Source organism: Accipiter gentilis, chromosome 4, assembly GCF_929443795.1.
Source record: "Accipiter gentilis chromosome 4, bAccGen1.1, whole genome shotgun sequence".
In the NCBI taxonomy this organism is placed as follows: Eukaryota; Metazoa; Chordata; class Aves; order Accipitriformes; family Accipitridae; genus Astur; species Astur gentilis.
In genome coordinates this window covers 19,358,028-19,502,206 of record NC_064883.1, presented here as the reverse complement: position 1 = coordinate 19,502,206, position 144,179 = coordinate 19,358,028, and the positions used below count along the sequence as shown (strand labels likewise).

At 39.4% G+C, this 144,179-nt stretch overlaps 3 protein-coding genes across 8 annotated transcripts; 1 reads left to right on the top strand and 2 right to left on the bottom strand.

The window, feature by feature from the left end:
* Positions 1–13,437: 13,437 nt before the first annotated feature.
* Positions 13,438–31,342, bottom strand: ASNS (asparagine synthetase (glutamine-hydrolyzing)). 2 transcript variants are annotated; one of them, XM_049798718.1, is made up of 12 exons: positions 31,221–31,342; positions 29,771–30,053; positions 27,282–27,519; positions 25,613–25,798; positions 25,204–25,305; positions 22,975–23,102; positions 22,075–22,201; positions 20,582–20,688; positions 20,134–20,234; positions 16,801–16,882; positions 16,377–16,532; positions 13,438–15,045 (listed from the first exon to the last, which is right to left on the bottom strand). In XM_049798718.1, exons 2-12 carry the CDS (start codon positions 30,017–30,019, stop codon positions 14,836–14,838), a joined length of 1,686 nt encoding a protein of 561 aa, XP_049654675.1. In that variant the 5' UTR covers positions 30,020–30,053; positions 31,221–31,342; the 3' UTR covers positions 13,438–14,835. The 2 variants fall into 2 exon arrangements, with proteins under 2 accessions (XP_049654675.1, XP_049654676.1); XM_049798719.1 differs by having other exon boundaries at positions 29,771–30,038; positions 31,221–31,334.
* An 11,966-nt stretch (positions 31,343–43,308) lies between these two features.
* Positions 43,309–59,809, top strand: C1GALT1 (core 1 synthase, glycoprotein-N-acetylgalactosamine 3-beta-galactosyltransferase 1). Of its 5 annotated transcripts, none has more exons than XM_049799064.1 (4): positions 43,309–43,402; positions 50,544–50,783; positions 52,431–53,098; positions 55,279–59,809. In XM_049799064.1, the coding sequence occupies exons 2-4, from the start codon at positions 50,561–50,563 to the stop codon at positions 55,486–55,488; spliced, it is 1,101 nt and encodes a 366-aa protein (XP_049655021.1). In that variant the 5' UTR covers positions 43,309–43,402; positions 50,544–50,560; the 3' UTR covers positions 55,489–59,809. The 5 variants fall into 5 exon arrangements, with proteins under 5 accessions (XP_049655021.1, XP_049655018.1, XP_049655019.1 ...); XM_049799061.1 differs by lacking the exon at positions 43,309–43,402 and adding an exon at positions 44,165–44,267; XM_049799062.1 differs by lacking the exon at positions 43,309–43,402 and adding an exon at positions 44,357–44,419.
* A 12,295-nt stretch (positions 59,810–72,104) lies between these two features.
* Positions 72,105–142,039, bottom strand: COL28A1 (collagen type XXVIII alpha 1 chain). Its single transcript, XM_049799048.1, has 36 exons — positions 141,959–142,039; positions 140,898–141,054; positions 139,779–140,338; positions 139,072–139,092; positions 138,392–138,448; positions 137,090–137,143; positions 136,503–136,544; positions 135,790–135,816; positions 134,633–134,677; positions 131,910–131,954; positions 129,327–129,380; positions 119,139–119,207; positions 117,567–117,635; positions 116,247–116,315; positions 115,234–115,302; positions 113,555–113,623; positions 112,777–112,845; positions 111,357–111,425; positions 110,320–110,391; positions 108,313–108,381; positions 107,655–107,726; positions 106,958–107,026; positions 104,156–104,224; positions 99,699–99,767; positions 96,866–96,934; positions 89,606–89,674; positions 87,442–87,510; positions 81,787–81,855; positions 79,201–79,281; positions 79,075–79,110; positions 78,844–78,880; positions 77,986–78,540; positions 76,560–76,747; positions 74,038–74,254; positions 73,395–73,571; positions 72,105–72,435 (listed from the first exon to the last, which is right to left on the bottom strand). The coding sequence occupies exons 2-35, from the start codon at positions 141,016–141,018 to the stop codon at positions 73,402–73,404; spliced, it is 3,489 nt and encodes a 1,162-aa protein (XP_049655005.1). The 5' UTR covers positions 141,019–141,054; positions 141,959–142,039; the 3' UTR covers positions 72,105–72,435; positions 73,395–73,401.
* Positions 142,040–144,179: the final 2,140 nt, after the last annotated feature.

Here is a 144,179-nt window from a genome sequence, read left to right as displayed (position 1 = left end):
CATGACGTCGTATGGTCTGGAATACCCCTTGGGTCAGTTGGGGTCAGCTGTCCCGGCTGTGTCCCCTCCCAACTTCTTGTGCACCCCCAGCCCACCCGCTGGTGGGGTGAGGTGAGGAGCAGAAAAGGCCTTGTGTCCTGGTTTCAGCAGGGATAGAGTTAACTGTCTTCCTAGTAGCTGGTACAGTGCTATGTTTTGAGTTCAGTATGCGAAGAATGTTGATAACACTGATGTTTTCAGTTGTTGCTCAGTAGTATTTAGTCTAAAGTCAAGGATTTTTCAGTTTCTCATGCCCAGCCATGGCACAAGAAGTTGGCGCAGGACACAGCCAGGGCAGCCGACCCAAACTGGCCAATGGTGTATTCCATACCATGGGACGTCCCATCTAGTATAGGAACTGGGCAGTGGGGGCAGGGAATCGCCACTCGGGGACTGGCTGGGTGTTGGTCGGTGGGTGGTGAGCAATTGCCCCGAGCATCATTTGTACATTCCAATCCTTTGTATTATTGCTGTTGTCATTTTATTAGTGTTATCATTATCATTATTAGTTTCTTCTTTTCTGTTCTGTTAAATCATTCTTATCTCAACCCCCGAGTTTTACTTCTTTTCCCGATTTTCTCCCCCATCCCACTGGGTAGGGGGGAGTGAGTGAGCGGCTGCGTGGTGCTTAGTTGCTGGCTGGGGTTAAACCACGACCCCTTGGCTCTGTGTAAGCACTGCTCAGCAATAACAAAAACATCTCTGTGTTATCAACACTGTTTTCAGCACAAATCCAAAACATAGCCCCATACCACCTACTATAAAGAAAATTAACTCTATCCCAGCCAGAATCAGCACAAAAGTATACGGTAACCTGCATTGCAGAGGAGATGATTTATTGCACTGAATACGAAAAGCAAATCTCATCCAGCATTTACCATTACAACAGCAGAATGAATTTGGGCTGGAGCACTTTCCAGCTCAGACAACTTACATCTACTAGCAAAAAAAAAAAAAAAAAAAAAGAGCTTTGCTGCAGAACAGAAAAGTAAAACTTCCAAACAAAACAATACCAGATACCAAAATGATGAATTTGCTTTGCCTTCCATCAGGAAGTGTTTGTGCAGAACACATACCAATGAGCCCATTATATATTTCGCATCAGGGGAAGTGTTATGGCTCAAGCAGACTTTCGTTGTATTGATATGATATTATTGGTACATTTCAAAGATATTTGTTCAACATTAGTAGATTTTATAAGTGAACTGCCTATCCAAATAGAACCTCTTATTCTTTTTTCCTTTGCCAAGCAAAACAATTGTTTTATAATTCTTAATGCTACTTCTTCCAAAAACTTGTTCAAGAGACTCCTTGAGAAAGACAACCAGCACGAGGGCAGTGCTGCCACATCTCACTTCCTCTGATGTTTTCCACAGGTACCATGTCCTCAAGTCATGGGATTTTATGAGTCTCACATTTTATGCTGAAAGAGAAATAAATTTTCCAGGTAATAGGTTAAGTGGAAAATTTTAAAATTATTTGGAAAGGAGAAAGAAAAGAGAAAATGCAGGTACAATCTCTTATAAAATTTTATGGGTTTAATATATGCTGCTTTTTTTTTTTTTTTTTTTTTTTTTTTTTTTTAAAATGAGTGCCTGGCACTGTCAGCACTCCATATGTTTGTACACTAGAACTCAGTCACAGATTCTCAAAACCATCAAAATGCTGGGGGGAAATGTGTCACCTTGTGTTACTCCCTTTCTCTGCAACTTTACAGAGCATTGAAACTTTATTCTATAGAATCGTTTCTGCACTGCAGAGGATACCCCTTACCATGGGTCCTCTTTGGGATTGTCATCACCACCTTGTTATTCTGTTAATGGCTTCATCAGTGTAGACATGATATGCTGCTTCTACAATAGTCCCCAACCAGAAGGGATGCACACCATATTGGTTCGGTCCAACAAGCCCAAGAGCATGGCCAAAGACAGATAGGAACTCCCTTTTGCCACAGGCATACCATCTGAGTGCACAAAGAGAGGTCCATCTTCAGGAAAAATACATTTCACATGAAAATCGTTAAAAGAAAAGTCTTTCTTCACTACAAAGGATGTTCCTAAAGATTTTGTCTATGCTTCTCAGGAGGACTTTTCTTTGAACTTTCAACTGTTTGGTCAACTATTAGAATTGTAAAGACAACTATTAGAATTGTAAAGAAAGAGTTTTCACCTTCCTGACTCAGAAAGAGGGTGCAGGAACTAGCAAAGAGTATTGTTTCTTTCATCTGTATTAGCTTTCTGGTTTTAATTCTCATAGTGATGTTAAGGAATCCTGCAGGAAATAAAAGAGAGACATTATTTCTATTTGTACTAGAAATTAGCAGCTTTATCCGAATGTGATATTTCAGTGATCTGAGATTCAGAGCAACCAAGTCACAGGCTCTTTGGTTATAAAAAAAAACAACCCAACTTTTTTTTTTTTATTTTTTTAAAGTGTAATAGGTTACGTTATATCATGAAATGTTTTCTTAAGAGCTATGCAAGTTCTTTCGTAAAGGAAACTGTTAGCAGGGGACCACCAGCTCTGTCTGGCAGCGGTAGCCCCCTCCCTCAACCAGATTTCACTGACAAAACCATGGTTGGAAACGGAAGCTAGTGGAGAAAGAAACAGTATGCTTAGCAATTCAGAGCAGCACTGTGGCTGTATTCCTCTTGTATCATTGCACCTCAAAAGACAGAATAATCATGATGCCCCCGAACACAGGCTTTAAGCATTTGAACCAGCTGAGGCAGCTGTTGTAGCATTTAAGGGTGATTACGGTAAATTTCTAAAGTTAGATATTTCTTCAAAACCTCACTCTACTAAAACACTCATCAATCTTGCTATTTTTGTCTCCAAAGAGCAAAGATGATCAAAGTTATAATGGAAACAAAAAATGCCCCTGAGTAGTTGCAACATTTTTTTAAGACAACTCAATTGAAAAATCATGATTGATACCTCATACACTTTGGGTTTCGATATTGATTCCTTCAGACTTATCTAAAATAGAAACAATTAAACAAGCCAATAAAAGATCCTGAGATTCAGAGTAAAGATAAGCCTTGAGTAAAAGGACACGTTTTCCCGAGTATCCTGGATGGAGCCATCCATTTGCTGAGTAACGTTATCACTTCAGATAAAATTAAATTTTCTGTTTACCTATCACCTTTTGTGTTTGAAGCAAAAAATGTCTTATCTTGCTCCCCTTTTTGTTTAGCATTGCATACAAAGACACCTCTTTATATGCTGAAACACAGCACTCCAGGGAGCAGAACTCCTCTTCCCTGGCTCCCGGAGTTGCCGAGGACAAAACCGCTCCATTTCCAGCCCCTTCGCTGCTCTGCAGCAGATGTCTCCTCCGAGGCGGCTTTGTGAATCCCAGGATTTAGCGGACATCAGCCAGTATTTTAAAGGCAGAAGCTAAATAACATTCTCTCGTCAGCACCGTAACTATAAAAATACTTTTCCTGAACTTGTGCTGTGCAGATTGCCAGTTGCAGCAGCAGAGCTTTCCATTAGACCCTGACAGAAAGCATCACCTCCAGCTGGGTCGTTTCCCCGCGGCACCTGGCTAGGCAGCGTGATGGCTCCCATGCAAAACCACAAGGTTTTCCGACCGTCAGTCCTCAGCCCGCCTGTGCACGCAGAAATAAAACCAATAGATGATAAGCACAGGCTGCGATGGGAAGGTATTAACTCTGCATGACATTTTCATATCCCACGCCTGCTACAAACTCGATGTGCGCGTGACCTATTCTTTGGCACTGCAAAATTAGCAGCTAGGAATTATCAGCGAGTCAGAGGGCTGCAAATATTGCTGTGCCAGGGGAACTTTTATTCACAGGAATAATGTAGGCATCTCTCGTTCCCTCCTAGGAACTTTGATGGAGCCAGGTCATCACTGAAAAATATTTGCATATTTAAACTGTTTCATTATCTTATAAATGGCTCTAATCAGTCATTTGCATGCTAAGAGAAGAATAATGGTAACAAAACTGAAGAGGCCTAGGAAATTAATGCAAATACCTCTTCACAATCTCATGGAGCAAAAGATTTCCCAAAAAAGTGTATTTATGAAGAAAAAAAATGAACAAAATTATAAAAAGTCCATTTTGACCATGGTGATTAAGAAAATTACACCATAGTAATAGGTTCCATAATAGATTATTTCAGTAAAACATTTGTGTAGGGGACACTTGTCTTTCTACAGAAAGCTACTTACCGCATTTATCTTTTCTATTTCAAGCTGGGGCAGTAAGCCATGCTTAAATATAAACATGACAGGAGAACTGTCTGACAGCTCCAGCTGTTTTAGCTGTGTTCTGCACTAGAGCAAAAATATCTGAACAAAACTCTAGGATAATCACCCTGAGCTATATTGAAACCAGTTAATTCTTTAACAGTGAAGGAGGTGTGATTTAAAAATAAATAAATCATGCTGAGATGTCTGAACAATATTCCTGTAACCTAGCATCCTCCACAAGTACTATTTAGAAGATACAGGGAGACCGAGACCTCTAGATCATCATACATATTTTATGTTGTTTCTATCTATATGGAGCAACGTTACATGAGATTCAACTTACTCAAGGTATCCTACTGTCTTTACAGAGAACTGTAAAGTGCTGAAAGATGATGCTCCTACCCTAACCATAATCCACCACAGTTAAGCCTGAAAAGAGAAAACCTTGTCCTGTGGACCTTGCCTAAAGCAATGGGAGTCTTGCAGCGATTTCAGCTGGCTTTCGGCAAGGTCTCAAAAGCCAAGCTCTGCCTAGCTGCATGCCAGGTAGCTGAGCTTTTTTCCTTCTTCCAAGCCTGAGGCATTCCATAAAAATCAGCATTCGAGCTAATACAAGATGCACCAATATGAACTAGTTAATCAGTTCACTTTTACATCAGGCCCTTTTTCCCCACACAGATCCTGCCTGGCACGACTGGCCTGTCTGGGGTTCTACTCTGTGGACATTGCCGAGTCCCTTCTTCAAGGTCCTGAGCACCATCAGAAGTTGCTGAGATCAGGCTCTGAGAAAGGGGAGTGGAACAGTAGAAATCACCGAATTTCAGTCAGTAGGCTGATTCAAAGAGCATTTTTAGCTGTCTCAATGAAGCATTTGAGGGACCTACTTCTTACTTCCGTTTTTCTTTCATTAGGCTTGGGTATAATTTTAACGCAAATGCCTTTCCAAAGATAAAACAGAAACGTTTTACTGTAGATCATGGCAAAACTAAGGTTTTTAGTTTTCTTTTGAATTAAATGAATTTTCTGGGGAAAAAATCATGACATAGAACAAATCTAGCAATGCTGTGCTAGAACAGACAGCTTGACCAACAGAAATGTTTGCCTGGATCACATCAGCATGTGGCTAATTGGAGCCCTCACACCCTGAGAACACCTAAGGAGAACATAAATCAATTTCTTTACCAGACTAAGCACACAAAATTCTGGGAGACTCCTTGCATAGTTAAAATTCCTCTGAATTGATCCTATGTGCTTCTGAAATAAGCATAAAAATACCAAGCAAGTACGCTGTCCACCCAGCTATTGCTTTCTGGTAACTTTTAGCTTGATTTGCCAAAAAGGTATAACACATTCTTTAAATGACACTAGTCTGGTTTGACCAAAAAGGGAAAAGAAAAAAAAAAATAAAAAAAAATCAGTCAATAAGTGTAGTCAAACCTGGTGTTCACAAAGGCTCAAGTCTCAGAGGTCTCAGAGCTACCTTGCTGCCCCCAGCTTGGTGGTCATGGCCTGGGAGGGAGCATCCCAGAGGGCTTGTCCTCTTCTCTGTTTTTCCATGAGAGAAAAGTTCTTCTGCTCCAATTTAGGTATTACATTTCTTTTCCTGGGGCTGCAGAATAAGGAGAGACATGTAAAAGTCCTTCCAGACTTGAGCACCAGAGATGCTCAAGATCCAGAGGTATACAGCACCATGAGCTAAGTACTCAACTGCCACTGTCCCCCCACCCAAACTCCAGCACGTGGGGATTCTGAGGAAGTGACTAATAAAAAGGAAGGCCATTTTTTGTCATTCCAGTCCTGCACAAACTTGATGTTACTATTGTAATAAGTCTTTGTGAAATTAACAGGGCAATAGGAAAGCCAAATTGTGCAGCTGTAGGATGAGGGCTTCAGCAGCTCCCGGTATGCTGTACTGGGAGTCTTTTCTCTGTCAGCTCATGATCTGCCCCCAGAAGGGCTTTAAAAAAGTGCTGGCAAGGAAGAGGAAAGGAGCAGGAAGGTCTCACATAAAAGATATGTCTACACATCAGCAGCTAGGTGAAACACATATCCCACAGCTGGTATGACAACCAGTGCCAGCCACACTAAGTCCAGTTTAGGCATGAGACACAGTTGCGACAAGAACTGCAAGCTGAGGGCACACAAAGTGCATCTTCTTCAGGGATGTGTCAGCAGAACAGAGTGTGGGAGGTGTAGGTCAGATCCCATCACTGGTAAGAGTAAGACGACTTGTCTTTTCTGTGTTACTTCCCAAGGCACTTTGGGCCTGTGGGGGTTCACCTCCTATGGAGCCACATCCCCCTGGAGTACACGGTGCCGTAGTCGAGGAGATGAGTGGTGCCATCAGTCTGCCAATGGGCATCCCTAAGCCTCGGCTCTGCACAACTCCCCAAGCAAAAATTTGCTCAACTCAGTGATGTGTTACAGGACTACTGAAGGCGCAACAGGCACAGGTTCCATTTGCATCCAGAGCCATCCAAGGCGTTGTTTTTCTCTGAGCTGAGACTTTCAATCTCCCAAAGAACGTCACGGCATTTCTCAGTCCTCCGCTCCACAGCTTGTTTTTAAAAGATGCCTCAATTAAAGGGAAATGGCCTAACATGGATAGATATTGCAAAACACTTTTCTGCTATTCACCCAGCCTGTAGCGCAGTTGATTTTGGTTTGCATTTTTATATCTCAGAGAAACAGGCAAGTTTGTCTCCAAACCTCCTTAGAGATAAAGGATGTGTATTTAAATAAAAGCTGGAGGGCAGAGGGCATGGGCAGGGAGCAAGATTAACAAGTTGTCCTTCACCCCAAGTTTTGGAAAGGCCCCATTTGTTTGATGATGATATGTCCTACCAGAGGGGATCCCAAATTAATTTGCTTAGATACCACCATGAGTAGTAGCATGCCTGTGTGAAGCTGTAAGCTTCTGGGAGAACAGGTATGGCTCCATCCCTTCCCTCACCTCACATCTACCCAAACAGGATCCAGACTTTCACCCTCGTGATATCCACCTCATAACTGCACACTCTCAATGTATACTCAGACCAGCCTTCATCTTCCTCTTCCTCCAAAACTGGGACCTGCAAGCCCTCACTCACCTGATAAACACTGTAGCAGTATTTTTTCCCTTGACTTCCCCAGTCCAGCCAGATCCTGAGCTGGAAGCCCTGGCTGGGTTCCCACAGCCACTGACACAGTGGCATGTTGCTCTTGGCCAGATGAGTTTGGTGACACCCAGGCACAGCTGGGCATCAGACATCGTTCAGTAGGGACACAGATACTGAGCAGCACCTTCTGACATATGGCAAAGCACAGGCTCGCTCAATTTACATGGTCAGCTGCAGAGTCACATTCAAGAGCGAGGGGAAGCCCATCTCGTCCCTAAATGCTATGTTTAAGCCCCAGTTACCCATGCTTTTTTCCTGCAGGGGAGAAGGTGGTCCACCTTCCCACTCAAAACTTCAAGATGAGATTATTTCATCGGTAGTTGGGAGATCTGCCATAAAAACTGGTCAGGACAAAAGCAGCCAAGCAGGAAGCCTTGCTAGAAAGTGGCAGACACAACCCTTGGGACTGCGTGCTCTGGAGAGTGAGAAGGAGAGCACATGCAGCCCGGACTGAAGAAAGCCTGAACCCTCCTGGTCATTCCTCAGCTTCACAGCATCCTTCTGAGAGTGGGAAATGGCTGCACTGGAGAGGGCAGAGAGGCTTAGATGCTTTCCTCCTGCACAGTAAGGAAGTTTCCATTGAGTGCGGGGTCGAGTCCAAGTTTTCTATCTTAGAAAACTAAAGATGGCTCAAAGAGCTGTGCTGGGAGTGGCATTTCACTGTGCCTCACAATACACCATAAAAGATGTTATTTCAGAAAACAGAGCTGGTGTCACAGTACACCTACATACATCCCCATTCCTAATGACCTTTCAGTTGCTAACATATCTTTTCCATTAATAACTTATCTACTGCAAAGAGCAGGCTGTCACGCCAGGTTTCTTCATATACCACACAGGAACGTGGTGGCAGCAGTGGGGAAGAGGCTGTATGACATGATGACAGACACAGCTGTATGTGAGTCTGGATAGGGAGTTTGAGGGTACACATGGGTGCCCCACAACGCGTCCTTGACCTCAGTACGACTCCTAACCCTGGCATTATTGCCACTTTTTCTGTGGAAGTGGAAGCAGGAAGGATTTTCCAGGGTGGAGAATCACAGACAGCAAAAGGTCCTGGTTGCTAAGAAAATAAAAATCTCAGCAAGAGAGTAAATAACAGAGATATAACAGCCCATCATCCAGGAAAGCGTGGCAGGGGTCTCACAACAGCTGTCTCACCTTAACCTGGGAGGCCGCGTCTCATGTTTTGAGAGTAACCGATGGCACCTGACACATGGGTCTCTGCTACGCAATGCGAATGCTGCCTAGGGACAGTGATCCTTTGATGGGCACCTCCACCATCCTCTATGCCAGCTTCTGCATGAAAAATTCGTACCGAGTTAGGGTCCATAAAGCTCGAAATCCCCAGACACCTGCTCTGTGTAGAGTCACCCTGCAGCGCAGGGTTTTTGGCTATCGGCAGTGAAAATTTTTATAATTCAGTGAATTTTAAGGCAGTGAATTTTTATAATTCACAAAAGACACCGTAGCTCTTTTGTGAGGCCTGAGCGTTTGCAGCTTGGATTCCCATGATGCCGACTCAGCCCAGGCAAAGCCTGCGCCGCACAGGCATGAGTGGGACCAGCCCAGGGCACCAGCAAACCTCACCAAAATCATACAGGGGCAGAAGACAGCACTTCAGAACATTTTCTCGAAACACAATGAATTCTGATGTCCACAGATGGCACCCCGTTTATCCACGGCACATGCTTCCCCACACTTCCTTACCAACCCAATTTCAGCTCGAGGAAACAATCAAACCTTCCTGCCCTGCCCTCCCAGGCTGCCAGAGGAGTTCCAATTAGTGTCAATTGGGATAATAGCTCTATTTGCATTTTTAAGCTATTATTAGCAAGCTGTCAGTCAGCCAGTAATTTGTATCACTTTGGTATAATGAGTATTTAAATATTTAAAAAGAGAATGTTCCTTTCTACCACCCCCTTCCTTTTTGTGCTAAAATAATAATGGTTTTAATCAAAAGTAATTTGTATTAATATACATTTTGCCCCAGGTGTTAAGAGCAGTCTTCAAGAGCAGTGGTGAGAGATGTTAAGTAACACAGTTTATTAATATAGACAACTACTTCTATCCTCGATAGCAGCAGAAAGAGGGGCTGCTTTTGCAATCAGATCATTCTGACTCTCTTCTTGGTCTCTGCAAGATGATTAGGGTGTAGGAATTGAGGTCAGTTCCAATAATTTTACATACCTGGAATTATAATTCTCTAAAGGACTATTTTGGACCCCATTACTCTATCTTCTCCTTAGTGAAAATGCCTCAATTAAGCACCCTGTACCACACACAGACGCACACGTGCACACACACACACACACACACACACAAAAGGCAGAAGACCTCTCTCCAGAGTGAGCCTGGGGCAGGTGAAAGGTCGGGTTTGTCAAATCAGACTGCCAGCTATACACTGCCATTATACCACCAATAGTCACCAGGGGATGTTGTTTCTTGATGGGGTTCAAGTCTAGATGCTCAGGTATATGCACTCTGATGCTGTTCATCATCACACAGAGCTCATAAAACAACTGGTTTGGTCACTTACTTACAGGAAATCTTTCCAAATTTATAAGATGTACTGCATTTTATAATGCACATATATATATATATATATTTAAAATCATTCTTTTGAGGAAAAAGCAGAAGTATGGCCCTAAGCCTTTCTGATGTGCACCTGTAAAACTTCCTAGTAGGACTCTGTATGACTATCTGAAATCCTGTGATCCACATGTGAATCATGACAAAAATAGGAAAAAAAAAACCCAACCCCTAACAACTTCAGAGGTAAATTGACATTCCTCCTTCCCCAGCCCACTATTATCTTCCATCTTCCCTAGAACCAGCATTTTATACCTGTTCTAACCCACATTTCTAGCTTTAATATCATAACTGTTTTTTAATTGCTTTCAAACTGAATACTGAATGCCTTCAATACAAATGCATTCAACTCTTAGCTGCCTTCTCACCTGCAGCACCGGCACAAGAAGCTCTGCACAGTATCTTGCGAGCAAGACCAGCTAAACAACATTTTTCTTTTCTGGTTGGCTTTAACCCTATTCTAATCAAGTACTTACTAAATTCCTTTCCACGAAGCTCACGCACAAATCCCACTGTCAAGTGGGAAGGAACAGGCTAAAAGCCCGAGGAGAGCAGGATGGAGAGCAGCCTTCCCCAGGGATGAAGAGCCCGTTTGCGCAGACAGGCTAACAGCGGCTGCCATCTGCCGGCTAGAAAAAAACCCCAAAAACCAACTCTAAAAATTTAAGAAGTCATCCCTCGAAGCAACCTCTCAATCCGAATCCAAACTTCGACGCGCTCTTTCTGGCCCGCTGGAGGAAACGTGCCCGCCTCGTCGCTTCCCGGGGCTCGGCGGCCGGGGCGAAGCTGCGATGCTGGAGCACGGAGCCAGCCCTGACCCGTTCGCGCGGGAGAAACACCCACGCCGCGTGGGCCCCAGGGTGCTGCTGGACGGACACGTTCTGTTGGAGCTCGTGGGATACCTGAAGGATCCAAACGTGAACATACGGTGCAGGAAAAACTAGCTGCCCAGCTAGTGTTCTCTTACTGGAGGAGCTTCCAGGCGACTAAAAGATGGAAAGTGGCACTACAGAGCGGCGTGGGTGAAACACCACGAGCAGCTGCTGGAAAGAACGCAGCGTGCACAAACCCTGTCTCATCGCCTCCCCTAGCTACTACCCCTACCCACTCGCAAGATACCATAGCAGCATAAACCACCTCTCTGCTTCGTCCTCCTCAGTCCCTTCTCTCCTTCCTCAAGCTTTGTAAATAAAAGACTAAACTTACTAATTTAATTAAAATTAAATTTAAATGAAAATAAATAAAAATTTTGTGCATAACCTGCACCCAGAGACAGGCTCATTTGAAAGTTTCTAAGACTTTCCTAACTGCAGCCTTTACATCAACTACAATGTCTACATAGAAATATAAATATCTCATATGTAAATAAAAAACAATAGGCCCTGAAATTCCAAAATGAGGAACCATGACGGGGATGGTACAGGTGAGGTATGTGCTCTGGCTATCCCTAGGAAAGTCTCTGAGGAACACACAGCCTACCTCGCTACGGAAATAAGCGGCTTCTTCCGCACTTCAGCCTCATTCTCTTTTGGGGAGACTGATCAACAGCCAGCTCAAACACAGGCTTACCTTGTATTAAATCCTCCTTTGACAACTTCTCTCTTATTTATGAATGGGAATCAGACATTAGTTCTGTGTCAGAACAAACGACTAAGTCCACCCCCCCAGAGTCTCAGTGTAATTTTTTGATATTTTACTTTTAACCACAATGTACCATATTTTACCTCAGTTCTGAGTGGAGAAACTAACAACCTTGACTGATATTAACTCTGAATCTGGATAAAATCAGAACATTCACTGAGGAATTAGCTTCCACAGCAAAGCAAACACTGGCTCCTGCAATCTCGTTTTCCAGAAGCTTTTTTTATATTCTTGATAAAGACAGTTAAATACACATCACCTTGCAGATGTTTATCAAATGACATTTCCCACACTAAAGGTCCTCTACAGAGACTCTCCATATTCTCTTAAGTAAAATAGACTGCCTTAACGCTTTAATGTGATTTTAAACACATTTGCCAAACATTTTATATAATTTCAAGCCATCCCACATAGAAATCTCTGACTAACGGATCAAGGGTCCCCAAAGTCCTGTCAAGCGTTCCCTGGCTCGTACATACTGGTTTGTACTACAGAGCTTCTCTAGAGACCCACTGTCAGAGATGCCTGGATGTGGACACAGCCAGTGAAGCTCCACAGAAGCCAATTAGCTGGAGGTTAAAATAGCAGGTAGGCTTTATTAAAAAGATGAAGGGCATATGTGTCACTGAGCAACCTTAAGCAGTTGGTAGGTCCTGTACACTGCACTGCTCTCTTTGGAAGATAAGCTCTTTACTTCTCCCTCCTCAAAAGAGGGAGAGATTGCAGTGAAAACATAATTTAATAATTTAATCAATCCAAAGCAAAAAAATAAAATAAATAAAAATAAACCACATCATTATTTTATCCAGCAGTCCTGGAAGCCATTATCTATCTCCTCCCTCTGAGGTGGACCACTGACTTTAATTCCCCATCCCCACCTCTGACACACTACTCAAACCAACATACTCAAGCTGTCAGAATAGCCCAGCTTAATTCTCTCCAAAAAAACCCAGAGTGAGAAAAGAAGGCAACCACAGCAGGAAGCAAGAAAGATAAAAAGTAACACTGGGCAAGACAGTGTTGCATACTGGACCTGCATCCCATTCCTTCCTGTGACAAATTACAAACATGTCTGCAGCTAATAGATGATCCGGAGTAGCTGTTGTTTTTTAAAAAAAAAAAAAAAAAAAAACAACAAAACAAACAAAAACCCAACCAACAAAAAAACCCAACAGAAAGTACAGAGTGTTACAGAAGTTGAAAAGGCTGTAGAATTCGAGTCTATAAATGGAAAAGGAATGAACAGGTTTTCATTCCCAAGACTCTTAGCATTTATACTTTTAACAAGGGTAAAGCAGCAAACACTGTATTTTTCCCCTGCACATCAGTAAAAAGCTAAAATAATTAGGATCACCAGTCTAGGATCTTCCCTCACTAGGTAAATGGCCAATGTTATGAGGAATTAAAAAAAATTAAGGTAGATTTCCTTAAATACCTGACAATGTTGCAGCAGAAACTGCATTTGAGTAATGACCCCAAAATGTGTTGACCCTATTTTTACTTCAGGCAAATGCTATTTTTTTATCATTTCAGCCTTGGGAAGTTTACAGTGAGTAGTAAATCTTATCTTTACACATCAGTACCTAATCAACATACTCTATACTCCTCTCCCAAGTCAAAATGGACTTTGCTGCTTCAAAGAAATCCAAAAAGACATGCACATGGCCCTTATGTAAAGAAGGCTGCAGAACATATTACCTTACTCATCATATATTCATAAATAACTAGTATGTGCAAGTTTATGTCAAAATATGGCCACTACTGGCCATAGCTGGACAGTTCATGGGCTCCATGGTACCACCGAGAGGCTTCAGTAAGGTTTCTGGAATAGAGATTCAGACGCAGGATTATCGGGGGAGTAATAAATAGACAATCAGTCATTTTATGAATATTTTAAACCATTTAAACCAAAAGAATTGCTTATATTTTATCTTTTAAATAACAATTGGCTTTGGTTTCCTAGTCAAGAGGGACAATAAACTAGACTTCTGTCTTCATAAAAAGCATTATGAGAATCAAGTCAATCTGCAGCACACGTTTACATTTCTTGACCACCCTTATGTTTAAGTTACCTTTAAAAAAAGCAGCCCCCATGCCTAAGTAGTTAATAAAAAGTTGTCCTGGGTAAACAGTCATGTGTTTTTCAGTAGGGTATTAGAAGTTCTTGTGGTTTCTGAAGAAGCTTTTTTCCCATTTTTACAAGCAAGGTTTCTGATCCCGCTGTCTTCAGTGATGCTTTGTCTGACTAAAATCTACGGTTAACAGGGTTGGTTCACCACACAGTTGGTCACATGCAGTTGAGCAGCAACACGGTTTACCTTTTCATCATACAGGTGGAAAAACTCTCACAGTAAGTGAAAAATGTCTTAAAATTAACTTAATCACGCAACTTCCATCAGACTGATGCAAATCACCTGGTTAACACTCTATTTTCAAGAATAATACATTTAAAAATTGAAGCCCTTGAGTTAGAAACAAAGACATAACTCGGCTTCTCTTGTCTGTTCTGCTCTTTGATAAGTCACAATATCTTTAGACTGCTGGTACATTTACAACATTCAAAACAGCAAACTGGTGGCTTCACAGTAACACATAAGATTCCCATTCATTTAAGTAACACCCAGCACCACCACTATTATAAACTCTAGTAAGCAACTCTGCATAGCTATGAATATCTAAATACCTTTTGAAAACCAGACCAAGGTTCTCAGGAATGCTTAGAAAGACATTCAAAATAGAATAATATAGACAGACTATCCAAATCCCACAGCCAAGAACACAAATCACTAAAGAACTAGGGTCAAATTCCCCTTTGCTCAGAGGGCCTGCAGCAGTTTGCATCACTTTGCCTTATTCAAGTCCTCAAAACACAGCTCACGTTAAAATATATTAAATGACTGCAAGGCAAATGAATACAACCGAGGTCACATAAGGAACAGAGCTGCCAAATAAGGTAGTTCCTTGTCCATAAAGTATTTTCCCAAGAATTACAAAGTTTTGGTACAGCAGGGTGAATTTTTGATAGTACACTAACCACAGAAAGCTCTTATTTCCAACAGCATTGTCAAAATGCATCTTTGAGACCTGTTAAGCTTTAGGTTTGCATATTTTTTTTGGTTTTTTAAAAGCAGAGTGCATGCAAATTGCTTGCAGCACTTCTATTTGGGAGATAATTTCAACAGCCTATTCTTGGGCAGCCGACTTGTAATGTTTCAATGTGCGAGCAGAAGGATCAGTAGCTTTAACCCATCTTGGCATCCAGTAGTGGGGCAGCCAGCTGCTTTGCCCTGAGTAGTGCTTTTCAAAGATCTGGCGGTAGTAATAACTTTCTTTTGTTTTAGGAGGATTGAAAGGATATTTCTCCACTGCCTTTTCCAGCAGAAGGTCATCAACCTATAGACATAAGCAAAACTCAAGTTAAACTGCAAATACATGTAACTTTCACAAGTTGATTTGCTGCAAGTTAAAGACATGCAAGGATTTACCAACTACTAAATGCCCACAGGTTTAAAAAAAAAGTGTCTATTCCAGAGGCAGACGTTTCTGCCAGGTGAATTTTTGTCACAGGCTCCCTTGATCTTTATGAATACATAACTATATTTCCAGTCCTGTTAAAATTTCTCTCTGCATTGTACGTGAAGCCCATTTCTTGTTACAAGCATCTTTGTTAGTAAGCTCACAAAAACTTCTTTCCTATCCTTCTCTTTCCTGTGATTCAACCGGAACAACTTAAAGCAGTCTTTTTTGCCTTGTAAGCAGCTTCCCGTTTTTTTTTTTCAGCTCACAGAGAGCTGTTGACTCTGTTTGCTCTTAGCAACAAAACCTGGGATGCAGAGGCAGACACCTGCAGTTGCTAAGGTGGCTAAGAAAGGGAGGATGAATAGTTGCACCAGTTGAGACAATTTCTAAGGCCGCTTCCACTGCCAACATGCTGTCTAACTCCTCACAGCCATGAAATAAATTTGCCCCTACTACACCAATACAGGCTCAGTACAGGCAGCACAACACTGTTGCCTGACCCAGCTACTTTCTTGCCTGAAAGAGAAAGAAAATGGGAAACAAGCAGTTGGTGGTAGGACAGACAAGTACGCGTCCACAGGCTCGACTACACATATTTCTGTATAACAGAGCTCTGGTGTAAACTGGGTGTTATTCCTTCCTCTTGATGATTAAACTACTGTACACCAGAGATGATTATCCTTTGCCCAAAGCCAAAATGCTGTAAGTCTTCATTGGTTAGCAATGCAAGCAGAGGCTTTAAAAAGCAGAAGGCTTAGCTAGGCATGGCTGGGAAAAACGAATGACACAAACAAGAAAGGACATTATAAAGTCATTATGCTGTTACTCAGCTGCAGAGTAAGTTCATGCAAGTGCCTTCAGCTGAAGCAGCTGCTTTGCGTGTAACCCAGAAATTGCGTTTGCCGACACACAATCTAATTTGCAATCCAGATACTTAAATAATGTTAATTTCCTTACACAGTCATTTGTGTCAGGCTCTAGCATTTCTTTGTATTTAGGATTTCAAATGCCTTTAACCAACTCAGACAGCTAGAAGACCACTAATTATGGTTTATCTTGCTCCTCCACCAGGAAGCTCAAATTACCGTGATACCCAGATTTATTCTTCCAACTAAGCATGTGAGCTGCCTCCCCTTGGCAGCCATATCTAATACACCTAAATGTGAAAGACAAAAAAAAAAAAAAAAAAAAAAGTGGTATTGTACCTGTTGATCAATATAGTCCTGAAGAATAGAAAACCAGGATTTCTTTACTGATGCTATACCATCACTGAAAGCTTCTTTGGGTCTCCAGAGTATTTCTTTGGGAAGTAAGTTGGTATCTTCAAAGGACTGTCTTAAAAGGTATTTTTCAATTCCATTCTGTTTGCAGAACAAAGAATGTTGTGAGTCTCAGGAACTGCAGTACAAAGATCTGGCTTTAAACATCTCAGAAATGGTTTCCTTTTAGAAAGTCTGGTCAGAAAAGGTTTCCCAGTAGTGCAACAATCCAGCAAAATATTTAAGAGCATGCTTGACTTGGGGTATAGGACTTAACCACGAATTCAGCAATTTGGTCATCCTTAGAATACGTATCAGTGAATTTGTGTTCTAATTGTGTACACTTGCATCCAACCCTAGTTTTACATACCTTTGGGATTCGCAGTTCTGCTGGTAGAGATAAATAATAAGAAGTAAACCGATGATCCAAAAATGGGACTCTCAGTTCAAGACTAAATAGGGGAAATAAACAGAAAAGATACTGAATTAATCCAACAAGTCATCTATTTAAAAATTCCGTAACAGTTAAGCTTTCCCCGTCTTTCACATAAACACTAGGTTTTCTGCTCTTACTTAGAAGAAACTTCACTTGCATGTTCATGACTATCTGCATTCAATTCATCAATTTGGAAAGTTAAGTATATAGTCTGCACAGATTAAATAAAGATCTCGATGATTTATGATGCCATCTGCTGGACAGCTTCTAGTACAATGAATTTAAAGACTACAGTCCTGCAGGATTTGCAACAACCGTTGTACCATGTAAGCAAAAACACACTGAAAAAGATCCTGTTGCCCCCAGAGAACTACCAAGTTGCTCACTGGGATTTGCGTCAGCATTGTAAAGATGTCACAGAACCAAGCAAGGATTTCTGCTGTCATTTTTGATATCCACATTTGTTTGTGTTTTCAAGAAACAACAAAAAGGAGCCTGCATGGACACCATTAAGCTATTGGCCACTGATGCTGCAGCATTTGCACAAGTTCTCTCCTATACCAGTGACAGACAGACACGAACAAAGTCTTTCTGCTTACATTCTTTTATGCATACCATGGCTTCTAAGGACACAGAAGGCAACAAATAAAATTACAGTAACTGTGTCTCCAGTAGGAAGAACCCCTCTCAGTGTGTTTCCTCAAGAGACTGTATGCTGCCCAGCTTCAAAGTCAAATGGAATTGTTATACTGCATTCTAGTAATTTCATTGTCTCTGTAGCTTCTCCTCTGATAAAAAGCTTCAACTACTTCAGGTAATACCCACCTTCCCAAAAAAAAGCATCATCATTCAGCAGTCAAGTACTGAGGCTCAGTTTCCACATATACTGACAAGATTTCCATTGCAAGTCTTTCCTTACAGTTATTTTTTTCTGAATGATAAAGGTACTTTCATCATTTCCTCTCTACCCTTTCCTCTCCCTCATCATCATTTCCCTCATCTTTTCCTTCCTCCTCATCATTTCCTTTCCCTTTTCTCCGTAAGTCTGAACACCTTAAATTCAGTTTTAATTTGTTAATACAAGGGTTCTTTCTTCCTAGCAGTGCTGTGAAGCTGACCCCAGCTTCTCTTCAAGAAATGGCAACTCTCCAAAGAAGAGCAGCCAGATATTGAACAGCCTTGGTTGGATATGGGGCCAAACTCTCTAGCACAAAACAAATTATAAGGCAAATGGCAGGCCTCCTGCACCCTGTCCATCTTTTATACAGGAAAGAGAAACCTAAGATATTTATAAAAAAAACAAGCAAGTAATTTTGTGGCAGGATCAACGTACAATGCAAGTTTCCCAATAGGTAAGTTGTTTGTTTTGCCACAGGTACCATCTTTTTCTCATCTACAGCCAGCTTCTCAACAATATTCTCCTTTTAATTAATACTTTAATTAATACTCCTTTTAATTAGTACTTCTTTAGTAAAACAATGCTATTTTTTGCAGTGCGCAATTTGGTGATTCTTTAAGATATCGGTCACACAGATTGTATCCTAACATCTCTTTATTACAGTCAGCTACCTGACTCAATGCACATACTTTTCCTCTTTCAGTATGTTTTTCTAATTCTTCATACACATGCTGATTATCAGATTCAGGATTCCTCTTTGTCTAAACCTCAAAAAACCCCAAAGTCAAATACAACTTTGCCTTCTCTCTTTAACTCTGCATATTTATATTTCTAATTCACTGCTTCTATAAAGACCAGTATAATCCCAGCTAAAAGATACTCCTGCATCAGTTGGCAACACAGTGGGCCCTATAGTCACAGAAGACCAGATTAAATTTTGCAGTGTGGTTTGCTGTTGCTATAATTCCTTCAGGCTACAACTTCAATTTCATCTTGGCATACAAATCCCCAGCAGTCTTTTGCTTCAGAATCAAGAGCTACTCTAAGCAGATGCAATTAATCAAGAGGTACTGTAAGCAGATGCAATTAGATTCATAGTGTCACTCCTCCTCTCTTACTGTTCCGAAACAGCACCCAAATCCACTGTCTTTCCTCATCCACTAAAACTTTATTTGGTAAAACATTGTCTGTAGCAATTGCAACAGCAAGTTTGCCTTGTAGTGTTTAGAACAGAAACGTGATTGATGATTATTCTGAAGACCAGATTTGCCTGCCCTGTAGACTGCTAGCCCTCGTAGAATCATAGAATGGTTTGGGTTGGAAGGGACATTAAAGACCATCTAGTTCCAACCCCCGTGCCATGGGCAGGGTCACCTCCCGCAAGACCAGGTTGCTTAAAGCCCCACCCAACCTGGCCTTGAACAATTCCAGGGATGGGGCATCCACAACCCCTCTGGGCAACCTCTTCCTGTGCCTCACGATCCTCACAGTAAAGAGCTTCTTCCTTACATCTAATCTAAATCTACATTCTTTCAGTTTAAAGCCATTACCCCTTGTCCTATCACTACACGCCTTTGTAAAAAGTCCCTCTCTGCCTTTCCTGTAGGCCCCCTTTAGGTACTGGAAGGCTGCTATAAGGTCTCCCCGGAGCCTGCTCTTCTGCAGGCTGAACAATCCCAACTCTCTCAGCCTTTCTTCATAGGAGAGGTGCTCCAGCCCCCTGACCATCCTTGTGGCCCTCCTCTGGACCTGCTCCAACAGGTCCACATCATTCTTATGTTGGGTGCCCCAGAGAAGGACACAGTACTCCAGGTGGGGTCTCACCAGAGCAGAGCAGAGGGGCAGAATCACCTCCCTCAACCTGCTGGCCAGGCTTCTTTTGGTGCAGCACAGGATACAGTTGGCTTTCTGGGCTGCGAGCACACATTGCCAGGTCATGTTGAGCTTCTTGTTAACCAACACCCCCCAAGTCCTTCTCCGCAGGGCTGCTCTCAATCTGTGCTTCATGCTGTGCTTCCCACCCATTCAGAGCACACCCTGAGTGCCTGTGCATATCTGGAATGTTAGCAATGCCTGCTCTACCAAGGCAGGTGGTATCTTGAGTTATATTGAGATACAGAGCTCAAGCAGACTATGGGGTGTACCCCATTTGCTACTACTACTATGAAGACTGATGATCATCTTAGAGTAGTTTAGACCCAGACAGTAGGAATTATCTTGCATCACAATATTCTGAATCACTCAGTAATTCAAACAGTAACAAATCAACAATTAACTATCGTAATTTCCTCAACAGCAGCTGAGCTTTTAAGATCTTCTTAGGCTTTTAAATCACATGAGTCCTCAGCATCCAAGAGACTATGTCTTACCCATGTGCTGCAGTAGTTCTGTCCGCACGAAGTACATCAAACAGATAGAGCTCCTTCAGAAGCCTCTCGCTCTCTTCTGCAGCTTCTTCGGGAGATGGCGCCTGTAACCAGACATAAGCATGTAGCACACAGACATAATACAGCTGCACTGAGGGAACCATTACTTGCTGTCCTGTGTTTGAATTATAGTGATCACTGAGTGGTCTAAAACTAGCAAAGACTACATACAAGAAATAACAGTCTCAGGAATTCTGAAGTTAAAAAATAATAATAAAAAAATTATTTTTAGGTGATTAAATTAAATCCCTTGGATTTTATGCCACCTCGGGAGAAAGTCTCAACAAATAAAGAGCTGTGAAAACTCTCAAACATAACACTTTAAAATCTCAGAGGTTTTCTGTTGAAGGGGAGAACAAGCAACTTAAGGGCTTTCTGTACAGATATTTACCTTATGGAAATATATATATCCTTGTGTCAGCTCATCTGAGCCTTCTCCTGAAAAAATGACCACACTGTCTGTTTTCTTCCGTATATACTTGGAGACAAGATACATACCTTAAAAAAAAAAAAAGTATAAAGTTATTAAAATACAGCTACATGTATGATGCTATATACAGCTAGTACAGTTTTAAATTCAGCATTTTAGAAGTTCCTCTCCTACACTACTTTCTTCTGTACCAAACAACTGTAACATGCTAAAAAATAACAATTCATTGATATTCAAAGCCATCAACAGCCACACAAACTAAAGTGCTGCAAATACATCTAAACTGTGTACTTACTCTTAACCCTCAAAATATCAGAAAGATGTGTCTGTCTGATCCTGGGAATGCTGGGGGATTCCTGCAGGAACACACAGAGGAGTTGTTCTGACTCAGTTCAAAATTAAGCCCATGATTAATTCCAGCACAGTCCTGAACAAACCTAGCTTTGGAGACAAAACTACCAGCAAAAGTTGCTGTTTAACTCTCTGCCACTGCAGGTTGAACTGGATGAAACCCTTTCTTCAATTATTTGTTTGTATAGAATTATTTATTAATCAGAATTATGCCTTCCCCTCATTGCATCTACCCAAACAATATGGGTTTATAAAAAAAGTATTAGAGATCTAATGAAAAGGATCTAGTTCATTATTTCTCATACTAAGCAGCAATCACAAAGAAAGATGACATATGAAAAGCTGGCTTTATTTTTTAAAGAAACACTTTCAATATTTCACATTGCAAAGTCCTATCTTCACGTACTAAATTACAGGCAGGGACCTGGATTTTCAAAACTGTGTTGCCTATTTGGCTCATTAACTTTTTTTACAATGTTTTAGGCTGACACAAGATTAACTGGGTAAAATGCTGTAGCTGGCATTACACAGAAGGTCACATTGGATTAGGGTTTTTCATTCTTATCAGGTTGGCAACCCTTTGCAAGAAGCTGCTGGTGACTTCCTTCGTTTCTCAGAATCAAACATACTTTATAAGATGTCTACCTGGCTTGAGTGCACATGTGTTACTAGAAGGTGACAAGAAATACTTCACTAGTATTAAGATTATGCAAGGAAAGGGTAATCATAATCGTTTTGCTATCATAACATTCAGTACCTCAGATAACCTGTGAATTTTCCCCCTTCCTCCAAGGTTCATACTTATCAGAGCAGAAAACCTAGACCTGTAGATATAACGCTTCTTCTTCAAATAACTTTTGGTTTTCATCTCAAAGCTTCAGGAACAGCTCTTGACAATTGTTTTGTACAGTCAGTGTCTCTGAAACTAATAACTGCTTTTGCCTCAGTGTGGTATCACACACAAGACTGGAGAGCAGAAGTGGGAGTCCCGGTTCCCAGATTCTGTGACAGCTAAAGGATCCAATAGATGACTACATGATTTTGTGTAAAATTTTATTCCAGCAATATAAAGCAAAGATTGCTATTAAAAAAAATAATCTTACCAATTGAAGCTCTTATTGTTGTTATATCATAGGTTTCCAAGGAGAAGATAACTTCCTCTATTGCCTGAATTCCCTCTTCAGAATTAAATATTACTTCATGATGTTCACTGCCTATATGTGCTGCCACCTGTTTGTAAAAGGTCACAATAATGTATTGCTTTTCAATTAAAACATTTTTTAAACATACCTTGTGTTCAAAACACACACACACAGAGTGAAAGCACCAGCTCCCTTCTGCCACAGTGAGAATTACATGACATTAGGCCAAGAAAAGATGATACCGTAGCAGCCCCTCTGACTTGCAGTGGCACATTCACCACAGGGAACACAGTCTCTGTAATTACAGTGTTCAATCATGATTACAACAGACCATCCAACTGCTTGCCCAAAGCATAACAGAATCTGTAGAGGCTCTAAATACTTCATATATTTGCTCAGAAGAGAAAAAGCAGTTCAAAAGCCGTAACAGCCTGGATACCTAAAGGGTACCCCAGATGCCAAACTGTTTGTACAAGGCTCTTAATTCGGTAAACTGATGATTAACTTACAGTAGTTAACATATATACAAATGCCATAGCATAGGAACCATAGCATGGAGATTTACCCTAAAACAGAGGCAGAATTGAGACAACTCCAAAGTACCCTCCTTTTGGTAACAATGCAATAGGAGTCTGTTTTCCAAACGCAAGAGAGAGCAAGTAAGGCTCAATTATCTCTTTTGTAAGATTTAACTAAGCAGCAAATGTTGTACTAAATGATTTACTGCAAACTCATTTACATCATAGCAATACATGAATATCCAGTGTTACTATTAATACCATACCATGAAGTTAGCACCATTAATACACATTGTTTAGCATTCAGCAGCTCAGAACAAACTGAAAGCAATGCTTACTATACCTTTCTGGCAGCCAGTAAGTCGGGACTGTTTTCCATTCCAATTGCAAAGGTTTGTAATGGATAATTGATGTTGATTTCTTTCATCAGTTTCAGAAGAACAGCTGCAACCAAGCTGGAATCTAAGCCCCCTGCCAAGAGAACAAATTATTTGGTTACGTGTTTGACTGTTTTTTTGTTTCCCCTTAAGGACACTGAATCTAGATAGTGGAATCTCATGAGTGGGTTTCATTTTTAAGCCATGTGAATCTGAGGTACTTCTTGTACAAGTGCACATTTACCTCTGCTTAACAAGAGAATCAGGCAACTTTAGTGGAACATCTTCAGTAACTGCTGTTAGTACTTTTGGTGTCAGAAGCATCAGTGGAAATCCTTCTTTAACATACACAGAAAGTATTCTGAAAACATTGTACCACTACAGAACATGCCCCTTCTAAACTCTGCTATAATGGGATTTAGTCTCCATTTCAAATGCTCTCTATCCTCTTCCTACCTACACATTTGATACTCTACTGACAGAACTATGTAAATTTTTTTTGGTTTGCTGTTTGAATAAAAAAGAATTAAGTAAAATAACAGAATGTTTAGTGTAAGGATTCCACTCTTCCCCAATCATTTTTCAAAAGTGAAAAGGTTCACCAGTGACATTCTTTTTTTCTTCCTCCTCTTCCTTCTCAGAGGAGGACAGTGGAAAGATTTGAACAGTTTGGAAAACAAATTAAAAATAAAACCAAGAGATGCGTGAACTGCCTAGATGTACCCTAAGGCTCCACCTTCTTATTCTCATGAACTAGTTCTGCTAATCCTTGACTAGTTCTCCTTGCTGCTCCCCACTGAAGTACTGAGCAAAACACAGTACCTGTCCTCCCACACCTGCCTGCAGTTCTGACAAGCATGAGGCAAAATCCTCTTCTCTTTGTTTCCCACAGTCTGCATGTGGTTTTTCAGCTGAGTGCATTAGCATTCATTCCCACCTCGATCCCCTTTGTGGGCATGCTACCTTGTAAAAAAAAATAAAATCTCTTTCTCTAGAAATTACATGCAGAGTCTGAGAAAAGGAGAGCATAGAAATCAAACTGAGTGCCTAGGATGCAGAAATCAGGGAAATCAAAACCTGAGTTTCCACTGTGAAGTTGCAGAACTCCCTCTGTGACTGGAAACAAAAGCACTTCTCCAACTGTGATGCTCCAAGCATACTCAAAATTGTGAAGCACTGAGATTCTCTGGTATTATACCAGCATGGGCACTTAGTTTTGCTACTAATACATTCGGCATGTGCATCTGAGGAGCTGCTGACTACCTTCTAATTTGGGTTTTGAACATGGTTTTTACTGAGGCTGGGATCTTCCAACTGTGTATTTCCCCGTTTCATTTACCTCCTTCCTACTTTTTATGATGCCACAGTAAGGAAATGGTCCAACAGTATCTCCTAGTCAGCTCTCTCTCACTCAAATGCATATTTAATAGGGTTCATGATAAATAAGTATAATTACTGATGTTCAATGAATGCATGAACAGCATATCAGAACTCTAACTACACGTACAAAGGGCTACAAAACCACACTAAAGATGTCAGTCCCACGGCTACAAAGCCTTACCTCTGTAAAGTACCTTTGTAACACTGAACCACCATATCACAACACTGATCAGCTAAGTCAGTGAACAACTTCCTGTACCACAAGCTACTACCTCACCTGAAAAAGAGTGTAGCAAATAATTTTGGTCCAGATGGTCCCCTGTAATTTGGTAAATCAAGGGCATTCTAGGATGGAGGCTAAAGCAAAGAAGGTGACAAGTATGAACTTCACTTCCTCCTGCTATCTGAAACACGCCAAGGTTTTTTTCTACACTCAATCTGTGCAAAGTGAATATAACAATTACATTTTCAACACCAACTTAAGCATAAATCTCATATATTTAAGAGTATATTGGGTGATTTTTCAATAAGAATATTATATTTCTTTCCTCTTAGTTAAAAATGGTCAGTGTCTCAACAAGCCAGCATCCCAGCCCAGAGTAACCTTTAAAAGCATAAGACTTTCAAGATACTTGTTAAGTGGAAAACTTTATCACAAACTAACAAGTTCTCTGTTCTCTGCTCTAAAAAGTGAATGAAGATTCAGATCACCTCAGGTACAGCACAGCAGAACAGTCAGTATGCTTTCCTCTAACTAGCAGAGGATGGGCAAAAGAGAGAGAGGACACAGAATTATTGTGACTCTTGCTACTTACCTGACAGAAGACAACCAATTCTTCTGTGAGCCATCAAACGTTTTCTAACAGCATTTTCAAAGAGAATACGGATGTTGCTTTTCACAGTTTCAAGATCAAAGCCTGTCCAGAAAAAAAAAAAGAGGAAGCAAATTCAAGAAGTGTTACTCAGACTTTGCTGGATTATGCTACTAGGAAACAAAGATATTTGTCTGAATTTCCTTTGATAATGAGGGCGTGCAAGTTCATCTTTGTACATGACTGCCTACAAAAACAGTTCTTAAGTCCCTACATTATAAAGGTTCTTCCAGGTTTGTTTTTTTTTTTAAATGGCACTTTTTTTAAACCAATCAATGCAAATTTTATATTCAAAGATTATAATTTTTTCACTTTTTAATCAAAATAAGTAGCAAATGCTTTGCTGTACTACCTGAAGGCAGAGTTTCCACTGTATCACATGCAACATGGAGTGGTTCATCTTTATAGCTATGAAATTTTACTAATTCCACTGATGCAACCTTGCCAGAGGGCTTTAAATCCAACACTTCATAATGACCCGGGAGAAACGGTTCCACTTTAGGACATAAGGATGTTGAATGCTTTAAGTTGATAAGTCCTACAGATAAAATGAGGAAAAAAAAAAAGAGTCAAGAGTTTTTGACCTAGGATAGTTAAGTCATACCTCTCTCAACAGCCTCTGTACTAAAACTACACACAAATATTTATTCCAGGTCCTAAATTTGGTATTAAAAAATATCATTTTGAGTCAGAGTCTGCCCTGGCTAGAGCATGATTCTGCTTCTGGCAGGCTGCACACAGCCATCTCAAGCTGAAGCAGACAACAGAGAAAGGAAGCCAGCAAGTTTTATTAATTGGCAAGTAGCAATTCATCCCCATGAACATTAAGAAAAGCACTTTTCTTACTGACTACATGATATCCAGGTCAAGGTGTCATATGCTTACAAGAATTCAGATGACAATTGAGAACAGATTCTGTGTTTAAAATCAAGTGTAGTCAAGCTAACAAGGGGTTTGTAATAAAACTACATCACTGAAGTGATTGCTTAATTGACATTGATTTAGTGATTTCATAACTCATCAGCTCCAGACTGATCTACACCACTGCTAATAAATGCCAAGAACCAGACTTGTAGACAAACCTCATTTCCATTCCTCTTGGGAAAGAGGATGTTTTGCACCTGCTGGTCACTTAGATGCCCCTTGAGGAACTCCACAAAAGAGATACTGAATTCCTGTTAGAAAGGGACCGGTAATTCACTGTGATGGTTATAGGACACAGTCCCTAAAGTATTCATTTCCCTTCTTCCTCCCCAAGAAGCAGAGATGGTACGGCTCTTAGTACCAGTATGTAGTACTACTATTAGAGAAGTCTACCTACATTGGAGTCTGATAATAAAATTGATATATAGTAAATGGGAAAGACACAAGTAATCGTGAAAGCCAATGTTAGCCAAAGTGCATTTTAGGCAATAAACTCCCTTTTGGCACTGTTTGGATTTGTTTATCCAAGTGTCAAGACTAGAGATAATTACAAAAAAAAAAAAAAAAAAAAAAAAGTAGTGAATGTGTCATCTTGAAGGAAAAAAATCATCATCAAATTAAATAAGTGTCACTAGAAAATTACCCAATGCTGCAGGAAATTTCAGTAGGGTTTTAAAATTCTTGGCTTTTACAGATTAGCAGTTCTTGTGGCATTATTTCCCAGTTCACCACAGAACACTAGAACAAATTCTACAATTTATCATAGCATAAATCTAGCCTAACTCTATACACTACATTTAACTTTGGGGTAACATAAAACATCTTGGGCTCAACACTGCTATGATTCCACAACACAAAGAATTACAAAATTAAATAAGCAAGTTATTTGAGAGATATTAAGGACAATTAAACATCTTAGAGGTTTACTGTCTGTGTTTTTTGTTTTCATGACATGTCGTTCTTATACTACTAAATATAGTTCATTTATTACTGAATTTACAGTTCACTTTCTCTTCACACTTAGAAGCCTGACAAAGAAGTTTGTCTTTGACAACAATACCTAAGATTATTTAGGCACTAACCACAACTGGTTTTACCTTTTGCCTCAGAACAGACACCCAAAAATCCATCATCAGTCAGCACCTTGAACAATGGTCTGACTCCATACGTATCTCTCGCCAGAAACACTTTTCTGTTTGCAGTGTCCAGAAGAATGAAAGCAAATACACCATCTAGCATGGATGCAGTTTGTTCTATTCCTCCTCTGTTGTAAAGATGAAGGATAACCTCACCATCCACTAACGTTTGAAATTCAAATCCAAACTGCTTCTGCAACTAAGAAAAAATATGAAGGAAAACATGAATAAGCATTTGCAAACATTGACTGCTTATTAATTGAAAAAACATCATTCATGTAATTTTTTAATAAGAAAAACAGATTATTTTTTTTTAAATCACAGTTCAAAAGTTATATAGACATTTCTGACAAAGAAGGAAATTAGGCTTTTGTGTTCGAAATATTATCCAGGATCATCTCTCAGACACTGTAGAATGACTCTGAAGTCTTACGTAATTCACATTATGGCAAGTTTTCATGGATACATTTCTATCTGAGGATGTCAAACTGCAAACCCATGACCCTGGTCTTCAGAAGCACTAGCCTCCCACAGACAAAAGGCAGAAGCAGGCAGCCACTGCTTCTAAAAAAAACAACTCCAAACAGGACCAGAAACAAAGACATCATTTATCGTAGTCTCAAATCACTTGGTGCCACCTTCTTATCAGATAATAATAACATTTACATAAAACCCTCCCTACCCCAAAACACATAGACACTGGTAACATCTCTGCAGAGTAAAGTACTTCAGAAATAAACTTTGGTTTACTTATGCAGTCATTGCAATTCCCCAGTATTTTGTTTGGTTTTTTTATGCACAGAGAATTTCCTTCTGCCTAATCTTCCTCCATTCCTCTAACTAACCTTTTCACTCTGCCTGTGCAGATGGAGTGGGGGAAGAAGAAATTAGCTGTCAGACTTAAGTCAGACCAAATATTCTTCATGTTCTTGTAGTGCTACTCTTAAAGTCCCTTCAATATCTACCAGATAGGGGAAAGAGGAGGTTTCAATAAAACACTAACAAGCCAAGAAACCCCACAAAACCAACGCTTTAGCATTTTAACTTAAGTTCTTTGGTTTTAATTGTTATTTATGGGGCAAAGTCTTGGATCAAACCGAGTCAATATTGAAATATCTAAGTCATTGCCCTAAACAAGTTGCCTGTTGCACCAACAATCCTTTCCTGGGTAGGCTTCAGCCACAAGCCTGAAAGAAAAATCTCTTTATAAAGAAGGAGGGTACATAATGTAGTGAGAACAACCGAACAAATTCCTCCAGATAGCCATGCAACTTTTGCATAAACGAAGTCCCCTTATGATTGTGTGTGTAGCATGACTGAGAGTAATTCTTACTGCTTTCAACAGCAGAAGAACCACAATGCAAAACACAGCAAGTACTACAGACTGTTGGTACAATAGATTTCACATGTACTGCAGGGCAAAGTGTATCTCACCTTTCAAACAGACAGATACTTAAGAATTGGGGGGGAAGAGGGGGGGGAGCAGAAATCTCCTGCCTATTCAGTCAAATTCCCAATGACTGTACTGACGTCACTGACAGCAGCCTGACTCTGACTTCAAAAATGTGATGTTAGAAGTACTAAGACATCTCAGATTATTCACACGTTTCTGATACTACCACGCTCAGTTTATGATTCATTTTAAGCATGATTCAGAAACAGTCACAATTGTAGGCTGCTTTATACGCCAAATTTGGATGATCTGAATCACTTCCAAGTAACACAGGCGGCATGGACACCTCAGCACAGGGATTGAGGCACACAGACGATGATCAGCAGCAGTATTGTACCCATCAGGGACATTCAGAAATGTAAGGAAGTAAGTACAGAGTTGCTGCTTGTTTTGTGCCCAAGAGACTTCCTTAGGTGGCTCTCAAAATCCCCTACAAAGCATCTGCCTTAAGCTGGAGACCCCTAAGGACTTTGGTGGCATACTGGAAACATCTCCCTAGTGCTTGTTGCTTTCACATAAATAATAAGCATGCATGCTATACATTAATGTAAGTAACATATCGTATCTAGATCGATATGCAGAAATAAAAATGCAATACCCAACAGCTTGGAGAATGACCCAAAATAACTGAAGAGCAAGACAGTCTAAAAGAATTTGCATTATAAAGAGAGAAGACAGAGGCTTGGAATTCCCCTCCCCAAGAGATAACGAAGAATGCATCTTTATTTTAAACTGATCAAACCTGAAGATACAAATACTTATTGCCCTTGTTGTCAATTAAAAAACTATTTTTCAGTATCAAACAGTAAGTATATTACTAAGCCACCACAGACTCACAGCTCACCGAGATAATTTACTTCCTTTTAAACACTAGTCATTCGATAACTTTTAAATTTTTTTCTGATATTGCAGTCCACCACATTTTAAATATTTTCTTTTTTTGGGGAAAAAAAAAAGAAAATTAAAAAAAGCGCCACATGATCCATACAACACTTACCTGTTTGAAATTGTAGATTTCTCCGTTGTAACACAGCCACAGATATGGGAATTTCTTCACCCGGATAGGCTGCATACCATATAACTGATCAACAACCGCAAGGCGGTGGAAACCAAAACAACAGTTGGTGAATCCATTGACGTTCTCAAAACGAAACGCGTCGGGACCTCTGTGTGCTATCTTCATGGCACTTAGACACTGGACAGAAAGGCATTCATCACTCCCAAACAGGGCCCAGATACCGCACATTGTGAGGCTGTTGATCTACCTGAAAGTGGACAACCTGCTCAATAAAGACATGAACATTATAAGCAACAGCTGACACCTAGAAAACACAGATAACAAATACAGGCCATTAATCGCTTAGCGGTCAAGAGGACTGATCAAGAGAATAGCAAACTTTACTAACACGAGGTAAAACCCTGTTTGCCCAGAATATGATAAGCAAACTTTGGCCAGCAAGAAATTAGGCTTAGGTTTACCTTCAGGTACACCAAGGTTGCCTATGATTTTTTTTTTACAGAGCACAGACAGAACAAATCATTAGCGGGCAGCGGGTATGATCTGTTGACGTGACACCCCCTCAGCAGAAACTTTAACAGTCCTTTCGGTTTGCGGCCTTTCAGTAGATAAAGAGGGCTTACAAGAAAGATGAGGAGGGTCATTTCAACAAGGCCTGTAGCGACAGCCCAAGGGTCAACAGTTTCAAACCCAAAGAGGGGAGGCTTGCCTGGGCTTCCCCAGCACAGCGGCAGGCCCAGACGAGAGAGGTGTGGGGGGAGCAATGCTGGTGCAGTGCCGTGCTCGCCGCCGCACGCCTTCTCCAGCCCCGGCGACCCTGGAGATGGAGGCCCGGTCGCTCTCTGAGCCCTCACTAACGGCAGAGGTGGGCTGGGGCTGGGGCCCTACAGGTCAAGTGATGGCACCGGGGACCTCAGCCCAAGCCCCAGGCTGCCACTGGGCTCGGAGTTCAGAGCGCCACAAAGCCCTACAGCTCCGGGGTCGCCGGGGCAGGAGAAGGCACGCCGAGGGGAGCGCGGCACCGCACCAGCACTGCTCCCTCCGCGCCTTCCTCACGGCGCTGGGGACCTCAGCCTCCGCACACGGAGCGGGGCTTTCCCGCCAGCGGGGGCGGCTTCCGGGCGCCCCACGGCCTCCGGGGCTCTTCCACGAGGCGCCCGCAGGCGCCCGCGGCAGGTTCCCGCTGCCCGCCCGGGCCTCCCCCCCCCCCGCTCCACACGGCCGCCCCTTCCTCCGGCGGCTGCAGCGGCCCCCCGGGCCCGCCGCGCCCTCGCTCACAGGCCAGGGCACGGCGCGGCGGGGCCGCCCGACGGCGGGGCGAGGGCGGCGGCCGGCATCCCCCGAAGGCCGCCCCCTGCGCGGCTGCGCCCGGCCCGCGACTCCGGCGGTGCCCGCCGCCGAGAAGCTGCCGCCCGCTCCGGTGCCTTACCCCGTCCTGACCGCCGGCGCCGGGAGAGCCGCCGTCCTTGCCGCGGCGGGTGATGAAGAAGGCGGCTCCCGCCGGCGCCGGCTCCTCCCCCGCCGCCTGCTGCTGTTGAAACCCGCCGCGAAGTTTCATCATGCGCTTCCCCGCCCTGCCGCCGGGCCGGGAGCCGGGGCCTGTCCTCGCACGCCGGGCCGGCGACGGGAGCTGAGGCCCGGCGAGGGGAGCTGAGGCCCGGCCCGGCCCGCGGTCCCGGCTCGGGGAGCCCCGCGGCAGGCCAAGAGATCCGGAGTGTGCCGCCTCCCCCGGACCGCTGCGAGGAAAAGGACGCACCGCCGGGCACTGCTGGGCTCCCGAGGCTGCCCCGAGTTGTGTGGTGGAAAGCCAGAAGAGCTCGGGCGCCTGCACGTGGTTGCCGTAAAGCTGCTGTATTTGGTCTGGGAGAGGGAAGAGCGCCTGCAAAGCTTACGCCTTTGGAAGCATTTACTGAGGACTTGGGATTTTGCTGTGCAAAACTCGGTTTCGAATGATAGGCGCTATGGGTAAAAAGGGGGTTTGGTGCCTCCCTGAACTTCGTTATCGGGCGTTTTGCCTTTGAGAGTGCTAAAAGTAAATTAAATTCAACTCTGAAGACTAGGATGCGAAGTGCTAAATATAAGCCTCAATTCTCCACCCATACTTTGAGAGAGCCATTAGTAGTAATTTGCATGCAGTGCGCTTTCATAGCTGGCTTAAGTGGGCTTTGTGTAAAACTGCAGTGCTGTGCCTAAGTTCTTCAGGTTATGCAGACTGTCAGCAGTAAGCGTGGTCTGCATGTAAACTTTTAAAAGCACCTTTAAGAAGCCGTTAAAAGGATATTTTTCGGCTTTGGAAGGAAAAACGTGTTGAAGCATCCTGTGCGTGAGAAGTAGACTCCAGCGCTGATCAGGAGTAGATGTAGGAGGTTTCTGTTCAGCACAGCTTCACCTGAACACAGGACTGGCCTTGGCAGAGGCAAGGCTTTGGGCAGCCTGCAGATGCCATGTGTACAGTTCTCAGAGCTGTGCATGGCCTGGAAGAGCAGAGTGAAAGTGCACGCCATGGCACACTGAGTCACCGCTCACAGAAGAGTAGTGGTTGTGCTGGGGAACGCCCTGCATCTTGCTTTTTTTTCCAGAGATCTAAACGTCACAAACTCTGCATTTTGAAAAACTACAAGAAATAACAGACAAACATTGTATTAACCTAGGTTGTTTTGGTTCTGGTTTTTTGGTTTTGGGGTTTTTTTTGTGTCAGAGACTTTTGTAAACAGCTTTCTTTACATCTTCTTTTCTCCACACCGAGAAAAGAGTTTTGGATAAGTCTGCTTAGGCTTAAATTGTTGTCTGGACATTTTCATTCTATGAACAATTCATGGAGAAGCTGAAGCAGGGAGGATGAGAAGTAACTTGCAGAAAGTGGCCTGGTAAGGCTGGGCAAGCACAGTGAGGGAAGAGTGAAACCTCTTAAGTCCTCATTAATGTCTGCATCCTTAGGGCATGCTGGGTAACAGCCACATATTTATCCTCCCCTTTACTACCACTTCTAAAAACTGGGGATAACTGCTGCATTTTACTATGTCTTCCATGTTTAATCCCCTGTTTTAATGGAGTTGATGATGTTATATATGGGACTAATGGCAGAAATACCACACACAGTCTGTTTTTAAACACTGGCAATGTTACTGTTTGGTAGTTACAGTAGCATAGGTAATAACTGATACCTCCCTGTCCTTTTCTAGCCTTTTCTCTACTATTACCAAGTAGCCTGTTACAGTCCCTTTACATTAAGTGTCATTCTTCAATATCCAATATTTCAGCTTATCTGCAGACAGCACTACATGTAATTACACCCCAGTCTCACAGCTCTGCTCTTCTCTGGCACATCTTCCCTCTCGGTTTTCTCCTTCCTGCAGACATTACTATGTATAATAGTTTTTCCAAAGCATTTTCTTCTCCACTATACTCCTTTAAAGCTGATTTTTTCCCTCCGTTTTTGCTGAGAGGAATTTAAGTTGATGCTAGGTGGGTGGAGAGAGCAGGTTTGAACATAAATACCGGGTGCCATGAGTAGTTAAGAGACTTTCTACTTTGTTGTATCATCTGTTTAGTACCTGAGAGTAACCATCTGGCCACAGGCTAAAGCCACTTAAGAATGGCTGAAAAACACTGTAAGAAAAGTCCTGATTAATTAATTAAGAAGTACTTGGATTAGTTTTGTTTCTGATCAGCTGAAATGAAAGGCTAAGAGGTTTCTCTGAAGGCAACGGGTAAATGAGTAAATGAAAGGTCAAAGTGAACAGGTAAATGAGTACAATGTAGAATAAACTGTTGCCGCTGCAGGACTGTTACACTGAGCTGGTCACTGTCAGCTCAACTCTCAGTTGAGCATTGCTTGTAACTGCTCTGTGCTTCTCATTTTTCCCCACTAAAGATGAATACCTTTGCTGCATCCATCGGATGTGGTGCCACCAGCATGCCTGGAAGACTGAAAATGTGTGAGTTGTGCGAGATCCATGAAATCCATTTGGAGAGGAGGCAGAACTGAAGGGAAAGTTGAGAAGCCAGTGGCTGTGATTAAGAGAGACATACAGTGAAGGTCTGTTTCTCTCACAGTGATGATGTACTCTGCAGTTTCTCAGATAGGAGTTGAACACCCTTTGTTGATGGTGAAGGTTGCCATGAGTGGATTCATGGACCAGGTCATTATGATGGGCAGGACTGTAAAACATCAGAAATTCCATTGATGTGCCTCAGCTCAGCCTTGCACCTGCCCTTTGCATGGCAGTTGCTAGTGAGTAGCAGTGTAACACATGCATTCTGCACCCTGCTAGAACATCTACATAGTCACGGACCATTAAAGATGCTTCATCACCAACAATTTGGGGGATAGTAAAGATAATGATGAAACACTTTCTATTTTTGAAAAATGGTAGATTTGGGCTGTGGGAAGGAGAGGGTTGTATCTTGTCTACGCTCTCATGACTCCCTTTGCATCCAGTATCCATTTTTAGTTGGGACAACTACTCTTCATCTGGCCTTGAACACATCCGGAATTGCAATAGCAGTACTTTTCTTTTCCTTCTCCAATCTTAACTTGTGTAGTAATGGAGTCATGGGAATAGGCATCTTCAAGTTTCCAGATGCCTCAAACTATCCTTTTCCCAGCTCCCAGTGACTAAATGTTCATGACGTAAGCTGGGCACAGATCACCAAGAATCCTGTATTTTCCAGCTTGAATTTTTTTCCTATACATATTTGCTGCAAAAAACTTTGCTACACATCATTACAAGCCCAGCTGAATGGAATATGCTACTACTCATTTGTTTGTGTTTGTCAGCATCTACAAATTACTTTGGTGTTGAAGTCTGTGTACTATAGTTTATATGTTTACATCTTCTGTTCCTGAATGCACACTAATAAGTATCTACTGTGGTTCTTGGGGCAGGGAGTTAGTGCACAGCTTCATTTGTGCCAGGAAAGACTGACTTTAAACAGACATTGCTCCATGATCCACCATTGTAGCGATAACAGAAAATCAAGTGGCAAACAGCAAATGCTCTTTTGGCAGCAGCCTAGTATATTTTGTAGGATGGGGACTGAGCTTGAAAGCAGAAGGTCATTTCTCCTAATGGAGCCACACAGAAACATCCTTGTACCATGGTGGCATTGGCAGCCCATCACACACTGGGAGAGATAGTGGTGGGCAGGTCTCAGGGGAAGGTGGAGATCAGTTCCTTCTCCCCAGTCACATGGGTCGACATAAATAACGTATCTCATACCCTGGCTATCTTTACAAATATAAAGGTGTATTGGATACCTGTACATTCACCAGGCAATAGCTGTAGTGCCAGGTGTTCTGGTAACAGATCTGACATCTGAAACGTTTGGTTTTATGTCAGGGATATGCATATGCAGGGAGCAAAGGCTTTTTCTGATTTTGGTTTGCCTTCCCCAGGAGGATAGTAACACTGTGCTCTTAAAGTTTGAGTACTTGCACTCAGGATCTCAGGCAGAACCATCCTTTAATCCCCGTATCTGAGTGGGGGAAAAAAAAAGTGAAAAGAGAAACTGTGAAATTCAAAAGCTGTTTGGAGATCTGTAGCTTGAAGCAAGGTAGGCTCCCGTTTGTATCACTTAGTCTGCTTTTTGCCCAGTGGGACTGCACCACATGCCAGAGAACTTTGAGCTGGCAGCTTTTAAAGAACTTACCGACCTAACGGAGCTGGTTGTTCCTATAATTTTGAATATCTTTATTTTTCTTTTGTTCCTCTCCGGTATTTTCTTTTTCTTTGGAAGACATTTAAAGGACATGCAGACTACTTGTCTCTCCTCCAGACAAAATCTTCTCTCTCATAGTATAAAAAGTAGTTGTCTCTCTCACTGGGAGTTCCTATTGCTATAGTCTCTCTTATTTAATCCTTTTTCTTTTCTTTCTACTTAATTATGTTAAGCTTCAAAACAAATAAGACTTGCTCTGGCCTCGGAGTTAGAGGTCACAGCACTGAAGCGTTAAAAGAAAATCTCTTCTAGAGCCCAGGCATTCCGAACTTCAGTAAAGTACTAGGAAGGCACATCTAGTGCAGCAGCGAGAGAGAACACAAAGTAAAATGATTTGTTATTGCCTCCACAAAAGCCTAAGCATTTTGCACTACTGCTGCATCCTTTTTTTAACACCCCAGCCCTTCTATTATCCCCTGTGTTTCTTAGCACAGACAAGAAAGGGTTGTTGAAAGAGCTGTTGGCCATACAGTGCACATTGCAGGCATGGCATATGGCATACCAATGCCTCTATTGTCAGTAGGCCCAAGACCACAGAGGAATGAAACATTGCTGACTTTTAACTGAATAGTGGTCTTGGCTAATGAGAAGGAATCCAGTGTAATTTATTCTCTTCCTGAGGAGGGGGAGAGGGGAAAAAAAACCACAAAACCGAAGAACTATTACATATGCTTTTTTAACCACTTGCAGAATAAGAAAGAAAAATTGTTGTCTGATATTGATTCTATAACATAAAGTGGAATAATTCTCTAGAGTTTTTAGAGCCATAAGGGTAGAAATAATTTAAATTCTGGTTCTTTTTAATACAGTAAGAAAGATTAGGTGTCAGCTGAATTAGCATTTAAACTAACTGTTGTAGTCAATATAGCAGGATTAACTGCAAATTACAATCTTCGGTTCACTTTTTCATTGTAATTTGCCCATTGTGAGATTTTGTGCAGTTCAATAGATGTTTTGTTTAATACAAACAAGATCCTTTTAATCTAGAATACAGCTAAATTCTGCTGTAAGAGACGTTTAGCTGGTATAAAGCTGTAACAACTAAATTCACTCTTGAACATATATAACAGAGGCTTAAAACACATTGAAATCTATTTTTCAGCTGGAATAACTGGATGTAATTCTAATAAAGTTATTTTGATGCACATCAGTTGTGCTGATGTCTTTCAAAGCACTTTATTTAATTTTGTGATTTGTGTCTGGAAGACATAAAAAGCATCCAGTGAAATGTGCTTAAATGCACATATATGCTCTCCTAAATACAATTAAGAACAATAGAGGAAGAAGAATAACAATTATTGAACACTGGATGAGGATCTTTTTTTTTTAAAGAAAGTTAGATGGTCTTTGGTTTATAGAAGACTGAGAAACTATTCTAACATACGACTGCAGCTGCTCTTTGCCATCACTAGGTCGAGCTATTACCTCAAAATGAGAAACTGTCACCCTGCTAGTATTGTTACCAGAAACAGACGTGTAGAAGAAATACAACAAAAGTCTGCAATGAAATAACTAGACGGGCAAATGTAACACTTTGTAGTGTGGAAAATAAACAACTGCACTATCTCGTACATTAAGCCAGTGATTTTCTGTAAAAGAAAAAAATGTAGTAACACCCATTTTCTCACACATTAAAATAGACCTCACTTCACAGTATGTATTGGTATCTTACTAATAAATCAAGCAGTATTGAACCCTTCAAACGATTGCCTTGTTTCTTCATTATAGCTACTTACTCTGCTTTTTTCCTAGGAATTAATTTTGAATTCTGTACAGAGGTAAACTTCTGTGGTTGTTACTGCTATCATATTAACAGTGAAATGGAATGTCTTTCCTCCCTATTCTTCCCTAGCTAGAAACTTGTATTAGTTTTGTGTGGCAAGGTTTTGGTAGCGGGGAGGGCTACAGGGGTGGCTTCTGTAAGAAGCTGCTGGAAGCTTCCCCTGTGTTCAAGACAGAGCGAGCCCATACCAGCCGGCTCTAAGATGGACCCACCGCCGGCCAAGGCCGAGCCAATCAGTGATAGTGGTAACGCCTCTGTGATAACATTTTTAAGAAGGAAAAAAAAAGCTAGGACAGACAGAAAACGGCAGCCGGAGAGAGGAGTGAGAACATGTAAGAGAAACAGCCCTGCGGACACTGAGGTCAGTGCAGAAGGAGGGGGAGGAGATGCTCCAGGCACCGGAGCAGAGATTCCCCTGCAGCCCGTGGGGAAGACCCTGGTGAGGCAGGCTGTCCCCCTGCAGTCCAGGGAGGTCCACGGTGGAGCAGATATCCACCTGCAGCCCGGGGAGGACCCCATGCCGGAGCAGGTGGGTTCCCAAAGGAGGCTGTGAATCCCATGCTGGAGCAGGCTCCTGGCAGGACCTGCGGATCTGTGGAGAGAGGAGCCCACGGAGCAGGTTTTCTGGCAGGACTTGTGACCCCGTGGGGGACCGACGCTGGAGCAGTGTGCTCCTGAAGGACTGCACACCGTGGAAAGGACCCATGCTGGAGCAGTTCATGAAGAACTGCAGCCCGTGGGAAGGACCCATCTTGGAGAAGTTCATGGAGGACTGTCTCCCGTGGGTGGGACCCCACGCTGGAGCAGGGGAAGAGTGTGATGAGTCCTCCCCCTGAGGAGGATGAAGCGGCAGAAAATAACGTGTGATGAACTGACCGTAAACCCCATCCCTGTCCCCCTGTGCCGCTGGGCGGGGGGGGGGGGGTTGGTAGAGAAATCCGGGAGTGAAATTGTGCCCGGGAAGAAGGGAGGGGTGGAGGGAAGGTGTTCTGAGATTTGGTTTTATTTCTCATTACCTTCCTCTGGCTGATTTGTAATAAATTGAGCTAATTTTCCCCAAACTGAATCTGTTTTGCCCATGACGGTAATTGGTGAATGATCTCTCCTGTCCTTATCTTGACCCGCAAGCTTTTTTGTTATATTTTTCTCTCTCCTGTCCAGCTGAGGATGCGGAGTGATAGAACGGCTTTGGTGGGCACCTGGTGCCCAGCCAGGGTCAACCCATCACAAAACTTAACAAGACTTTGTAAAAATAGCTTTGTCTCTTTACATATAAAGAGTAGAGAATTCTTCCTGATTAGAAAAAGAGAAGAAAACCAATTCTAAAGGAACTAAAAATGCAGTATCAATTCAAAAGGATTGAAAGAATTAAACAATTAATGATTGCAAAGTAGACGAAGAGTTAGTTCTGCATTCTGATTCTTACTGAACAATACCTCATCTCTTATCACAGATGCCAGATAACAATGTGGGTATTTCTACTAATTTAACAGGATAATTTCCAATTTAATTCCAACATTTTTATTAAACATAAGCCAACTAAAATCTTCTATCAACTCTCACAGAAATACCATTATACAAGAATGATACTTTACAGCAGCATTACTTTGAATCTCATTTTAGCTGACAACAGTCCCCTGAACCTCTTTGCTTTTGCCAGGAACAGGTACGAGATAGGCAAACAAAAGAATGTATCTGCAAGTGTTGGCTACACCTCAAGCTGTTCTGAAATGCATCTCTTTTATTAGATATTTTATTATTTGAGAATTTATTATTTTATTATTATGGTAGGATTTGACAGAGAAAATATTTGCACTGGCTAACTTTTAAGGTGCACGCATACGAAAAATAATCAGAAATATATTTATCTATTCAGAAATATATCAGTAACAAGAATAAGAGAGATGTATTTTTCTTAAGTGCTTAAGTAGGTTTTACAAGGCCATTTCTATACGTAAATCAGGGCCAGAAAGTACATTTAAGTATGGGAGGCTGACTAATTATTAGCACACTCATTGGTGTGATTTATGTCCATGCCAAGTAGCATTCCTTGAGAAAATCTCTGGGCAAGGTTTATAGAGTAACACTGGCCAAGAGCTATTTCTAAGGAGCAATATGGACAAGACTGATGTTTCACTCCATCCACAGTGCAGCCCTCCAAGGGAATCCCAGCAGACTTCCTAACCCGCCAGTGCTCCTGCATGCCTTCCCACCACATCTCACAGCGCTGGAAATGAATGTCATTTTGCCAGTGTCATGATAGGAAAATCTCATTCTGGTGGGCTGCAACACAGCCCTCAACTTACTTTGAACTGAAAAATCGTTAAATAATTAAGTCAAAGAATGGTCCCTGGCACTGTTTCATCCACAGAAATATGGAGGTAGTCCAGAGCATTCTGAAGTAGGCTTTTGGGCAGGTCTGTAAGCAGGATAGAAACATTGTGTGAAGTGCTTTTCCTGCAGAATTTCCAGAATGATAGCTTATTACATTTTGTCTGATACTTCCAAAATATAAAATACAAAGACATTTAATATTCTTTAATTTCGGTAATGAACAAAACCCCTTTAATTCAAATTGTTTTAAAGTGTTATTTTTAGCAAGATCCAGTGAGTAATTTCTTATTCTGCCACTCAAAATGTATCACTCATGTTTTTGGCACACACTGAATACTAATCTCTAAGTTGACAATGGCTTGTTTTAAGTCAAGTATTTGTTGCAAGCTATCCGCTTGCAACATTGACATTAACAAATTTGTGTTAATTTGGTTAACACAAATAGCAGTGTAGAGATTGAACATTGTTTAAATGCAAACAATACTTCCAACTTTACAGATCAGTAATGGGTATTATTACATGGCAGTTCCACTATTGTTTGTGCAAGAAATATAGTCAGTAAAGTTCCGTATCATAACAGGATGTCAGACTTTCAGCCAACTGGTGTTCTTACGGGTAAAAGGAAGGTGGAGTGATACAATTCAGCACAGAGAACCCTCTTACTTCTTTATTACCTTATAATCCACTTTATCTGATGCAGTAATCAAACATATTACAGTAAATAAGGTAAATCAGTTTTACAGCACCATATATGGTTCTGACTGTTCCAGGACACCACAGCACCAAGGTAGCGTGTCCAGTCCCAAGTCAAGTGGGCAAAGGTGTGGTGGTAAATCGAAACTCCATTCACTTTCTTAAAGGCCTTTGTTCTGCTCTAGGAATTAAGGTAGGCATGGATAATACTCATTCTTGATCTGGCCCAAGGTGCCTGCAACTACAATTTGTGGGTTCACAAGCTGACAAGGAATGGGTAATAGGGTCTTCAGAGAAGAATTGTCTCACTGCATTTGAATGGTCAAGTTAGTGGGATTTCTTATAAATAATATTAAGCAAATAAGGCATTACATTTAATCCGGTTGTCTGTTTGACCAAACAGGAGTGAACAGAGAACAGGAAAGTACCTTCCAGCCAAAATATACGGAAATTACTCATTAATATATATTTTCATGGTCTTGCTGATGATCCATAAAAGTAATGGCATAAACACAGTCAAGATAAGACAATTTATAGTTGAACAAGATGTTAAGAAAACAAAATAGTTATGAATGGAAGGATGTAGAATTTGATCTAGTAAAGCTGGTTCCTTGTCAGCCATTAGCATGCAGAAAGCTGCTTACAGGAGGAAATCAGTTTCACTGCAAATACTTATTAGATGTCTAATTAAATATTGACATGTTATCTGTGTAGTCGAGGACTTGCCAACTTGCACAGCCTCAAGCACCTGTAGCATTTTACCTTCCTCCTTAACTTTGCGTCAGCTTTCTTATTTGGAAACGTGTATTCTCAGACTCCTGCACATGGAAATTAAGAGCGTTGAGAGCAGCAGCTGATCTGTGAGTGGGCTTTTATGGTAGGTACATACTCTAGAGTGCTCTCCACTCTCACTTAGGAGTGAACAAACCCAGCCAGGTAGCTCATGAAGACCCACCTAGTGATGAGTAAAGGGATTAAGGGCCTGCTACCCTGCTTTTGCCCCGCACCTTTTGGAAGCACACTGGAAAATCTTTATATTGAATATGGCTAGCCCTCCTAGGCGGGGAAAGATCTCATTCTTTTGTATATCCTGATATAAAGACCAAAGTGATTTATTTCCTTTTAAATTAAATTACTAAAAATTTAATTTCCCTCTCTGTTCCCAGCCACACATGCCAGAAGGAAAGTGATGTCAATCTCATTACCATATTACTACGATACTCGTGTGTCCCACATAATTGCTGGGCTTTCTCAGTAGCAGAGGAAAGTCTCCTGTAAAAGTAGCACATTTATACAGAAAGGGACTGTGGTGAAGCAGACCTGCAAGCCCTGCGAGCAAGAGAGAGCACCAGGCCTGCTCCCCCTTTCTGACCCAGAGCAAGAGAATGGGTTTTCCCTCTACATAGCCACCCAGAGGCAGCTCGTTATGCAAAGCAGTGCTGCGTAGCAGGTATGGAAGTGTGTTTGCTACCACTGCATACGTAGGACAGACCCTTGGAGGGGCATGTTGCCTTACTCTGAACTGCCAGAGATTGCTCATCTATCCCTGAGAAAAAACAACAGCTTGTATGTGTGGTATGCAAATGTCTCCACAAAATGTTAAACAGCCGTTACAATGTGGCCAAACCAGTCACATTTGTTAAAGCAAACTTTGGCTACACCAATATTAAAAGGCAAGCCGTGATTGACTTTTGTTAAATTACAGTACATTCGACCTTCTCTCTTTGAAATTTTCCCTTCAAACTAGCCTAACGAAGAGTGAAACGGCTCAATGAACATGTCGGTACAAAAAAGTGTAGCACTTCATGCATACATAAACATGTATGTAATATACATGGGCCACAGTCCTTGACAGTAGAACTCCCATGATGCAAGACCAGGCTTCAGAGTTCACCAAGCAAAATGAAGTCTTACATTGAACTGAAGCATACTGCATTATCTGTAATATAAGACATTTTGAAAACTTCACAAACTTCACTGGACATGGGCGCACAGAACCCCTATCAAAAATTAGGGGGGGGGGGGGGGGGAAGGGGGAGGGAAATGAGAGGACAGACACCTCAATTTTTTCAGCAGCCTTTACCATTTGCATTGCCTTTGTTATTGTTTATAATAAAGTTAATAACAGTTGAATTTCTTAATGCCAAACATCCAAACTTCCCCCCTACAATGAGTATGCTCACCTCACATCTGCCCTTCTTTCTATGATGAAACTAGCTCAAGGAGATACCATTCACCAAGTTGCATGTAATTTTTATTTTAAGGGGGCAGCAAACTGTGGGATGGGGCAGGAATGAGAAACTATGACCTGGAGCCACGTGGGAAGCCACCTTCTTAAACCAGTACAAAAGCCAGCATCTACTGAATGACCAATCGTCCAGAGAAAAAGAACTAAAAATGGAGGACGAAAAGGCACACTCAAGAGGGGGTAATCGTTTTGGAGAGAGGGGAGGCAGAAAGCAAACACACAGATGTGCAGCCGTGCAGAGGCAAAGCTGCGGTTTGGACTGAACCCCTGGACAGGCTGGAGGAAGGACTTAGAACCATGGGGAGGGAGGAGGTATGGTGAGACATCAACAGCATTGTGTGCAGTGACCTCCATTTACAGAAACACCAGTGGCCCTCAGCCTGGACCAGTTCTTGTTTGCATGTGCCTGCAACCCAGTCCTTTTTAAAAAAACAAACCCCACACCTCTACCTCTTAACTGCGGAGCTCCATTAATTACCCACTGTTTGCAAAATGCTATCCTTCGGTCACCTTGTAACGTAAAACACCTTTTAAATCTATAATCCCTCTTCATATTTAATAGATTTTTCCTAAGGAAAGCTGTCGAGGGAGAGAAACGTCACAGATGTTAAAAAGGTAGGCAGCGTGAGCAGAGGGAGATAAGGAACGATTTCCGAGGGTTCGGTTACCTAGCAACGTCCCTTGCAGTTGCCTAATGGTATTTTGGAAGTGCAGAGGCTCCAGACCGGCTGAAGTGAAGGGACAGAGGGGTTGGAAAGCAGCGGAGCTCCGCAGCCCGGCCCGAGCACACGGCACAGCTGCTTTCAGGCAAGACCAGGGAGACAAGAGCAAGGTAACGCGGTAAAAGGCTGGAGGGACAGCCCTGCCCGGGGCACTTCTTTCCCGAACGCGTCTGAAGAGGCAGGGGAGGAGGCACCACCGCCCAAATACCTCACCGCCGGCAAACCTTCGGCGGTCAAGGGGAGGTGACGCTCTTCGCTCTCCCGCCTCGCCCGCTCTCCCCTTCCGCCCTGTGCCTTCTTTTCACCCGCACGCCCCGAAGCCCCGACCGAGCCACCCGGCGCGGCAGGGCGAGCTGGCCCCCGCCCTCACGCTGCAGCTCCGGCCCGGCGCCACCCGCCGTCACCCACCGCCGCCGCCCCGCCGGCGGCCTCCCCACACGGCAGGCGCGTACGCGGCCTGGCCCGGCGACGTGGCCGCGCTCCCGGCGGGCAAGCGGAGGGGCGGAAGAAAGGACGGGTTCCCGTCCCCACGCGAGATTCCCGCGGGGGGGGGGGGGGGTGGCGGAGCGGCGGGGGAGGCCGCGGTCCTCCCGCGCCCCCCGCCGATGGCGGCGGCGGCAGCCGTGCGCGCGCGAGACCGAGGTGGGCTGAGCTCGCTGCCACGCGGCGGGGCTCCCCCGGCGGACAAGGGTTAAACGCGCGTGCTGGGGAAGCTGGGGAGGGCCCCGCCCCCCCGGCGCTCGCCACCCAATGAGCTAGGCGGCAGGGCGGGGCGGGGCTGGTCCCCCTCGCCCCTCGTCCCCCCTCCCTCCTCCCGCGCCGGGGTGCGCAGCGCGGGGCAGTGGGATGGTGCCGCCGCCGGCGGCGGTGGCGGCGTGGGGCGGCGGGTCTGGCGGCGGCCTGGCCTGCGCGCGGCCAACGGCTGCCTGCGGGCCGCGCGGCTGAGCGCGCGCCGGCCCCCCGCCGGCCGACGAGGTGAGGGGGCGGGCGGGCGGGCCGCGGTGGCGAGGGGCGCCGAGGGGGCGGCGGCAGCCGGGCTCCGGGCCCCGGACCGGGCTGTCGTTGGGGAGGCCGGCGGGCAGGCCTCTGAAGGCAGCGCCTCGTCTGGGGAGGCGATGCGAAGGAAGGTGGGGAAGGTGCCTTCCTGCGGTGACGGGGCGGGAGGAGGCGGTCGGGGCGGCGCGTGTCACCCCCGCGGCGGCGGCGGCGGCGGCGGCGGCGGCGAGAAGGGTGCCCGCAGGAGCCGCGGCTGCGGGGGCAGCAGGTGCCTGGCTGCCCGCCTGGGAAGGAGAGGCTCCGAAGGAGGGGTCTCCCTGGAAGGCAGCGAGTCCCTCGGAGCCCCGAGGGAGGGAGCAAGGTGCTTTCTGGAGGGGGGAGTCGCTCGCCGCTCCCCACCCATCTGTCTGCCTCCTGCTCCTTGTGACGGGGACTTCCTGGACTGACGTCGCAGTTCCCTTTATTAAGAACTAGGTTAGTAGAGGTCTAGAAAGCCGTGCCTTGGACGTGGTAACTTGTTGCTAAAGGAGGGTGTCAGCTTTTGGAATGAGCAAGGAGATTACCGTGATCTTTCTTCCGTCTCACCTGTGCTGTGGATTGTTACGCATCTTGTTTCAGTGCTGTTATTGGCAACCTGTACCAAAATACCTTGCTTTTGCTGCCTCTGCTTTTGGATAGAACAGTCAGCCGGTTTTGATGGAAAAAGTTCCTCTCCAAAGAAATGCTTACAGCGTCAGCTGGTTTTTTTAAGAAAGCAAAATATTTTTGAAAGTGAAAAACATAATCTCTGCTTAGTTGATAGGAAACTGCAGCATTTCACAGTAATCCTTGATGCAGGCAACATTAGCAAATGTACAACTGTTTTGTATATAGCTTCATTTTAAAAGCACGTGGGTATGTACGTATAAAGCTTCTAGAAATAATGGGACTTAGTGAGCAGAAAACCTTTCTTGGGCATTGCGTAGCTAACTACGTTTTCTACATTTTGACTTTGATTGTTCTGATGTGTTGCTTGACTCTCAAGGACATGGTGGTAGAGATCAATTTCATTGCTAATTATGCAGCTCTCAAAGAACATTTACGTTTTGTTTCATGCTGGGGCCTTGGAGCTTCCCCCTCACTTCATAAATAAGGGATACAAGGAGGAGCTAGCTGTGTGTGTGAGCTAGCTGTATTTCTCGTAGTTAATTTATCAAATCTTAAAGTGATTATGGAATGATACAGTTTAAAACATGTGTAGAAATATCTGGAGTTATGTCCCGCATTCTGTAAATTTCGAAATCCCGGATTTGGGGGGTTTTTTTTTGGTTGTATGTGTATCCTCTTGAAATAAGTTCAAAAAGTTACATGGTCAGAGTTTGCTTAAAAGTATTAAAGGTCATTGGGTTGGTTTTTTTGAGGGGTGGGGATGGGGCAAGCTCCAGTATCATATATTCGTATTGCATAGGGATTCCCTAAGTTTGCTTTGGCTTAGGAAGGTGACCTTAACCCTTGTTGGAACAGCTAGCAGAGTGAGAACAGTATTTTAGATTAATGTGTTAAAAGGCTCATCACCAGGACTGCACAGAGGCACAGTGGGGGGGGCAGGGACGACCCCATTAATCTCGTCAGAGGAAGCAGCCCCTGGTTCTGTCACTGGAGAGCCATAGGCCCCATTGCTCAGGTGTGACACACATCAAGATAAGGCAACAGAAAGGCTCTCTGGAACAGCTTACAAGGTTGAGAGGGGTAACTGCCTCCAGAATATGGAACATATTATGGGATGCAGGAGAGGAGCATCTTGTGATTGTACAAAACTTATTATGGGATGCTTAGGGGAGGGACTAAAGGGAGAGAACAAGGTGATTTGAGGAGGAACAAATATGGGAAAATAGAAGGATAAGGGGATAAAGGGGTGGTCAGTTGTAAGCCCAGTGGCTGGTCAGTATGTTTGGCTATGCACTGTGCCAAATTACCCACAGCCTGTCCCCTTTTCCCATTAAGCTCCATTTCTGACCTTTCCTAGATGAGGGGACTCTGCGCTATGTTTATGTGTACATACTGAGGTCTAAGTGCCAGCAACTGGAGTGGTACTGTATGTTACAGAGACGTCTGTGTCTGGTGTGCCAGCAACTGAAGAAAATGGAGTGAGTGAGGGTCTAAATTCCAGCAGCTGGAGTGAAGACCATAAGTCATAGAGGCTTGTGCGTCTGGAGTGCCAGTAACTGGGGAGACCAGAGTGGGTGCCTATTGTCTTGGCAAGTATGCCAGTGTGTGGTTGCTAGTGAGTATCATGCAGGGCTAGCCAGTGAGTAAGACAAGAGGCTTGGGAGCCAGGTTTTGAGGCAGCTGTAAGTGTGGGACAGGTACTAGTGAGATCAGAGGGTCTTCAGTTTGGCAATGTGAGAGTCCAGGAGGTCCAAGCTGGGTACTGGAGGGACTGTAAGATCTGGGGTTTGGTCTGGAGGCTCATTTGCGTGTGTGTCTTGGAGCGAGGCAACTGGAGACAAAAGGATCCAAGGGCCAATTACTGAGTGGTCTGAATGTCTTAAGGCCATATACTGGGGGATCGTGGTATGCTTGAGGGAAGCTGCGTGTGTGTATCTGGATGAGGAGGTCTGTACCAGCGACTGGAGTGGGGCTCTGGGGAGGCTGAGGATTCAGGGTTGGTTCCTGGATAGGTAAAGTGTCTGAGGCCAGTTACTGGAGGGATCCACATTGTATGTATATTCCTCACTAATGGATTTTTGTCCTGGTCAGCTAGGGAGAAGACCAGCATAAGGCCAGACCATGTTTGTGTTTACATGAACACTGTTTTTAGCTGTGTTGATCTGTATGGTCAGTCATGTGTATATGCATGTTTGCATGTGCAACTATGGGAATACATCCACAGCCTTGTCACTGGCTGGACCTGGGGGCATGGAATTGCAGCAGCCTTGTCTCCATTGGGCTGCCAGCTTCAGCAGCCCCTAAATTACTTTTTCTGTAAGTTCGAAGATGTAGAAATCATTGACACTCAAGACTTAAATTTGGAGCCAAATCTGCAATGACTATTAAGTTGTGATAGAATTTTAAAACATTTCTTGGTCTGGTTAATGTGAATAGGGCTACCTACATGAATATCTAAATAGAGATATTTGGTTAAGCTACCATGATAGAGCAGTGGAGCATAATTTAAACCTAGGCTTTTCTTGTAGGTGGTTTTTTTTCTAAATATTGTCCGATTTTTAAATCAAGAGAAGTAAAAATAGAAATAGGACTAGAAATGGGGATCTTTTAGTGACCTGGTAGGTTTTGCACTTACCTTTTTCCTCTCTCTATGTCATAGACTCATAGCATCACAGAATGGGTTGGGTCAGAAGGGACCTTTAACGATCATCTAGTCCAGCTCCCTGCCATGAGCTGGGGCATCTTTCACTAGAGCAGATTGCTCAATGCCTCATCCAACCTGACCTTGAATGCTTAAATATTTTGCATGTCTTGTCCCTGAATAAATCCTTGTATACAGAAGAACGTCAACAAAGAGTCTGAGTGGGGATGCTTATCATAATAAAACCTGATCTTTTAGACATTTTTTGAGTTCTAGTCTAATGCTATAGCATTCAGTTATTTTTGCTGACAAGTTAAAAGACTCCACTTATGTCAAATATCAAGATAATACAAAAAATGAAGATTTCTGTCCTGTTTACTGATGGAGTTCATGCATATGCACACATGTATATAGAGGTCCAGTTTGTTGATATAAAATTGATAGAACAATAAGCAGATTATTTTAGACTGAAAACTGTAACTAGAGGTATTTCATATCAAACATGAAGTACAGCTTCAGCATCTGTCCCTACCCGCTCCCAGAAATCCTCTTTGCTTGCGGAATACTGCCAAATCAACTTCTGATTTCCAAATATGATGAATGCACTTTTTTCTCTTTTGACATTTCCAATACACTTAAAGTTTTATTTTAAAGAATCTAATTTAACATAATTCCATAGTTCAATAAGCAGCAGTTATTTTCAAGTGGTCTTTTTTTCTCTCCAAGCAAGAGTAATTTTAACAGCTGTTGGAGCAGATAACTGAAATTGTATGGCAAAGAGACACCTAATATTGAAAAGTGGAACAATGGAGACTTTTTCTTCTAGAAAGTGCTGTAGCTACACTGTGTGCATGCATGGAATTTCCCCCCCCCTTTTAATATGCTGAAGGAAGGCATTGTTTTATTCTGGCCCTCTCCCTTTGTGTTTTGCAAATTTTGAGGGGACTTTGTGCTGATAGGTGGGAAAGTGAAAATAAAAAAATAATTTTATTACAGTGGATACTTTTCAGTGTCATAGGATGCTTGTGTTTATAGGCTTTTCCTTTAAATGTTTTGGGATTTTTTTTGGGGGGGGGGTGGTGGTGGTTTGGAAGGCATGTAGTCTAAGTCCTCATGTTTTCTTCCCAAGTCAGTGGCATATAAGACAATAGAAATAAAGCTGGAAACTAAGTAAATTTTTTCAAGGCCTGGGTCACAAATGGTAATAGAGAAATTTTATACTTTAAGATGTGACGTCTAAAGGCAATCATTAGTCTCCGCCAAGGTGTAATACTGAATTCAGGGAAGACAACATATGATTAAAAAATTGCATAATGTGCTTTTTCACATAAGAACTACAGCTCCTTATCAACCACAGTTATAACTATGTGAGTTTGATACAACCTTTAAGTTTCTTGATTTTTTTTATTTTGTGCTTCAAGTTGTGTTTCCAGTTTTCTTTCCTTTTTCTAGCAGTGTGGAAAGAAAAGCTTATCACATGTTAGAGCTCCTTCACTCTCAAATGATCTAGATCCGCATGTGTGCAGTAAATCTGATGAATTTTGAAAGTGTCAACCTAACAATGTGCACACCTGCTTTCTGTCCTCTGCTTTCTGTTGAGGAGAGTGCTCATGCTCAGACAGACAGAAAGCTGGTATGTGGAGTGTGTTGCTGCAAAGTGATTCATGCAGCTTGCTTGGGGACAGTCTTTTTCCAATAGACTCTGCATAGCCAATGAGAGAAGTTGGTGCAGGCTAAATGAGTTGTTTTGGTGGCTGCAGCTTTTCTCTGATTGATGGTTTTCATCAATGCTCTGTACATTCCACAGTTTTCTTTTTTTGGCTCCCTAACCAACTAAACTGGGTTCTGCCCATTGACATTAAGAATAATCCTAATGGAGGGAACATCATCAACTTGTTTGTAAGGCTCTGGCTTGAATCCAGCACATACTTAACAGTCAATGTTTTTGTAGTTTAGTAACGAATTATTAGAAAATATCTCAACCCTTTGCAAAGATGAAAAGGCCTCAGGCCTCAACAGCCTGAAATTGGTTTGAAAGTGTTTAATATATAAAAATTCACACTTGTTTCAGATGTATAAAGCTCAATTTATGCAGGCATAAATGCTGATTTTGTTTAATTTTACAAAAATGGTCAGCTATATTCCTTATTTTTTGAGGAGCAAGGGTGTGGCTGAAGTGAAGGGGTTTTTTATTACTGGAATACAAGGTTTTTGATGTGTAGAAGAGGCCCTGAGAGTGTTGTGTTCTCTTTTTCCTCCAAATGCCTTTTAAAAATGGGTATTTCTGTATGAAAATTCAGATGTTGTCTTACTCTTTCTTCTGAAAGTCTATCCTCAGTACTTCCTAAAAGTGGAAGGAAAACCGCCCTACTTTGAAAGTAGATGTGCATTTATAACTCTTCAAAATCTGCTTGTGTTTGACATGTGTTAAAGAATTCCTGTAATATACTTACTCCTGGAGTTTAAGTACATCTCATGACCCTATTGTATCTTGACCTGTAGATTAGCTTTGATCATCATCTTTTAGCTTTTTAAAAGACTTAGGTATAATGTTTTAAAGCACAGATTTCTTGGAATGAAGAGAATAAAGAAGTGAACATTCTAGAATTTTATAATTAAGATATTGCACTTTAAATGTATACATTCTTATATAAATATTGTATAAATATAATGAATGGTTTTTGTATGTACAGTCACTATTGTGATTTATGACTCTCTATAATTTTAAGCTAAAGAATATGATAGGCCTTTTGCACTAAATTTATCAATGCTTGTATAATTTTATATGACTATTTGCATTGTTCTTGTACTTAAATTTCCATGCAAGCCCAGGGGAGCTGAATCTGAGCTAGAATTGAGATACCTACTTCCAGAAATTTAGTCCTTGATTTCTTCCTGTAGTTTTAGATTTGATTTCTGTGTTAAGTGGCTTTAAGCTTAATGTGTTTTTCATTTGGCTTTGACAGTGTACTACCTTCAGGAGATGGCCTCTTCTAAGTCTTTGATGAACCTTCTAACCTTCACTTTTGGATCAGCAATAGGATTTTTCATATGCTATCTTCTGTTTAGCATTATACTAGAAGAAGAGGTTAAGATCCAGCCTCATATCCTTCACAATGATCCACATGGTCAACACTCAGCAGATAGTGATAACAATCAGCTGCAAGGGCAAATGAATTTTAATGCAGACTCTGGACAGCATAAAGGTATTTTGTTACATCTGACTATATATAATATGCTCCCTTTTCATGCATTGCAAAATGTTGCTTTCTTCACTGCCAAGAATTTGTATGAATCCTTTTCTTTCACTTTCCCCATGTTCAGATGACATCTAACTTTGTTCTCCTGAGGTCTGCTGAATGGTGGTTTTCTTTGTTTACATTTTTATTACAGTAGTGATTTTCTTCCTTAGAGCCCAACTGTTTGTCCAACTTCTGTATCGAGACTTGTTTGGAGCAGGAACTTCTCAAATGAACTATTGACATCAAATGGTGATTTTGCTAAGCAGATAGACTTGCTAGCATTGTAGATGTGGCTTAATTGCCTTTTAGCTTTAAGAAGCTACTTTTGGACCACTCTAACTTTTGATCTAGCCTCTTAGATAAAGCCAAAAAAACCCCACCCCTCACTTTTTGACTTTTGGAATTGGGGCGGGGCAGGGTGGGGGCAGAGGGAGTCACTGTGAGCATTGTTTGCCTAGCTGATTATGCAGCAGTCCAAACACAGATTGCTGTTGCAGTCAAAACCAGAGACATTCTGTTGCACTCTGATTTCTGCGCCTCCCCACCCCAAAGAAGGTACACCCTTCTAATGTTTCAGGCGTACATTTACATCTCATTAAATGAGTTCATTCTAAATCCTAAATACAGATAAGTGTCCGAGTTTGGGACAGTTTGGATGAGAAAAAATGCACTATAATGCTTTTGCTGAAGCTGATGTTAATAAGTAACTTGCTATTTAAATGTATTTAAACTGCAAACTTTGCAAGACAAGTTTGTGAGGGTTTCACATGTAGTTGTAGGACGCCATTACAAAGAAATCTGATGTGTCATTGCATAAAGCGTAAGCAGGAATACTTGAGGACCATTATGTAGATCTCGCTTTCTGGAATATTCTTCTATGTGAGTTAAAATCGCTCTGTATGTATCAAGTGAAAACGTTTCTTTGAGGGAAATGAATGCTTTGGCAGCTTGGAAAACATTATATTACACAGCTCAGATAACTGTGTCTGTTCTGTTGGATTGTCTGCAAATAAAAACATTTTAGCACAACAATAACACTAGTTTCATAGTATCCTAGCTTATATAATCTGATTTTTTTCTTTCTGGCTTACCATCTGCTTTTTCCTTCAAAAATATGTTGCTGTTTTAGAAATATTTATTAGGTTTTGTTAGTTAACATGAATATATATAACAGAGCCTATTAGCTTTTTGACCTTACTGTGTTGTAATCATTGTGTTCATTGTGAATGGCAAAAATATTAAACTTTTTAATTTTCAGTAGTCCTCCAACACCATAAAGAGGTTGCCTACAAACAGTTTTTATGTACAAATCAATGTTTTCTAAAGCCATGCTTCCCTGAACAGATACCCATTTTGACATGGCTCTTATGTTCTCCTTTATCCTATGAAGCTGAAGTAGCTTTAAGAACTTCAGTAGCTTCATTTTGGGAGTCTTGTTTGTTTTCTTCCTAAATCTAACATGTTTCATTAACTGGTACATTTGGAAGCAAACGCCTCTTTTCTCTCTGCATGTCTTTTCTGATCTGGAAACAGAATGTCTGGGGGGAGGTTGCTCTTAGTTTGTTTTGCAATCAAGTCTAATATCATTTTGGAACTCTCCTCTTTTTTTAGATGAGAATAAAAATATTGCAGAGGGACTGTATCAGAAGGTGAAAATACTGTGTTGGGTCATGACTGGACCTCAAAATCTAGAAAAGAAAGCCAAGCATGTTAAGGCCACTTGGGCCCAGCGCTGTAATAAAATACTTTTTATGAGCTCTGAGGAAAATAAAGACTTCCCAACTGTGGGCCTGGAAACCAAAGAAGGCAGGGACCAATTGTACTGGAAGACTATTAAAGCTTTTCAGTATGTATATGACCATTATTTTGATGATGCTGATTGGTTTATGAAAGCAGATGATGATACATATGTTATATTGGACAATTTGAGATGGCTTCTTTCAAAATACAGTCCTGAACAACCAATATACTTTGGAAGAAGGTTTAAGCCTTATGTGAAACAGGGCTACATGAGTGGAGGAGCAGGATATGTTCTGAGCAAAGAAGCTCTGAAGAGATTTGTTGCTGCATTTAAAACGAACAAATGCTCTCACAGTTCCTCTATTGAAGACCTAGCACTAGGAAAATGCATGGAGATCATTAATGTGGAAGCAGGAGATTCTAGGGATACAAGTGGTAGAGAAACCTTTCATCCCTTCGTTCCAGAACATCACTTAATCAGAGGATACCTACCAAAAACATTCTGGTACTGGAATTATAATTATTATCCTGCTGTAGAGGTAAGTCCTTGGGAACCTGCTATCTATTTTATGAACTACATCTTATGATGTGTATGAATGTGTATGATGTGTGAATTAGCAGTTTAATAGCAGCTTAATATATTTTAGAAAAGAAAATTTTGTTGTGATATTCTGATACACCTGTGTGTAGATGTGTTAAATACAGTAGTCAACTAAAAGTTGATGCTAAAAACTTAACGTTCCAGAAGAACTAGTGAATCTTAAATTATTACTGCTGTTTTGCTATGTTCTGTGGACAGCAAAAAGCTATGAAACCTTTTTGACACGTTTGTCTAGTGTCACCGCTACTACCTTCCTTGCAAAGTTATTGTTCTGTTTTGTTCCCTCATATCTCATACACAGTGTTCCTAGCTTCTCCTCCAGCCACCCAGCTACCAGTGTGCAGTGACATTGAGACCACTGTGGTTCCTTCCAAGGTGTGTGTGCTCACTGCAGAGCCGGGTCAAACTATGGCTTAGTTACGTTAAAGCCTACTGAAAGGGAAAGTGGCACCGGTACACCTTTATCTTCTACCCAACAGCAAACTTTGCGTAAAACCTGTAGAAATAGAACTAATTTTGAGACTTGCTTATGATTGTAATTGGTTAACATTGTCTAAGACATTCCCAAGTTACTGGAGGGGCTGATGGGTAATGGTATGAGTCACTGTACTGCCTGCTAGTCTTTCTTCCTTCAAATGGAGATGTGCTGCAATATACTTCTCCTATCACTGATAACTGTGTGCAGTGTTACCTGGCTTGAACACTGGTAGCTGCCGGGCCCACGCTCTTTTATTGAAGGTTGTTAAAATGTACGTGTAAATGAATTCCATTGAAAAGATTATAGAAGAATGAACGTTGCCTGGAAGTGAAATACAAGCATGACCCACACAAGGAAATATGATTAGATTTCCTTGTGCATTTGTATTGGACTTTTGTCTCCCTTTTGTAGAAGTGGAGACAAGCATGAGAGCTGGCAAAGCTACTTTTAAAAAAATTCTTTTGTTGTAGCAACAAAAATAGTGTTTACAAGCTGAAACATTCTTACTTTAAGAACTTCAGATTGTGCTTTGTGTTCCACATGTGAAATCTCCAGTTTAAAAAAAAAAGGGGGGGGGTAGCAGGCACTACTTGAAAATAAAGCAACCTGAAGGCATTCTGCATTGTAAATTCCAATGATCATATAATCTGTGTTGTGGCTTCTTTTTTAGGATTATAATCTCACTTTTAAAGGTATTATTTTTCAGCAAGCTTTAAGATCAGTATAAGTGGCCAAAATCAAGGATAGGGTGTGGGATTTTTTACACAGTAAAGCTGGAGGAAAAAAAAAAGTCTAGTTCTTCAGTAGATTCTTTTCATTGTAAAGCATCTATTTTTAGACTTGTATTCAGCAGCTAGAGCATTTCTGTAGCTTAAAACAGCTACAATACTGTATTTGTGTCAGGATGCAGCAGCTTTAGCTATGGTTGCAGTTCAAGGGTGGCTGAGCTGTGGGCAATTACATCTGTAACTGATGCAGTGTTTGGTGGTGGGGATCCATCGTGGAAATAGCATATTTGATCCTGTCGTATATTTGTGTTTGGATAGAGGCTACTTCATCTGGTATCAAACCCAAGCTATGTTGATCAAACTTAGTAGGTATTGAAAGAATAACAACTATGTAACAATTGTTGTCTTCAATGTCTTTAAATATTTAATCTTGGTTCCAATTAGAGTTGGAATACTAGCAGCTCTGCAGTCAAATCTGATGGGAAAAAAACCCCAAAAAACTATATTCCAGAAAGGCATTCTCAAAGCTGAATTTGAGCTAAAAAATACAAGTTGTAACAAATGTGTTAACAATGATCTTTCAGCTCTTAATAACGTCAATGAAATTAATAAACTTAAAAAAAATTTCCAATATTATTTGTTACAACTTTCTATATGTAGGAAGTTAGATACTGACAATTTTGCCAAACTGTATAATGTGTAAACACACACAGGTGCATGCACGCACACGTTTGGCTTATATACTCTGATACATTTTGCTTGCCTAGCATTATGTTTTGAAGTATGTGTATGACTGATGATAGTGAATTTCTTACCATAAAGTCAAGTATGCATTTGAATTCTTCCTGGATCTTTAATCCAGGGCATCCTTTGCAATTCTTGCTAATTATTTTGACTTGTTTTGTCTTTCAGGGTCCTGGATGCTGCTCCGATCTAGCAGTTTCATTCCACTATGTTGATTCCGTGACTATGTATCATTTGGAATATTTGATTTATCATCTCCGTCCATATGGGTATTTGTATCGGTACAATCCTGATTTGGCAAAAAATCCAGAAGAGCAGAGCAAAGATGAAGCACCGGAGGATAATCAAAAGCTAAAGCAAAAAATTATTGAGAATTAATTGGACTTGGAAGAAAACAAAAAGAAGCCAGTACGATGAATAAGAGTCTCCTCAAACTCCTGCATGAAGCTTGTGGACTAAAATTACTCATGGGGATTCTTATTTCAAAAATCATGTTGGCAGTACTTCCTGTCACTGTCTGTGTACAATAGAGTCCGGTGCTGGCTCTGACTGTTTGGGATAGTGTGACCTTGCAGCCCTGCACGTGAAGATTTGAGGTGCTGAAGCTGTGAAATAGGAGGTTGTTCTGGTACACTAATATCTGGAAGAATTTGTATAAAAACCATAGTGGATGGGTTCAAAGATAATCATACAGTATTTCTGTTCCTTTTTCTGTTCTCCTCTGTTTCCTTCCAGATGTTTTGTTGGGTCAGTTCTAATATTAGAAATTGGATGCTGCACAGTCAAATACTTCACAATGGTTTTCTCTAGTATTCTCAATATCTTGAAGTTACTTTGTGTACCTTGCCCTATAAGGAATGGAGAGGCACGGAAATAGAGTCTCAAGTCTGCTTTGCCTTAATGACAGGCTGGTTAATATGAATAGGCAGAGATCCACCTAAAAGATTAATCTAAATTGTTTCAGAAATGGAATTCACTGCTATGAATTATTTTTTAAATTTTTAAGTCTCTGTTGTACAAAACAATATGAAGTTGGATCAACTGTTTCAGGGAGAAACCCAGAAATAGTTACTATTTTTCAGATTGCTGAGGTGATGCAAGCTGCTTACATATTTGCCTGTGGTTGGTTTTTTTTTTTTTTTTTTTTTTTAATATTAACTTATCCTATTGGTTGAATGGATATAAAAATTCATCTCAGAATTTCTTGGCATAAGGTAAGGTAGATGCTTTTTGAAATAGAAGTCTCTCTTCAATCACTCCTTCCGTGTAAACCAGAAAGAATAGTATCTTAGCAAAGTTACAATGGCATTATAATAACTTGGTTTCAGCCAGTATTATAATTAGTTTGTTTCCATTTAATTTTCACACCACTATACTTTGAGATTGTAGAGTTACCTTATTCATTAAAATTTTACAGATACAAGTCCTGTTTTAAAACTGCAGCAAAGCCAATTTGAATGGTTCCCTGCGCATCTAGTTTGTCTGAAGTACTTAATTTCACTTTCCTGAACATTTTTTTTTTCTTCCATTTTTAAAAATTTCTTTCGTATCTGCTTCTTGTTGCCTTTTTCAGAACAAAGTGTTAAATGATCCTTATTTCACTCTTTTTGATGCTGAAGTATATAGTTATTCAGGTAAGCCAGCCTGAATGCAAGAATCTTTCAAAGTGCATTAACTTTGTCCACTACTTTATGAGTATCTCTGCCTCTTAACTGAAAACACTTTCTTGGTGTGGGACAAAATATGTGTTTTAATTACTGAAAAAATTTCAGAGGCCAAGCCTATGTTTTATATAGTTAATGTAAAACTTTCTGGTTTTCTCTTTTTCACATTGAGTGAATAGCAGTATGGGGCATGGGGTTAAGCTTGATATGTAGTGTGTCTTTATTCTACACTTGAACAAAAGTTTCTTCATCTTTTTATCACTTTTCACCTTCATCATATTGATGAATTTGGACATAACCTCACTGCCTCCAGTCACTGTTCTGGAAAGGGCACATACTGGTAGCAGACAGCCTTATTTACTACTGCTGTCCTTCAGGATGTTCCTGGAAGAGGATGTTACCATAAAGTACTGGATTTTTTTATTTTTTTTTCCAAAGATAGTTCTTGCACAGATTTGGTTTCTATCTGTTGTCCAACAGTAGAGAGTCATTACTTCCTTTCTGACCATTGCTCTGCAGCATGATGGCAATTACTGAAATATCTCATGGAGTTGAAATATTACATGCATCTTCTCTCCCTGGATATAGGCTGGGTTCATATATCAAGTATTGGTTGAATGAATAGTTCCTACAGGGTGAACTCTGTTGGTCTTTTATGAGCAAGACTGCCTCTGAAGTACTGAAAGGGACACGAGATTTATTTTATGTTAATTGACTTAAGTAGAAAATTCTAACTCCATTTGTTTAAAAAAGGAAAAAGTCTCCAGTTTGCTCGAGTCAGAGGGGTGCTTGTTCTGAGGAGACTGGATGGTACCATGCTGAGAGGTGCTTCATTCTGTGAGCTAAATGTTTATTCCACGTGCAGCACAAACCAATAATATCGTGAAATCCATATGGGATTGATGACTCCAGTGGCATTGTTCTAACATGCAATTAAAATTTTCTGGAATACTTAAGGAAGTTATAAAATAAAATCAAGATTCCAACTGAATCTCTTTGTAAATTCAGCCCATGTAGAAGTTCTACTGAACTACTGTACTGTTCTTTTATTACTACTTTTTTCCTCAGTTGCTCCATTGGGATTTAACGATTGCAGAACTAATCTTGCCTATTTTCTGCAGATTTGAGTCCTACGGTTGCCCTGTGCTGCCCTGTGAAGTAACATAATTTCCTCTTCATGTTCTTACTATCCTGTCTTTGGGTTTTCAGTTTCATTGTGCATAAGTCTCAGGTGGACATGAGGAAGCAGCTGGTGTTATGTTTGAGCTCCACACAGGTTGGTTGCTGAGGTGGCAAGTCAAACCAGCTACTGCTCAATGGTGAAGCCTTTTCTCAGCAGAAGTTCTAATTCTTGTCTGCTACCCAACTGGAGCTTGTGGGTTTAGTAGAACAGGGCAGGAGTGTGTCTTTCCGCAAAACATGCAGGACCTTAGAGGGAATGGAGAAACAAAGGAACAAGTTCCATTTCTTGAGGGAATAAGGCTAAGAACATACTACCTTATAATAAATAGGTGGCCTGTCTGGAGAAATAAGAGTAGCCTTTTGTTCAAATGTCCATTCTTGCTTAGTTTTAAAGTGTCCTTGCACTTAGGCCTCTGAATCTATTTCTTTTGCATAAAAGCACTGCGAAGAATTATTTTTTTTTCCTTCCAGACAAGCTAGTAAAGTATTGTTTTTACATTCTGTGATTATAACAGAGGACTGTTCTCTGTTGAATTGTATTGCCATAACAATGAGCTGATACATCTGCAATAATTGGTTTGTGTCTCGCTACCTTCAAAAGCTTCAGTAGACAAGGTTGGAATGTGAACAGTTAGTATAATTTTCATGTACAATATTACAGTACTATTAGTAGTTTGTTATTTCACCCTCAGGTCTTTGTGCTTTGAGAAAGTGTTTATTGAGTTTGAGTATTTCTGTAGCCCAAGGACGCTACTGTATTTCAGGTGCATAGACCTTTCTGAAGCACAGCAAATAGGCTCTCTTAGGCTATACCGATCATTGCTCTGTGGTTTTGTTTCTAAAAGAGGTTTCTTAGCTTTACAAAACCTAAAAGCTTCCATTGGCACTGTAGTGATTTAAATGACCCATATAAAAATTTTGAACTAGTTTTCTTGAAATTAGTAGGCAGCAGTTGTTTGCACTTGGATGTGGGAATGTCACTTAGTGTAACATTTTTAAGCTTGTGTTAAGTGGGTTTTTTTAGTTCAGAAAGAATGAGAATGCCAAGAAGTTATCTTCTGATCACTGTTCTTAATGAGAGGGTAGTATTAATCTTTGCAGAAAAAGACTGATTTTAATCTTCTTTCACTCCCAGTTCATTTTTGCAGTCTATATGGGTCTTATTTAAGAGGTTAAATGCTGGTGATGTTAGCACCATCTCTCATTTTGCAGAAGCTTTTTTCCCAGTACCTTTTGCCTTTAAGGACACTTTCTTTGTTTCCCTTTGGTGGGGGTATATGTTTAAAATCACTTTCTCTTCACATGTTGCCATTTGTTCTGTTAGGCTTCCAGAAGTATAAATTTTAGTGAGTAGCTGATAGACCTCTTATAAACAGTTTGCTATCTGAGCAGAGTGTTTTATCTTTGTACGACAGAAAAGCACGGGTTATTTCTCTGATGTGCCTGCTACTGATGTTGATAGTGCACGCACAGATGAAAATAGATCCCTCAATGCAGGACCACATGGAAAGGCAATTTTGTCCCTTTTCTGTCAAAAAAAGCTTCTGTGGAACTCCAAAAGTGTAATTTGCTTTGTTTTACCATGTTGTATTTAAAATACTTCACAAATGTTATTAATGCTCTAAAAGAATTGAATATTGCTGCTGGACAGTATGCTCCACTTAAAACCTGTGAATGTTTCACTTTGCAGTTGTAGGTAGTTGTGTCCCTAATGGCAGATATAAGTTGGTGACTTGTCTGGAATGATCACCATAAGGATTTGTTTCTTAAATACCTTCTTTGAAGTGCCTTTGACCAATTTTTAGCATCAAAATTAAGTTGAGAATTGAATAAATAAAATAAGTTATCTCATACACAGTTCATGTCTGTCTTCATTTACCCCTCCTGTATGCTAGTAGTGTAGCATAGCAGCAGAATTTAGCCTAATAAAAATGTTATTATTTTTTTTTCTTGGGTGGGTACAGGAAAGTGAAGAAGCTCACACTTGCTATGTTTTCTGTTGTTATATTGATGCTATTAACAAATAGCAAGCTACCCTGAAAACAAAGATGGTATTTTTTTATCATATAAAATGAATCATAACTGCTAGTACTAGGTCCACACAAGCAGGCTGTTGTTTCTTCATTGTCCTGATTTTTCAGTGTCTCCACGTTGTTACAGAGTCCTGAGTGAACTGATGATAGTTGATACCTCAAAGATAGAGCTAAACTTTTCAAAATTAACCACCTTTTTTTAAAAGGATTTATTTTTTCAATGAACCTCTCACTTTCGTAAAAAAACCTGTTAAGATTTAAATCTTGTGCCTTCTAACTTAGCTTTCTGCTATTAATGCAGAATAATATTCAGCAGTAAAGAACATTCCACTTGAGGTGCCTTTATGTACGAAATGTTGGTTGTTGGACATGGTAGGCGCAAGCACGGTACAGCTGTGTTTCATTACCTTAAGTACTGTGATAGACCCTGCTAGGACTGTTAACTTGTATTAATTTCAAAGTGCAGGAAGTGTGTGATAACCAATTTAACTGTGCTCAAAAGCTAGAATATTTTAGCTAAGAAACAACGGCCAATTGAACAGACATTAAAAGCTCCTCTCTGATGTTTCAGGTACAGGTTATGCTTTTATGTGATGCTACTAAAACTTTTAACTGTCAGGATCAAACTAGATCCAGCAAATTGCAGGGCGATGCGAGTACTGGAGCAGAACAAAAACTACATCTACTACTCTGGAGAAAAACTGTTTCCCAAGTGTGGGTTAGCTTTGCTTGCTTTTTTAAAAATATGTAACAGACTCAGCGTATTTGATTACCAGAAGTTGCAGACACAAGTGAAATACCTTTAAATGAAGGTAAGCTCTTGTAACCTGTTCATTTATGGAAAGCTTCATTGGCTCAAGGGAATTTTCCTAGAGTTCTTCTCTGTGCACTAGAGTGAACTAAAAAAAAAATTTAAGTAAATATCTTACGCCCAGGGGCTGCTAAGTTTGTTCTAAGCTGCAAGGAAGATAAGCCTGTGTATTGCTCGTTCCAGCTCTCGCTGCAAAATGTTTAGCACTCTTTCCTCCTTTTTGACAATGTTTCACCTTAATGAGGCCCTTCTGTGGGTTCCAGAAGTTTGGTAGTCAAGGCCTTATTCCTCGCATAGTTGTCAGAGTAAGTGAGAAAATCAGAGCCCTGCAGTGAACATTTTCATTGTTCCCCATGTTGAATAATTTAACATAGACTTGGGAAAACAGCTGGATCATGGGATCTTACTTCTAGGTGTTAGGATGGTATTTGGCGTTTATAACTGAAAAGTGGTTATTTAATTCAGAAATGTAGCCTGAGCTCTCCATTTTTTCAGCTTTCTAATGTATATTGCTGCAAGACTGCTTGAAAGGCCAATAAAAATAAATTGTAGAGATGTTCTCAACACTGGTTAGTCAAAAAAAAAACGTGGCAGGGAGACTACTTCTAAGCATGCTTTTGTTAACACTGGAATTTGGATCTGATGTGGTTTTGAGCTGTGACCCACACACTTGCCTTTCAACTCTTCTCTCCGGGCTCCCTCAGCCTCCCGTTCCATTGTGTGTAACACTCCTCTTCTGTGGTGAAAGTACGAGCCATAAATTACAGTCCCTTCTTTCCTTCATTCCTCCAAAATGCTTTGCTGTAAGCTATGTTTTAGGGAGGGTGAAGCCTGGCGTGCTGGCGTCTGCACCGGTACTGACCAAAACTCCATACCCCAGTGTCCCAGTTCTGCTTGGGGCTTCTCTTATGTGTTAGACAGCTCTGGGGATGAGAAAGTGTCAATTCTTTTGCATATTCAAGGTGTGACCTTCTTTGGATGTGTGATTTGTCTTTTAAACAGATTCCCCCCCCCCCCTTTTTTTCCCTTCCTGTTTCTGTCAATAGTTTCACCTTCTGCTCTGCAAAGCGCTTTTTGAGGAGTATGTGATACCAGATGGATCGCTGTCACTTTTACATTCCCAAGTGGCTGCGGCTTGCTTCAGGTCTGCACGTGAAATAGCACGCTGCCTTCAGTAAAGTTACTAACTTACAACATGTTTTAAAATCAGCCTAAATGAGTCACTACCAAAGCAGGAGTTCGAACCATGTTTTATCACTTGATGCTTAAAATACTTCTCAGTTTGGTAGGATGGACAGGTGGACTGGCTCCAAACTCTAGCAGCCAGTTATGCTGAAGAAGTATGAAAAATGTTTTCCTTAGAGAAGAGGGAATTCTTTGTAGCAATGTTCTTCTAAAAGGAATGTGGATTTTCCAACTGTCCACTAAGTGTTGCTACAGTCACTATCTTATTTTTTACTTTTGCACAAAGAGATGAACAGTCTTTTGCAAAGCTGAGTGGCAATAGAGTTTCAAATTTAGATCTGAATAGAGATGGGAGTTCTGTAGGAATGTTTATTAAATAAAAAGTTGATGCGAGCAGCTTGCTTATTTCCTTTCATTTAAACTCTAAAACTTTACTCCAGCAGGTAAGTTTGCAAGTACCGTTCTTCTGTTGTACAAAACTAACCTGTGGTGCATGTGACCCTATCACTTTGTGGCACCTTGAAGTCAAAAAGGCTGGTTTGCTGCTTTGAATTTCTAACCTGGGTTCCAGCAACTCCTCGCCCTCTTCTGATTTCTTTCCCCTCCTAGGATAAAATCCTAACCCACTGCAAGGAAAGGAGCTTTGTCAGTAACTCCAGTCACCTGAAGAACAGGATCAGCCTCCTGCTGCTTCCCAGTTGCACCCTGAGTTTTCAGCATTTCCCAGCAGCTTTGGATCCTGCATGATCTCGGGTAGTCAAGGTCTTGATTCTTCCTCCTCTGTCTAAGAACCAATGAAAGAGACTTAGAAATTAACGTGTATTAGTACTCTGCACCTTTAAAACCTTGGACTGATTTTCATTTTTTTCCCTTTCACTGTCCCACACGAATTCTTAGCTAGGAATCACCTGAATGTTGTGCTGTTAAATGCTGTCTGTCCCTAGAGATGGAGAGCATGACACTTAAGGCAAACACTAATTTAGGGCCAAATCCTGAGTTCTACTAAATTCAGGAGTACGACAATGTTAAATGTCTGTTCTCTGGCTGTTCTATCTTAAGGAGAGGATGTGGCTGTAAACTGGAGCCCATATCCTTCCTAGATTTGTAGCCCAGGTGAGGACTCTGCAGGGATTAATCGTAAATTGTATGCAAATCACACCTGAGGGTCTGAAATTTTCCCCAGCACAGAAGAGCGCTTCATCAGCACCAGTAGTTTGAACATGTACCACCGAAAACAGCAGGTTTGGCAACAAGCTGCCACCCTGAACGCTCAGTCCTCATGAGCTTTAAAGAAGTGGAGGGAGCGTGAGTTACGCTTACATGTAGCATCTAGGAATTTTATGCCTGATATCACTGTAAAATGAGGAAACTTACAAATGTTTAACAGCATGAAAAAAATGAAAGCATGGTTGGAAAAAGGATGTATTTGCTCTGTCCTATTAGCCAAATATATTTGTGGGCTAGATGTCTGGGCCAAGGAGAGAGTGAGAAAGCTATTGCAGCATATAAATGAACCAAAAATGTTAGCTGGTCCTATGGCTTTTGCAATTAAACAAAGGGTAATCACATACATTCAGCTAGACCACCTAGTATTTTGACTTGTAAACATTTAATTGTGTACTGTAGAAGTAGCACCTCTAAGATGAGCATAAGGAAAGAAAATGCTAGTATGAGGAATGTGGATGTCCCATGTCAAGGTATCAATCAGTAGTAGTAGTAGTAGAGAGATTGACATGACTGAAGTGAGGACAAACCCTTTTGATTTTACACTTTTGCATTATGCTACTGCCTGGATCGTTGAAGTCCAACATTTGTTTCAGCTGGAGCGTCTCATCAAGGGAACATCTTTAGGATGGGTTTTCCTTGTACAGCTGCAACACTTTGTACTTCTTGCTGTCAGGCAGCACATTTTCTGTTTAATACCTGCCTGAACTTTTCCATCCGACTGCCCTCAGGAGCTTTGGGCTCTTCAAGATGGTCAGGTTTGAGGATGAGGCTCACTTTCCTAGGATATTTGCCTGCATGCGGGAGTGTAGAGGCTTGACTAACACTGTCCAACCTCGTAGCTGACTCCCCTTTGAGTGGGAATCCTGGATGGACTAGATGACTTCCATGGTGTTTTCCTACCTGAATTATCCTCTAATCCTAAAATGTTTTGTCATCTTGCAGGGAGATGTTTTGGCACGTGCATGTTTTCTCTTCAGCTCCTCCGGGTTGTGTTGGTCCCTGCTGCTGCTTTGCAGTCAGCTCCCTTCTGCAGCCCGGAGAGCCCCTGCCTGACCGCTGGTAGGGCTGTGTCGTGCCTATCTCATCCTGCCTGTGTTTTCACTTTCTCCTTTTCCTTCCAGAGGAACAGCGGTATTGTGGAAGTTCTGGTTATTGTTCCGAATAGTACTACACAAAACATCTCTTTTATGTCCCATTTTACAGAAGGGTGGTCAGACTATTCTGTTTCGTCTCAATGCTAATGTGTACTATTTCTATCGTGCGGGGAAGGGACTGTTCTTCTGCATCGTGTAAGTGACTAATTATAGGCTGAGTTTGCCCTCCTTCCAGTGTATCCTGGTTAATGCACACTGGGTTTTATGGGTGTAAATGTTCCCTTCTCTCTCTGATCCTGTGCAATAATTGTGCCTATTGCTTGCTGAACGCGGAGATCACGTTTCCTTGGTATGCAGCGCTAGAAGGTTAACTCGGGTATTGGCACAGTTCCTTTCTCTGTTACAAAAGCTTCTAATCTCTGATAGCCAACAGGCAGCTGCTATTAAAAACACCATGAAAATGATAATAGGTAATGTGAGAACAGGATCTGAAATGGTTTTTCCCACATTGAAGTAATAAAGGGGGGCCTGCACTGCCAACACCCACAGGAGGTCCAAAGAAATGCTTGCCACTCTATGATAACCAGCTGGCAAGCAGTGCGCCTGAGAACAGATGGAGATGGAGACCAAGGTGTGCTACTAGCATGTCCTGAATGTGAAGGGTCAACATACACCTGAGAGTGAGAATGATCCTGCTGCGATGGGTGGAATGAGTTTTATACACAAATAACTTCCAGATCTGATGTTAATGCTGCCCTCTTCCATTGTGGCTGTTTGATTAATAGACTCTGCTCTTTTGAAAGCTAGAACGGGCTCTTGTTACAGAATGGGATGCTACGGAAAACAGCGTAAGATACATAAAAGTAAAAATATTTCCTTGCGCGAAGTATACAAGTTAAAAAAAAAAAAAAAAAGGAAATTATGTTCCCAGAATGAAGCCTTGTTCTCAGGGCTGTAATGTGAGAAAGCTTTACAGAGAACGGGTCTGTTGGGGCACTGCTAGTTTGAGCTGACTGGAGGAAGGCAGTTCAGACGTATCCCAGGTTGTGTCCAGGAGGGGTCATGCTGGGCACATCGTGGTACAATCCGAAAGCAGAGACCAAGATCTTTACTCCTCTCTCAGATCTCCTGCACCTCCCTGCACACCAGCTCGTGAGCTCTACAGCCCCTAACCTCAGATCACCGGGCTGAGTAACCTAGCTCAGAGTAAAGGCCGCTTCTGTGTAATAGCTTCATTTCCAGCATGACGCGTTCTCCGCCTGGCTTTGTACTGCAGATATAGCTGGGGGCCTGGGACTCTCATTTACTGCCGCTGCTATTGCACTGAGCCCTGACTTCCCTGGGTGCCTGGGTTTCCAGAAAGCGCTCCTAGGCTTGACATTTATTGCTAGATGTAAATTTGCTAGATTCAGCAGTATTGCAATGGTTATAGATGGAGTGGGGTGCTGCAAGGGGATTCCCGATGTCATTATGGGGTGTGTTGCTCCTTGGCTTTTATACTGTAGCATAGTGCATAAGGGCCCTTTTCATAGCTGTGTTCCTGCTTCAGTGTAAATACTTTGTAAGACTTGTCCCTGCAACGCTCAGTGTCTGCTTTGTTGAACATCCTGTTTACACAATGCCCGGTTTAAACACCAGTCGTAAGCCAATTTACAAATTTGTCAGAGAGACTGAGGAGCATGACGTAGCTACGGTGGCCTGTAGAAAATGTAATTTTGTGAGATGAATTAAGACTTGACTTAAAGTCCTCAAGCAGCTACTGCTGCTGAGCTGAGTTTTGGCAGCTGTTACTTCAACATGATTTGTAAAAAACTTGTTGATGTCTTGCTGTTTGTTTTATAGAGGCATTTTGTTGTTTTCCTCCTGGTGGCACTGTAGGATAAAGCTGGGGTCGTTGGGGCCCAGTACTGCAGCTGCATCATTTAGGATGCTGGGATTTCTTCTCGCTGACACGACAAGTTCTGTAACCTGTCTTGCTGACGTGACTTGAGGACCAGTACCACATCCTTACTGCATTTTAACCTAAATTATTGATGTGGACATGAACTTACTTAAGGGAACTTTTGTTGGGTGATTTTCTGCTCTTGAAAAGGAAAGTTTCAACCAGCTTATGAATTGTAAACAAATCCAACGCATCACTGAGCGTGTCAAAAAATCTCAAAAAAGCCTGACATGACTACTAAATTCTCAAGGATCCTGCTCAAAGAATGGTTTTCACTCACCCAAGTTTGCCTGTATGCTCCAGAATACCCAGCAAGTACTGTGACTTTTGGTTAACTATATTGTACAGTTAATCCAGAACAAAAATTGAAGATTTCTATTTGCAAACATGATATTCTCTTCAGGGAGAGCGCAGTTCTGCCTCCAGCACCGCCTTTGTCAGTACACTTTCTGCTTATTACAGCGACTTGTGTATTTTGGCAGCCTGTGCCTCAAGTAACTTATGACCTGCGCAGTTCTGCGGCGTGAAGCCTGATGGAGTCCCAGCTGTAGTTCTCTGAGGGTCATTGCAATGAAAATATTAATTTTCAAACCCAGATTTTATAGAGGAATCTCATTATGCTTGAATTAATTGGAAAATACAGCCTTTCTGGTCAGCAGAAATATATGTTACCTGTTAATTTACAATGTAGTTAAAACTGACAGAAGCTATGCTTTGTGAAAACCCAATGCACTAGGGAGTTGCCCTGAATGAAGTAAGAAGTAGCTGAAATTGCCAATTATGTCATGATGGTAATTCAGAAAAATTACTAGCTATTTGCTTTCCATGGAAAAATTGCTACCAACTGTCCCCAGCCCCCATCTGCCGCCCTGCTCTCCACACCCGTGCCTGTGTGCTCAGCGAGCCTGGGGCACCCCTGGGCCAGCATGCAGCAACCGGACCACAGACCCCCTGAAATCTTTCTCTGAAATCCACATGCTGACTGTCTCTCCCCTGCAGCCCCTCTTCCCCAGCCCTGCTACTGAAGGGGATGTACCCAGGCACATGCTGGGCCTGCGGGCTTTTTTGAATTGTTGCTCATTTATTTACTGCTCTGGCAGGTTTTTTTAAGTGTCCTGGAAAGCTTTAAGCTGCTGAGAGAGGAGCACCACCCCAAACGCTGCCAGCAGCACCTGGGATTAGCTGAGTTTGCAACAATTTTAAAGGTAATCCAAAACTCTTCTGAGGGATTTACTCACATGTTGAGCCTTGTGGTTGCCAGATTTATTCTTGTCAAAACTCTTATCTACCATTAGTTTTACAATAAGAAATGGTTTTCTTTGCGTCTCACAGTCAACCGTGCCAGATGTTGGCGAGGTTCCTTTGGCCGTGCCAATAAAATGCAAAAATCTGCTTTCTCTCTCCCTGTCCACATGCAGGGAGGTTACAGCTGCTGAAAGCAGACACTCTGAAACAAGGAGGAGAGCTCACATACTCTTCCTTTCATTTTAGAAATGGCTCTAAAATAGGTCTTACATACTGATAGAAAGTCTTTATGGATCATGTTATAGAGCCTTACCCATTTGGCGGAATTTCTACATATTCCTAGTCAGGAAAAAAACCCCAACAACCAAGTTTAAGTAGAATTTGGCTCAATATCTGGGTTTTGTTTACCCCTGAAGCTTAGACCCAATTCTGTCCCTACCAAAAGATGTGATAATACTCCTGGAAGTAAAGACACTTATATTTAAGGCCATCTCAAGTAAAAATCTAGTAACTAAATATAATTTATATTTCTTTGTCTAGCTACCAAGTATGGTAGCTGAGATGTCTGCTTACGTTTGCCTGCATGATTTCAAAACCTTGATCTGCTGCAGATTCAGCTTCAGCAGCAGCTGGAAGAACTCAGCAACTGGGAAGGTAAAAAGTAAGTCTCCTCAGACTGTAATGATTATAAAGGACGATTGATAAGAAGCTGCAGGAGGAATAACGGTAGATAATGGGGATGTCAAAGATCTCATTGCTGAACATACAGTACCTCATGTGTCAGGAGACCTTAGAACAGTTGCTCTACTCGCAGGTAGAGCTGGGGTGTCCCAGGCCACACACTGGCCCAAGGAGACTTTGGCCCTTTCACTGAGGGGTGGAGAAAGAGGACTTATTTGTTTTGGTTTTAATAAAAGATCTTTTAAAAAAATTCGTGAAGTTACCTGTGAGAACTTGCTTTAAACTATGTGCTATGAACTGGATGCCTTTACAAGATTTGAGAAAGGTGTGCCGTATGTGCAGTTGACACCAAAAGAGCTAAGAAAGCAGCTAAGCAAGAAAAGTGCAGGAATGCTGCAATAAATCTCTACTGTCTATAAAATTTTTCTGTAAAAAAAGTGGATGCTTGTCTCAGCCATGCTATCAGTAAAGTCTTTTTAAAAATTTGTTTTTTCCCCCAAGGAACATCTTTGACAGCAACTTCCAAATGAGGAAACATGAAAATCAGTTTTCCAAGGATGTTTGAAACTGCAGTGCAGGAAATGTTGCATATTTTCAGTCAATTTAGGGTAACAGAGAGGAAATTTGAAGATGTAGAAGCAATGGAGGAGTGCAGACAGCAGGACGGTCAAGGAACAGACAGTGTTATTAAAACAGTCTGAACGGGCCCTAGGGACAGACAGTGACTGAACTGGGTTAAAGCAAAAGACAAATTCAATTTGATAGTTGTTAGCAAGAGACTGGTAGAGTTTCTCAAAGTGAAAGATGCTGCTGTTCTATGATGAGCAGATGGGGTATTATTTTCTTGTTAATTTTCTGAGTCTTTTTCTGACTTGTTAGAAGCAAGGATGTCAGAAAAAGGACTCACCTTATAATGATCAAAAAGAAAAGCCTGTGTTTTTCTCAACCATTTTTAGCTTTTATGGTGTATAGTATTTGGCCTGGTCTAGCAGAAGATATAAGGATTTCATGTTTAAACTACTCTTGCTTTTAAAATTCACCTGTGATGTAAATAAAGGGTTGGTTTGTTTGTTTGCCAGTGGAAATTGTAATGCTTTCAGTTAGTAACGATCTTTTATGATTTTATACAACTCAAGAATAAAGCAGTGGTATTTGGCAAGAGGTGCCCTCTCCTGGTTTACTGACCCATGACACCCTTGAGGATGCAGAGCTGGGTGAGGAGACACAGGAGCCAATGCTGCCAGTCAGTGCTGATACAGATTTAGAGAAGAGTTGTCCTTTCAGCAGGGATTTACGTGCTTTTTCATGGTTTACTAAATATCAGAGCATACATCCAGAGATTCACAGAAAGACCTGAATAGAAAAGGATGCTTATTTCAGGATAATCTGATTTGAACAGCACACAACTTTTAGAAAACCTTTATAGCCTTCACTTCTGCTTCTTTGCTACAAAAGGTTTAGTCAACTCTACATGAAAGTGGAGAAGAAAGCAGTGAAATTCTGGATCACGCTGGTTTAACTGCATTAAGAAGATTCCTTGTATGCGTGTTAAAGAATAACTGCTTCTTTTTTTTAGCATTGTTATGTAGCAAATGATGTCACTATTTGTACTTACTAAAGCTTGTCAACTTTACCAGAAAGGTTTCCACTAGACATTGTAAAAGGTATTATTGCAAACCCGTAACTTATATCTTCAAATTTATTCCCAAATACATTATCCCCAGTATTCCTTAGACAAGATGTATCTCTTTGGAGATCTGGAGCTGAACACAACAGCTAATCCCATCCCTGAAGAAACTGCTCAGGCACAGAAGATTAGAACAGACTTGAAAGATCCTGCAAATTCCTAGACTTCATTGCAATTCCAGGGGGCTTTGCTGCTGTGGGTTTCCAGGTGCAGTTAAACCTACAATATTCCTGGCAGGTCTGAAATGAAGTGGATCTTGTAACCTGTTACACTTAGAGGTTTTTTTACAGCTATTCACAAAGTAATCTACTGTAGAGTTTAACTGTGCAAATTTTTCATCTTTTCTGGATGAAAAGATCTTTTCTCTGCATCTGCATCTGGATGTATCTCTATCCCTGTATCTATCTACTTATCTATCTCTCTAGTTATCTGTATCTATCTATCTAAATCTCCAACTTAAGTAACTTGCTTGCCTGTATCAGTGTATGATGTCACAGTGTTACTGACTCCAGGCTGCTGTGGGTGAGGGTCCTTTTGGGATGGGGGGCGATGCTGGTGCTTTTTTTTTTTTTTTCCCCCAGATGTTTTTTGTCGTCTTTTGAGAGTCATATTTTGTGCTAATCTTTTTCTTAAAAATATTTGCGCTGCCTCTTTCTTTTAATAGTTCTTACATTGACTTTGTCATCTAACAGAAATCAATTCTGAATACTGGATCTGAGACCTAGCCTAGAAAAAAAGTCTCTCAATACATCTTTCAAGTTTGACAGTATGTTAATATATTTTAGTATGTTTTAAGTTTTGAATCTACTGTTTCCAGCCAATTTGAAAGCATCATTGTGTCTATCCTTCTTGCTCTTTTTCCCTAAAATTTGTGTTTATTCCTCTCTTGTTCTGGACATCCATTCACAATTAAAAGTCTCCAGCACATTGATATTCTTGGTATAATGGCCTTGGCTTTACTACTGAACAGTAGTTTGGTTCTTTCCATGATCTTTTTGCACCACTAGTAGGCAGTTTATTTACTTGAAACCTTTTATTTAACCTTTTATCTTACTTGCTGCTTATGTCCAGCTTTATATGTAGCTGATTTTATTTATCACAAGTACATCTATATAATTTGTTGTACACTTTGAAACAATTTATTTTTCTGATGCAAAAAACCCTAACAGACTTATTAAAAGTTGTGTCAAATTTTACTTTCTGGGTTTTTTTTCTGTGAAAGGAAATTAGTTCTTGATTTCATCAGCTTGACTTTTGTTCTACAACATTGAGTCCCTTCATTTTCAGGGTATCACAGGACACACAGTACAAGGTAATGTCCTTGAGTTCTGCTGTTGTATGTCACACAAATTAATTGTGCCCTCAGGGTTTTTTTTGAGTGATCATCAGATTAGTTCTGAGTATAATAAGAGCAGGAGTTTTTTGGGGGGCTGCTGTCAGTTCTTTCTTTTCTACTTTGAAACTCACTAATGAGGCCAGACTTTTTGGGGAAGAAAAAAAAAAAAAGGAACTTTTAAACTGTACTTCAAGCACATCTATCCATAGAATTAAGTTTGCATCCTATCTGCTGCAAACAAGTTCATTTTGCATGGTACATGCGATCATTTGGTTACGGGGCGGGGGGGGGGGAATTGTGCAAGTAATTGTTTAAACATATCAAGAATTGTCCATACTGCCTGTGTAGATACTAGTCTTTTGTTTGCAAAAAATAACAATCCATGACTCTTTCAGGTATTGCTTTCCATTTTAATCACATGCTCATAATTTTCAGTTTTAATGATATGTTCATGTAGGATTATGGCTAAAAGTAGAAATCATACAAGTAAACATTTATACACATCTTTCAGTGCTTTTCTCTTTTTTTAATTTAATAGCATATATTAGAGCGAAATAACCTTTTTTTTTTTTTTTTTTTTCCCTAACACAGAGGCCCTGAGAAATTGAAATGTATTGACTAGCCTAAAGGACACAAAGAATCCTGTTTTTATTGTAATTCTGAATGAAAGTCCTACCTTTATAATTGAAAAGATTATATTGATGTTAATCCAAATGTGCTTTAATGGGGGGAAAGGCCCCTCTAATTACCTATAGATATGGTATTTACATTCCAAAGAGGTACTCTAATTAATGGAAATCTTAATACAGCATTTAGAGACATAAATTAAGAGTGCTAATTTCAGGAACCACTTACTCTGTTTTAAACTAGAGCATATTTTATTCTTCCATGAAACTGAGACCTCTGTCATTAAATGCTAAGTGTAAACACTTTTGACTTTTTAATCCCAAAAATAGAATCTCATCATTGCCACATGTAGTAGTAACAAGTTAATATAAATGTGGAGGGAAAAGGTGTGCTCCCATGCATGTGTATGTGTAATCGTAAGTTATTGCTATGGTGTTGCAGATAACATACGTTAAACAGGAATCTAGTTACTGTGAATACAATATTGGGGAAAGCGGTAGAGAGTGGTAGTAATATATTCAGGTTAACACATCACTTTGGATTCTTCTCAGTCAGTTCTTCCTCAATACACATGAATTTCCAGCTTTAAAAACTCCAAACAGCAGTCATTTCTAGAAGAAATAAGGAATTGTTTAATTTTCCTGAAATGTTTAGAAGAACACAAGCTGAAGTTCAATAGAATTTTCCTGTACTGAAAGATGAAATAGAGTACAATTCATTGAGGATGAGCTATATGGCTTTTGTAAAAGAAGTTATGCACTCCTGATAAGCAACCTCTGAAGTCCATGCCTCAGTCACTAAGCATGTGGACCTAAGGCAGGTAGTATAGTATGCTTGGATTTCCAAAACATAAGGTTCCTCCCCAAAGGAAGGTTATATTGGTTTGAGAGGGACAGTCTTCTAATTTGTAAGTGGTGAAAAGAATAGAACAAAGGAAAGGGGATAAATGGTCAGTGGAGAGAAGTCACTGGAGGGTGTACGCTATGGTCTGTCCTACTCAACATAGTTGTATGTGATCTAGAGAAGGGAGTAAAAAGTGAGCTGACAAAATTGGTGACAATACTGTGTTACTCTGCAGTAATAAAGAAGCTGACTGCAAGAAATTGCAAAAGTACCTTGTGACATTGACTGTGTGAGCTGTGAGTGGAAGAGGAAAACTGAGTTTTGATAAATGTGAAATAATACACAAGGGGAAAAATGATCATAAATTCACATATAATATGATGGGTTCTCAGCTCATCCTATAGATGAAGTCTTGGAATTATGACCTATGAGAATATCACCTCCAATCTCAGTAATGGTCAAAAAATCAAATACAATGTTAGAGACTGTAAGATAAGGACTAGAGAGCAAGTAGAAAACCTCACTGTGTCCCTGTATAAATCCATGACTATGAAGTGCACTTCTGGTCCCACCATCTCAAAAAGGTTCAGACAAACATATCAAGGTTGATCAAAGGTATCAAAGATGATACAATATGTATGGATAGTATGGGACACATTTAAATAGACTAAATCTTTTTAGCTTGGAAAAGAGGTGATCGAAGGAGGATCTGATGGAGACAACTTACTTATTCATCAATCACTGCAGGTTTCTCGACATTCTTTTTCTGTTTCAAATCTATTGTTGGTACCATTGCAACCTCCGTACCAGAACTGGCCACAAGAATTGCCGTTCTTGTCATAATACCATTTCACCACATAGTCCCGACAATCCCCTGGTTTCATAGGTTCCAAGCACCTTGGATCTGAAAGTATATCAGTAAAAGTTAGCTTGGATTCTGGGGATAAGTTACGTTACCCTAGAAGCGCCTCCTTCAGTAAAAAGAGCAACCCTTCGTTTTCTTACTTGTAGTGCCTGGGAATATATATGCCTCTCTCAAATTTGTAGCCAAACTCCATTTCTATTAATGAGTTACCCGAACAGGCCTAAACAAATACAGGATCAGTTTGAAATGAGACTGCCTAAATCCAGATGTAAGAACCAAGCTGCTATTTAAATACCTAAGCACACAATTGGTATGCAAGAGTTGTTTGTCTTCCAGGTTTGAAAATCTGGTGCTCTCTGTGTGTGATGTCTGTAGACAGAACACCCAGAAAAACAAAAGGTGATAAAAATCTAGTAACTATATTAGGGAGGGAGTGGGGTTTTCTTGTTATTTTTTTTGGTGAAGACTTGCTACCCAGTACCTGAGGACAGTATTTATTACTTACCTTTTTGGGTTGTTGCTACCTGTGTTTGCAACACAGTTAGGTGGTGATCTTCTGTAGCAGTTACATTGAACAAAGAATTGACAACTGGACTCTGAGGTCTCATTTCAGATATGTCATAAAGTGGGGGAAATCTCGATTCTCTGTGAGCAGGGGTGGTCACAGTGTGATCCTGAGCAGATGGCAGTGGCTCAGTATATCTGGTCTGTGGTGGACTAGGCTGCAAAAGGAGTCAAAATCTTATAACTTAAAATTCTGTCTGGGCTCAGATGCTACAAGAAAAAACTGAGATAATTACGTAGGAAACTTTTGCTAAATAACATGTGAAAAAAAAATTACCATTACAGCAGGTGGGTTCAGACCTCCTTCTAGTGATTACTCAGTACGTGACCATGATTTTCTAACACTGATGGCTGAATGAAAAGGCAAAGTAATGCCTTCTATTGAGTCACTAAGCTGAATTCATCCATTTGAAGCAAAATTTTAGTCATTGCTTAGTCTGTAATATCAATAAAACAAAAAAATGGGAGGAACTCTGGGGTAAATCAGTGCTTTTTAACATCTAGTACACTCACTGGGAATGATCTGACATCTTCAATCTATCAAGGAGTGGAAAATGGCAGGCAAGAGGAACAGGATACTTGTTATTGATAGAAAAACACATGTACATTATTGCTCCTCTAAAGATCATTTCAGATGTGGAATCCCTTGAGTACAGCAAAATTTTCCAAAACTTGTGTTATAGGAACCACATCCTATTAGTAAGATTATCTCATAGATCTGTCCTTGCCTGTATCAAGCCAAGTGACAAATCACCCGTTTTCCTATGGGTTTTCCTAGCTAACAGCCAGTTGCTAATCATTAGAATTTTAGAGTTTACCTTGATGGACCTGTTGAGAGGCCAACTGTGCTCTTCAAATTAAGACTATTATATAAAAATTTGCCCTTCTAGTGTTTTAGTATATTCAAGAAGATTTGCAAGGATCTTAATATAGTATAGTACAAATGACTGAATTAGTCTCACATGTTGATTACCTACTGAGAACAGGAGGGAATCTGATACTATTTAATATCTTCCCATTTACAGGCCACTACTGAGACACTTAAGTCAGTTTAAGAAAACTCTTCAGAGTTATTTGGACTCTGAAAAATGAAGTCTAGGTGAAATGTAAATGTGTAGACAATTCATCGAATCCTTTGCATATTGCATTTCTTCTCCAGGTCTACAAAAAGGCTGTGTTTATTTCTGATAGTAATTCAACAGTTTTGAAGATTTAGCTATAACCATTGCCAGCCAGAACCAAGAGTGTGAGCATCTAATAACTTAAAATTAATTCTATCTGTGATCCTTATCACATGCTTTATAAAGTCAGCAGCTATAAATCCAGGTTTACATTTATTTTTCTTAATGATACAGAATGTCAAAATTGACCCCCAGTGTCACACAGATCTGCCTGGAGGTATTATAAGCCCCAAACCTAAATCAACTACACCTACGCAGGGAGTTCTTACTCAAAGAAATTAAACTGAATTTTGAAAGTGAACTATTTAAATATGAATGATATTACATAAACAATAATCCAAAGGATTGATATCGGCTAATCCATTGACTCCTCCACGGTAAGCCAGTAATATTTAATTAGCTCCAATCTGCATTCAATTCACTTAATATTTAAATACCAGTATCATGGTCCACTATATCCATTCCATGCAGCTACAGAAGTTTATACATCAAATATTTCAGTAGTTTATTCAACAGGTTATAGGGGCAAGCAATGCCCAATTTTTATCATTGGCTATTTTTAGGCAAAGCAATAAAAACACCCTAGAGAGTTAATAGTGATATACTGTAAAGGTGACAAATTTCCTACTCTGATAAGACGACAGTGGCTGAAAAATACCAAAGACCTAATAAGGGAACTAAGGTGATACACACCTGCAGAAAACATTTATCTATTGCATTAAAACTCCACCTGCCTATCTGTGCAGCAGCACCACGTTGGAGGGCAGAACCCCAATGCAGGGTAGGAGGAATTTAAAGCTGGAGAATGAAGAGTAACATGAATGAGGAGTCCTAGAACTACAGCCCAATGTGGACAGCAAAACAATACTGAAGGCTTAATAACACCTGGAAAGCAGGTGTTCTTATCTTCCACGACAAGAAGCATTGTACTAACACTCAGCTTGCACATAAATAAATGCCTTATACACTATGTGTCTGCCTCAGTAGAGACCTATCTGTAAGATTTCTAACTCCCTTCTAAGATGAATAAGAACTACGAAAAACATGAGGACTGTTGGCACTTATTGCAATTAAGAAATGGTATTATGCTCTTTCTTCTGTAAGTCTCTGTTCTCAACAAATAAGCTCACTCTAAAAGTTTTGTTCAAATCTTTTGGTCTAGCCAAATGACACATTATTTGCATATTAAAAGACTGGTGAATGGTGAAATAAAGAGTGTTTGAATTCAAATAAAGACACACATCTGTAAAAAACATTTGATAACTGTTACTTCTTTACTTACTGGATGACTGATTTCTTCTGTAGGGACCGTATAAACCTCTGAAGTTGTCATTTTGGGTAACTGGCTATTGGTATCTTCACTAGCAATTTCAGATTCTGGACTTGGAGATAGAGATAAAACAATATCTTTTCTGGTGTAGACTTCAGACACATTCTCACAGATTTTTGTGATCAATTTATTTTCAAGAGCTGAAAAGATTAACAGAATGATGAAATTTATTAAGGGTAATCAAGAAAAGTCATAATGATTCACCACAAGCTTTTAGTGCAGTATTAACACTAAATCTTTAACGATAGCGACTTGTGAAAGACCATCTTCTAAAGTTATGTCAAAATGCAAATGAGAACTAATAAAGTAACACAGTGTCTGAATTATTTGATTTTAAGGCCCTTTTGTTCTTTTAAGGAGAAACAGATAAAAATACCAAGTAATTTTTTTAAGCAGAAGTCATAGCTCAACAGTGAAGGAAAAAAGAAACCAGAGTGAAGTGAAGAAAGCATTACATGTAAGAAGGAAAAAGAAAAACTGGGTGACACATTCTACTTATTTGCACAAAAAAAAAATAATCAGTGACTAGGAATACTTTTATGTTGAATGCTGGAGCCTGAGTCAGAGCCCTACATTTAATCCCAGTTGGGACCAGAACCTTAGCTTGGACTCTCTTCTTACTGTTAACACCTTAAATCCAGACTTAACTCCATCCACAGACTCAGCATAGCAAAATAAGTTTATGCTCGGGAAAAATATACTTTATAGGGCTAGTCTGTGGTTAGTGTAGATCAATGTACTGTTGGTTTTTTTTTTTTTCCATGGGTCATTATAGGTTTTCTTTGGATTTTCTCTTGATTCCAGCTGTGGCCACAAGATTTTCTCAAGCCACAGTTAGAAATATACAATATACTATCAGATCCCATTTCCTTGTGTGTTGCTCCACCACTTTTCACCTAGAATCAGGACAAAAGCGTAGGTTTCCCTGTGACTTTCAGGAAAAAAACCAGGAGTGCTTGTAAGAGGTGGTAGAGGGACTCCAAGACTGACAAGAGCCATATGAAATAAAGAGAGAGAATGAGATAGAGATGTTGTGTCAAGGTGGAAGGAAATCTACACTTGTCTGGGATGAAACCATGGCCAAGCACAAAAGGACTGTGAGGGAAGGCTGATGCAAGCTCTCACAAAAGAGGAGTGCCCCAAAGAAGGCCTTGGCTCAGAAAACTGACATTCATCGTGTTTTATTGTTTCTGCAAGAGGTAAAAATTTGGCAAAGGTTTCATTTGGCCAAAGAAGAAGAGAAAAAGAATAAAGAGCTGCATCCAAAAGAGAAACATAAGCTGCCAATCAGCAGGCTGCCTTTGCCTTGCTATGGGAAGAGCCAGACCCTCTTATATGCTTATTCCAAGTTTCTTCTTACTAAAATAGTTTCTTTTACCTGAAAGTGTCATGAAGTCATCTATCTGGTAAATATGTTCTTCATCAGGGTCTGTTGCGATGAGCTGCATTTCTTTCAGAAAATCATCATAATGAGGATCAGTCCTTTGAACAATCCCAATGACGAATACCTCAATATTCATAGCATGGGCCTCTCTTGCTATGGTATCTAGCCGTACTTTATCACGAGTGTCCGCTTGTCCATCTGTTATTACAACAGCCACTTTTCTTACTGCTGGGCGTGCTGCCTGAAATAACTGAATGGCTTCTCGGATAGCAGAAGCTGTGTATGTGCCTTCTCCTAAGTAAGGCATTTTATCAACAGCTGATTTCAGGTATTCTTTGGTTGAGTATTGCTTCAGAGAAGACACCAACTCCACTTTATGGCTGAAGTTGATAATGCCAATGCGGGTTGTAGCGTTGTTGGCAGATATCTTGTCAATGATTGTTTTCATAAAAGTTTTGGTAATGTTGAAGTTATCTGGTCCAACGCTTTCTGAACTGTCAATGACAAATACTAGTTCCAGTGGTGTTACTCTACATCTGATACCACAACCTAGAAGAATAACCATTTCAGGCATTTTATGAGAAACCACCTTCATAAAGACAAATTGAACTCATATATCAGATTTACAGTCAGTTAAAGCTCAATTAGTGAATTCACTGATAGTTACTGATACTGAAAATAGAAACAGAGCTGGACCAAATTACTTCCAGTATAGCTCTGGCAACATAGTGAGCATCATTTTCACATCAATGGTATCCTTACACACAAACATGCAGAGGACAAATCCATTCCATCAATATAAATTCAGTGTGTTTTATTAGAACTAATTTTTTTCCATATTGGAATGCTTACCACATATTTCACTGATAAGTCTGATAACTTCTTCTCTCTGAAAAAGAGTATTAATTAATTTGCTGTGTGTTCTAGTTTTACGAATGCTGAAATCTACCTATGTATTTATTTTTTTACAAAAATGCAGGCAACGCAATGCCCCATAAACAACCTTGTGTAACATCACATAACCTTTAAATATTTCCCCGAAATAAACTCCTATCTTTTAAATTAACTCATGTACATACTTACCGAAAGACCAGGTTCGCCTTTTCTTCCCCAAATTCCCTGAAAATGTGTAGAATGCAATGATTAACAAAAGCCAAATTTGTCTAATTTCTATTGTGTAAAATTAAGTAATACGAAAATGTGTTTCACCTTTGGTCCTGGAGGTCCTGGGTCTCCAGCCTCTCCTTTGGCACCTTTGGTCCCTGGATCACCTTTATCTCCATAGTCTCCCTAATTTAGAACATCCATATTAAACACAGTCAGTAACTCCAGTTTTGTTGACAGTCAGAGCTGGAGTTATGGTTCGATGAGCTTTTAAGATAAACTTTCAGATTTTTTTTTTTGTGTGTGTGTGGCTGGTTTATGTTGTATGTATTGTGAAGAGAACATCTGAAAGCAGGCTCTCAGAGAAACCAAGATGGGCAGTAGAAACACCTTTAAGAAATTTCTGTGGAAAATTACCTTAATTCAGGAGTAAGGGGTAAAGACATCTTTATGCAAATGTCAAGAATTTAAAATTTTTACTCTTCTTTGATTTTCTTGAACTCTAAAATAACGTTTATGCTGGACCTATGTTAATTCAAACCTATGGAGAGACATAACTGCCTTACATCAGCCAATGTACTGAAACTCACACCAGCTTTGTATAGAACCAACACGAAAAACTGGGAGCTTGCAAAGAACAGAGGAAAAGGCATGCCTGGACTGTTACATCCATTGGAAATATGTAGTTTCGCATTCAGAAGTAATTCTGCACTTTTTTCCTCAAGTCACTAAATCTTTTGATTTCCAAAAAGAGAAAGCATTCAACATTATGGTATTTCAAGAGACAGTTTTCACGTAATGCAAGTATGAAACATACTATCAAAAGATTTGGGTTCTAAATTACATATTTCTTCAAGAAGGAGATAGTGCAGGACAGTTTTTTACTTCTCTCTGGAAGTTACTGACCATGTTACATTTCATTTGAAATGTTAAAGGTCAGAAATTTATCTAGATTACTGTCTACTTTGATATTATTCCTCATTATTACCCAGCCAATGGAATCACATAGATACCTCCTGTGTTACAGAATTTGCCATGGTGACTATCAATTTTAAGGAACCCTTTTGATTGTCTCAATCTGATTCTGATCTTATTCAAACTGGTATAAACCTCAAAATTGTACACAGCTCCTCCACAGCATTAAGAAACCAGTCTTCGCTAAGTAAGCTCTTGGAAGACAGTTTCTATTCTATTTCAAAAAATCATAATATCCAGCAAAGGATATTACTTTCCATTACCTGTCCATAAATTGAATCTAACCTCATCAAAATTAATGTCAGCGTAAGGGAGAGCAAATATGATCTACTGACTGCAGTGCTGCTGCTACTTTCTTACACATAAATATATGAAAACCTGATCTCTTTGGTATTTGGCACATATATGAAATTCCTACTGAACTAAACCATTCATTTTCATGTGTGAGAAGTCTGCTATATTAACAGCAAACAGTAAAATTGTGAGTATTTGGAGAGATTTACATGGGGTCTCGAAAATTAGTCAAGATACAAGATGAATATGAAGAAGAGTGAAAATATTGCAATTATTATTACAGTATATAGCATTTGGCATCTCAGAGAAAACAGAGTTAGGATGCAGAAATTTGAATCTGTGTGAAAGAGCTTGACATTCACTGTTGCATAAAAGCTCCAAGCTGTAGTAGCTTGAATAATACAGAAGTCTGAGAAAGTGCTATATAATGTGAGCTAGCGTAGACCATAGTACCATGAACATCATTAGTGCAGGCAACAAATGGCTGGGGCTCTGAGTGGGTACTGCCTGCCTCAGGTGACTACAGAAGGGATTGAACTCTTATTTGGGTAACGTCTTAAAGTTAGGGAGCCTGATCATCTCTGCTCTCCCATGAAGACTGCCATGGGTTTTCTTCTCAGGGTTTTCAGACAGAGCCTTCCCAATAAATTCAGTATTTCAGCTATGTTATAATATTGCAGAGGGGCTGCCCAGCTGGCCCAGGCCCATGCTGTGAATTAAAGGTAGTGTACCGCACCGTGCATTTACATCAACGCTCATTCCGCCTGGGGACACTGTTCTCAGTTGTGCGTGCACATAGCTGGTCTGCACATCCACATTGACCATAAGCCCTGGTTTCCTTTGGCCAGGCTGCTTCCATCAGAAGCTGCACATCTGAAAATCACTAATAAATAGCCAAAATATTTTAATTCATTTTGCGCAAATTTTGTTAGGTGGGAATAGGTATGTGTAGGAAATTCTTACAATTTTTTTATCAACCAGGAAGTTGTTCAGTAAGGAAAGATTCAAGCTTTGGCTTCAATCATCGTAAAAAAAAAAAAAAAGAGTCAAATAAAACAAAGCCCTTAAAATATATTAGTCAAAAAGCAATTCTTTTTTTTTTGGTCAAAGCCTGGCAAATAAAAGGCTATTTTGTAATACCTGAAAAATATCTAAGATAACTGAATACATAATTTGACTAATTTTATTCTCCTGCTAAAAGGTATGACCTCATTCTAGATCCTACTTTAGAGCCTGGTCTTTAATGACAATTAGGATTTTCACAGACTTCAAAGCTGACAGTAAGTAGTAGGCACTTACCTTGCTAGCTATACGAGGCAATGTCTTTGCCTTCTATTTATCTTCAAACACCTGTCACACCCAATAACCAATAAAGGAAGAAAAAAATTACCTTTTTTTCCATACTGCAAGACTAGAATTTACCTTTGGTCCAGGAAGGCCAATTCCTATTGATCCCTTTGGTCCAGGAAAACCTTGATTTCCTTTTTCTCCCTGAACAGAATAAGGAAAGTAAGTTTAACTGAAAATTAAAGTAAAATCTATGTTGTATCTATTAATTTTATAACATTCTACATTATAGAGAAAGCCAGATATTTGTATTATGCAATGAAGCACATAATTTTCAAGACAGAATTGGTCTAAAGCTGGAGAAATAAGCAATTGGGTTTGATTCAGAACACACATAAAGCCTTTATAAAGTATATAATGAAGAATTTATTCCTGATAAATTAAATGGAATATTGTCATTTCATTGAAACAGATGACAGACAAAAGTAACCTCATTGAGGCCCAGACAGTTATTCATCCAGTCCACAAGCAGTAAAATGAGGTCCAGCACAAATGTTCTCTATAAATACACACCCAGAATCTCTGCAGGGTTGACTAAGTTTTTCTGATCTTAAGTAAATAAAAAGACATCTCTGCTTTTCACAATGTGGAGAGCAGAACATCTTTCTGCTGATACTTCAGAAGACAGTATCAGTCCAGCTACAAAGTTCAAATTTGCTTATAATGATTGTTACGCATGCCGTGCTGCATGCACACAGACTTGAAAAGCATGTTCATGCTCACAGTGTGGGCATACAACATGTTATAAAACACAGCTGTAATAAAATACGTACAGAAAATCCTTCACAGCATCTGGCTTCCAGAAACTTTGCTGCTTTATTTCATAGGGTAACACAAATATTTTCTTCAGATCAACTGCTGTATGCATTTTAAACACAGCTGGGGTGATTATATTCCCTGGTACCTAAATGCTTCACCGTAATTCACATTACATACATAATTCACATATCAGCAGTGTCTGGTTGTCGTGGTTTAACCCCAGCCAGCAGCTAAGCACCACGCAGCCGCTCACTCACTCCCCCCCACCCAGTGGGATGGGGGAGAAAATCGGGAAAAGAAGTAAAACTCATAGGTTGAGATAAGAACGGTTTAATAGAACAGAAAAGAAGAAACTAATAATGATAACACTAATAAAATGACAACAGTAATAATAAAAGGATTGCAATATACAAATGATGTACAGTGCGATTGCTCACCACCCACTGATTGACGCCCAGTTTATCTCCGAGCAGCAATTCCCCCCATCCCCAGCCACAACCCCCAGTTCCTATACTGGATGGGACGTCCCATGGAATGGGATGGAATACACTGTTGGCCAGTTTGGGTCAGGTGCCCTGGCTGTGTCCTGTGCCAACTTCTTGTGTCCCTCCAGCTTTCTCGCTGGCTGGGCATGAGGAGCTGAAAAATCCTTGACTTTAGTCTAAACACTACTGAACAACTGAAAACAGTGTTATCAACATTCTTCTCATACTGAACTCAAAACACAGCACTGTACCCGCTACTAGGAACACAGTTAACTCTATCCCAGCTGCAACCAGGACACTGGTGCAGATACCAAAACCAGCTCCAGAGAATGTCAATGAGATCAGGAGCAGTCATCACCTGTACCAAACCTAGCCTATGAGATGCAAGTACAAGGTTAGTTTTATTTTTCAGTCAAGAGCTCTCAGACTGTCTCACTAAAGCATCTTTTACTAACACTTGTATAGCTGCTCACAAATGGCCCTAAAGGGGTTATATTGCTCATAATGGGCAGAGAAATACAAAAACGTTTCGAAATTTATCAAGACTCCAGCCTTCACCAAAGGCCCACTAGCGCAGAAGGACCGACCACTGACCATTCCTGCTTTGCTGGATAGGAGCTCATGGATTTCTGCCGGCAGAGAAGCAGCTGCACAGTGCACAGCCAAGTCAGCCTTCTCTTCTTTGTGCTCAAGGCTCCTGAGTCCCACGAGTTGGGAATTCACCAGGAGTTAGACGATGAGATGCAGCTCCTAGAAGAGGCAGTATACTACGAGTCATGGTCCATGGATGGTTTTCCCTGTCCAAATTCAAGATTTGACTGAGATCCTGCTAAGACGGGAGCTTCTGCTCACACATGGGTGCGTTGTGGTCTTGCCCCATGCTAGGCAAAGGCACCCGCTGCACTCTGCTGTTCACATCTCCACTGGAGCACTGCCTTTACAGCCATGTCCTGTGGGAGCCTCTTGCTCCACTAGTCCTAACTCAGGGAGCTAAAATGCTCTCCTCGTCATTGGGGCTACCGATCACTGACCTGCTAACAGGCAGCCTCTTGCCTCTGTAAGCAGAACTTCCCCCCTTCCCTCTCCCCAATTTCTTACAGCAGCAAAAATTCAGACACTGTTACGTAGACTCTGGAGACTGGAAAAGAAACTGATGCACCAAATTACGTAGCTGATTCACTAGGAAAAAAAAAAAAAAAAATTGCTTCCAAATAGGAAATATTCCTAAGGCAATGGAATGCACAAGGCAATTTATTTTGTGCTGTTGGAGGAACGCACAGTGACTATTTAATCTCATTTACTTTAAGTCACTTTTTAGCAGGATTGTGCTTCCTGGGTCCTTCACATAGGTTATTAATGCAAATGGCTTTTAAACATAGTGAAACAGTGTGCCGGCTTGTTTCAATGCTTGCTGTCCAGCACTGGGACCGACTATCCCTCCTGACTAGAGTCATCACACAGCTTCCTGATTAACATCTTTGCAGATCTGCCAAGCACATACATATGAACCAGAATTAGGATATGCTGTATATTCCAGTCGTCCTTCACTAATAATAAACGTCAGATCTGACAAAACTATAGATTTATTGCTGCCATTTGTAACAGCCCATTTGACATTGTTAGGATGGTGTTCAGGCAATGAAAACTGAATGAGACCTACTGTTCTAAAAAAATCCATACCTGTACAGCTGACGTTTCTCACAGGCATACATGTGAGTTTTATCCTCTAAAAAGTCAGCTGCAGAACCAAATCCTGCTTCCTCTACTTGTGGAATCAATCAAAATATGAAGGATTTATCATAGATACCACAACTGAACATTTAGTAAAAACCAAGAAGTGTGCTGTATTAATTTAAAAATATTTATTGCTTTGCCTGTTCAATCCAACCTACATAATTAAATTCAAACTTAACCATTAGTCTTATCATAAAAACCAAAGTGCTATGCATGTAAAAATGCAGACCCTTGGATCCCTGACCCTAATATCCTGCTAGATTACTGATCAATAAGAGGACTTTTATGTGAAAAAGTCCTTCTATGAACTGAGTGCAGATCTGAGAATGTCTAGACTGTGGTTTGGAAAGGAAACCAAGCATAAAAAGAGAAGACCTGTGAATGTAGCTATCAACATAAAGTTACTTGAAAACCATCTCCTTTTTGACATTCTGTTCTTGCCATATGCAGACTGAGCTCTATGTATATATAAAAAAAATACTTGGAGTGATATTGATAGTTCAAATGCAGGAGTATAGTAGCTTTAAGCTGATGAATAGTGGCCAAAAAGAATGAAGTTTGACGTGGCTGTGAAGAGATAGAAGGACAGAAGAGATAGATAGAAACTCAACAACCATCAGCGTATGGAGGAAACAGGTACTCCAAGAACAAGACAGTTGCCGAAGTTGTTCCTAAGAATTACATAAGAATAACTATAATTTTAAAAAGTGATTGTTAAGGGAAGAAAATTTAAATGACAAGACTGTACCTACACAACTCATGGGAAGCTACAGAAACAACACCAGCTGAGTTTGATCCACCTCATCACTACAGTTTTTGTTTCAAACCCAAAGACAAAGACCTTCCATAGCCAGAGCACGTGTTGCTTTCCTAAATCCCTAAACTCCACATCCTTACATTACAAACATGCCTTTTCTGACAGTGTATGCCAGTGGACCGTGTTCTTCCACTGGAAAACTTCCGTAATGGAACTGAGTTCTCTACACTTCTAAAATATGCTTTAGCTATTTATTCATAGCAGTGCCAACATAGCATCCAAAACGGCGCGGGGGGGGGTGTTAGAGAGAGAGATGTATATGTACACACTGAGCATATTTTGACTAACCTTTATCCTTTTTCAGGAACCAAAAAAATATTATATAATCTGTATATTTTTTTCATGTATCATCAGATGCATTTGATTGCTGAAACATTTCTGTTCAGAATGGCAATTGTGCTTTTGTAAATAACCTTACATACACATAGAATTAACAGAGATATATCCCAAGTATTAGATTCTGCAAACACATCAGAAATGTCTATTAAAGCCAGGAAGGAAATAGTTTTCCTATACCATAAAGCCATACAGAGATGGCAGAAATTCTTCTATTTTCCATAAGAATAGAGCAAAGAGCCTTCAGCAAACAAAGGAAGAAGAGAAAAGAAAATAAGAAGTTCCTTATGCCCTCACATTAAAATATGCAATAGCTTTGTGGTTACTGATAAGAATTAATATAGAAGAAAACTACAAACAGATCAGAACCAAAGGTCTAGACAGTCATGATTCTAACTCTGTAGAGATCTGTCTAGCAAAATCCTGATGAGATAAATCAGAATCTTTTAATGAAAGAGAGTTACACAAAAAAGAGAAAAGAAAGAACACAGTAAAGTATGTTTTTATGCCATGAAACACCTCACAGTGAAAAAAGGAAGGGCTCTCTGCAGTATGAAGAGGGAAATGATTGAACATGAATATAAAAATAGAAGACATTGAAGCTGGAATCAGAGCAAGTACCGAACAAAACAAATTCAGAAGGAATCAGTGCTTTTTTTGGTAGAACTTGTAATTCCATGCAGAACCAAAGAAAGATTCTCATCTTAAACATTTTGCCAACAAGGTACATTTAAATGATTTTTTTTGTTTGTTTGTTTCAGCATGTCATTATTTTCCAATGAAATCCTATTTTGTCTATTAATTCCCTGGTGGCTTTTGTGTCTACAGCCAACGGCAGTATAGAGAGGCATCTTTCCCAACCCAACTAAAAGAACGCCCATCTTAGTGAATCATTAGTGGTTTGATAACCTAGAGTTGGCGAGCTAAGCACAGTCCTCCTGATCCAGGGAAATATTCAATCATATGGTCAACTTTAAGCACACTGATTTAAGAGAAATAGGAGAAACTTGGGTTGTTCTCCACTAAAGCCTCCAGTTTTAATGATTTTCTTCCATACATTTATGACAAGGCAGTTTATTAACTTTGAATGTTCAGAATATGTTACCATGTTCGTGTTTCTCCTTATAAGAAGAGAAGTTGTGGTTATGACTGGAACTGGGTGAGTAAAAACCTGATGAAGAGTATGTGGGAGACTGGCTGATTTCTTTTATATTCCTGTATGTGTTGTTTGACTTATTTTGACATGGTAGATCTCTGTTACTGTTTTTACAAGGGCATCCAGAGAAAACCCTGGATTTTTTCTTTGGAGTGTCCTTTAAATCTAAGTAAACCGGTAAGATATGGCAGAGATGAGACTTTTTTCCAGGTTAAATATACCTGTAACAACAAGAATAATAGGAGAGCAAATGGATGCCGCCAATACTGAAAACTCAACAGTTAAAGTAAATATTACAGACCTAATGAACAAGAAACTTACATATACAATGAATATTTGCAGGTATTCACTGGCTCAGTGACAAAGTGAAAAACAGACAATGAATGTCCTTAAGAGACAGTTTTGAGAAGAAACTGGACAGGTATCACATTAAACTGGATTACCTTGTTTCCTTGTATGCTGTCACCAGGGGGGCCACGTGGACCAGGCAAGCCTTTCTGTCCCATAACACCCTGTAACAGTCAGTGAGGCAAAAACCAAGAAGAATTAGGCGGTAAGCTCTATTCCTGCTGACAGTGAGGAAGTCATCTCAAAGTCACTGCAAGCAAAAAGTAAAACCATGTCAAAGACTAGTTCTGATTCTTTTTTGGTTTATGATTTCTCGCTATGGGCCTTAGTAATTATAATTGGCAAATTCCCAGGAAAGCAAAGGAACATTTTAGCTGAAAATAATTAAAGAATAAAATCTGCCCATGACACAGTGTTATATTTTCCCCAGTTTTTCCCACGTAGAAACCAACAGAAACCTTCTTTATACAACAGCTTTGTGCAATCACTCCACACAAGAGAGGCACAACAGTAAAGGCACAAAGGACCAGAGCAATAAAACCCAGCACAAGTAAATCTGCCAGACAAGTTAGCTAGTTCTTGTGCACCACGTCCAATACGCCCAGCCCCTGTGGTATCACAGTCTCTGAGAGCACCAGTCACTCAGAAAATTGTAAGTGGGAGGGGAAGAGAGAAAAGCCAAAGCAGCACCTGCTGATTTGTGTCAATACAGTCAAAGCCAGGTAAAGCCCTTCTGTTTGGAGGCAAGATAATCTAACATTTCAAAGTGACAAAGTGAAGCGTATCACTTTGATTACATAAAAAATAAACTTTTTCTTCCTTTTTTTGTTCTTTATATTTAGTTGAAAAAAGCTTTTGAAATTTGACCAAGCTTCATAACTGCTTCTGTAGAGGTCAGGTTGGATTTTTCGATTACTGTCTTATAATAAATAGTTGCCGTGCTCCAATACAGTAAATGGCATTCATTCAGTGGTATGTAAATTACCTACATTTTGCATATGTTGAATATTTAGGCAGAAGTATATCAAAACTTGATCATCATTAAATAGAAAAATATAGCTCAAATATTTAACTTCTAGATATTAGTGATGTTTGAAAAGTCATCATTCTCATCTGTGTAGACACAAAATTTGCCACAAACTTTGACAGAATCTCTCGTGAAAAATACTGTTAATCTATATATTTTTAAGCAGGGATTCACACAAAACATTGTGCTAAATAGCTTCTCTCAAGAACTAGATGCTACAAGCAGGCCCTCACCCTTGAAAACAAAATAATGTTTCCCCACAGAGAACATATTTTTTCATTCTCGAAGGCTTTATGGAAGCAGCACATAGTGTCACACATTTGTAGGATTTTGTCACTCAGTCCAAACCTACTTTATTTAAACAGACTGTGTCTGTATGATTTACCAAGGTACTGAAATTGCTGCAGCTTTCAGAAAGCAAGGCAAAGTCAGACATCCTGAGAAAATATTTGTGCTCTGTCGCTCACTGCATTTCTGTAACAGGTTGGTATAGAGCAACATTTCTCCTTTCAGATACCAGTTTATTCAAAATGGCGGTGGAGACTTTAATCTCTGCTAAGGAAATCACAGAAAAAGTTACAAAGGTGTATCTATTTTTAACTTAAGTGGAGAAATATACACAATGTTTCTCTTCATTCCCTTTATAAAAATAACTGATGGATACACCTATAATAAAGAAATCCAGGCAATGCATTGAACTTCTTTTCTTACCAGTATGTCTTTTTAGAATTATAATTCATTTCAGTGGAGGGAGGAAAAAATTGCCCAGATGTTGCATGCTGGCTGCTTATAGAATTAACTTTCTGTTTTTCATGCTGCTTTCCTAATGGTTTTACTAATGAAATTAATTGGATTCAATTTCATTGAGCAAAAATTGCAAACACAAAATTCACATTTAACGTATTTTCCACCACAAAAGAATCTCTTGGAAACAGAATAGATACAAACAGAAGAAATGCATCATTTAACTAATTTATCCACCTGATAGTTCTGTTCAATTTCCAGCTGTAATCTCATAAGTTTAGCTGCAAATGCAATTTTCATCCAGTTAGTATTCCTTCCTAATCTGGTTGGTAGAACTGTATGGTCAGTGCCTATGTTTTTATGCTTGATTTCTCTGGCGGTTGCATCAATGTAAATCAATATGAAGATATTTTGGTGTCTGAGAGATCAGAGTCTGGCAGGCAGCATCACAAAAGAGCACAAAAGCTTCTACATGGCATTGTACCAACCTTGGGACCAACCGTTCCGCTTCCCCGTGGCCCCGGGGGCCCAGGATAGCCTCTCATTCCACGGTCTCCCTGAAAATAGTCACAGAAATGTCTGTAATTAATTATCACCTATTAACTGTTACATCTTGTTCCACTTACGCAGCAGTCAGTCAAACTACACAGTTTAAAAAAACAAAATAAACAAATGTTACATACGTAAACAGTTGCTTTACAGATCAATATTAAAAACCGCCCAAAACGCAGGCACCCACATTATTTAAGCTCCAGGTGAAGAACATTTTTCCCCAAGAAAAGGTCCATGTGATCAAAATCACCAACAATTAGGCCTCTAGTTTGCAAACTTATCAGCTACAGAAGAAAAAGAAAAGCAAACTCATTTGAAAACACCCCCATTTTTCCATCACGTTCTGCACCGGCTTACCAGGATGGACAGGGAGCTTACTAGTGGGACACAACAGTCATCATGCCCTTTACTGATACTGTGCTTGTTCTGAAACTAGAGGCATTTAATTTCCAGAACAGTCAAACTTATGCATTCATGAAACTAAATGAATTTTAACAGCATTGATATAGAGGAACAAAAAGAACACCCCTTTCTTTGTTTTCTTAAAAAGTCTTAATGCACATATGTTTAGCTTGATTCCTTGAGGAAATGAGGCTTAAGGGATACTCTGCCTGTGTTTCTGCTTGTCTATGTTAGTCCTTTTTTTTCTCCCAGTATATTTTGAACTTATCAGTTGATTTCAGCCAAATTCATCAGAAATGTAGAGGCCTTGAGCATATTCCTTTTCGACAGTTTTGGTGATAATTGGAGGCTGGGTAAAGGGAAGAGATTCAATTTATGCTTTTAGCGGGGGGAAAAAACCCAGAGGGGGGCTCATCCCTTAACCAGCAGGCGGACAGAAGGCATCAGCTGCTTGGCCAGGGGAATGCAGGTAACGCTGAGCCCGGTGCTGCCCCACATGCTGCAGATGAGCCCAGTGAAGGAGATGGGGCTCAGGGGACGTTACTGGTAGGGGAAGGCACAGGGACGTAAGAGGCAGTTTTACCTTCCTCAGTCCATAATTGTACAAATGAGGGAACAGGAACACATTCAGCACATGATCCCTAGAAAACTCCCATCAGTTTGAAAAGAAAAAAGAAATCTATAACTAATAAATTATAGATGCAGAAAATTCTGAATCAGGTTTAGCAAATGTTCCTAAACCTATGCCTGTGCAGGCAAGTGCAAAAGAAAGAAATGTTCTGATATGCTATTGATCATCCAATATATTAACAACAGAGCCAGGAAGAAATTGTATTTCTTGACAAAATAAAAAAAAATTCATTATAAAAACTCTGCATTGTACTTGTTTTGGCACTCGGAAAAGCTGTGGAAATGGCTGTGCCTGCAGAGGGAGCATTCTAACTAGGAGAGAGCTGCAAGTATGAATCACACAAATCACAGATGACACTTGAGTTGTGGTAGGTGAAAAGAAACAACATTATCGAACTGATTAAAAAAGAAGGAAACAAAAGCACAGAATCTTTTACTGACTTCCTTTACTTTTGGAGAGGAATGTGTGCAGTCATTCTAATGACTGCTTTTAGGTGACACACCCAAGGTTCAATTTCTAGATTACTCCAATCTGTGTTTCTTATATATGGCTATGATACTCTTATGCTAAGTCCCGACATACGTGCTATTTATGTAAATATATTAGGGCTCAAACTATGCTCAGGTTTGAGGGATTTGGAAAGGTGGGAAGTCTGAATCCAAACACTAAGGCTTAGATTGAGTTTATAATGCTTTCCTTCTTGATGTAACATTTGGCTTCTGAAATTATTTTCAATTTCTCTTTCTTCCAAAGCACTGGAGACTGGGCAATTTGAGTCAGGGCACAGGCATGGTACATGGATGCTCTTAGCTTTAAATTGATGTGTCAACTCATTGGGTTAAACTGATTGCCACGTTCAGTCAGGAGGAAATTTCTCCCTCAGATTTGATCAGAGAGGGGAGCTTGTTGTTTTCATCTAGTATGGTTTGGAAAAGAGAACTAAAGAGAGAGGTACTCTCTGTAGTAGTATTCTTCTTAAGATGACCTGAGGCTTTTATAGCACACCTTCCCTGCTAATGCAAAGAGCCAAGATATTGGCAACGGCCTTGAACTTTTTGTCTCCCCCCACCCCCAATTCTAGCTATAAACTCTTAAAGATTACAATCTTAAGTACTTAAAGATTATAGCACTTCAGTCTGGTACACGGTGCTTGGAAATGCCCCTCTGCAGTGGGATGAATGGTAGGTATTCCCGATCTTTTAAAACATGCTCAGTTTCTCAATTCCTCCTGCAATGCATTTTCTTACAATGAGCTTGAGATTGTCACGTTACTAGGAAATACTGAGAGTCTAGGCAAATGTAGTCATCTTCCTATTTAGTACCATCTATTATCAAAGGAATAATTATTGCTCCTCAATGTCCCTGCAAACCATAATACAACCTTAAGCTGTTTGTAGGAGAACCCTTCATGAGCAGAAGTTGCACAGAGCAGCCAAAGCTTTCTCTGCCCAAGCCTCCTTCTGAAACCTGCCAGGGGTGCCAGAGCAAAGAGGTGGATATACAGATGAGGCTTCACATTATAAGGTTGTTTTAGGAGATCCTGGGCTGCTGTGGCCTGTGAAACAGCCTGTAAGCTGCTGTGATGGAAGCTGAATGGGAGGTTACCAAAACAGTAAATGATTCCTTATGGGCCAGTATCAAATATACCCACAACCTGCTCTTAGACCAGCCCTGACCGAAAAGAGTGTAAGGGTGACTTGAAGTCATCTGCCTCTTCCTCCCATGGGTAACACATTCTTACACAGGGTCGTTGCAGGTGAAGGATCGAATTTTAGCCTCACATGCTTAGTTAATACCAGATGTCTCACAGAAAAGCTCTTTTGTAGAGCTTTTGGGTAATCCTCAAAGTTTCTGTATTTCTTGGCTTAGAGAAAAAAGACTTTTATTTTGGTTTATGAGTTGTGAAGTGGAGCAGTTCTTTTTTCTAAGGTGTGACAGTAAACTGTCCTCCAGGGAAGTAATTTCAAGAAGGATTAGTACTGTTCTTTGATGAGATCTAATTTATTTCCTGTATTGTGCTTGTAGACAAGCTTGTCACCATCAGCAAAACAGTGAACAAGAAAAACACCACTGAAACAAGAAATAAAGACCTGAGCATAAAGTAGGTAATTCCAATGTCTATTCCATACCATTTGTTCAAGAAAATTCATTACATGACCTGATGGTCACCTGAAAAATAAATCTTGGCTTCCAAATATATACACCTCATTTACTGTGAAGCATGTGTATTTGATACTGAAACATATAACAGACACTGCAAGACTCTGTTTAGTGAGAACTAGTGGATGTAATGGTATGTAAGAAGAACATATTACAAAAAAAAGACATTGCGTCTCTACTTTACACATTTTAGTTCAAGTAGACAGGGCCCAAGCTGCAAAAGTTGTTTATATTGCAACTGGATCCAGCCCAAATGTTCATGCACTAGGGACCGTGCTAGGGGTTTTAATAATCCTTCTGCTATCCAGTTACTGAGAAGGAAGCTTGCTTTCTAGTGCTAGGCTCTTGCTCTTGAATGTCTGTAACCCACCTCGTAGTCAGCCAGAGTGCTTTTAAATCAATCTTTTATTATATTCTGACATTATATGCTTCTGTTTTAATGCTACAGAAAATAGGGTGCTGCCAGGATTGAATGCATCCCACATGTTCCAATTTTTTTTTCATGTGAATTTGACCTCTGATACATAAAATTCCTATCTAGCAGTGTGCACACATGTGAGCCATTTCTGAAAGTGGGGAGAACAGAGCTCTGATTCAGCTGAGTGGAACATTCCTATATAATGATACTCAAAGGCATTTCAAATTAACTAGTGTGTAAATTTATGAGTCTCTTTTATCAAATAAATGTTCTTTTTTTATATGCAGAGATTGTTGCTTTTCTTCTTATATTCACGTTTTTATGTGGAAGGGATGAGACGTAGCCAATGCACTTACATTTTATTCGAAAAAAACAGAAGATTGACCATTTTATGAACTAAGTTCTGGGGGAATTCTTGCAATTCAAGTGAATTGTTTTTCCTTGTGGCACCTTTGCTACCAGGAAGTTATGTAGAGACTAAGGATTCACAACTTTGTATAAGCAAACAGGATAAAAAAATCAGGAAGGGAGAAGTGATGTTTATATACTTAATTTCTTTTTTTCCAGTGTACTCTACACCATGTCTAGTGTGGATGCACAGAACTAAATCACAGATGTGACTATCTATTCAGATAATGCATGCTTTGGTGCAGCAGTCACACAATTCCTGGGTTGTGGGACCGCTCAGACCTCTTTTTGGTCCAGAACCCAAAGCACAGTAAATGGGTCCACTGGAGATTCACTTCGACAGCACATTTCCGATCCAGCCTAAAACACGCGTGCAGATCACCCAAGAAGACTCTGAGCTTGTATGTGTGGCTGCCTGAATTAGACTGACTGCACATGCTGAGGTCTTGCTCCTTAGGCTGTATCACACCCAGCTCCCACAACCCGTTCTATTAACCTAAAAACACAGCTTCCTTTGCATCCATGTTTTTCAACAATTTGGTTCTTAGAATCAAGCTACCTAATTCTGACAATTTTTGTGACAATGGCAATGACTTGATGGAAATGAGGAAGATACTTTTAATTTACATGACAACCCTGATCTGACCCGAAGTTGTCAGAAAACACGAGAGTAGTGTTAACAATTTATCAGTTTGCCTTTGCCTAATCTTTTGCTGGCTTCTTTATAGATAATGAGTTAGGATGAGAGTTTCTATTACTAGATATTCCATTGTGCTATTTCCTGTTGTAATTAAATACTATTAAATTATAAGAGCCTTGCCTCTTGGTCACAGGTATTTCACTTTTGCTCAGTCAATTCAGGTTGAAGTAATGGGCCTATTGCCAAATTTATTATTAATTGGTAACATTCAACTAACACAACACAGGTCATATTCCTCCACAAAAGATACTACCAATAAACCTCCTTTACTAGTACTGTGAATAAACTTCAGCCCACAGATCTGGGGGGATGGTAATACTTCTTATGCTGTTCATGGGTGAAGAAGAGACTGACAAGTAAGGATGTGATGTCTTTATAAAGGAATATGAGCAACTCATTTCAATTGGCAATGATGTGAATCACTTAGAGTACTATAATAGCTAATCTATGATTTAATTAAATATATATGTTATTATATCGCAAGACTTACAGTGGTTTAAGAATAACTGATAAAAAGACTATATTCCGTGTTCTCCACTGCAAAAACTGCATGTATTTTCTTTCACTTCACAGCTTTCACCTCCTCCCCTCTAATCCACTTTATGATACCGTATTGTACTTCCATCATTCATGATCCGTGTCGGAACTTTCCTAATAATCATACAGCCAAAGAATTGCTTGTCCCAGCAATTACATGAATTCAAGATTGCAAGAACAGAAGGGACTTGTGACCCACTTTTAGATCTCTCATATAAGCTAGGCACTATGACCTTCCTAAGTGCCTTTCTGTATACCTTGTATATTTGTAATACTTTTCAGAAACACAACCACAAAGATTGATTTTTAAAATTCCAGTTGTGAGAAATTTCACTGCAATGATTCTAGTGGTTTCCTTTCACTTAAAAAAAAATAAAGTCTTTTATTTCCATTTTGGATTTAACTCAAATTTGTTTATATTAAACCCCTATATTCCCACTGAAATTCTGATTTGTATTTCTGGGGTTTGTAATCTTTCGACCCTGGCATCACAGTGGGAGATCATCTTATCTGATTACCTGACATGACCTTCCAACTCCTTTTCTTTGGGAAACACCACTTTCTAGAATTACGCATTTAGGAAGTGAGGGGGAATTCCAGATGTAACGATGCCCCCAGACATTCTGTAGTCATAAGTTAAATTTTTATCAATATCTGCCTTAATAATTTCATATAAGAGTCTAGGATTTTAATGAATTGTTCCGTAGTACCAAAAAAACAGTCTTATAAGACTGTATTATATCAAATCTAGTATCTCTATTTGGAAAAGATATAATCTTGTACAAAAAAATCTAATTAGTTTAGCTCTATGTATTTTCTGTTAAGTCTATATTGAATAACATAATTGAAATTACTTTTAGTTCTCTAGTAGTTTGTGTCATGGGCCAGACCTTGCATTACTTTATGTGAAATGTCTTGTATTGATAAGTGGTAATTCAGAATAGCAGCACAAAGCCAGGTTTCCCAGACCCCATTGTCAGGCCATTCTATGGTCATTCTAAGGTCAGGTCATTCTAAGGATGAATGTCCTTCAGTTTTTCCTTTATTGTGGATATGTTTTTAAGGGGTTATTGTTGTTTATTTTAAATGGGAATTCTAATGTTCTGGGAACTGAAGTTGAAAGTTCCTTCTGTTTGGGAAAAAACTTGCTTGGGCGATATTTATTTTGCTTTCTCTTGCAACAGGCTGCCTGTTTCCTATTTCACATATGTAACAAGGAAATCATTAATAAAACCACTCTGTGGGATATTTTAAACCAATTTCTTGTATGATTTCAGTCTTAAGTCTCTTTTTTTTCAACTTTTATAACAGTAGTTACAATGCAACTTTTTAGGTGAGTTACATACTGCTTAGAACTTCATAACACTTTAGCTATTCTGTGTTTTATGAAAAAACTTTGAAGTGTTTGAGTGTTGTATTTCTAATCCCTTTATCAGTTGGGGTTTTTTTTCTTTCTGCCAAGTTTTACCTCTAAACTAATATTAATTTGAGGTGAAGGTTTATAGTCTTCTCTTAGGACTCCATTTCAAGGAACTTTAAAAATACCTCACTAGTTCCATGTAACTGACATTTCCCCTGACTCCTTTGGGGCCTTGTCCCTTGCACTTCTGTGGGAGAAAGAAAGTGCGTAATTATTAGGCAATACTCTGCTTGTGTTGGATTCTGACTTCCACATAGAAACTCCAGCATCTAGAAACATCCTGGGTCTTTGGATGTATGGAAAACCTGCAGATTTGCATCAAATCTGGGGATAAAGCAAGAACTGGTTTGTATCTACAATGGCAGAAAAGTCTACCAAAAGCTTTTCTTCTAACTGAAAGTGGGAGATGAGATCGCAACATTTTGTCATATATATGCCATTCTAATCTAATGTATTTTTCGGAATATGTTTGTCTACCTTGTCTACTAGTCAGATGCATGTACTACCATTGTACAAGTACCTTTGGTCCAGCATCTCCCACGCCATTTGGGCCTGGTGGTCCGGGGGGGCCTGGTGGTCCTGGAGGTCCCTGGTACAGCAGAGGAATAAAGCATGTCAGTAGTTGTCCTAAAGGAAGAGTATTTGTCTTCTTCAACAAAGAAGAGAATTTCAGCAGTTGTTACTGATCTCTTTGGTTTTGCTGTATTTTGTCAAATACTTCACATTTCTGATGTGTACTAAGCAACAGTCATCCTCAGTCCCAGGTGGAAACCTGAAAAGGCTACCAGAGTGGTGGAAAAAAAGTCCAGCTCTTGACTTAAGAACACTGGAGTTGTTCTCAGCTCAGAGAAACCAGTGAGAAAGCAGACATTGCTCCATGATTCATACATGGCAGACATAATGCATCTGGGATACCAGAGCTAACCCACCTAAATCTGGGCGTTGGGTAATCCTAACATACTTTGGTGTACTTTTGTTCGATAGTCTGCTCTCCTGAACTCCCTGCTCAGTCCCTCACATCCCCTTCAGCTACCCTTCATACTATTGGAGGCATCCCCAGCCTCCCTTTCAGCATTCATAAGGGAGATGTCTTTGCCCCACCATGCTACAGAGACTTAGCTACATAAATCTTGTCCATGTCTGCCAGTGGTTTACAAAGTTGGTCTTTCCAGAACATGGGGCAAGGAAAGGCGGCCTGAGAAGGGGAAAGATGCATGCTACAGCACAACAGAACCTTCACGCATTTCAAGGACATGTACTCATGTGGCAGGGAGAAACACAAGCAGCTTTTACTGAAGCCTGAGATTGAGTTACAGAGAAGCATGACTCTTACGGCAGTTGCAGATGGGAATCCTAGAATAGACATGATTTCAGGAATCCTACTGCAAAGTGAAGCATTTTTTTTTTATTGCCTAGTCACTAATAGAAATGCAGAAAGCACATACACGTAAGTTTGTCATCCTATGACTGGTCAGACTACAACCAGCATTTGTATAGTTTTATTAATCAATGGTTACCAAACCGGGCTTCTCTTGAATTCTTTGATTAATTAGAAATAAAAAGTTTTCAGATTCTCACTGACCTCTCTTTTTCTGTATCTACCAATACTTCTTTTTCATATAGTTTAAACAGATATCTTAATTTGTAAAGCTTACAACTTCAGTTCCTATGAGATGTTTTAAGGCCTACTAAAAGTTCATCAGTCATCTATTTGCATCACTGCCTTATTCATGACTACCTTTGCATTTGCTTTTCATTTTTATTTGGGATGACAGCAGGGTTTTTTTCATCTGTTTGCATGTCCTCTGTTTAATGGGTCTGAGCCTGTTACTGGCACTCCTTGACCCTCCAAAGAGTCTGGAGCTGGTCTAGTGTCCCTACGTGCTGTGAAATGTGTCAGGTACATGGCATTACACCAGGAATTCTGAGTGAATGCCCTCTGAACTAATTCTGATCCCAACGGATATTCCCAGGATCAGTTTGAATGATAGAAAACTGGACCTGAGCAGTGACTTATTTGAAAGCACTCAGGTCCCACCTCAGTGTTATTTTGGAGTGTCTTTGCAGTTGCAGTTTGAAATAAAGCTGGATTACAGACATAAAGAAAATAGTGTTAATGGAAGTTTGACATGTGGTGGTTGAAGAATGGCAACAGTATTTTCACTTTCTAGTGAAATGTTGGTCAAACATGTCTATGTGGCTTTGGATGACTGAAATTTAGGATGATACGCCCTTGTAATGGAACGTGCCAGCTGGAATACTCGGGCATTAGCCCCCTCTGGAGCTAACCATCAGGAAAGCAAGGGGGGAGAAAATCTTCAAAAAGGAGGATTTAACCCCCTGGTATGAAGAGCAGCTGAAAAACCAAGGAATTGAAGGCTGCAGGATTTGGCCAAGCAGATGTTATTAGAGATCTTGAACAAAGAACAGTAAAGAAAAGGGAGGGAGGGAAAGAGGGAAGGAAAAGAATTCAAAGCAGTGATTGTACTAAACATATATGAGCAGCCATGAAGATTTTTATGGAATAACATGGTATCCCTTTCATGATGCTGAAATGAGAACAAATTATATCTGGTTCTGACTGCCTGTAGAACCGGCACTGTATCTAGGACAGGAAAGGACTTCAAAAAATATGTGAAATATTTAAATTAGCTAAAGGATGAAAGAGAAGATTAATTGCACTTAGTTAAGTAACTGAATATTGAATTATCACACTGTCATGGTTTAACCCCAGCCAGCAACTAAGCATCATGCAGCCTCTCACTCACTTCCCCTCCTCTCCAGTGGGATAGAGGCAGGAATTGGGGGAAAAAAAGTAAAACTGGTGGGTTGAGATAAGAACAGAAAGGAAGAAACTAATAATGATAACAACAACAACAATAAAATGACATTAATAATAATAAAAGGATTGGAATATACAAAACAAGTGATGCACAATGCAATTGCTCACCACTTGCTGACCAATGCCCAGTTAGTCCCCAAGCGGTGATTCCTCCCAGCCCCGCTCCCCCCGGTTTATATACTAGACATGACATCACATGGTATGGAATACTCCGTTGGCCAGTTTGGGTCAGCTGTCCTGGCTGTGTCCCCTCCTAACTTCTTGTGCCCCTCCAGCCTTCTTGCTGGCTGGGCGTGAGAAGCTGAAAAATCCTTGACTTTACACTAAACACTACTTAGCAACAACTGAAAACATCAGTGTGTTATCAACATTCTTCTCATACTGAACTCAAAACATAGCACTGTACCAGCTACTAGGATGACAATTAACTCTATCCCAGCTGAAACCAGGAGACACACAGTAATTAATTTTCTTTGTAGAACACAAAATGCAGAATTAAAATTGTACTTACAGCTTCACCTTTGTGGCCATCGCCTTTTTCTCCACGGGGTCCAGGTAGTCCAGGTGGTCCCTGGCCACCCTAAATACAAAATAGTAAGTCAGCCATCTTGCCAGTAACTGGATCATCATGATGTAACAAATATTAAAAAATATGTAAGGAAACTATTTAATATCCTTTTAGAAATATGGAATACCAGTTACCAGCTCTTGCAATTTGTTTGCAAAGCTCAGGAATTTTTGTGCTTTTTTTATTTTGCTTCAGTTGATCAAATTAAGATTTCAGAAAAATAGGAGTTCTCATCAGGAAATTATTAATTTCTAGATTTATAGTTGGAGAGAGAAATCTTGAGAACAGTGACTTTATCTTCAGCCAATACAAAGTTGAATTTATTTTTAAAAAGTTAAACTTCTATGACTTTGGGGTAAGTCCTGACATTTGAACAATGAATTTAACAATACTGAAACATAATATGCCAGCCTTAAGTTATCATATGTGGTGCATTTTCTGCTTCCAGGTAATCACATTGGTTCTCTGATACAGTAAAGCAAAACTGCGTTCTACAAGGGAAAGAAGTAAAAGAAAGAAATACAGTCGGTTACAAGAAATATATAATTTCTCTTAATTTAGCCTAAAATGCTCTGTATCAGGAGACAATCACTCCTTCTGTTGACTCTTCCACTGACTCTCACTAAAGATGCGTGCATTTGCAAAACCTCAATGCTTCCTTTCACGACCAGAAGAGAAGCAAATAGCAATCTTTTCCTCTTCCCTCATTCCAGTGACAGTTTTCCTGACATTTAGTGAGAAAATTAACTAAGCTTGCAATAGACTGTTCTTCACAGAACCAAGAAAGAAAACATATTACTCTGAGGTATCCCTCAAGATATGCTGGCAGTCTGTACCACAGATATTCACATGACAGCACTGCCAATTGGAAATCCTTATTGATACTTGTAGGTCACACATCCACCCCACTCCTAAGCACGGTATGGATATGGCCATACACGGAGAAGTGTACACCCTTCACTCAGTCCCACATAACCAAGAAACGTAACTGGACTCTCCTGTACAGGGTTGGAAGGTCAGTTGTTAATATACATGCAGATAACTTATCCTGAAGAATACGTACAAATAGCAAATATTTCCCTGTCTATTCCAGTAAAAATAAATAGCTAGAAAAGAGAAACTGCAAATGACTGAAAACTGCTGTTTCATCAGTGCATTGTGCCTTGCAATTTCTGCAATAACATAATGCCTCAAGAAACCATGAATGGAGTCCTGATAGCAGCTCAGATCTCAGCGGCTGGTCTGTCTGAATACAGTGTCCATCACTGGAGAACAAACTGACTTATATTCTAGTGAGATATCCAACAAAAACAGACTTCGGGTCCAGATTTCCTGTCCCATGAACATCTCTACCACAGACACAAGCAGTCAGATCTTCTTAACCAATTTAGCCCTGTCAAGGAAAAATGAAAGAGCTGCTTTGGATCTCCTAAAGATATACATCACAGGTTTAGGTTAGGAGGGAAGTGAATGAAGAAAGATGAGGCAGACTCAATGTTCTGGTTAAGATGAAACCCTGAAACCACTTTAAGATGGAAATTGGGATAGGGATGCAAGCAGGCCTTATGCTTAAAGAAAATTGTACATGGTAGGTCACTCCTGTGTGAATCTCTCCTGTCCTCCAGTCTAAAGGGATAGTTTCACTGGAAGACTTTAAACACAACCTGACCACCAGATTCAAACTGCATCAGCCCTGAAAGATGTTTCTTCATGTTTCCTAATTTTCAGATGATAGAATTCTGATCCAGTTCTGTAAAAATTTAACTGAGTGTGCTTCTAGTTCATAAATAGCTTTATAATAGAAAGCAAATTTTACCTCTTCTTCATTCTTAATATCCATAGTTCTTAAATTGTGGATAAAATAAGAAAGGTTTTAGAAATGTTTAATAACATTTTTTTTTAACAAGAAAGGAAACCATGGATCATGAGTTCACCTCTATTTTTACTTCTAACTCCACTACAGTAAAAACCGGCCAAACAGATGTTTTCATTTAATCTTAGCATACCATTGTAAATACCAAATACATGTTACCACATTCTTTTCTGTAAGAATTGGGATTTTGTCAAGTGGCTGGTTTTGCCATTAGTAACACAGATAGAAATCTACTTAAGCCAAATCTATGGCCAAATCTGCTACAAGAAACAGTTTTCTAGTCCAGAGTATTTAATTTTTTTAACAGCTGCATTGAAAATACACAAGAGATGGCCCAGGAGCAATTCTGTGATTACTGCTTCCCACAGTTTTGTGGGGTCTGGAAAAGACAATCACAGTGACTCACTCTAAGTCAGTGCACTGGCAACAAGGCAAGTGCTGTTGATGTCACAGATGGCATGCTGAATTAATTCATCTACTTTGCCAACATTTCCAGGGCAGGTTTTAAAGTAATTTTCTGATGCAGTAATATAGACGTAGTTGCTTCTACAGTCTTTCAAAGAAAAAAAAAAAAAAAAAAAAAAGGATAAACAGAATATAAACATAAATTTGGTGCCCATGGTCATTGTTAAGAAAAAAAACAACCGCCATAATCAAAACCTAAATGATTAAGTATATGACTGGACAATTAAGTCATGTTCCTTACTTCTTGTTATAAGAAAAACAGAGTGAAGTAGTGTTCTAGAATATAGCCAAAGTAAATAAATTCAGAGTTTTAGAAAATTCAAAAATATGAGCTACTGAATGCATGTAGATCAATATGCTATCCAGCATCCTCTGGTGGGTGTACTGGTAGAAGTCTGTCAAGACAAGTGTAAAGCATTATTGGTATTCCTAAGATGTTATCACACAAAAATTATTGCATTAAGTTGCTTTATTTTGAACTACATTGTGTTAGGTACACATAAACTGTTTGGTCTCTGAATTTGGGTCTATCAACTATATTCCCAAGAAATGAAACAGTGGAATTGAGTGGAACATTTTAGGTGCAGACATGGTAAATGTGAAAAAAAAAAAAAAAAAAAAAAAGAGGTTTACTAAGAAGGTTCCTGATTTCAGTCTGGAAAGGAGATCACAAGACTGGTACCTTTCCCAAACACTGAAGGAAAGTCTTCCTGAACTATTCCCTTATCACAAGTGACAGAAGGCTTACAGAAAGTTTCAACCCAGATCATGACTTATAAAAGTACAATATGATATCATAAAATGCATTAGAGGGAAGGATGTGAAAGCTGCAAAGTAAAAAGAAATATATCCAGTTTTTGCAGTAGAAGACATGGGGTCTATTCTAGGGACTGCACTTTTCAGTTTATTCTTAAATAATGTAGAAAGGTGAGTGGCACTGTTTTCTCATGACACTGTATTATTCTGATTAGTTAAATGAAAAGCAATTCTAAGGAGTTGAGGAAAAACCCTACTTCAGGGTTTGAGTAGTTTGGTGATGAAATATCAGACAAAATTCCATGCTGATAACTGTAATGCATTATGCAAGGAGAAAAAGCAATCGTAACTTTATGTACCTAACAATCATCTTGAACTACTCTTACCACTTAAGAAACAGGAGAAATAGAACCATTCTTTGAAAAGTTTACTCCACTGTTCAACAGTGATAAAACCCCATGAATTTCATCCTTTGCAAATTAATCTATATACTTTTGTTCTAACTTATTTCCCACTGGCAAGAGGATGGTCCTTGGTCTCACCTTATTCTTTGAGCAGCCTTATGTCAACTCACATGTACTACAGAGGAGAATTTATCAGTATCTCACTTTTGCAAAGACTGCAATCTTTGTGTTACCACTGAATCCTCAGTTTTATCTTTGGTCTTTCACTTGTGTGTTGATCTTGTCAGTTAACCACTAAAGGCTCGAACAGTGAGCAGTCCTGATACAGACTACTGTACTCCACTTTTAGTGTTGAAATTAGAAATGTAAAGGCTATAACCAAGTAAATCCTACTCTGTAACCTATATGCAAATAAGTACTTCCAAAAGATCTATTTTTTAATTTCTTTATTTTGGGCCTGTCTTATGTTTTCGAATGTGCAAGGCTGGTAATACTGAAACACCACTGTTAAAATAACTAATACCTCTCAGTTTATACTCAGTAAAGAGCATATTGCCCATACAGACGTATAAGAGACCGCATGAGATAACAAAAGGTGGAGATGAATTTGAAGAGCTACCTTCCTAATGAAGACTTCCTGAGGGAAGTTTGCAGGGTGAGGTACAGCAGACTAGTTATTTAATCTATTTTGTGTTTCTTCTTTGAAAAGATAGTAAGTTTATTTTTAAAAATAGGCTTAATCTGGAATGATGGAAAAGAAGATGGAAGATGGATGGAAGAATTAGTCAGTTACTTTCCTGAAAAAGTTGTTCAAGTGGTTTCAAATGCACTCTTCTTTGCACAAGAGTTTTGCATATATCTCATGTTTCTTTATTTTCCATCTTTTGTCCAAAAACTCCTACCATTGGTCCCATTATTGATTTTCCAGGAGCTCCATCATCTCCTGGTGGTCCCTCAGGTCCTGGTTCCCCCTATTCAAAAAGAAACAAATCCAACACCATATTCATTATTTTCAGTTTTAATTTCCAAAGTTTTACAGAAAAGAACAAGTATTCAATTCCTTCTGACAGTGGCAATTATTGAGCTAGGTAATATGAAATCAGTACTTGTAGAGGAAGCTTTTACTACCTTGATTCTGTCCTCTCTTACACTTTTGCTTCTCTACAACTGCGTCAAAGAGTTTGTTCTGTCTTGACGAATAATTTGATGGCTTTAGTTTCAACTGAGGGTTGAATATCATAATTCAGTTTCAGTGGCCAGATTCACCTGTGGCTTCTGCCTGCTTTTGCCCACACAAGCAAGGCTACATAACTTTGTTTCTGCCAGAGCACATCGAGAACAGCAAAGAAATTCAAAGACAAGTGCTGACGCAGAGTATGTTTAGAAAGGCTATGGATGCAATGGCACAGCACTTCAAAATTGCAAGCTTCACAGTCTGAAGACCCAGGAAGAAACTTAAGTTTTTCCTCAAATATTACCCAGTACAACTGTTTGGTAATCTTAGCTCTGTCAGTGGCTTTCCTGGAAAGCAATCAGGCTTAGAATTCAAGTTCCTTATGTTATCCCTTCAGAGCAAAATTTGGCTCCTTCTAGTGTTTAATCTACGGCAACAGATGTTTTACTTTACATTCAGGATCTTAAAAAGAAAGTTGCAATGTTCCATGAAACTTTCACAATTTTTAACACAAGTGAGAAGGACAGGCAGTATTTCAGGAAACATTCACTAGGGAATGCAGATTAAATGTTTTATCAAAACCATGGAGCAGCTGTAACCATGAGAATATGAGAAAAAAACAGCTATCTAATGTTATTGTCTCCGCTTTAGTAACAGCATAATGGTTGTCCAGGGAAATAAAACTCTAGTCCCCAAACGTGGGTGTAGCTTAAAATAAATAAATTTCCAGTGGACACAACCATGGCTGTCCAGGACTTAAGACCTCTAGCAATCATCTCCATCAAATACTTAGAAATGTACTGAAGAGACCTCAGACCATGACAATTCCCAGCTTTGAAAAATATGCAGATCCCCTGCATTAGAAATTTATAATGTCTGGCTTCACTACGGCAGATGCCCGGATGTTCCAAGAACACCATTTGTAGTAATCATTGTACCTTCCACAGTGGAGAGAAAAAACGGACCTGTGTAGCCCATTACATTACTGAGCAATTGTGAGAAACAGAAAATTAGAATTTTGTTTAAACAAAGAAATTACTATGGAACTAAAAAGTTTTGTATGTTTTGTAAAAATCAACTTGCATTTTATAATTACCCAAAATACTTGTTGTCTCACATCAGCCACTGCACATAAAAGCCCTGATCTAAAATTTAGTAAAGAGTTTGGAAAAACTTCTACAGATTACAGTGGATTTTAGATCATGGTCAGTCTGCTATGAAAGTGATATGAACTGTACTGAACAGAATAAAATCAGAGTGAAAAAGGCAATAAAGTCTACAAAGTTCTTATTTTTCAGCATGAATTTTATCAATAAACAATCTTGTCTCACTTACTGGTCTATTAAGAAACGTCACAGTAACCAGGAAAGTATGAAGAAGGGAGACCAGTGTAGTGAAACCTGTCTTCATACACATTCTGCCTTATAGCATGCCACTTGTATTTTCCTGATATAAAGTTTGGCACATTATTATGGTTTTAAACCAATATAAGAGATATGAGCACCCCACAGTCCTTTCCTTTTTGATCTGTGGCTGCATTTTTACTCCAGGTGTATCCTGAGCTTCTTGCAATTCCCTTCTTCCTTCCTCCTTCATGCACAAAGAAGTCCAAACCACATCCTAACCCTCGGTGATGCCCTGTTGCCAGGCTGATAAGTACATTGCATGTACAATACCTACATGCACTTGTGCGAGGAGGGCACAAATATTTTTAAGAAGAAGAAAAATGGGGATGAAATTACTTCAGAGTGATAAGATGTACATTAGTGATTTCTCTACCCTAAAAACTATCACCGAAGCTGAAAAGCATCAATTAAAGTTGAAGTTAACTGACAAATTATAAAAACAGCAACTATTTTATTCTTAAAATAAAAATAGGGTGGTAGTGAATTTTCAAATGTTTTTAAAGCCTTCAAAGTTAGCTTTACTGCTGCTGAATCTGGTTATTTTACTCAGCAGCACAAGTCCCACTCATTTCAGGTACATTTTCCCCATAAAGAAAATGAGTTAGTTGTAGGTCTAGCTATATCGTATATGACATTTCATTTAAAGTAGTATCTACAGGCCAGCTGTTCACTTGGAAATGACATACAAACAGTCATCTCCAAAAAATCATCTAGTTCAGCATATAACTCCCTAGAACTACATAGAGACACATTCCTGCGGGGATTTACTGCCACATTGAGGAAACCTTTAGTCTAAGAAAGAAAATGCATAGTAAATTTTTTTTTTGGGGGGGGGGGAACTTCAAAGTGATTAATTTCACAGGAGGGGACAAAACACAACAGAAATGTAATAAGGATTTATTTTTTTTTAAACATGTACTAAGTTCAGCATCCTGTTAAAGGGCCCTCCAAACACTCTGTTAATTTTCGGTACTTTTCAGTCCTTATTTCTAAAATCCAGTTGTCTTTGTTACTACAACAATGAATTTTAACTTCTTTAACTTACATTCTTTTAAATTTGACAGAAATGTGCACTAGACATTTTCTAATCTCTGGTCTCCAGCAAACACACATCAGATAATCACCTTTGGTCCAGCAGGTCCACGAATAGATGATCCAGCGATACCAGGTGGTCCTCTCTCTCCCGGTTCACCCTGTCACAAAATGGTATCATCTAGATTTAAACAGACAGTTTCATTTTCTGCACAAGTAGCAAAAGGTTTTTTCAACACTTTATATTATAAAAATATCCACAATGTAGACCTATTTACGAAATGGACAATATTTGGGAAAAACCATAAACCAACTTACTGTTCTTGTGAAAGCTGGTCCAAATTTCATGTTTTAAATAACTATTGGTTAAACCACATATTTGATTTTTTATCGTTAATTAATTTTTTGTGTTCGGCTTACAAAGCCAATGGAATAACCAGAACACTTGTATTTTTTCAATTTCCTTACAATTCAGAGTGATACTCACAAAATATTGTAATAGAAAGTTAGTCTTTCAAAGTAAAAATTTGTGAAATGCTCATGGCTGGAATCACTTGGACAACTTTAGCTTCTCAGTGCTCATGCATAAGTATAAGGTCTGTAATTAAAAGTTTACCTATTCTTTTTCTCCTTGGGACTTTTGTGTCATTCAGGACAGAGGATGGAAATATTTCTGCTTTTCCTTTGTTCTGTTAAGTCTCCGAGCATCAGATGCTTAAGAAATTTGTACATTACATAAATTCCATAGATTCTTTTATAGAATACAAAGTGAAGGAGGAACAAGCTTACTTTTGGTCCAGCTGGGCCTTGTACTCCTTTCGAACCAATTGGTCCTTGGGATCCTTTTTCTCCGGGGTCACCCTGATGAAAACAAATCTTTGTTTTCAATCACAGCAAATATTCATTCACAACTAGGAGATACACAAATAGCCAAAACCATGACGATAATGACGCCCCTAATTAGAAAGGTATTTAGATGCTCCACTCCAACTGAAATCCCACTAAGTTCTAGAATCTGCCCCAGATGTCATAAATTTAACCAGGTGGGAGATAAAAGTTGTCTATCTACTAATACATCTTTCCAGGCTTTTAATTTCATATTTAGATATCTAACTAGTCACCTCATTTCTCTTAGCTCCTTCTCTCTGCTTATCAGCATACTGAGATAATTTGCCTCCTCCTAACTTTAATGAAGACTCTGTACTGAATTTTCAGGAAATCTGTACTGGCCAATTAACTTTAGCATCTATGTTTATAGTCTGATTTTGCTGCACTTGTTCAGGCTAAGAAACACATCACTCTCCCTTAAAGCCTTTTAAATTCTCAGTTCAAATATAGTTGCTACTTAAGATATAATGAATGAAAAAATAGGCCAGAATCTGAACCCTTATAAAATAGGCCCTTCTAAAGTTTGTAGTATTTCTCCAGTGTGCATGTCAAGCCATACCTTTTGGCCTACATTTCCTTTGCCAGGGGGTCCTTCTGGGCCTCTTGGACCTTGATCTCCCTTTTCCCCCTAATAGAGATTAGATGGTTAATTAATTTTCATGTAGCTAATTTTATTGAATCAACAGACTTATGAGAAGCAATGCTTGCATAAACACTTTTCCCAAAAATGCCAGTAAATATTTGGCATAATTTTCTTTTTCCTGCAAAAAATAAAGTGTTCTGTCTTCTTAAACCCGCTCCACCATCCTGCATTCATAGTTCTTATTTTCACAGACATTTGTAATAGTGCCATTTGCAATTGCATCAATCTTTTTGTAGGAAGAATTGCATGCATATACTCATATGTAGGAAGAGAAATGCTTGCAAAGTTATCAGAAAAGGTCTTGGTTGACCAATTCTAAGAAAAACAACTTTTAATAAGCAGTAATTTTAGGCAACTCTGTAGCCAGAGGCCAATCCAGGCTTCAAATATTTGCCAGAAACATAACTTCAAATAATTCACAAATAATCCACATAAAACATTCTGTTAAGGAACATTATCTATGAAATATTTATGTGTAACGTAAGTCAGATTAGCGTATCAGAATGCCTGCAGATAATTCAGAGCGTGAAAAGTAGATCAAAATGTAGTTTAAAAATCCATTTCTGATTTGAGCTGTTGATGGAAGTGGCTGCTGTTGATAGGCATCAGTCTGGATCCCACTTTTGTGAGATAGCTTCACACCTGCAAATAACTGCCATAACATCACTGTGCTACTCACTGCAGGCATCAAGCTATTCTTTGCACTGTCCTAGATACCCAAGGTAGCTGCTCAGTACTAGTATTTTCACTTGTAGTGAATTGCGACAGTGAAGGTGACAGCACCAAGTTGATCTCAGAATAAAGGTAATATGCAAGAGAAAAAAAACCCCAGCATTCCCAAATACAAAAGCCACCTGTAACTTGAACCCCAAATTTACTCTTAATTCTGATGTTTCGCTTCTGATACACTGGGATCTTCATTTTTGAGCACTTATATAGTGGGTGATTTCAAATTTTTAAAAATAATTAAGTAGCAACAGAAATGCTATCTATTTTTCCACAGTGAAAGGCTTACTGCCTCAGGCTGTAGTTTGTCAAACTAGTATTTGCACTACCCTTGTAGATGAAAAAAAGTGAAGCTGCATTCTTAATAGATGTTTATTACAGCTCTTCAGATAGTTTCTGATTAAAGTCCTGCAGCCAAAAAAGGCTGATTTGCTTACTCTGAATCACATTCAGTTCATCAATTCTACACATTGGCCAGCTGCTACCCTCATTTAAGAGCTGCACAGCAGCAGAGCTTGGAGGCACCTGGATTCTCAGCAGCAATTCAACAATCAGCTGCAGCACTGAGTTTTGCTCACTCAGCAGCTCACTCTATTTGGGAAGAGTAAAACTAAAAGCTTCCATTTAACTTACTCTAAATTGACTATTTTGGGCTTTCTGCTTTGCACCCCTCTAAATTCCGTTCCCACGTTTTGAATTTTTGTTTCTTTTTGCCAGTGTGGCAGAGTTTCTCTTAAAATCTCAGAATTCCCCTTGGAAACAAGCGGCCCTGGTTTCAGCTGTTTGTGACGATTTCTGTAGCAGGCTGACACGTTTCAGCCACAGCTCACCACCCTGCTAGTTGCCCTAAGTCACATCAATTTGAGCATGAATTCTGGGTGTCAGGAAAAAATCTGAACAGGCTGTAATAGACACAAGCTATCTGTTCTCCAAGAAGATTGTGAAATTTAACAGTACTCAATAGCCCACAAAAGGCAGGGCAGCTAAATCAGTTGCAGATTCAGATGATAGCCACTGTTAATAAAGTTTGTTGGAAACATCTCAACTAGCCTAGTCCCTTTTCCCGGGCTAGTTTTGGCAAAAGTATTGGCACATGCCCTCTTCCAGGATGAACTCCCTGCCATTGCATACCTGCAAATTATGATTTGTTCTTCTTTCGTCTACACCTTCTACATGGGGTAAAATATATTTCCTTACCTTTGCCGCTGGCTTCCCAGGATCTCCTTTTACCCCTCTCTCTCCTGGGAGTCCTGATGGACCTCTATCTCCCTTAAAGAAGAAAAAATAATTATAACTGCATACTTCAATAAATTCTTTATTGTGTAAAATGGATCTAACAGTGTGTTAAAATATTAATTAATGATATACAATTTTTTTTCTCAAATAAAGGTTGTTATTCCCAGTAAGTTAAGTATTTTATAGAGCCAGTAATTTTTTCTACTCATACAATCTAAAATAAGTATTTTAAATTTCTTTCCAAGCTCTCCACCTACTTCTTAAATATTGGTGTTGTATTAAATAAATTGACATTTATTCAGTGAGTAAAAATGTGATTGAATGCTGTTTGTTATCCTGTGCACAAGAACAATATGATACAAATGTAATTTACTTGCCAAGTCAAACACCTGGGACCTAAGGAATGGTTAGCTGAACATGCCTAAATGGAGTTGTTGACGAGACTAACACCTCGCTGGTTGTACAAACTGGTCTAGGCATTACTTTTAAGACTTGTCACAAAGAGTGGAAACTATCCATAGGAACTAGTTCTGCCAAGTGCTTCTTCTATGGTCCTGGGAAAAATCACCAAACCCAAGATCTATGTGTCATCTTACTCAAGATTTTGGAAGCCCTAATTAAATCATTATGGACATAGTATACAAGCTTCAAAATGGCAGCTGAAGTCAAAGCGTGAAGTGTGACACAGACTGTTGTTTTTTCAAATCGTTGCAGAGGAACAGAGGTAGTAACATTACCAACAGGCTTTGGAAATACCTCACTAGCTTAGAAAAGATGGGGTAAAACTCTATTCCAGTTATGGCTGCAGTAATGATTTTAGGAGAGAGGGTGGGAGCTCTAGCGCAGTATTTTGAGTTTAAAAGCTAAAACTGTGTCACTGAAATTCCTTCTTATTTTGATCATAGTCAATTTATACCAAAAAAATCTTAGTTTATCAGCAACTAGTGAAAGAATTAGAAGACCCTATAAGGAGCAGTTAAAAATAAAAATAGGCTCACTTTAAGTCCTTGTACGCCAGTTCCTGGAAGCCCTGGTTCTCCTTTTTGTCCAGGTTCACCTGATTGACCCTAGTAACAAAAAGTCTTTTGTTTAACAGAGGAACACAATTTAGCTTCATTCTTTACTTGCACTATTTCACTAACTGCTTTACACACAGAAGTGGACTTGATGATCCTTATGGGTCCCTCCCAACTTGAAATATTCTATGATTTTATGAATCTAAGTGGTCAAGTTTTCAGCCAAGTAGTTCTCAACTGGAAAATTCTGTTCTTTAAAAAGCCCCAGTAACTTGTAGGACTGCATCTCTTTTATTTAACTTTGCAGTGGGCAGAAAGTCTAAATGAATCATTCCAACTTTCTCCTTTTTGTTTTAATACATTTTAATTTTTACTTTATACCACTATATCAAAACCTCTTTGGTCACTGAATGAAAAGTGAGTCCAAATAAAGAAAAAACAGAACTTCTATTTAAGAGAAAGTTTTAGCATCACAGTTCTTCCTTCCAGTAGTTCTAAAACAGTTAAAGAAATAGGAATTCCATTTTTCAATTTTGCATTTTAAAATACATTTTCACACTAGGAAAACTGCCTTCATACATAACAGGTTTCACAGCTACCTATTTTTCCCTGCAGTAATATTAAACAACCCTGCTGTAACTGCTACTTACACCCCAAAGTAATGTCCAGAAGAAAATGATTATATTTCTCCCTGGTTTTGCTACAGCGACTAATGTCTCCCTTTTGCAAATCAAAGTGATTACAAAGCACACTTCTGCTTTACAGTTCATCTGTTCATTCCACTTGCTCTCCTTGGTGTTTCAGCAATTCCCTTTTTCTCCTCTTACGGTGCTCAACTGAGACTGTATCGCTGGAGGCTTGGGTTTTGACAGCAGTAATTGTTTACCCCACTTCCCTGTTCTCTTCCTACTTTCCTTCTTTCTGTGGTGCAATGTCAGCTACTAAGTATACTTAACCTCTTTGTTTCTCTGCTAGTGTTTCTGTCTTTGGTTTTGGTTCTTTCTCATGACGACCATGGAAGGCTAAAGGACAGGCTGAAGGTATGGTGGGACTAGGCTCAAGTCTCAAAACCATGGTAAAATGCTTTACTTTAACACAATATGTACGTGGCACCAAACTCATTTGATATAAACACGTCTGAAAGATACTTTCTTTATAAATTTAGAGCCTAAAATCCACATTCACAAAGGTTAAGGGCTGATGCTAAGCAAAAGCCATATGCTCCATTTGGGGAACACCTTGATAACGTGGGTGGTTTTCCCGCAAAGATTCAAAATTGTTATCTCCAGCGAAGGGTTACATTTTCATCTCATCAAACACACTCTTGAAAAGCCTGGCAAAGATAGGTAGCTTGTTGTTTCTTGCTGGTGCTATTTTTAAACAATAATATCTGAATCATTACCTTTGGACCTGGCAGACCCAAGCCTTTAGATCCTTTTGCCCCAGGGTTTCCTTGTGGACCCTGTATACCCTACAAAGCAAAATGAATGAGTTACTGCATTACACTTTTCCACGTGTGAAATTCACCACGTGTCCATCTTTCAGTTAATAATCATTTTATCTTATATTTAAAAGAGAACAATTTGCTTGTCTGTCCTCAGGCTTAGTTCTGAGATCTTTTTTTTCCTTTGTCACTATCCTGTGGATTTCACTGATGTACCCAAGTGTAATGACTGTTTAGGGAGAAAACAAAGAGGAAGTGTCTCAGCATCTGCATCTAAGCCCTGATTCATTGGCATAGTATGGTGGAAGCATGAGCTTTTATCTTCTTTCCAAAAAAACAAAACCCAAGAGATCTTTTGGGATGTTTCAGTTTTTCTGTATCCACCTGTTCAAGGCTGTGTTCAAGCTTCAAATGGCTTGAAATTCAGAAGTGCTGGATTCTTACCTTGTGAAACTCTTACCCATATGTCATCATCCAAGCAATACATCTGATTTATCTTCTATGCAAATTATTATGCAGATTAGACTAAATTTCTGTTTGCTTGATTCTAAGACCATTCAGATGAGTTGAAATCACTTATATTTACAAGCTTTGCCTAAAGACTAGTTTGACACTTTTTAAAATGAAAAATCACTGTGAGATTTTTAATGTCTTCACATCAAAATTAGAGCTCTGATGAAGTATAAAACAAAAACTACATGCAAGTGCTCGTTACGTGTCCAAAATGTAGACTTACGCGGCTTCCTGGATAGCCTGTTCCTGGTGGTCCAGGTGGGCCCTGTGGTCCTACTTGGCCTTGTTCACCCTATACAAAAAGTATTCCCGAGAGCTAAATTGCAATAGTCCATGCCAGCTGATTAACATATTTAAACTAAACGCAGAGCAAGAGTCTCCAAGCTGTATTATCTTGAAGTTTGCTGCTTCTATTTGAGTTAAATGTGTTTGAAATATCTAAAAGTCTGCCTATGGCAACTGATCTAATAAAAATAATACACCTTCCTACCTACAAACTCTCTCTCATTTATAATATTAGACGATCACAGCTGTAACTTTATTATTTGAAGGATCCATAGCTTATCTTTACATACTGAGATTAATTTTAAAGAATTTCTTGCATGGAAATACACACAGTTTCTTGCACAACACTCAGAAGAAAAACTTGCAAGTGTAAACAGAGCAGCTAGAGAGTATTTTTGAAAAATCTTTCCCATGTGGTATTGTAATGGTATTGTACAGCACTTGGGGAGCAAATAGAGGAATTGTGGCAGGGGGAATTAGGGGAACAGAGGCATATGGTGAGCTCATGTGGGTACTGGAAGTGGCAGAGACCCATGAAGGTGTCAACGATGTGTGACACCAGTCCCTAGAAAACAAAAAATAGTTTCACTTATGCCAGAAATACTTATTTACTGAATAAGTAAATACTGGTCCCAAACACTTACTGTCCTGGCCATCACTGCATTTTTCCTATACAGACATGGGAATAAGATGACTTATTCCTGCACAGATAGCCAATCTTCTTCTAACTAAGGCCTCGAGCAAGATGATCTGGCAGGTGGTCACCAAGCATACCTCTCACAGACAGGCCAAATCAGACCACACCACCTAGGTTGCTCTGAAGATTTTGGAGAGCCATTTGACTGGGCAGTGAGATGAGTAAGTTCACGTTAAACTTCCCACAACGTAAAGCACCCCTTGCTGACTAAGCTGTCAATGACTTTGGATGGGAGTGCTGTCCTCTCCTCTCACTGGAGCTGAGTGTGGGCCAACGAGGAGAGCAGGAGTCATGGAGACAGGAGGGAAGGAAAACAACTGGGAGTAGGAGGAGGGCTATGACACTAAATCATGAGAAGGAAAATCTGGAATCATTGCCTCTGCTCTGTAGGACACCTGGGCCTGTTGCATCAGCCGCTCTCTGGGGATGCACAAGATACAGACTGGAATCTGATCAGGCCACAGGAATTAAAATTGTTCTGGATCTCTCTTTGGGGTACTGGGCACCAAAAAGCTAACAACTTTCAAAAGCCAGAGTGTTTCTTTGCCTGTTCCAGATCCATTAGGTTAGATGGCTCAAAGGTTTTCTTACATATTTTTTTTTCATATTTAAGTAAAATTTTAAATATTTCAAATGCAATGTTGAAAAAAATTTAGGAGGAAGAAGTCCCATTTCTTCCCTCATACTCCTAGCTGCATAGAATACAGTCCTTTGTGCTCTCGGTTAACATTAACGGGCTCAGCTACTTGTATAGATGAGTGCAGCCTACAGAGCTGCATGGAACAGTGTAGCATAGTTCCTCAGATTCCAGATAACACATACCTTTGTATTGTTGTGATATTGTGTGAATAATTCGTCATTAATTTAACTATAAATATAATTAACTATAGATAAGATTAGAAAAACACTCTGTGCCTCACCTTGTCACCTTTGATGTATTGACCTTGAGGTCCAGGAAGACCAGCTACACCTTGAGAGCCTTTTTCACCCTAGAAATATGTGACAGTTTTGTAACTGTATTTGGGAATTTATAAAGAACACCATCCTAGACAAACTGGTCATCACAATGAGGGTAATGAGGAAAAAAGTATTCCTTCACAAAAAACCCCAAGAAAAATAGTCAACGGAATTATCAGTATTACAGAAAAGTGATTCAGTTAGAATTAATAACATGCTCATCTGCATTCATTATGTTGCTGAACACAGGACTTCAAAAGGAGAAAATGAAATACTAGGAAGAAGAAAGCTACATTTTGAAAATGTGATAGTCTGTTCATTAGTCAGAGAGAACAGTTCTGAACTTGGTGCAAGGACACAACTAATATCTTTTCCATGAAAGGAAGAAAAATCTTCTTTGCTGAGTAGTTCAAGGCTCTAAAGAATCTTGAATCCACTAAAAAAGAGAGATACATTTTGATGGGAAGCCCAGTTGTGATTTAATCATAAATATTTGCTTGTTTGTACTTACTTTTAAAAAGAGGAATGTTCACTTATGTTAACCTAGCAAGTGCCCTTAATGAGGCAACTGTCCACAGAGACTCATACAACCCATCTTTTAGTTTCCCAGAATGGTAAGACAGAATGAAAACAGTTCCTGAATGTTTTCTTCCAATGCAGAACATAAATAGCTAAGTAGTCTTTCAGAAGACAATTTATCTCATTAATGCTACCAAATAAGGTACCTTATTAAAAACATAAATAAGAGAATCATTAACTTACTACTGTTAGAGGGACTGTACAACTCTTCTGTGATTATTATCTTGATAGAGTTTCTGAACTTGGAAGGATAGTCAGAGAGCACAGTGATTCAGAAGACCAAGATCCATCAGCTGACATTTTATACCAGTGGAATGATCAGTTACCTTAAATAACTTAGACACTACTGCAGATTTGCCCCACAATGCTAAAAAAAAAAATATTTCTGTAAGACTACCTTTTGGCCTTGAATGCCCTCTCCTGGTGGACCTTTCTCACCTGGCAGACCATCAGGGCCACGTAGTCCCTGTAAGAAAATAAAAATATATTCAGACTGTATCAGCAATTCCATTTTTTAATTGACATTTTATTGACATCTAACTTGCTAGTATAGGTTCTTGCAACTCTTATGACACTGGTAAGTAAAAATGCTTCCATAACAGCTGGCTGAGTCCAGACAATTAAAATTAAGTGTACCAGCCCTTAATTGGAGGATTTAGATTAGAATAAGATAATGCTGAATTACATAATTAATGTCTAAAGTTTGTACCCTTAAAACTCAAATGAACCTGTAGATTAATTTATACTAAATACATTTACCATTGTGAAACTTATTCCCTATAATTTAATATAATTTTATGATTTTCATAATGAAAATCATTAATAGTTTTTTTTTCATACAAAATGGCAGGTTAAATATACAAAATTAGAGAATGCCAATTTTGTTTTAAATAAGTACAGAAATAATTATTTTTGTAATACATTCTGTTCTTCCACAAAATTCAGCTATCTTTCATTATTTAAAGCTAATAAAAAGTTTTTAGGGATGATCTTCATTAAGAAAAACGTTTCTACATCTTTTTCTGAGAAAAAATGGTCTTTTACAACCACAAAGTGACTTTCAAAAATACTGTTAGGATTAATCTAACACCCATCCACATTTCTGGCTTCTTAATTAACAATCTCTTTGAGATTTTTCATGAAATACACGAGAAAATCATACATTTTATACATTTCAGGAAGAAAAAGCAACCAGTGAACTAACTCAATGTCACGAAAAGCTTGGTTAAGTTCTGTAATTCAGAAGTTAAAGATACAATTAAAAGCATATAATTTGGGTCTTTGTTTTTGATGCAATCCAAATTACACATAGGAGTTGAGGAATGTCTCAGCTCTTGGATTTTCATCTTCTTAAAATTGAATTTTAGACAATTTTTAAAGATTATCCTCAACTCAAACAAGGAGGGGTACAGCTAATTTATATACAACTCCATGTCTTTCTGAAAACTGGATTCCGCAATCTTGCTCACATGGACCGAGCAATTTTTTATTTCCCCAAAATTTGTTTGGACAGGGATTTACTCTCCTACTTGGGCAAACCACATGCAACTACTGCCGCAAGACCAGGCTGGCACAGCCAGACACACTACTGCTGCCTCAGACTAGGTACAAAGTGGTTTATGGAATCAGTAGCCAACAGAGCTGCTGTCAATCAATTACACACACTAAGACTTATTTTATTATATTTCCACTTCCTATGCATATATCACTGACTTACAGGTAATCCTGGCTCACCAATTCCAGGAGGTCCTGGTAATCCAATTTTACCTTCTTGACCTTGAGCACCCTTGTGAAAAAGAATATTAGAAAGTTCAGTCCTAATTCAACTTGATGCTTTTGAAAAGCATAACATTTACATAAAGATGACTTAACGATGTCACCAGAGTGGTCTGAAATCAAATGCGTAATATCTCCTGATGTAAAAAAAGCATAAATAACAATTTAGAAACATTTGAAAGTACCTTTCGATTAATACTTGGACAACTAGATGGCCTTCCAGCCCTCATGCCAACAGCAAAGCGGTGTTACCACTTTGCATAGGGGTAACTACTGAAAGGTGCAGGACCTGAGAGATGACAGGGACGACGGAGTGAAGTTGGGTAAAATTTGGTTGCAGTACAACCCAACCATGACGGACGAATGCTCAGGTGTGAGGGATCCTCACTGTAGCCTCTATCTAGGCACTCGAATTGAAGCCTGCTTCAGTGGAATATGGGGTTGCATAGGAACGCCAGGAACTGCATAGTTTCTGTATCTTCTATTTATAAGGTGTCATAATCTTCACAATTCCTCCAGTATACTGAGGACTATGTGCTTCAAGGATAAGAGCACAGAGGATTTTTATCTCTCCCCAGAGCAGTACAGGGACTGGGAGTGACATTCCTTCTCCATAAACTACCTTCCCTTCTGGAATGACCCAGTGTTGTTCCTTTTACATGGCAAATTACTAGTTTCTGAGATATATAAACCCTCTCTATGTTCCGGGGTCTGCCCCACTGCACAGAAAATATGCAGTAGAGCAGTAAAAGCAAAAAAAGTGCAGGTATTTTAGACACTGGTCCTTGGCTCAAAAAAAATAAGGAAAAAAGTGGCATAAAGCAACAGCAAAGACTTAACAGTGAGAAGAACTATGGAGAGATCCAGTTCTGCACAATTTAGATTTCCTGTTTGAGTCTGAGCTGTAGGTCTCTGACAAAACTCTAATAAACTAAATAGTCATGTTTCCTATGTAGATGCTTTTGCAGTTTTCCAAAAGGAGATCTGGCTGGCCAGCATAGGCAGACATGATTTTTCCAAATTAGCAAGACTGGATTCCACCTTCTAGTCTTTTGCAATAAAATAAGATGGAGGAATGAAATGCTGCATGAGAGAGAGAATTTTATAACCTATAAGAATACCTGTTCCCCAGTGAAGAAATAACAAGGCAAATCTGTCACTTGACTGTGTATCACAGTGACTGAGATGTATTTCTATGCCTTGAAGTATGGTTTACTCATTAGTGCAAGCATCTGCTAGTGCTTGAAAATGATCTCACATATTTAACCCCCATTTAAATGGCATTATTTCTGACTTCTATTTTATCAGTGGGATCATAATAAAAACATAAGGGTTGCTGGAAAGGCAGGTCTGTTATCTCCATCCTATGCAAATAAAAAAGCCTGTCAATATTGCATCAGTTTTACATTTAAATGATAAGAGTCTGAGTTTGATAAAACAGCAGGCAAGAACTTTCATCCACAAAATGACTACCCACAGTTAGCACTTTAACAGACATATTACTGAGAGTTACCTTGGGTCCTGGTTCTCCAACACCAGGGAGTCCTGGAGGACCATAGGGACCTAAAGGGCCTTGCTCTCCCTAAAGGAAACAAAATGGAAAGGAAGTATTAATGAAAATGGAACCTTAACCAAATTCCGCCAAAGCGTCTTTCCACAGCCTCATTTAGGACTATAGAAATATGTTTTTAAAGTGAAAACAAAAGCCCAACCTGTCTTAAAGATAGATGTTTAGATTAGGAGCAGGGTCAATATCCTGGCCATACAAGTTGCTGGGATAGATAATAATGTTATAAAGCCATTCGTTCATACGCATCAGGAAAGATAAAATATAAATTTATTCTTTGTCATATCTTTGGTCCTGACTATATCCAATAATTTTGTGCTTCCTCAGCTTTTTTCTTGCTAGAAACATGGGCATTTGGCAATTAAGCAGTGTTTATGCTTTAAACATTGCACTCAAGGTTCTTCCCATAGCAAAACTGCGTATCACAACTGTTGTTCCTACTGCTATCTTTAACTGCAGGTCCTAACTCTCGCGTGTTTAATATGTTTCTAACAAAGCCAACATAGCCACATGATTATTAAAAAGGCTTTTTATCAAAATGTGTGTATTTTCTGGGGAGGTATTTGTATTTGGGGGGTTGAAATTTTGTATATACCACAAAATTTTATATGCTGAGTTCTGAAACCTTTCAATAAGATTTTTGCACTTGAGAGGTCAATGGAAGTGCAAAAAATGACTTCAAAGCCAGATATTTCTCCAGAAATCTACCAGTCTCTAATCTGTCAAAGAATTAAGCTAAGATGCAAGAATGGGAATATACAGTGAAAATAAATAGATTATCGTTGAAGCTTAATTTCTGCTAACTATGCACTTGGAGTGCTACTACTGCAGCTTTAAACCTAGCATAAAGTGGAACTTGATGCCTAGTCTTAAATTAATTCCATTATGGGAAAATGTGATAATTTGAAGAGCAGCTATGAAGTTTAATTCTTATTCAAAATACAAGATTTTATAGCACACCTTCATAATCTAATAAATTAATACAGCATCAATAGGAGGTAAGTCTTAAAAGGCAGAGAAAAATCAGAGAAAGCTGGTATAACTCAGCAGAATAGCATGTGTATCTCCACATAGTACACCGGTAGGGTATTAGCAACACTGAAATTGCTTTAATGTGGATTCCATGCATGTGGCTGTTGCCAAAATACAGAATATAGCAAAGAAGTTTACTGTATTCCTAGGTAGACCTTATTGTTTGGGTTTCCTAATAATATTTTCATGAAGCCTTTGGCCGAGAGTCACAACTTGGTTGATGTGTATCTAGATTATCATAAATGATGCAATTCTTATTGATATAAAGCCAATTAGAAACTGACCTTTTTGGTTCATAGATTTTTTTTCCTCCTGTGTTTGTTTTGAAACTGATCAAAAACCAACAACAACAACAACAACAAAAAGTCCTCAAATAGCCTATCTTCTAGTCTTCCAGTTCCTCAATGGGATTAATTTGGCATTGAACAAACTGTCCTTCTAAAATCAGCTGATCAAAAATAATTTTTATTAAGTGTTTCCCATCAGCAGGAAATTTATGGAAGGCCAAGAATAATACAACCAAAGCTCGTACTTGTCTCCTCTTTAATTCTCTTTACAAACTCTGTTTTAAGTACTGTTTTCTTCTAAGCCAACAGTTAGCTGAATTTCAGGGCTTTGGGGGCTGATTCTGTTTAGACAAGAAATAGGGGGAATATGTAAGAAAACATTTTATACTATTTCTTTAGAAAATAAAATATACTAAAAGCAACGTTTTCAGAAGGGTTTTAGAGACTTAGAAGCCTCCATTTCATTTCCAATGGTAGTAATTTAGGCTACTGAATTTCATTCCAAGTATCTAAGCATCAACGGAAGTTCAGCTTCTGATCGTGCATCAGTATGTAGAAATGCAGTAGCAGAATGGTATCAGCAAAGCTACAGTGCTGTAGTTACACACACACAGCCCCGTGGTGTGCTCTGCTTCCAGGGCAAAATCATACCCATGGGAGCTATACAAGTAAAACTGTTGTATTAAAGTTTCAGTAAAAAGTTTTGCAAGCAAATTTCCATGCATGGATGCTCCCTCAAGGACAGAGATACTTCTGCCACTTTTAGCCACATTTGTGCTCCTTGCAAAGCTGGTCAAGATGCACAAAGCATGGGTTCTGGAAGAATGTTAAGCCAAGCACACCAGCCTGGCACCCAAGAAGCTTTGCCTTTCAGTCTATAGGCTCCCTTACCTCACGACCAACTCTTACTTCAATAGCTCTCCATTTGGCAAGCTACATTAACAGATACAGCTCCATGTAGCTTCAGGGCCTGGAGACAGTCTAGTTAGGGATACACTTCCCCACTTCAAGGAAGAGTTGCCTCAGTGAGAAAGAAGGCTGCTGTAAGGCCAGGCAGTATGCTAAATATGAGCTGTTCAAATTCACAGTCCTCATTTCTTTCAAGGAGAAGGCGGCCTGGGATCTCTATTGTGCCATGATGTATTAGCATGCTCCAAAGAATGAATGCAAAAGATATGCAAAGTTGAAAATATATTAAAAAAACCCTATCCGATAAAAAAAAAAAAAGGTAATTCAGCAGCACGTAGCAGCACTATCTGTAAGCAGGCTACTCCGGGCACAGCAAATGCCACTAAGCACATTGGCTCCATTTGACAAAGCTAAACCTCTGAAATGGTGTAGGAACTTGTTCGATTCTGAAAAATGATGTTTGATAAAGAGAGGCTTATCTCTCAGTTGAAACAATAAACCAAACCTCTTTGTTGGGTTTGGAAAGCATCTTCCAAGTTTTTTTGTCCTGTCATGCAAACAGACATTGTGTTTTGTATCTGCTTCTGACAGCCGCTGCCAGAACTTCCCAAGGACAGTAACTCCGAGGCATGCTTCCGATTGCAAATCATTGGCTCCTTTGCAAGCTCACCCATATGATAGAGCTATGCTCTGCAATGTGCTGCATTGAATGCAGATGGGAGTCCTACTGAAGATAATGTTTTTCCAAAAGCTCTTTTTTTAACCATGACAAAAACATTACACAGTTTTCTTTCCAATGACTGGTGTCACGTAATCTGTCTCACAGCAGCTGTACTAGTAGGTACTGGTGTAGGCAGTGTAAACAGCCCCTATGATAAAAAGCATGTAGGGTAGCATGAAAATTTTGTTCTGTTGAATGTTTTCTCACTGATAGCAGAGGATGCCTGAATATTAATGGAGAAAGAAACCCCACCTTCTATCAGACATGTAAAACTTGGAAACTTAAACTATTCAATCTGTTTTAAAGACTGTATATTTCCAACTTCATATGGCTATTAGTAAGCCTGGCTTTTATATTCTATGGTCTTCGTGCTACACGTAATGTGGAATTTATTAAAACCATAAAGTGCTGGCAATAATATCATTACCTCTACATGTAGAAGGAAAACTGCTTTTCAAAGTAGCTTCTTTGTAATTATTTTCTTTATCTAACACTCTGCTCAAATTGCTTTTACTCGCCCTATTGGGATTTTCCTTCAGGTGGCATCTAATATCAGCTAGAGCAAAGGGAAGGAAAATTACACTTGATCTGAACTTAATATTTTTTGCATATTAAAACTGTACACTTTTAAGCTTGGAACATACTCAACAGTCTACCCTCCCCCAGAATAGTTTGTAATGTTATGACGAGTACCAGCTAGTGCCAATATAAATAATTTCTTTACTTTTAAGAAAGCACATACATCCTGTAAGGAACACAAAGACTCTGTATCTCAGTCTATAATGCCATAATGATTAAGCCATAGTAAAAAACAATCTTTCAAATATAATGATTTTATCTTTAAAGTAAACATTGTCAACAACAGTGCAACTAGGTATAGATATTTTAACAGATATTATTGATATTTTGTATTTCTAAGCTAGTTGAGGTACCTAGGAACTATACTTCTTTACAGGGAAATTGGATTTTTCAGCCTCCTGGGAAAGATGTAACTTGCTACATAAGTAAGGAAAGAATTTATAAGTAATCAGAAAAACAGCAGCATCCCTTAGCAGTTCATTCTGGGACACATTTCCAGGGAAATATGCAATGACGGATTTTTCACAGGACTATGCCAAGATATTTTTACAGGAATAACTGCTTTGAATACCCACATTCAAACTTAACTGTTTCTTTAAAAGTTTCAATACATGTCTGTTCGTGCAACTTGAGACTCTAATTCAGAATCTTACTATGCATATGAAATTTTCCAGAGAGGATCTTACTATAGCAGTGGCTTTTAAGAATGTGTTGTTTACAGTCTTTCCATTAATATATCATGGTTTCTAGAATGTGTACTTTATTTCTAGTAGCTGGTCTAAGAGTTTAAGCAAACAAACCCAGTGTGACTTCTGAAATGATACCCATAAGTACTCCCTGTTCATCAGTTCTTTATGAGTGGAACACAGGTCATGCCCACTTCTGATTTTACGCCCCAGTCCGTAACCATATCATTCTGTTTGTAAATTGTCCACTGAAATTTGCAAAAAGTCACGGTTATTCCCCTCACTAACAAACACATTTTCAAAATTACTTTGACTATAAACACCCTTATGGAACCTTACTGGTGCTATTGTATTGAATACGTTGTTGGGTTTTTTTTAAAATAAATATTAGTTAAGCATTTTTTTAAAAAATTAATGAAAACAGACAAAATAATGCCTACTATTTTGCATAAATTAATAGATGTATGCATGTTGAAAATTGTGATGGTATGGTCCCCCAACCCCCAACCTGAGCTTTATTTCCCATAACGCTGCTCAAGTGATAACTACCAGTGGTGATTGTAATGGATGGATCTGGTCGTGATGGGTGCATCCGGCTCAAAGTGGATTCGGGGAAGACAGATAACACCACAATAGCTGAGGGCTAGTTGAGCATGCGCCAACTGAAATATGGCTGGTATACAACTATGACTATAAATCAATCATCTTACTCCATAAAAAGTGGACAGCCCAGGGCCCGTTGAGCTCTCTTGCACAGCAGTGGGCTGCACGCCGGGATCTCCCCTTGAGCAGGGACGCCTCTCAAGGTTACTCCTCGAGGTTGAGAGAATCCTTGTTGCGTCAGATACTCGGTAAGTGAATTGGGAATAAGCGTGCTGAAACTTTGAACTCTTAGCTAAGTGACATAAAGGTTTGATTGTGCATATATAATCCTTTAGACATAAACCGTTGACCAAGTCTGGGACTAAGTCTGGATCCAGCCACACCTAAACTCCCTGCTGAGAAGGAGTTTAGAATGCAAGGGGGTCCTTTCTGAACCTCATGACTCAACGGGAGGGTCTCCCTGACAGTTTCATCTGACTCTGTCCTCTGTGCAGTAAATACTCAGGTGTACTTTGCCATCGAATCTTGGTAAACCACTGTCACATTTACCGTTGAACTTTGTTAACTCACTGTCTAATAATAATAATAAAATATGTTGTTGCTTCTCTTGCAAGTGAAGTACATCACTTCACCCGCAACAAAAATTCATTTTTTGTCTAACACCAAGAACACTAGGGGAAAGCGGATGTGCACATTTTACATTGTTGACCCCAATGAGGTACTTCAGCTTTGCAAAAATGTAAGCAGCAGAACATTAGTGCTGAGAAGTTTGCTTGACCAAAATAAAGGGCAGTAAATTCCTTCTTAGAAGTCTTTTTTTTCCAGAAAAAACATGGTGATTCTACTTCCTTTTTAGAGAGGAAACTGATGCATGAAGTCCTTTTGTGTTAGAATATTTGCATTTTTCCTGTTTTTTCGTTGCTATTGAAGGGCAAAGCTGTCTTCTAATGACAACATTACCACATAATATATGTGGTAATAAATAAATCCAACACAAGTAAATGCAATAGCCAGTTAGGGCACTATTTTACTGTATTAACCAATGGAGTGAAGAGATAATGTAGAACCTAAGTATGAAAATGACAGAAAACTGGTTACTGGGAATGTTGGAAGAGAGATGGGATTCTCACTGGATAATGTTTCTGAACACTACCACTTATGACAGAATATATTACATCTACAGAGCAAGTAAATCTTTTGTCTCTATCACTAGAGAATACTGACTTTATGTCCTGTGTTCCCTTTTGAAAGCCTATGGCTTCCTGTAATAACTTTAATGTGATCTTTGAGAAACAAACCAAGCAAAAGCAACCACAACTGATTTAAACCCCAAACCACCTATTAAGCAGCCATCTAGCCAATTCCTGGCCATCTAGGCAGGACTATGGAATATTACTGGAGCAGAACAAAGAGCAGCGTGGCATTTCTCTTTGCTGACTTTATGTTTCTGGTAATTTTAGTCTTTCTCTAAGTGAGATAGTGTCTTCTGGGTTTTTGGCAATGGTTGCATCAGCCAGCAAAATCATATTGTGGGCCATCCTTGCATTCTTAGTGAGGAAAGGAACACAAAACCTGAGTTCCTTGCTCCCATAAGCTGCAGTGTGACAAGAGTTGAGTGTCTCTACCTTAGACCCAGAGTTATAAATTGATGTTCTGCAAATTCAATTAATTAATTGTCTGTGATAACTTAAAAGAACTACCAATTTTTTTTCCCATAGGGTTTTTGTAATTTTCTTCACATGTTTTATAGCTGAGTGAGGTATATGGTATACTCTGATTCAAGTTTTTGTTTCATGTTACAATGCAGATAATATGTGGTGGCTGATGAAGCTTAAGAATGCCTTAAAGTGAAGCAAATGACTAAGAAAATATAAAGCACAGCTGTGAATGCTATTTTTTCTTGGTATTTTAAGTTAGTGAGAGAGAGAGAAAAGAACGTAGAATTTGGCTTTAACAATGTAATTTTTCTTTTGTAAATTTAACATCTTTCCATTGAAACATTGCCAATAGGCAATAGAAAGTCAGTAAAACAGAAAACAAACAGAATAATCCTGATTCTTTGCTCAGGACATGCTTGGGGAACAGGACCAAGATATCTGCTTCAGAAGACAGGAGATACACAGTGAAAATAGACAGTTCCCAACTCCTGTGTTTGAGTGAAATGTCCTGTTAGTCTCTAAGGTTTTTCTCTTAAAGTTATTATGTTTTATACTGTGTTGTAGGTTTACTGTTACACGCAAGTTCAGCATTTGGCTAAATGGAAATATATTTAGTCAGGTAAACTGAAAATAATACAAGATGAGTTAACATGTATTTTTTATAGAAGTGGAGTTCAAATTTGTCATTTTAAACGCCTCAGCCTCATTACAGAGAAGGTTTGTATATATGGTAATAAAACTGTTTAGGTGTTTTTGAGATGTTATAACTCTGCAGAAATTCAAATCGAGAAGACTTCTTTTAAAGTTTGCTTAATCGCAAAACCTGGTTTTAGTTAATGACATGCTGAGCTGCATTCTGTGCAGGATATAGGTTGTTCGACATATTCATACGTGACTTGGAAAGAGGGTGAAAGTAAAGTGACAAAGTTTGCTTGTATGTTAAAGAGGTTATTAAAATAATGACTGATTGTGAAGTGCATCAGAAAGAGTTTGAGGTTAAGGATGTGATTCAGCTTCATATGATCCCTCCTAAACTTAGGTGTCTACATGGAAGCAGGTTGGCTGAGTTCCTGTTGTAGCAAGTGGAAAGCTGGTCAATGCAGGCAGTGGGACTTTGAGAGAGATTCAACTCATTATTGGCAATATGATAAAGTGGTATCGTGAAAAGGGATGGAAGTAGAGTATTGTGCAGCCAGTAAGACTTCACACTGATAGATTAGCCAGCAGCTTAAGAGAGAATAAGAAAATGCATATGAATAACTGAAGGAGAAAGATATGAGAAGTTCTTTTAAGTAATTTCTTGGACAATGTTTCTGGACTCCGTGCTCCCTTGCTTCAGACAAGTCAAATTAAATTGGCTGAAATTGCAATGCCACCAACCCGCTCCTGCTGGCCGCTGCCAGAGCTCGCGGCACCCAGGCAGCATGCGGATGACACTGTCCCCAGCTGCACTGGGCACTGCAAAGCGAAAGAACGGGTACGGCACTGCCTTACAGAGGTGTGGGATGGACTGAGCTGGCCAGATATGAGCGAACTGTAGACTTCACAAATGAGACCCAAAACATCTGTAGGCTGAGCTTGGTCCGGAGTTTATATTCTGAGGCACTGAATCTTCCCTTTCAAACCTCAACATGGCCCACTGACAATGAATAAAAGCGTTCGGCGGCCGTGTTCTGTGTTATGTCACATCAATACTAATGCCATGCAACTGCCTTTGCTCTGCTAAACCAGGGTGAAGTCACTAGTTCAGCTCAAAAAGCAGAAAGTATTAGCACAGAAAGGCCGCGGGTATAAGTAACTGCACTAAGAATAGACTTATTTATTTTATCCAAGGCAGTTATAAATAACTGCCACTTTTCAGAGATATTGTATTATGTGTCATGAAAACTAATTTTAAAAGAGCAATTGAATAATCCTTCTGTAAGGACAAAAGATATTGGAAAGACTGCTATGTGTCTGAACCAAAAAAGGCCTTGACCTTTACTAGCTGAATGGGTGTTTATTAAGCTATAAACAACCACTGATTATCTGTACTGATCATGAAAAAATTTTTCACTCATCTCAAATAAGCCCCAAAATGCCAAAGGTTAGCTTTGGTGCTAGGTATGGACAAGAGATAACCTCTAAACATACATATGTTTCTGCTATACTCTTTAAGTATAATTACCTAAGTGTAGTAATTAAACTTGTCTGGCAATATTTTTATGATGATAGATGTCTGAGCCTGGAAAGACCTGGACTATAGACTTTAAACAGCAGGTTGCAGAGAAAAAAGAGGGAATTTTCCTTCTTATTCATACTGAAAATCTGCAGCTAAAGTATAACAAGAGACCATAAATATTATATCCAAGTAGGTGAATTCTAGAGAGAGCTACATGTATTTTACAGACATGAAAGTGTGTGAAGAAACTGACAGGAGGATGAACAACATTCAACAGATACAGTTTAGCGTATAATAAAAATATCTGGTAGTACTGTCCTGGACTCATCAGTGTGAAATTACAGATAAAAAAAATTATTGTCATTTGCTGTGCTGAAGTTAGAGGGATGACTTTTCCACCACATGTATGAATAGCTTCTTTCAGACCAGTCATCCTCTTTCTTTCCCCACTTCTGAAATATTCTGTAGCAGCTTTCCTAATCAAGCATTTTGTTGAGAAGATGAAGAAATGAGAAGTATGAAAAAGCATTTGTCAGGAAGAGGAAAATCATGATGGATACCAGTATTCCAAACTTTGTACCAAAAACGTTTTCCATATTTAAATTTATTTCTCTGAATCTTCAAATGAAATTGTTGCCTAAGAAACAAAACATGAGTGTTTAAATATTGCATCTTTTGCAAATTGCTTTGTGTGAATTTAGTTGCCTCGTATAACTTAGATATGGCATCGCATTAACCAGCCTATCAACAATCCTGTGGTAGAAAGTCTTTGTCATTGGACTGTACATTTTCAAACCGATACAAGAAAGATCTTTCTGTACTGAACAATGATATTAATAGCTGTCCCATGGGCAAGACAACTGTATTCACATAAAGCAATTTCCCAAAGGTTTGCAAACCAAAAGACTGCCTAAATTATTCAGATATTTTATCCAACTGATTTTGCTTGACAAGCTGTAGTCATTAACTCTGAATGATCTATTTTAAATATAACTAGGGCATTAATCGTTATCAAACCTTACACCTCTACCATTTTCAAAGCTGCCTTGAATTTTTACAGTATACAAGCAATTAAAAATTACTTTAAATACTCAATCTAAAGATTTTGTAACTAGAATTACTTTAAATCTTTCAACACAAGGCATTTTAGTCAAAAATATTCTAGAAAAAACTTCCCAAGTGATGGCAGAAGCCAAGACACATATTCAGGTGATTTAAATTCCGATCTAAGCACTGTGGCTCTAGGCGGGTAGCACCCTATTGTGGCCCTACAAAATGCTCTTAGAGACCCAGATGGAGAACAAGCTGTATGTGTCAACGACACAAAGCCTTCATAATGTGACGAAACTATGGCGCACCAAGCAGGTGGTGCACTTTATTGCTGTGCAAAGGACACCGTTACAAAAAACTACTGAGGAAAAAGGACAGTAGAGTACAAAGATTCTACACCCTCTCTCCCTATATAAATAACATCTACACATACACAACTACATCTTACCTTGCTTCCTTGAATGCCTTTTGGGCCTGGCTCACCTGGAGGTCCACTGATACCCTGTATGAAAGCCAAAGTATAGAATGAGTTGCCTTTGAAGATGCACATAAAGTTTCTTTTGAATGTGGCCTGAACAGCGCTTATAAAAAGACACAAACTGGCCCAAATCTAAATGTATTGGTTTCATTGCTGATACAAAAATGTGCTGAGTGTGTTCATTCCCTTTCTTAAATATGCTAAACTACAAGAAACACATGGCTATCCAAAATAAACAAAAATAATCCCTTTCAGCTACCATCATTAATAGCTATAGATATTAATAGCCATAAACCCTCCAAAATACTGCATTTTGGCCCACAAACAGCTATGAAAATTTTGGAATATTTGTGATTTTGTACCTCCCATGGAATTCCAGTCAGAAAAAAAATATTTATTATTCTTTCCTTTCCTTTTGCAGCTTTTGCATAAAGCATGTAAAAATGCAATCACACACCTAAGTAACATTTACACAACCACAGATCAAATACTAAGGGGGAAACAGTGAATGAAATTAATATAGTGTTCCAAATGATGCCAAAATTGTAACTTTACCAACTAGGGAATGACTGTCTCATAAGAGTACAGTGATGTCTCAAGTGCTGTATTGTGCACAAACTCACAGTTACATGGCCTTACTCCTTGGTTTATGCATTTTAATTGAGTACTATTTACTAAAAGGAACCTTGCAGTTTTGTTTGTTTCAAAAGAAGCAAACACTACTTTATTCTTAGTATCTTGGTCTCATATAAAGAAACAAAAGATTTCTTTAAAATCTCTTAGTACTTGAAAAGCATTTCTGAAAGAGACTTTGAAAAACCACATTGTTATAAGCTGTTCTTCCTGAGGCAAAAATTATGATCATGATGTGAGATCAACACATGTCCCAGCAGTAAAATGGCAATGTCCTTGAGGCAGGGTGTGCCAATAGAAATACATAATAAGATCTGTTAATACGTAGAAATACATAATATGATCTGTTAATATGAATACCTAAGTTAAGATAAATCATTCTCAAGCTCACTGCATGCTATCTTCCTTTTAGTCATTAAGCCGGTTGTAGTTCCCATCATAATTACTTAGTTCTCATAGCTCAGAATTACTGTAAATCCTTGTAAACCATTGATTAGTCCTCTTGTATAGTGATACATTCATCTGTTTCTGTTCTCCAGTAGTTAGGATTTATTTTTTTTTGTAGTGAGCCTTTCACTAAACTAAATGTAGACCATTGTACTATATGATGGTATGTAACATTAAGCTCAAAACTGGGATAATGTAGGAGTAACTGCAGTGATGCTGTATATGAAAAGAAAAACAAATTGATTTTGCCTTAAAATAATCAGGTTATGTCATTGTATGAGAATTTAGAGATGGCTTGACTTGCAAGAGCAGCTGGTATTTTACACAGTGTGGAAAACTGAACATATACTGCATGATGAGTTAAATTTCTTTAGGGAAATGGTGATCTGATTTGTTTCATTAATTCCTGTCAAAATTGGCCAAAAATCTCTTAGACTCCATGTGTTTCCAGGTTTTAATAAACAAGAATAAATAAGCGTCATCTTTTGGGGCACAGATCACATCTTTACTAATTGCTTACCAGACACAATTACTGGAGCATAAAATAATAAATTAATAAATTTGTAGCATTATTACATGTCCATTGCCAAGCAAAAGTAAAGCAGAAAAACGTAATTTTAAAACACTGAAAAAGGCATTTAGGACTAAATGTTCACATCTTAATAACATGTAATAAATTTCTTTGACTCTATTACGCCCTCATTACGTTTTCTTTCATATAACCCAGAAACAGGCTCAGTACAGAAGTGAGTGAGCAAGTGCTGGCTGTCATCATTCCACATCCCCCATGAATCTACTAAGAGACTCGTATAACTTCTTGAGATCTCTACTCTATACAGCAGCTCTTTTTACACGTCTAATACCAATTTTTTAATGGAAATTACACAGGTTGTAAGAATCACAAAGACAGCAATAACCCTTTTCAGCAACTGCAAAGGGAGAAGACAATGATCTGGACAGAGGTAACAAATAAACGATCACTGAGCTGAGAGTGGTAACAATCTCTGCTCCTAATAACATTGAGACTTTCTCTGACTCATTTCTCAGGTTCTTAAATAATTACTGCAGGTTTTAGTCTCTCCAACAAATTTCAGTCTCTCTGGCTGCCTTGTATTTCAGGAGGACTGTGTACAGCTTTCCATGATACAGGCGGATGCTGCCATGTCATGTAAGTGGAACTTAGCAAGTAGGGGTATGACAGGACATGACTATACTCTAAGGGTAAGAGGAGAGCTCTGCAGTTGGAGAGCCCAAGTGGGCCACACACATCTGAATAGCTTTAAGCAGCAGCCGCAGCCGAGATTTTTTCTTTGAAAATTATTTCCAAAAGAAAAAATATTTGCCAGGCTTTGGTGTCTCGGTGCCTCATGCACCAACTGTGCTGCTCTCCACAGAGTTGACAGGTTGTATGTAGAAGAAACTTACAGACTATAATGTGTTTTCTTTTTATTTGGTAGCTTTTAGTTCCCTTACCTGAGGTCCCCGAGGTCCCCTAGGGCCAGAAGGACCTTCCAAACCCTGAGGAAAAATGAGATTCAATTATCAGATTAATAGGAAATTCCAATTACCTGCTTTGAAGTATTGAAAACTGCAGTGTACATCTAATGACTTGTGTCTCTGTTCAAGCATTTTCTAGAGAGTTTATTCTCTCTCCAGAGTACTGCTGTTCTCATTCTGTATTCAGTGATTGACTGCTACATCACATTCTCAATATTTGGTTAAAATATTTTTCATATACAACTAACATTGTGGATGGCTACTTAACATCTTTGCTATTTGATTAACTACTTGTTATTTGCTACAGGTCTTTAAATTCAATTTCTAGAGGTATATTAGATACAGAATTCTTAAAAAAATGGCTGCAGTGCTTACACCAGAATAACTTCAGGTAACTTTGTCTCACTAACTCAAACTGCTGATCAGTAGCATGGCAGAATCGCACTAATAGTTCGCAAAAAACATTAAAAACCACATCCAAAAAAGAGTAAAATGCTGTATTTTTATTCCATTAGCTGTCACTCCTCCATTTAATGAGTTCTTATCAGTTACTGCCACTGTATTTGTTCACAAATCTTTCTGCTGCACTGTTTTTTCTTTGGTCACCCAAATACATATTCTATGGGATTTCACTTCCAGTTGACTCAATACTCAGTTATAATTTATTTCTAAAGCAAAAATAGCTTTCAGCAAATAGGCTGCTGGTCTTTTCTTTCTCTTTCTTCTCTTTTAATTAGCAACATCTCCACACACAATGGCAGGGGCAGACTGCTGCATTTTTCAAGGCATGTGTCACACTTCGAATAGCCTTTAGGAATTTAGCAGGGATACCTATGCAGCCACACCCCATTGACTGTCTTCCCCTACAGATTCAGATTCAGAATTTTTTAACAATTCTCTACTCCCTGGCATTTGCTTCCAGGCCAAGCATCAGCTACCAAAGAGAGCAGATAGATAGCCCCACTCAGTTCTAGCCCATTTACAAAACTACACAAGCAATGGACGGCACAAACAACAATATGCTGATGCCACGACAGCTACTTTTGGTAGAATACACACATATGATTGGAGTCAGTTTTGATTTCAAAGCCAAACACAATCTATCTGAGTTTCAAGCCTGAACAGCTGTTGTAGAAACTAAGATTCGCAGCATCAAAACCTCTGCTGGATTCACTCTGATTAGTGAGATTGGAAAGCGGTGCGGGGAAAAACGCAACACTTTCAAATCAGAAAACACTACTGCCAATTATGCTTCAAAACACTACTGCCAATTATTCTTCAATACCCATCACTGCAATTAAAGATCCACCTCAGAATATTGAATTTATTTCTCCTATATTTGGCCATGTATGTTCTATTTCTGATGATTTTGTCCAGCATAGACTACATTCATCAAAAAAAACCCCAAACCATTTTGTTCTATCTATCTGCTGCATTTGTAAATGTGAAGCTGGGAATGCTGGAAGTGAGTGTAATTTTCATTTGTTCACTAAGTTCTTGAAGTCCATAATCCATTATAATCTCTGATCCTCTGCAGATGTCAAACTTTTTTTCATTACTGTCCTCAACAGAAATGAAACAAGCAAATTTCCGGCAGCCCTGGCATATGTTTTCGACATTCATATTTCTTTGCTGCTTTGATTATGTACTTTGCCAGCTTCCGAATAGCTTCTTTTTATCTCAGTAGCCATTTCACATAACCTCATGCTATTTCTCACGTACTGCCTGGATAAAGAAGTTACGATCTGTCTTTATTCCTCTGAGAGATGCAACTCTTTCTCTTTTTTTTTTTTGACATTTCAGCCGTTTCTGACTCACTTGCTGCCATTTTGAACCCCAGCATCTCACAAGATATTCTCAGCCTTTAGATTTTTATTATAGTATAATGCCCTTTTTTCTTTGCAACAAATACTGCTGCTTTGAATATTTCCTAATTCCTACCTGGAATTTATCATTAAATAACAGGTTCCAGGAATCAAAAACTTTTCAAGTTGGTCTTTGATAAAGGTAAGATAATATGGATGTTAAAACTGAAGAAATGTACTTTAATAGAATGATCAATTGCAATCTAGCTGGTAGTACTTAACAACCCTAACTAGAAATCAGTGGTTTGTAGTAGTCATACAAACCTGCTTACGTGAACTCAAGATACATGATTATCTCACTCAGGGGTACATTATTCTTCCATCTTTCAGAGTGTAAAAACCAGGTAAAAATCTATATTCACTTGTATCATTTCTGCACTTCAGGTTAAAAGAAGGGGAGGACTAGACGAAGTGTGAATGTGTCTCAGCACAGATGGGCTGGTAGACCTGAAAGTTGTTCAGGTTGTGTAAGAACATGCTTCTACTGTAATATAACTTTATACACTTGAATTAAAATTATCTTTTTAAGGAAAAAAATCTGGTGAACTCTGTAACATGGTCACACGTCTTTGTAAGCAGGGCTTGGCACTGGTTGGGACAGCTTTTGGTTTAGGTAAGTGACTACACTTCTGTGAAATGGAAAAAAAGAATATGGTGAATTGTGGGTCCAGTTTCTATGAATCGTATTTCTACTATGAATGTATCCCTACTACCAGGGAATTATAAGATGTTCCAAATTTACAATAATCTTCACAAGCTGTGTTTATGAATATGTTACATGACTTTCTAGTATCTTCATCAATGTGAAACAGTTCAAATAAAAATTATACTTACTCTTTCCCCTTTTATTCCTGGGGATCCACATTCTCCTCTTTCACCCTTTGTAAAAAATCAAAAGGTTAACAGCTAAACAGGATGTTCTGATTACACTGTATGCCTTAAAGACTGTGCAAGCACTGCAGTAGCACAAGAGGTTTAGTAGCTTCTGAAGACCTGAGAGTGGCATCATTAGATATGGTCGGTAGAAGATATGGTCTGCTCTACTTAAGATAAGAGACTTTTTCTCTCTGAAAATGCTTATGAAATTTCCAACCTACATTGTAAGAGGATAATACCTTCACTATCTAATAAGCTTTGCTGTATTTTTCCACCTTGCTGTGCTGCCTCCAGAATCCTCTCTATATTCTGATTTCATTACTGTGATGTCTGAGATTTTCCTGAATAACAATTGTGAGATTGTACAAATGGAATGAACATAGTTACTAATGTGTTCCACTGATGATTTAACATATCAATAGACATATGAAAAGTAGACATATGAGTTGACTTTCCCCATTTCCATTAAATGTTTCCATAAAATTGACTGAAGCATTTTTCTAATGAATACGAAGATTCAGAGAGGCACTGCTTTTATTAACAATGTAGAGAGATAAGTGTTCAAACCAAGCAAAGTCAAAATGGTATTATCTCTGTTTCTGCTCTGGCTATGATGGTCTAGTTTTCAACATAAATTTCAGCTCTAGAATCTTGCAAGTCATTGAAGTGTATAATTTTTTGAGCTTCTTGGAGAGCCTATCTTGAGATTTTTTTTGATCAAGCATTAGCCCTTGCAATTTATAATTAGCTTAGAAGTAAACTTCCTTGTGGTAAGTTTTTTGAAAGCTAATGATGGCCACATCTATTTGTGTTTGTAGTAAACAATTTCATGTTCTTTCTACTTAACCTCTTATTCAACCTCAGCTTTCTTTTTCCTTTCAGAAGCTTTATTTCTAGTCGTTGTCATTTTTCTTTTCAGATTACTTTTTTTATTATTATTATTCCAACAAGCCAGTCTGTAAGCATTTACATAAATGATGAATTTACTTCTAGGGATTGCATTAGGACCTCTCATGACAAGAAGACAAGACAGGCTCTTCTTTCCATTCTTTCACATACACTGTCAGCTATTGACAATCTATTTTCAGAGTACTTCTACTCTATAATAATCTTACCTTGTCTCCCTTGTAGCCAGGAGCTCCCTAATTGAAAATTAAAAAAAAAAGGGGGGGGGGAAATCATAAAACAGAAAACAAAGGCATAACATACTGCTAATTTAAGTAGGAAAAAACCCCAGTAAATAAGTTTCAGAAGTTTAATTACTCACAACAATAAAGTATCTCTCTGGAATCATTTAATGTATAATTCTCTGTAAATTTAGATGTGTATTTTTTCTCATAATATTAGCTGTAAATATGCCACTCAGTTTGCCAGCCTCTTAGCTGATATACGCTACCATTTAAATAGGACTTTTTAACCGAATTGATCTTATGCGTAGTGTTAATCTTTCTACTGTGAATCAACAAGAATTCAAGCTGAGAAATATCAGATGTCAGAAGCCATTGGAGAACTATATGGGTGTTTTTAGTGATGACATTTTCAGTTCTATCTTTGGGATAAGTCTAATGCAAGTCAATACAAAATCACCTAACTTCAAAAGTTCCTTTTGTCAGTAGCATCCCACCTCTATACTTAAGCACATCGTTTCTCTCAGTATAGATGCTTCTCTAAATGAGAACTTAGTTTAGGTGCTCTAAATAATTGAATAAAGTAGATGTGTGAAAAATGGAAAACACATTTTCAGTTCAGTGGAACTAAACTGTGAATCAGGATCTGGAAGATAATTTGAAAACACCAAATATGAGTTAGCACTGTAGTAGTCACATACCTCTTCACCTTTTTCTCCCTGATCTCCTTTTTGAGGTTCGCCCTATTGGAAGCAAAGGAATACAACTGAAATATGTATTGCCCTTTTATTTATCACTATTACACTCAAACCAAGAACACTGTTTAAGGAGCAGAAGTTGCTTTTCCTATTTACAAACATCCACACTTCTTCCTCCCACAATCAAGGACTCATAATTCCTGTGTGAACATGAACATTAACATATAAACATTAACATATAAAACTCAGCTACTGTTATTAGATGACTGAAATCTTAGTCAGAGCAAGCCGCTTTGCTCAAGAGATTTGTGTACTGTTGGAAAGCTTTGTGGACCTTAAAGAGCCTTTAGCTAGATTCAGAGACCTCTGCTGTCAGAGAAAAACTGGAACGACAGGCCATGTTAACTTGGTAGAAGATTAGTTTCAAAGTTTTCTCTCTCACTTCTAAAGCAGCTAACTATAAACCTCTCATAGCAAAAGTCAATCTTTTAAATCATATTTTAACATACTTTTCTTTTGCTATATTCACTTCTATGGTTTGAATAAAACTAGATAGAAATTTGTTTGTTTTTTTTTTAAACTCACTTTACCTTTTTTCCTTTTGGTCCTGGCTCACCTTTTTCCCCTCTGTTACCAGCACTGCCCTGAAACAAAGCAGGAAAATGTTATTGCTATTGTGAGGATAAAATTCTCCAGTTTCTCTAAGACTTTATCTTTGGGGCAGGCCAAAATCATTCTGGAATAAGCTTAGGTAGGAATCCACACTGACTCAGGTACGACACATGTGACACTACTTTCACTTACCTAAAAAAAAATAATCTGGTATTATAAGGCATCTGTGATTTTTAAAAAATCAATATTCAACGATAAATACATTTTGTACAGAGCATTTGAAAATCTAACCTGGAAGGTGTCACAGAAAACATACATGGTTCCCCTTCCCCATTTTTCAGAGTTACCCACCACTATCTGATCTTCTTTGCTTAAAATAACCCTGTGCACAGAACAGCTAAGTGTCAACATTCAGCAACCCTAAAGTAAAAAAATTACTACACCATTATTCCTGTTTGGAGGATCATGAAGATGGGGACTAGAAAGCTTGGTGTATATATATAAAAAATATATATCTAATAGGTTACATCTAATAATTTTGGACAAAATAACCCTTAAATTTTAAATTGGAACCAGGGGGTTTAGTTCCAGATGCACATTATCCAGAGACAAGGGACTGGATGATAGGCCCTGCTGTCATAACCTGCTACACATATGGTTGACCACTTGTTTAGTGTCTAGGGAGAAAGGCAAAAAACTCTGTATTGACCGTGGTTGTCTCTGGGGGAGCTATTAAAGATACAAAAGGGATCAGAGAGGTCACACACTGTCTGAACTCCCACTTCTCTCTTCTTTACCAGAGCCAAGAAACAGTTACATCTTGAGGTGTCACAAGAGAAAAGACAGTGTCAGAGGCAGAGTTTTAGACCTTTCTTCATATATGCCATCACCCTCAATCTTTGAACCTTTATCCCTTACACAAATAGAAGCTGCTGGTGGAAACCAGCTAATGAAACTTTCCTTTCCCATTGCAAGATTCAAGACTTTTTTTATTTGGGCTTCAAAATCACGTACCTAATTATCCACAGTGTTTTATTACCCAATAATATAAATATATTTCCAAGATAGTATGTGATTATGGATAGATTTTTTTTTCCTGAGCGCTTATAACAGTGGCCTTTTACAGTGATATGCTATGATACATCACTTCTTTTTGCAGTACATGCACAGCTAATGTCTTGCTTTTTACAGACATAGTAACCAATCAAAATACTGTGCAACGTCGATCTCAATGATTAAAATTCAGATTCTGGAGGCCTTTCAAATGAATGCATACTTACAGAATCACCTTTGTCTCCTTTTACTCCCTTTTCACACCAACAGTTCTTCCGCATACACTACGAGGTCAATAGAAACATTGTGAACATTTTTCAAACATATTATTTCAGATTTTTAAAGCCGAAACTCTATTTTTGCCTAGCCACAGACCCAACAACATAACAGTAGAATAACAGGAAATAAATGATCTTCTAATATATATATTTATTACATAAGCAACATTACACTTCTGTATGGTCCAATCAAAATCAGTTGCTTGATTCATTTATATAAAACAAATAAATCTGTTACTACTGTAACTACAAACATTTAAGGTAGCATCTACATAGCATATAGTGCCGTGACACCTTACATAATTTTTGGACCATTTTGACACTGCTATCATTTTCTAACGAGAACACTAATGAACTTGCATGTGTTGTACTAGTCCTAATCCAGTCTGATAGGAAGCGTGCTTTATGTCTTACTGGTGATACTACTCACTAATGAGCAGAAGTTGCAGATTTCTCAGGAGAAGGGATGGAAGAAATGGATGAAAGCTAAAATAAAAGCAACCATATTTGGAAACTTTACTCAGGGAAGGAAAGTTGATTAATACTGGAGTATTGTTGCATTATAGAAGAAGCAGACTTCAGGATACCTGGTAAGAGTAATCAAAACACACAAAACTCAAAAAACCTACCTGCTTCTGAAACAAGGCTTCCTGAAAAGAAAAGAAAAATATTACTTTCGTATAGATTTAATTTAACTTAACAGAGTACTAATTTAACCATTTTTCCTCTCTAGTTTACAGAATTTCCAAGGCGAATGGTAAAGAATGTGAATACCTTCACCCTTCATCCCTTCCTCACAGTGGTAAGAACCAGTCTGTGGAACTACTCGTACGAAAAAGGGTTCTTCGGTAGGCATAGGTGGTTACTTCATGTGACCCATAATGATCAGAAAAAAAATGACATGTAATGGGACAGCTAAATAGACGATATTAAGGAACAATGCACACAAAGGGAATATGAAAAGGCTTCCTAATGAAAGGCCTTACTATGGAAGGCCCTACTAACAATATATAGGGGAAGGACTCGGTGATTTTATCAGCCTCACGCATGAGAACAAGTTACCTTCTGGAGTATTATCACACGCTCCGAGACATGCTCTGTGTGCTGGGAAATGCCCTGTCCCTCCATCAGTGAACAGTGCAGCTGAGCTATTACTGTCCAAGCACACAGCTCCTTGGAGAGCGGCCGAGAGGAGGAAGCTCGTCTGTCCTGACTCCTGATGTAGCAGAGACATGCACCACAAAAACCTCTGCACTGCCTTCAGGACTTACTTATCAAAGCTCACTAAAATCTGCCATGGCTAGACACTGACAAGATTAACATCAGCATTACTTACCAGTTCCAGCGCTACATCAACTACCAGGTTCTCATCATCCAGGCATAAGATATGCTTAGAGGATGAATCACCAGATATCACACGCAATTTTTCTTCTTGGACATTTTTCTTAGAAAGGCCAATGGTAGAAAAATGTATTCCAAGACTCCTAGCTGCTGTGGCTATACTCTGGACATTAGGGCTGTTTGGATGATCCACACCATCAGTCATCAAAAAAGCCACTTTCACACTTCTCTTACGACCTTCAGTTTTAAACAGCTGTGTGGCATTGGAAATTGCATAATAGGAGTAGGTGCCGTGGCCAATAAAGCCCAGAGACTTGACTTTCTCTTTAAAATTCTGCAAAGTTTTCCAGGCTGTAAAGGGATGATCAATGCTGACTGTGCTGCTGAACTGCATACTTGCTAGTTTGACATTATACTTCTGAGACTTAACTGGCTTCATCTGGAAAATGCTGTCAGTTAAATTTTGAACAAAATTCTTCTGTATATCAAACAACTGATTTTTGGCACTTTCTGAACTGTCCAAGATAAAGACTATATCAATGAGACACGTATCACCTGTAATGGAACAAGAAAGTTAAATCTGTGAATGATGGGCACAGCTGCACAATAGATTTCAGATAATTCTCTGCAACAATCCCAATCCTCAAATCATTTCCCCAAGGATTTCTCTGTCTTTCCAGTAAAAATTCTAAGGATGAATTTCACTGTAATTGCCAAGAAATTCTACCGAAGTAACTAAATTGAAGTTACTTTAATTCATACCAGTATTATTAAATACAGTCTACAGACAAAACCTTTCAAATTAGGGTCTAGATGGGATTGTTTCAGCATTTTAGTTGATTTTGTATACAAAATTTTCCACATGCAATTGCAAACTAAAAATTAGGTTCCTTATCATTTATCTTAAGAGATATGTGTGTCAATGAAAATCATAGATCAAACTGAAGTCCACGACCAAGTAAATGTCACCACAGTATTTTCCAAGCCTGATAAACAAATTAAATCATGTTTTATAAATGCATAGATAAGTTGTTGTCAATTACTAGCTAATTATCCTGAAATAAGTGGAGACATACAACACAGTCAATCAGGAATTTTAAGTAAATGGTTTTACCTTCATCTTTTTGCACAAAAGAATAAGAATTCTTTCCTTTCTTTCTGTTTTGCCCATATACTATCTGGTTTGTTGTCACAGCCAGAAGTAAAAAGCAAAAGAAAAAATGTTTTTTCCACATAGTGACTTTGATCCCAAATTAGATGACTTTTTCTTCCTGTTAAAAGTAAAAAACCACCCATGAATACTTCATTAATAGATGCAAATAAATAAATACAGATACTTTACATACAGAATACATATTTGTGGGAAGCAGAATTCTAGAGACAACATATAAAAACAATTACGAAAAGTCACTGGGTAGTGATTTAAGCATAGCAGCCAGTACAAGCCCAACTATAGCTCACATGTATATTAGAACCTGTTTTATTAGAGAAGAAATACGGGTAGAACAAACACAGTGCTCCTTTCTTTTTCTTAAAAAAAGCCAGTGCTCCCTTTAGCTTTCATTGGAACATCTAACAAAGAAGGGTAAAAGAAAATGTTACTAATGCCTATTGCTATTAACATCCTTTGCTATTAAACTAATTATATTAGATTAGCAGAAATATTCTAGAAAACATAGAATATAGTTTGTTTCTAGAAATCCCTAATTGTTAGGAATAAACAAAGATCTGGGTGTTTTGGGATGCAGATATATTACCTAAGTCTGGAACATCAGCATGAACAACTTATTCTTCTAAGAAACAATGGCTTAGTAATGAAATTCAATACATGAATGTATTATTAATGTTACATGGCTGTAACAGAATGTATGCAATATTTTCCATAAAGACAATGTTCTATTATAATGACAATATACACTAATAAAATTAACATTACAACATTTAACTCAGTGATACAACACATTTCTAGAGAAAACCGAACTCCATTAAAACTGATTTCCAAAAAAAGCCTGTAATTTACAATAATTCATTTTAAATATCATTAATAACAAAGACAATATATTACATTTAAACATCCTTCCTAAATTCTCTTTTCAAGTCCACCAAGCGGTTACACATACAGAAACCGTAAGTGCAGTCCTCTAAAAATGGAAAGGAAATAACTAATTCTCTTACCTTTGAAGGCATTAAAAAAGCAAATTGTGGGTCGAATAAACTGTCAGTGTAGAAAATATGCCCAGTAGGTCATACTGGAATATATGTTTTGTTTACAAAAATAAAGCAATCTGTAAATAAACAGCCTATCCACTTGTAAATGGCTCTACCTTGCATCTGGATCCTTTATGGCCCATTATTGCTGTTGCCCAAAATTTAAACCGAGATTGTCAGGCACTTAGCCAGGGCTGAGTAGGAGACCAAGCCATTTTATTAAAGGGGCAGCGTCAGTCTGGGAGTGCGAGTGTTTTCCCATTTTAAATAACTGAACTTTTACATTAAGAAACTCACTTCTAGAAAATGTGCATCTTTACCCATCACTTTTTGCCAGTCACACCTCTTCAGCTTGTCCACGTTGATGCTGCAGCACTGGCTAGATCAGAGATGTGAGATTAGTACATTATCATTTGTAGGCTAGAACTGAATTCTGACCCGATGGTCTGCGGGTCTGCCAGGACCATGAGTGTGTCTCAAAGGTGGTAATTGCATTAGCAATTACAATAATAAAAGACAACTTTAAAAAAAAAAAAAAAAAAAAGGTCTTCCTGAGCTGTTTGCCTCAGATATTCTTTCTGCCCTTTAAATCCTCTGAGGGGTCAGACACAAACAGGATATCTAGAAGAGGGCTGTCATTTAGGTAGCTCTCAGCACTCTGCATGCAATTTATATTTGCTCTATCTAATGTCAGGCTTCAGAGTAGAATTGTACTGCCACAGCGTTAAGTAAAAAGTTGGGGTGAGAGGAAGTATGCCAGTGGTAAGTCTCAAGGAATCACGACATGCCTTGAGGGAGTTTTGTGCAGATGCCCCGCAGAAGGTCAGCACCCAGCCTCTGGACAGGCATTGCCTACCAGGCAAGACAGCCCTCGGTGCCTTGATGGCCGTGCAGAATGGAGAGGTCCTTCACATAGTGCTGCAAAAGTGAGGACTCAGGCTTCATCACTGGGATGAATCGGGTGCCTGGACTGCTACGTGATTAAGCATTGAAATGTTTCAGTTACAGGTTAAAAAATTTATTAATAATTTGGGCATTTCAAAAACACACCATGAAAACATGGTTTTGACTGAAGCAGATTTTTTGGCAGAGGTCCAATATTTAATCAAAAACATAGGATTGAAAATTTATAAACAGTCGTTTATTGACGACCCAACTGTACTGAACAGCTTTTAAAAAATCTGCCTAAATGACATGTAAGTTGCACCCTTGAACTTTCCTAAAGACGGATTTTCTAGACTTGAGATCACTTTGGTAGCTGATGTCTGGGAGACTACTTGAAAATATATACAACAAAAATAGATTCAGTATCTAATTCTATAGGACAGTAATGTTGTCTATTCATTGCTTTTTTGTATCTATAAACTCAAAGACTGTGTGTGCTCTTTTTGCTCCAGCACCTGATGGAAGTTTCACAGTGAAATTAATACCTCTCATTACCCAGAAGACACTTTCAGCATGGTAAGTAGTGGGCAAAACTTAGGAATTGTTGTATTACGAAAAAAATTTGAAAGTCGAGGCTTCGCATTCTCTGTAAGTAATCCCTGCTTTTTTAGTTTTGTAGGAAGAGTGCATCTGAAAAGTGAAAAAGCAGAGAATACAGAATTTCTTAACTTTGATTTTGATATTGCAGATTTAATCACGTTATTTAGTAGAAATAGAACAAATACCATGCTTATCAATTGCCATTGATACGTCCTTCTTGAAGGCATTCGACTTTCAAAAAAATGCTAAAGCACATCTGTTTATTCTGCATCAAGCATAGCTCTTTCACAGCATGCCCTTTAGAAAGCTCTTAGAGCACAACATGGTAGAGTGCAAATACTTGCTCTCAGAGACTTCCTGGTCTCCTCATCAAGAAATTTCATTAATAAGGTAATAAGGCTGATTATTTGCTATGATCCAGATTTTATTATGGGTAAACCAGAGAAACAGAAAGAGAAAAGAGTAACTATAAATTAAAAGATTAACATCCATATTGTTTCATATGCTAAGTTAAAAATGCAAAATGGAAAATAGTAAAGACATTTGGTGATTCCCTAAGCCTACGGCAACAAGAAGGGCTTCTGTAAGTACAGAAGTAGCAAACACCAACCTTCTGCGATTATAAATCCACTGAACTATGCCTGCTGCAGTCTATATACTACACCCATATAAAACCAAATCTGTTAAAATTAATGGGCGGTAT

Excerpts from the sequence above, each read along its gene's own strand:
- C1GALT1 (XM_049799064.1), top strand. The coding sequence starts at position 50,561 with ATGGCCTCTTCTAAGTCTTTGATGAACCTTCTAACCTTCACTTTTGGA. Across the intron at positions 50,784-52,430 it reads AGACTCTGGACAGCATAAAG|ATGAGAATAAAAATATTGCA; the intron begins GTATTTTGTTAC and ends CTCTTTTTTTAG. Across the intron at positions 53,099-55,278 it reads ATTATTATCCTGCTGTAGAG|GGTCCTGGATGCTGCTCCGA; the intron begins GTAAGTCCTTGG and ends TTTGTCTTTCAG.
- COL28A1 (XM_049799048.1), bottom strand. The coding sequence starts at position 141,018 with ATGTGGAAAAAACATTTTTTCTTTTGCTTTTTACTTCTGGCTGTGACA. Across the intron at positions 131,955-134,632 it reads CAGGAATAAAAGGGGAAAGA|GGTTTGGAAGGTCCTTCTGG; the intron begins GTAAGTATAATT and ends ATTTTTCCTCAG. Across the intron at positions 116,316-117,566 it reads TTGGTGAGCCAGGATTACCT|GGACTACGTGGCCCTGATGG; the intron begins GTAAGTCAGTGA and ends ATTTTCTTACAG.
- ASNS (XM_049798718.1), bottom strand. The coding sequence starts at position 30,019 with ATGTGCGGTATCTGGGCCCTGTTTGGGAGTGATGAATGCCTTTCTGTC. Across the intron at positions 25,799-27,281 it reads TGTCTGTTCTGAGGCAAAAG|GACTTATCAACTTAAAGCAT; the intron begins GTAAAACCAGTT and ends TTTTATCTGTAG. Across the intron at positions 25,306-25,612 it reads AGTGGAAACTCTGCCTTCAG|GCTTTGATCTTGAAACTGTG; the intron begins GTAGTACAGCAA and ends TTTTCTGGACAG.